The 125,595-nt window shown below is 45.9% G+C and overlaps 1 protein-coding gene across 1 annotated transcript; it reads right to left on the bottom strand.

Annotated features, from left to right (window-relative positions):
- Nucleotides 1–40,255: 40,255 nt before the first annotated feature.
- Nucleotides 40,256–88,024, bottom strand: nuak2 (NUAK family, SNF1-like kinase, 2). The gene is made up of 7 exons (XM_080209774.1): nt 87,444–88,024; nt 68,055–68,175; nt 60,934–61,085; nt 54,567–54,632; nt 48,547–48,666; nt 45,638–45,770; nt 40,256–44,271 (listed from the first exon to the last, which is right to left on the bottom strand). The coding sequence occupies exons 1-7, from the start codon at nt 87,687–87,689 to the stop codon at nt 43,166–43,168; spliced, it is 1,944 nt and encodes a 647-aa protein (XP_080065900.1). The 5' UTR covers nt 87,690–88,024; the 3' UTR covers nt 40,256–43,165.
- Between the last annotated feature and the right edge of the window lie 37,571 nt (nt 88,025–125,595).

Genomic DNA, 125,595 nt, shown 5'->3' with positions numbered 1-125,595 from the left:
TCATAAAAATGCCAGATCCTTCCCTTCTTTTAGCTTGCGGCATTGTGAAGGCATCTTCAAAGTTCACTTGTGTTTGTTTATTTTAAGAAACTAATTTAAAAAAAAGCTCAAGTATTTATTAAGTGGAATGCATTTCCAGTGTTTCTCATTCCCAGGGCAGCTCTGCACCTGTGATACATTTGGAATGAATTCCATTTGATCCTGGGAAACTGGCTGTGTGGGAAGGAGAGAGGAGCCATTCGGGATGTTTCTGCCTTCAGTATCCCTCTCCCCTTGTTGACCGATGCTGATGTGATGCTGTACACGCCCGTGCACCACTTAAGACAACGGACAGAGATCATAAATCAGATTAATCCCCACTGAGAATACTTAAGAATGTACTTTGTGCCCCTCATTTACAAGATATTACATTACAAGGTGATAAAACTCGATCGGTGGCTTGGTCCAGTTTTAGATCAGGTTTCCCTTATCTGCCCTGGGATGAAGCTGGATTGGAAATTGGGGTGTGAGGACTGGACTCAGCACCCCATGAGTTACAGGGAGAGGCCGGGTCAGTCAGTCTTTCTCCCTCTGATTTAGTTTGGACTTGAGGCTCTAGTCAGAGAGAGCTGGTAGTGAGGGAGGGGACAAGGTGTGAGTTCAGGGCTAGGGTATGAGGAGAGGGAGATGTAGCAGGCTCAGATGATCTGATGGCCTCCATCACAGTTGCCAAGAAATCCATCTCTTTGCACTTGTACGAGGTGAGGGTGGAAGGTGGGTAAGTGGAGGGCGTTAAAAGGTTTTTGATAGTAAAAGGATTCAGGATTGCAAGATTCTCTTAAGGTTAACGTGCAGGTTCGGTCTGTAGTTAGGAAGGCAAATGCAATGTTAGCATTCATGTCGAGAGGGCTAGAATACAAGAGCAGGGATATACTTCTGAGGCTGAATAATGCTCTGGTCAGACCCTATCTGGAATTTTGTGAGCAGTTTTGGGCCCCATATCTAAGGAAGGATGTGCTGGCTTTGGAAAGGGTCCAGAGGAGGTTCACAAGAATGATCCCTGGAATGAAGAGCTTGTCGCATGAGGAACGGCAGAGATAGATAAGTTCTTGATTAATAAGGGGACCGGGGGTTATGGGGAAAAGGCAGGAGAATGGGGATGAGAAAAATATCAGCCATGATTGAATGGTGGAGCAGACTTGATGGGCCGAGTGGCCTAATTCTGCTCCTATATCTTATAGTTGTGGTCAATTCCAGCCTCGGGTCACTGTCTGTGTGGAGTTTGCACATTCTGCTTGGGTTCTGTCCGGATGCTCTGGTTTCTTCCCACACTCCAAAGATGGTCAGGTTAGGTGGATTGGCCATGCTAAATTGCCCCTCAGTGTCCCAAGATGTAGACATTTGGGGGATTAGTGGTAAGTATGTGGGGTTACAAGGATAGGGCTGGGGCGGGATTCTTGTCAGTGCAGACTCTATGGGCCAAATGGCCTTCTGCACTGCAGTGATTCCGTGGATCCATTTATTCCCACTCCTTTGCTCTTTCCCCGCAAATTCCTCCTTTTCCAGTGTACATGCCCAATCAAGTCACTCTTGAGTCAGCTGCCTCCGCCCTTTAGAGAACCGCATTCCAGTTCACAACAATTCACTGTATAAAACAGAGCTGTGATCCCAGCTGAGGGACGTCTCTGAATTCTGATCTCCTGACCCTTAATCTTTGGCTTTTATCATCTCTTTAGCGCAGCTCTAGTTAGTGTACGGGGTTTTCATTGGAAAAAAATACGAGAGCACAACGCCTGATTTCCAAATAAACTACCCGACAGGATAAACTGATAATCCGGAAACAAATCCAGGCCTCAGCCTGGCCCGGTGTGGAATGAGAGGGCGCTGTCTTGTTACAACTTGCCTCAGTGGATGTCTGCAACAGCTTGGCAGCTCAACTGCAAAAAGACAGGAAGAATAATGTAGCAACATCAACAGTATTACATCATGATCATCATTGTCACTGGGACATTCACAGCTACCACGTTACCGGGCCGGTATTCATGTTGCAGCTTTATCGCACCTTAGTGAGGCCGCATTTGGACCATAGTGTCCAACTCTGGTCACCACACTACCAGAAGGATGTGGAGGCTTTGGAGAGGGAACAGAAAAGATTTACCAGGATGTTGCCTGGTATGGAGGGCGTTAGCTATGAGGAGAGGTTGGAGAAACTAGGTTTGTTCTCACTGGAATGACAGAGGTTGAGGGGCGACCTGATGGAAGTCCACAAGATTATGAGGGGCACGGACAGAGTGGATAGTCAGAAACTCTTCCCAGGGAAGAGTCAATTATTAGGGGGCATAGGTTTAAGGTGCGAGGGGCAAGGTTTAAAGGAGATGTATGAGGCAAGTTTTTTACCCAGAGGGTGGTGGGTGCCTGGAACTCGCTGCCGGTGGAGGTGGGGGAAGCGGATACGATAGTGATTTTTAAGGTTGTCTCGACAAATATATGAATAGGATGGGAATGGAGGGGTATGGTCCCCGGAAGGGTAGGGGTTTTAGTTAAGTCAGGCAGCATGGTTGGTGCAGGCTTGGAGGGCCGAAGGGCCTGTCCCTGTGCTGTAATTTTCTTTGATTTTTATATTCAATGAATGAGGAGTGTTCTGTAGTATTAGTTGTTTGGTTATTTTGTGGGATTTAGCACATCCCCAAACGGTGATGCAAGGGAGCACATCCCTGGGTGAGGCAGTGATGCAGAGGTACTGTCACCGAACTCTTAATCTTTTTAAATAAGTTTTTAAAGTTTATTAGTCACAAGTAGGCTTACATTAACACTGCAATGAATGTACTGTGGAAATCCCCTTGTTGCCACATTCCAGTCCCTTTTCGGGTACGCTGAGGGAGAATTTAGCCTGGCCAATGCACATAACCAGCACGTCTTTGGACTGTAGGAGGAAGCTGGAGCACCTGGAGGAAACCCACACAGACACAGGGAGAATGTGCAAAGTCCACACAGACAGTGATTCAAGCCAGGAATAAACCCAGGTCCCTGGAGCTGTGAGACAGCAGTGCTAACCACTGTGCCACTGTGCCGCCCTAAACAGACACTGCCGCTGCGCTGTCATGGAACTTGGCAGCTCACCATCGGGGAGTTGAACCCTGGTCTCCCGCGTGACAGGTAGTGATACTAACCTCTACACTAACAGGGAAGTTGCTAATCCAGAAACCAGGGGCGGGATTTTATGGTATCACTCGAGCGAGCGGTCAATGGACATTTCCATTGTCCGCCCCTCACCTGCTCCGATTCTGTGGTGGGCAGGGAGGTAGAATTCTGGCACAGGACATATCCCAGGGACCTGGGTTCCAATCCCAACAAGGTAGATGGTGAAATTTGAGTTCAGTAAAAATATGGAATTAAAAGTCTAATGATGACCATTGCCGATTGTTGTAAAAACCCATCTGGTTCACTATTGTCCTTTAGGGAAGGAAATCTGCTGTCCTTACCCAGTCTGGCCTACATGTGACTCCAGGCCCACAGCAATGTGATTGATTCTCAACTTCCCTCTGGAATGGAGGGCAATTCGGGATGGGCAATAAATGCTGGCCCAGCCAGCGATGCCCATGTCCTGTACAATGAATAAAGTAAAAAACACGTGATAAGATGTCGTGGGTGGGTGGTTGGGAGTGTGGGATAGAGACTGTTCATGGCACCCATAGTGTAATACACTAGTTCAGTTGTACCAGTTACTTTTTGGGTGGATCAAACAACTCAGCGATCGTTCCTCAACTAGACTAACTAACATATAAGTTTCACTGAATGAACCCAGTTTTCGTGTTGTGATTAGTTCCGCTATATATCAACTAGCTAATCTTTAAAGGCATGATGGGACATGGAAGAGTTGGAGGGTTGGATGAAGGGGGGGTGTGTAGAGGCCCATGTGGCACAGAAATATTGGCATTTATCTGTTGAGGCTGTTACTTCGCTGTAAATGCTTTGTAGCATTTGTACCAGGGTTAGACGGGGTAGATTCAGAAAGAATGTTCCTGATGGAGCAGGAGTCCAGAACTAGGGGTCATAGTTTGAGGATAAGGGGTAAACCTTTTAGGACTGAGGTAAGCAGAAATTTCTTCACCCAGAGAGTGATGAATATTTGGAATTCACTACTATAGAAAGTCATTGAGGCCAAAATGTTGTGTGATTTCGAGAAGAAATTAGATATACTCTTGGGGCTAAAGGGATGAAGGGGACATGGGTGGGGGGGGAGAAGGTAGGCTCAGGATATTGATGATCAAAATGAATGGCAGGGGAGGCTCAAAGGGCTGAATGGCCTCCTCCTGCTTCTATTTTCTAATGTTTTGTTCCACTGCCGTGCTTTTATTTAAAGAATTGCAGCTGTTTAATTTTGCGTAGGTTCTTATTTTCTCTTGTAGCTGTTGTTGACTAACACTGATGTGTGAAACCTGTTAACCGCCCCGGTCTTGTGAGTCAGGCACTGTCTAAATTGGACCTTATGTCAAAAGTTCAAAGCAGGCGCTGTGAGCGTGTGGTTCGAGGCAGGAAGTGTGGAGCACACTGAGGTGTATGGCCAGGCATTACTGCTTTAATACATTGACAACTGTAGCACTTGAATTCCAAGACAATGAGTAATAACTCCCTTTGCTTGTCAGTGGTGGCGACCACTCGCATGTGGAACTGGGGCTGTAGGAACAGGCACAAGCACTGAGCTGGCTGTGTGTTCATGCATGAGTAAGAGGACCAGATAAATGTCAACAAAGTTTTCCAGGAGCTGTTTTGATAAAGACTTAAAGTGAGGCATTTCAGACACCTGGTGGATCAGGTTAACTCTTTACTTGCTGAATAGTCTAGCTTTTGCCCAATGGCAGAGTATGTTGCATGCCAAGCTGTGTTGTGGCACAGTTGTGGGGTGTGAGCACATGTTTATGAAATTCTCCTAACCAGTCTTGAGCATTTGGATGAAGGACAAACTGAAGCAAGGAAACGCTGTACCAAAAAAGCAAGTCCTGGTATGTCTTTCAAAGCTAATTCCCCTCTGTTTTGTTCAGGCCCCGGTTTTTCGATTGGGCATCTGATTTTGTAAAAATTTGATTTGATTTATTATAGTCACATGTGTTAGCATATAGTGAAAAGTATTGTTTCTTGTGTGCTATACAGACAAAGCACACCATTCGTAGAGGAGGAAATGTGAGGGTGCAGAATGTAGTGTTACAGTCATAGCTAGGGTGCAGAGAAAGATCAATGTAATGCAAGGTAGGTCCATTCAAAAGTCTGACAGCAGCAGGGAAGAAGCTGTCCTTGATTTGGTTGATACGTGATCTCAGACCTTTGTATCTTTTTCCCGACGGAAGAAGACGGAAGAGAGAATGTCCAGGGTGCATGGGGTTCTTAATTATGTTGGCTGCTTTGCCGAAGCAGAGGGAAGTGTAGTGAGAGTCAGTGGATAGGGGGGGTGGTTTGCGTGATGGATTGGGCTACATTCATGACCTTTTGTAGTTTCTTGCGAGTCTTGAACAGAGCAGGAGCCATACCAAGCTGTGATACCACCAGACAGAATGCTTTCTATGTGCATCTGTAAAAGTTGGTGACAGTCGTAGCTGACATGCCAGATTTCCTGTCTTTTGAGAAAGTAGAGGCATTGGTGAGCTTTCTTAACTATAGTGTCGGCATGGGGGGAACCAGGAAAGGTTGTTGGTGATCTGGACATCTAAAAACTTGAAGCTCTTGACCCCTTCTACTTTGTCCCTGTTGATGTAGACAGGGGCATGTTCTCCATTACACTCCCTGAAGTCGATGACAATCTCCTTCGTTTTGCTGACACTGAGGGAGAGATTATTGTTGCCACACCAGTTCAACAGATTCTCTATCTCATTCCTGTTCTCTGTCTCGTCGATATTTGAGATCCGACCCAGTACGGTGGTGTCGTCAGCAAGACTTGAAAAGATGTGTAGGTTAGGGGGAGTAGCGGGGTAAATATGTGGGGTTATGGTGACAGGACCTGCTGTGGGATACTTTGTAGGAGAGTTGGTGCAGGCTTGATGGGCTGAATGGCCTCCTTCTGCACTGAAGGCATTCTATGAACTGACATAGCGATGTAGTGTCAATCTGGGGTAATGTTGGATAAACTCAACAGGTATGGCAGCATCTGTGGAGAGAAAAATCATTAACGTTGAGGTCTAAATGACCCACTGTAAAGATCTGGGCACCTAAAAACTTGAAGCTCTCGATCCTTTCTACTTTGTCTCTGGATAACAGGGGCATGTTTTTCACTACACTTCCTGATGATCTCCTTCATTTTGTTGACACTGAGGGAGGGACTATTGACACCGCACCAATTTACCAAAATCTCTATCTCATTGTTAGCAGAAACTCAGATCAAGACAAGAACCATGACAGCAGCCAGGACAGGCTACTTTGGTTTATTGGCACCCTGTCCATTCCACTCAGTCCACACCCTCAGTCATCAGTGCACTAAACCCCATCATCTACAATCAACCAACTCTGCACTGCAGCAACTCCCTAAGGTTATTTTAACAGCTTGTCTCCCTCCCCTCTGAATCTATACCAAGGATTGCAAGGGCAATGATTGCGTTGGTACACCACAACACGCAATCCAAGTCACACATCATCCTAACTTGGACATTTATTGCTTCATCATCACTGGGTGTTCAGCATCCTGGAATTCTCCCTCTTACACTGTCATCGGGGAATTATCTAACACAGGCTTCTGGGAGAAAGCCCACCCATCATTTTCTCAGCGATGGGTGGTCAGTGGGATCCTGCCAAGATCTTGTTTGTCTCTCCCTTGGGGGCCATGAATTGTATTCAATTTGAATTTGGTTTTTTTTTTCCTGGATGGAATAAAAATTGGAAAGAAAATGATTTTAAAAAGAAAAAGATGTCACGCAGAGAGATAGAAAATGTAATTGACAGCTTGAAGTAGGCTGATACAGGTCCTAAACAGCTGACAACTCAAGATCGACTTAATTATAAGTCTCTGGCATGTGAAAACAAGCAGTTAGCTTTGTAACTTAAGCAGGAGGTACACCCAACATTCTTTCACTCACATGTGAATGGACAAAAACCAAAAAGCCTGGAGACTAAATAAAATGTTAAAGAGGCAAAATGATGGTGGTACATACCTGTACAGACGGGATACGGACACAGGAAGGTGTGGTGGGCAGGGAAGGATTTCAGACCTTGATAAAACGTCTGATTGTTTTTACACTAAAAGTGATGGTTTCCAGTTAGACTGAACCACAGATTTTGCCAAATGCAATATTTAATCGAGGAAAAACAAAGCAAAGTCCAGGTTCCCAACAGACCAACCAGGTCATCACTCCCTTAAAAGTTTCCTCAGTGGTTGCTCTTCCCCAACCAACCTCCTGGCCCCAGTTTACAGAGATGTTCTATCCCATGAGGGGCATGGACAGAGTGGATAGTCAGAAGCTTTTTCTCTGCGTCGAAGAGTCAATTACAAGGGGGCTATAAGCTTAAGGTGAGAGGGGCAATGTTTAAAGGAGATGTGCGAGGCAAGTTTTTACACAGAGGGTGGCGGGTGTCTGGGGAGGTAGCAGAAGTGGTCACGATAGTGACTATTAAGGGGCGTCTGGACAAATACATAAATAGGATGGGAATAGAGGGATATGGTCCCCAGCAGGGTAAGGGGTTTTAGTTGAGTCAGGCAGCATGGTCGGTGCAGGCTTGGAGGACCAGAGGACCTGTTCCTGTGCTGTAATATTCTTTATTCTTTATCCTTTATTCCAGATCCAGTTGTGCTCCATCCAACTCACCATTCATTCCTGTGGAATCCTCTAAGTCAGGCCTCCATGAGAAGGGAGTCCATAATCGGAGCCTGTAATCCTCAGGATGTAAAGGGTTAAAGTCTGATCTAATTGAGGTTTTTAGATGATGAGTGCCAATAAGGGTAGTCGGCAATAAAGGCCATTCAGGAGCGAAGTTAAGAAACATTCCTTCATGCAAAAGTCATTTACTGTTGTCACAAATAGGCTTACATTAACACTGCAATGAAGTTACTATGAAAATCCCCTAGTTGCCACACTCTGGTGCTTGTTCGGGTACACTGAGGGAGAATTTAGCATGGCCAAAGCACCTAACCAGCACATCTATCAGACTGTGAGAGGAAACCGGAGCACCCAGAGGAAACCCACACAGACACAGGGAGAATGTGCAAACTTCACACAGACAGTGACCCAAGTCGGGATTCGTATCCGTTTCCCTGGCACTGTGAGGCTGTAGTGCTAACCACTCTGCCACCGTATGGACCAGTATGGGATGCTTCTGAGAGCTGTGATGTGGAGCTGATGGTGTTGGGATTGGAGTGGGCACAGAAAGAAGTTTCACAACCACCAGGTTAAAGTCCAATCGGTTTATTTGGAATCATGACCTTTGGGAGCGCTGCTCCTTCGACTCACCTGATGAAAAGAGCAGCACTCTGAAACCTCGTGATTCCAAATAAACCCATTGGACTTTAACCTGGTAGTTGTGAGACTTTTGAGGAATGTGGCAAAGCTTTTTAGAAATAAGGCTTTTTCATGCCTCTCGGGCATTTCCCAGTGAACTTCACTCTTCCCAGGCAGGGAATGACTCTTGATTCAGACTGGCTGTTTGGTGTAGGTTGGCGGATGAGGTGATGAGGTTCAAAGGCAGGGGTTCCACCTGACTGTCTTTCCTCCATCAGATCTGGATGGGCTTGCTGTGAAAGTCTGACATTCACTTGTGTTTTAATCTGCAAAGTTCTTTGTTGTTGAAGGAATTGAGTTGCACGCACAGGATTAAGCCTGAGCCGTGCGAAGGACTGGGTGGGACAGTGATTCAGACACTCAGCTTTCATCTCTGGGACATGGGTTCATATCCAGCTTTGTCTGCTGGCTGTCAAAAGGAATCCTTATATAGTATCTTTCACAACCTCGGGACATCCCAAAGTGCTTTTACAGCAAACTAAGTACTTTTGAAGTGTAGTCTCTGTTTTATTCATGCATAGCGAAGCCCCACACACTGCAATGAGATAATAATCAGAGAATTTGCTTTTTTCTTAAGGGATGTTGGTTAAGGGTAACTGTTGGACAGGATGTCAGACAGCACTCACTCCTCTCTGCTTCCATTTTTTGATTTGATTTATTACTGTCACATGTACTAACATACAGTGAAAAATATTGTTTTTTGCATGCTATACAGACAAAGCATACCATACATAGAGAAGGAAAAGAGAGAGTGCAGGATGTAGTGTTACAGTCATAGCTGGAGTGTCGAGAAAGATCAAGTGCATTTACGAAGTCTCTCAGGATTTTTTGGGCTTCCATTCAGTATCTGACTTGGAATCCGACAGTGCAATGCTCCCTTGTTACTGCCCTGGGAGTACGTGTCCATCTGAGTTCTGTGGAGTTAGGTGATGATCACACAGTGGGGTGGCACGGTGGCACAGTGGTTAGCGTTGCTGCCTCACAGTGCCAGGGTGCCAGGTCCTCATCTTTTTACCAATGGAAGAGAGAACGTCCACGGCGTGTGGGGTCCTTAATTATGCTAGTTGCTTTGCCGAGGCAGCGGGAAGTGTAGACGGGGTCAATAGCTGGGAGCCTGGTTTGAGTGACAGGCGGTCTTGGATAGTGCAGGAGCCAGACCAACAATTATCTAGCCTCGCACTCCAGCGCAGTGCTGAAGGAGTGCCGCACTATTGGAAATCTATTTTCTGATGAGGCATTGCTCCCCAAGGTGATGTGAAAGATCTCACAGCACCATGATAGAGCAATAGCACCATGCAATCTCTACAGCACAGAAAGAGACCATAGGACTCATCAAGTCTACACTAACTATCTGACAGGGCATCTTATCCAGCCATCCCTACCCCTGTAACCGCATGTATTTGCCCCACTAATGCCCTTAACCTGCAATCTCTGGAGACTAAGGGCCAAGTTAGCATGGCCAATCCACCTAACCTGCACACCTTTGGACTATGGGAGGAGACCGGAGCAGCCTGAGGAAACCCACACAGACATGGGGAGAATGTGCAGACTCCACACAAGGAAGAAATTCCTGGCTTCCTTGTCAAAATTTACCCCCAAACACCTAAAACAAAAGTTGGGATTTTCTGGCCCCATTGCAGCAGATGCATAGAGGCAGCCAAAGGCCTAATGGCGTCAGTGGCACCAGTAAAACCTCTCGGCAGGCCAGACCAGAGGATCCCACTGAAAGGGGTTATTTTAATGTATTGTTTGTGCGAGCATTCTGTGCATTCCCACTTTTCCTGCATTAAAACAGTGACTGAACTTCTGAATTATTCAGATGGCTGTAATATCCTTTGCGAAGCCCTGAGGTGCCAGGGACAAACACACAGAAATAGGCCATTCAAGCCCCTCAAGCCATTCAATCTGATTGTGGTTGATCTTTTTGTGTTTTGAATCCCACATTCCCATCTTCCCCAATAACCTTTGATTCCCTTGCCTGGCAAAAATGAACCTACCCCCTCCTTAAAAATATTCAATGGCCCCCTCAGATAAAGGCAAAATATTGCAGATGCTGGAATCTGAAACAAAAACAAAAAATGCTGGAAAATCTCAGCAGGTCTGACAGCATCTATGGGGAGAGGATAGAGTCTTCCAGACTCGAAACATCAGCTCTATTTCCTCTCCACAGATGGTGTCAGACCTGCTGAGATTTTCCAGCATTTTAAGTTCAATGGTCCCTCTTCCATTGCCTTCAGATGTAGGGAGATCCTCCTCATTTCTGTCCTATAAATTCCTCCTCATTTCTGTTCTATAAAAGAAACTACACTTTCCGCTGTCTTGGCAAAGCAGCCAGCATAATCAAGGACCCCAAGCACCCCGGACATTATTTTCTCCATCTTCTTCCATTAGGAAAAAAGATATAAAAGTCTCAGGCCACGTACCAACCAACTCAAGAACTGCTTCTTCAGGGCAGCATGGTGGCACAGTGGTTAGCACTGCTGCCTCACAGCGCCAGGGACCCGGTTTCAATTCCCGGCTTGGGTCATAGTCTGTGCGGAGTTTGCACACTCTCCCTGTGTCCGTGTGGGTTTCCTCCAGATGCTCCGGTTTCTTCCCACAGTCCAAAGATGTGCACGTTAAGTGGATTGGCCATGCTAAATTGCCCCTGAGTGTCAGAGGGGCTAGATGGGTAAGTACATGGGATGAGGCCTGTGTGGGATTGTGGTCAGTGCAGACTAGATGGGCCGAATGGCCTCCTTCTGCACTGTAGTATTCCATAATTCTTCCTTGCTGCCCTCAGACTTTTGAATGGACTTACCTCGCATTAAAGTGAACCTTCTCTACACCCTTGCTATGACTGTATTACTACATTCTGCACTCTCTCCTTTCCTTCTCTATGAACAGTATGCTTTGTCTGTATAGCATGCAAGAAACAATATTTTTCACTGTATGTTAATGCATGTGACAATAACAAATCAAATCAAATCAAAACCCCTAATTTTAAAACTGTTTCAGGTTCTGGATTCATCCACAAGAGGGAACACCGGGCGGGATTTTCTGGCCCCCTTCCTGCCGGTGAAATTTTCCAGTCCCGCTGTGGCGACCACGCACCACCCACCCTTCCCCCCATTCCCCTCCCTCTCCCATGGCAATGACACTGCACAAAACCCCATAAGCAGCAGCAGGACTGGAAAATCCCGCCATCAGCCAACGGTGGGAAATCCCGGACATCCTGACCACATCCAGCTTTTCAAGACCGCTCAAGGAGAGAGGAAAATGTTCCCGATTTTTCTCTAATTGGACTCAAGCTGACCTGGGATTCCTTGACGCTGAAAGAATTTTGTTCCAAAAACCATCACCTTTAATGATAATATAAAGAAAGAACTAATTAAAAAAGGGAGCAGCTAAATCTGACTCATTGGATTTCAGAATGTGACCTATTTTGATTTAAAGTGAGAATAAATAGTGTTTAAATGAGTCTTTTTGATCAGAATATTTAATTCCCAATGTTTATTGCTGTTGGCGACTTGAAGGTGACCCCTGTCCAGGTCAGCACAGTGACCCTGAGGGAATGGGTCACCTAGATTACATGTTCACATGTTTAAAACTGGCAGCCGAAATGACAGATCATTAATTGAACAATTTTGGATCTGCATTAATCAACGGCCTGTTCATTTATACTCAGTTTCAGACACTCCTTGGAAGAACACTGCCGGCTGGAGATGTGAATTGCACCAAGTTACAATGCAACATGACAGGTCAGGCTGCCTCAGTGGAGAGTGGGGTTGCCAACACTGCAGCTTTATCCTGGAGTCGGCAAGATATGAAGATTCATCTCTGGAGTGTTGCTGTGAGCTGCCTGAAAGAATAATCAATTGATCATAACCGTATGGAAGGCACAGTGGCACAGTGGTGAGCACTGCTGCCTCACAGCGCCAGGGACCCAGGTTTGATTCCTGGCTTGGGTCACCCTTTGTGAGGAGTTTGCACTTTCTCCCCATGTCTGCGTGGGTTTCCTCTGGGTGCTCCAGTTTCCTCCCACAGTCCAAAGATGTGCGGGTTAGATGGATTGGCCTTGCTAAATTGCCCCTTAATGTCAGGGGGACTAGCTAGGGGATTTTCCACAGTAGCTTCATTGCAGTGTTAATTTAAGTCTACTTGCGTCACTAATAAAAAACTTTAAACTAAGATGATGTTATGGAGATAGGGCATGGGTGTGATTGTGGTCAGTGCAGGCTGGATGGGCTGAATGGCCTCCTTCTGCACTGGAGAAGTCTATGATCTACAATTCTCTGACACCAAGAAAGTAGTGCATTATATTTTCATTTACTTTGAACCTTTCTGCGTTATGAATTTATTGATGACTGGGTAAAAAGGTTGCTCAGCTGACATTCACATTTCATCTAACTGGGTAATTAAAAGCCTTAGTACCTTTCCATTCGGATGGGGAGCTGGAAAACTATGGCGATGCTCATGTTCCATAACCAAGGGCAGGAATGTGGGGGCAGGCTGGTTGTCATGTGATGAAACAGTCCAACCAGAGTTGCCAATTCCAGTTGAGAGAGCAGGCAAGCTAATGTTGCGTTTTATAACTTTACTGCTTTGTTTGCTTCTTCTGATCATAACCTGTGCAACACCTCCCCCAGGAAAGTTTCCAGCACAGAAAGAGGCCATTATGTCCCAGTGTTCATGCTCCAAATCCTCAAAACCTATCAACATAATCTTCTCATCCTCCCTCTTCATCTTCCCTTCATATATATATATGCGATGCTTCCATATCTCGAATAAATCTCTGCTGTTTCTATATCTCAGATATACCTGTGCTTTTTCTCAACCATTCTCTGAGGGAGCGAGCCCCACATTTTCCCACCCCCCCATGGGAGTGAGTCCCACATTTTCCCCATTCCCTGTGGGAATGAGTTCCACATTCTCCTCATTCCCTGTGGGAGTGAGTTCCACATTCTCACCCCTCTTTCTGGGGGCTGGGCCCACATTCTCCTCACTCCCCTTGTGAGTGAGTTCCACATTCTCCCCATTCCCTGTGGGAACGAATTCCACATTCTCCCCCACTCTCTGTGGGAGTGAGTCCCATATTCTCCCTGTCCCCTGTGGGAGTGAGTCCCATATTCTCCCTGTCCCCTGTGGGAGTGAGTCCCATATTCTCCCTGTCGCCTGTGGGAGTGAGTCCCACATTCTCCCTGTTCCCTGTGAGAGTGAGTTCCACTTTCTCCCCACTATCTGGGTAGTTTTTTTAGCTGTGTTATTTTGGTTTTTAAATAGCACTGCTGGAAAACCGTGTATTTGAGTATTTATTATTTACTTGGACACAGAAGTTAAATCTCAGCAAATTCTGTCCTTGCATCTTAAACTTGAACTCATCCAAAACTCATCCTCCTGTGCCTGTAACTCACAGCGATCACTCTTCACCTCCATGCCAGGTGACCTACACTGGGTCCCCGTCTGGCAATGGCTGGATTTTTGAAATCCTCATCCTTGTTTTACAAAGAAACATAGAAGATAGGAGTAGGAGAAGGCCATTCGGCCCTTCGAGCCTACTCCACCATTCATCACGGTCTTGGCTGATCATCCAACTCAATAGCCTAATCCTGCTTTCTCCCCATAACCTTTGATCCCATTCGCCCTGAGTGCTATATCCAGCTGCCTCTTGAATACATTCAATGTTTTGGCATCAATTACAATTGGTAATGAATTCCACAGGCTCACCACTCCTTGGGTGAAGAAATATCCTCATCTCTGTCCTAAATGGTCTACCCTGAATCCTCAGAATGTGACCCCCTGGTTCTGGACTCCCCCACCATCAGGAATATCCTCCCTGCATCTACCCTGTCTAGTCCTGTTAGAGTTTTGTAAGTCTCTATTAGATCCCCCCCTCATTTGTCTGAACTCCAGCGAAAATAATCTGAGCCTAGTCAATCTCTCCCCATGCATCAGTCCCACCATCCCCGGAATCAGCCTGGCAAAACTTTGCTGCACTCCCTCGGGAGCAAGGGATGTTTTCACATCCCTCCATAGGCCTATGGTTTATCCATTTGATATCCTCTTCCCCAGGCCTACAGCAAAATCCCTGTGCTCCTGCAGTTCTGATCCCTTGCATGTCATCGGTTTTAATCACTTCTCCAAAGACTCTGATTTCTTCAGCTGCCTAGGTGCTGAGTTCTGGGACGCCCCCTGCCAAGCTCTTCCAGCTCTCCACCTCTACGTCTCCTCTAATAGCATCCTAAAGGCATAATGCACAGATAGAGGCCATTTGGCCCATCATTACAATGGTAGCTCTTTTATTTAACCATCCAGTTAGTCTCTTCCCTCCTGCTCCTTCACCATCACTCTGCAATTCCTATGCTTCCACCCTTATCCAACTGTGTTTTGGAAGTGACTGTTGAACTTGATCCTATTGTGCTTTCAGGTTGCCCATTCCAGTATAGATTGGAATTAAACCCTGGAAAGATAATTAAACAAGGCTGAAGTTCTTGCGAACACTGCACAAGGGGTTGGAGAGCCAGTGGAGGTCAGCAAGGTCAGCGATGATGGGTGGCCTAGTAGAGGATAAATTGAGACAGGGTGGGGCAGGAGGAAATTAACTATTTCTTAAATTCCTTCATGGGACATGGGCATCATAGGCCACTAAGGTCAATATTTGCTGCTTATCCCTAATTTCCCTTGAACTGAGTGGTTTGTTGTGTTTTTCAGAGGGCAGTTAAGAATCAATCACATCGCTATGGATCTGGAGTCATATGTTGGCCAGACCAAGTATAGACAGTAGATTTCATAGAATCCCCACAGTGCTGAAGGAGGCCATTCAGCCCATTGGACCTGCACCAACAACAATCCCATCCAGGTCCTATGCACGCAACCCCAATTATTTACCCTGCCAATCCCCATGACACAAAAGGGCAAATTTAGCCAATCAACCTAACCTGCATAGCTGCTTGGGACACTAAGGGGCAATTTAGCATGGCCAATCCACCTAACCTGCACATCTTTGGAGTGTGGGAGGAAACCGGAGCACCCAGAGCAAGCCCATGCAGACACGGGGAGAAAATGCAAACTCCACACAGACAGTGACCCAAGGCTGTATTTGAACCCGGGTCCCTGGTGCTGTGAGACAGCAGCGCTAACCATTGTGCTGCCATGCCGCCCATCTCCTTCGCTAAAGATATTAGTGAACTAGGTGGGTTTTTTACATAAGAACATAAGAACATAAGAAATAGGAGCAGGAGTAGGCCATCTGGCCCTTCGAGCCTGCCCCGCCATTCAATAAGATCATGGCTGATCTGTCGCTGCTCAGTTCCACTTTCCGGCCCTCTCCCCATAACCCTTAATCCCCTCTCTTATCAAAAACCCATCAACCCGCTTCTTAAAAATATTTAGCGAGGCAGCCTCCACCACTTCAACGGGCAGAGAATTCCAGAGATTCACCACCCTTTGAGTGAAGAAGTTCCTCCTCAACTCTGTTCTAAAACGCCCCCCCTTTATCTTGAGGCTGTGCCCCCTAGTCCTAGTGTCTTTTTTGAGCGGGAAGAGTCTCTCCACCTCTATCCTATCCATCCCATTCATCATCTTATGCAAACCATCAACGATGCTTTTGAGGTCACCATTATTGAAACTAGCTTTCAATTTCATAAGAACATAGGAACTAAGAGCAGGAGTTGGCCATTTGGCCCCTCAAGCCTGCTCCACCATTCAATAAGATCCATGGCTGATCTTTTCATGGACTCAGCTCCACTTACCCGCCCGCTCACCATAACCCTTAATTCCTTTACTGTTCAAAAATCTATCTATCCTTGCCTTAAAAACATTCAATGAGGTAGCCTCAACTGCTTCACTGGGCAGGGAATTCCACGCATTCACAACCCTTTGTGTGAAGAAGTTCCTCCTCAACTCAGTCCTAAATCTGCTCCACCTCATTTTGAGGCCATGGCCCCTCGTTCTAGTTTCACCCGCAAGTGGAAACAACTTCCCTGCTTCCAACTTATCTGCTTCCTTCATAATCTTACACATTTCTAAAAGATTAGTTCAGATTTTCTGCATTGAATTTAAATTCCACCAGACTGCCATGACTCCAGCAGGTTATGAACCCAGTGACCCTGTCCTTACACCACTCTCGCCCCTCTGTGAGGGGAGCAGCCAGTTGTCCCCGCTGCGTAGTAAGGGGTTAACTGGATGGGAGTCTATTGCTGATTGTATCAAGAACAAGGCTCTAAGAACTGCCTCATTATTCCCATTGCAATGACGCCAGGCATAAGTAACACAATGGCATGTCAGAGAGATATTTCATTGCAATTATGGAGCTCATGTTTGGCATAGAGGCAACAATTGGTTTATTAAATGCTTATTTTTTGGGTCTAAAAGTGATTTCTCCTTAAAATGTGGAAACGTGCTGAAGTCGGAAGGGGTTTTCGTGTAGCGGTGGGGCGATGGGGGGGTGTTGCAGGGAGGGGAGGTGGCACAAAAGGGTTAAGTGCCGCAGAACCCCCCCTCCCACATAAGGTAGCCATTTCCTCCCACAATCTGCCCTTCAATCATCGCAAGGGCAGATCACATGCTGCTTAGTCCCAGAGCGGTAAGTGGCTGTAACAAATCGAAGGCAATAAACATTCCTTTCCAGCTCCTGAGCCGCTGAAATGGTGAGCAGGAATGAACGGAATGCGGCTCACAGGCAGAATGAGAGCAGGGAAGTGGGATATTGAGAGAGAGCAGACAGAATTCCAGGGATTTCTGCAGGCCTGTCGGACAAAATTGATGGAGTTTACTTTGCACTAACTCAGACACGGGGCAGAAGATCAGTATCTGAGTTTCCTACAGCAAAGAGTGGATAATAACACAAAATTTTTTTTTAATTGCTTGCTCTGTGGCTTGAGCAGATAATCTGACAAATTGCTAAAATTACCCACCAAGAATGCATAATATAAAAATATCGCACAGTTTCTATATATATATATGTATGACACACTTTGACAGCCTCAGCTATTCCGAAGAATGGGATGGTCAACTTCGAGGAATGTTCAGATTTGGTATTTGTTTTGGGAAACTCAATTTCGTTGAATGGATTTATGAACTTTCTCAGGTCAAATCACATCATCTGTCTCTCAGAGATATCTTCAGGTGTTGTTCAACTGTTTGCAAGTGATTTCTGCAGGCCAGTTCATCAGCAGTTCAACAAGATCCCGCATACAGCCCTGGTCAGCTAGTACGTAAATGATATGTCTTAAACCGCAAGGTATTTGCACACTGAGGGGACTCCAAATGGTTTAGTAACACTTGTCCGCTGACAGGAGCTTAGGTTACGCATGGTTAGGGGGAAGGGGCAGGTTCATGAAGTCCATAGGCAGCACAGAGGTTAGCACTGCTGCCTCACAGCTCCAAGGACCTGGGTTTGATTCCCGGTTTGGGTCACCATCTGTGTGGAATTTGCACATTCTCCCCATGTCTGCGTGGGTTTCTTCTGCATGCGCCGGTTTCCTCCTACAGCCCAAAGATGTATGGGTTAGATGCCAAATTGCCCCTTAATGTCCCGGGATGTGTAGGTTAGAGGGATTAGCAGGTCAATAATGAGGGGTTACAGGGTAGGGCCTGGGTGGGATTGTTGTTGGTGCAGACTTGATGGGCCAAATGGCGTCCTTCTGCACTGTAGGCTTTCTATGTGCAGTAGCCTAGGGCATTTCATCCTCTGTTTATCTGTTCCCTTCTGCTCCATGTGGCCTTGTCCCTCCCTATCTTAGCAGCCTCTTCCTAACTGCTCACCATACCTCTGAGATAACTGTCCCACCAATTCTGCCCGCATACAGGTCCCCAATTTTAACCACTCCACCACGGATGGCAGTGGAATTCTCTCGCTGCTCCCCTCTCTTCCTTTAGGATACCCCTCAATGTCTTGGCCCAGGCTTTTGGTCACCTACCTCATATGGTCAATGTCAGATGTTATTTTCATTCCTTTCTGTGGGACATGGGCGTTGCTGACTGACCAGCATTTATTGCCCATCCCTAGTTGCCTGAGGATGGTTCAGAGTCAACCACATTGCTGTGGCTCTGGAGTCACATGTAGGACAGAGCAAGTAAGGAAGGCAGATTTCCTTCCCAAAAGGACATTAGTGAACTAGACGGGTTTTTCCAATAATCAACAATGATTTCATAGTCATCAGTAGATTCTTAATTCCAGATTTTTTAACTGAATTCAAATTCCACCATCTGTTGTGGCGGGATTCGAACCTGGGTTTCCAGAACATTTGTTGAGTTTCTGGATTGGAATTCAAGTGATAATGCCACCAAGCCATTGCCTCCCCTTTGATAATACTTCTGTGAAGTATCTTATGTTAAAGATGCTATTTCAACTCAAGCCATTATAGAATCATAATATCTACAGTGCAAAATGAGGTCATTTGGCTCATTGAGTCTGCACCAAAAACAATCCCACCCAGGTCCTACCCCGCTATATTTGCCCTCCTAATCCCCCTAACAATAAGGGGCAATTTGACATGGCCAATCAACCTGGCTGTACATCTTTGGAGTGTGGGAGGAAATCAGAGGAAACCCACATAAACACAGAGAGAAGGTGCAAACTCCACACAGTCACCCGAGGCCAGGATTGAACTCGGGTCCCTGGTGCTGTGAGGAAGCAGTGCTAACCACTGTGCCACTGTGCTCTTGTTGCTGTGGGTGTTGGTGGAACTGTGTAGTGGAGTAGTGCAGGGCAGGTGCCAAGGAACCAGCACGACTTATGCTTATCTCACCCAACACTCAGCCCTGAGTGTGCGACGGTGAGTGGGCGACGCTGAGAAACTCGATTCCTGCGCTTGTGAGCACAACAGCCCAAAAACATTGTCTACAATTCCTTACCTTTCCTCTCCTTGAGGAGCTGTTCCACAGCTGTCATTCTTGATGTTGGATTCTAAATAAGGAGTGCCTGAAGGCTACGCGGTGATTGGGGAGGGAGATCCGGCTGACTCTTCCTCTCCCCAGCCCAAAGCTGAGGCCAAAAGAGACATTTCCGCTCCATTTGTCTCCTCCCCTCCTCCCCTCCCTTCCACCCCACACCCCTCCCCCCACCCCTTCCTTCCCCCCCCCACCACCCCTACCCCTACCTTCCCCTCCCTCCCCCCCTCCACCCCTACCCCTCCCGTCCACCCATCCCCTCCACCGCTCCACTCCCCACTACCCCTACCTCCCCTCCCCTCCACCCCTACCTCTCCCCTCCCGTCCACCCATCCCCTCCACCGCTCCACTCCCCACTACCCCTACCTCCCCTCCCCTCCACCCCTACCTCTCCCCTCCCGTCCACCCATCCCCTCCACCTCTCCATTCCTCACTACCCCTACCTCCCCTCCCCTCCACCCCTACCTCTCCCCTCCCGTCCACCCATCCCCTCCACCTCTCCATTCCTCACTACCCCTACCTCCCCTCCCCTCCACCCCTGCCCCTCCCCTCCTGTCCACCCAACCCCTCCACCCATCTTCCCCTCCTCTCCCCTCCACCCTCCCATCTACAGCCAGGCTTTCAGCTGCTATCTTATTTCAATGTAAGCTATTTTCGCTGAACTGTGCCAACTATCTAATAATATTTGTTTTGACTTACAAATGACAAAACTTAAAGTGAATTCTTGGCCTCAGTTCTGACAGTTAATAGCGCCATTATAATACTGCGTGCTTTAGATACTTTAAACCTTGAAGTTGCTCTGTGCAGAAAATTGCCTGAATTCTCTTGCTGTTGTTTTTATCTAAAGTCCCAATGGACACACACTGGATTATTTTTTATTCATTCACGGGATGTGGGCACCACTAGCGAGGTCAGCATTTACTGCCCATCGCTTGAGAAGGTGGTGGTGAGCTGCCTTCTTGAACAGCTGCAGTCCCTGGTGAGTAGGAACACCCACAATGCTGTTAGAGGGCAGGAGTTTCAGGGTTTTGACCCAACGACTGTGAAGGAACGGCGATATAGTTCTAGGTTAGAATGGTGAGTGGCTTGGAGGAGATCTTGCAGGTGATGGTGGTCCAATGTATCTGCTGCCTTTGATGTGGGTATGCCGGCGTTGGACTGGCGTAAACACAGTAAAAAGTCTGACAATACCAGGTTTTAGTCCAACCTATTTATTTGATAATATACTCACAAGCTTTCGGGGTTAGCCCCTTCGTCAGGTGAATGGAGAGTTCTGGCCTCAGACAGAGCATATAAAGCACAGACAGTTTAGAGATTACTGATTAGAATGCGAATCCTTACACCTAACCTGCTGTTCAAGACCTGAAGTGGCTGATAATGTGAGTGGAAGGAGCACTGATCACAGTTTAAAGAGATGTGTATTGTCTCCAGACAGTACAGTAAGTGAGGTTTTGCAAACCCAGGCAAGTCACGGGGGTTACAGATAGTGCAACATGAACCCAAGATCCCTGTTGAGACCGTCCTCATGTGTGCGGAACTTGGCTATCAGTCTCTGCTCAGCGACTCTGCGCTGTCGTGTGTCGTGAAGGCCGCCTTGGAGAATGCTTACCCGAAGGTCAGAAGCTGAATGCCTGTGACCACTGAAGTGTTCGCCAACAGGAAGGGAACAGTCTTGCCTGGTGACTGTCGAGCGATGTTCATTCATCCGTTGTCGTAGCGTCTGCATGGTCTCCCCAATGTACCATGCTTCGGGACATCCTTTCTTGCAACGTATCAGGTAGACAATGTTGGCCGAGTTGGTAAATACTCTTGCAACTCGGCCAACATTGTCTACCTGATACGTTGCAAGAAAGGATGTCCCGAAGCATGGTACATTGGGGAGACCATGCAGACGCTACGACAACGGATGAATGAACATCGCTCGACAGTCACCAGGCAAGACTGTTCCCTTCCTGTTGGCGAACACTTCAGTGGTCACGGGCATTCAGCCTCTGACCTTCGGGTAAGCATTCTCCAAGGCGGCCTTCACGACACACGACAGCGCAGAGTCGCTGAACAGAGACTGATAGCCAAGTTCCGCACACATGAGGACGGTCTCAACAGGGATCTTGGGTTCATGTTGCACTATCTGTAACCCCCGTGACTTGCCTGGGTTTGCAAAACCTCACTTACTGTACTGTCTGGAGACAATACACATCTCTTTAAACTGTGATCAGTGCTCCTTCCACTCACATTATCAGCCACTTCAGGTCTTGAACAGCAGGTTAGGTGTAAGGATTCGCATTCTAATCAGTAATCTCTAAACTGTCTGTGCTTTATATGCTCTGTCTGAGGCCAGAACTCTCCATTCACCTGACAAAGGGGCTAACCCTGAAAGCTTGTGAGTATATTATCAAATAAATAGGTCGGACTAAAACCTGATGTTGTCAGACTTTTTACTGTGTCTGCTGCCTTTGCCCTTCTAGATAGTAGTGGTCATGGGTTTGGAAGGTCTAAGGAACATTGGAAATTTCTTGCAGTGCGTCTTGTAAATGGTACGCACTGCTGGCGTACATATAATTTCCTAAATTTCCACCCCCTTTATTGTGGAGCTCCACTAGAGGTAGACAAAAACGTCGACGAGCGATGAAAGACTTGAACAAGGCACTCACTGAGTGTGGAAATGGGCTTGTAGTGCCGAAGGGGCTGTTTCCTGTCCTGTGCTGTTCTTTGTTGCTGCCATTCTGGGTCGGTGGAGGAGGGAGTGACTATTTGTGGATGGGGTGCCAATCAAGCCGGCTGCTTTGTCCTGGATGGTGTCGAGCTTCTTGAGTGTTGTTGGAGCTGCACCCGTCCACACAAGTGGGGAATATTCCATCACACTCCTGACTTGTGCCTTGTAGATGGTGGACAGGCTTTGGGGTGACAGGAAGTGAGTTACTCACCACAGGATTCCTAGCCTCTGACCTGTCTTTGCAATAGTAAAAGGATACAGCTACAATTTAACCCATGGTATTACCAAGGAAATTGCTTGTCATGATGATATAATATTCCTGTATATATTGCATGATAATGTGTTGAAGTGCTAAGGCATTCCTGATTCAATGTTTAAAAAAATAGATGAATTTTGTATGTATTGTGTCACTCAGTGTCACCCTCCAGGGGTCACCCTCTAGGGACCAACCTCCCATCCACGGATTCTGTCTACACTTCCTGCTGCCTCGGCTAAGCAGCCAACGTAATTAAGGACCCCACACACTCCGGACATTCTCCCTTCCACTTCCTTCTGTCGGGGAAAAGATATAAAGTCAGAGGCCACGCACCGACCGATTCAAGAACAGCTTCTCCCCTGCTGCTGTCAGACTTTTGAATGGACTTACCTTGCATTAAGTTGATCTTTCTCCACACCCTAGCTTTGACTGTAACGCTACATTCTACGCTCTCCAGTTTCCTTCTCTATGAACGGTTTGCTTTGTCTGTATAGTGCGCAAGAAACAATACTTTTCACAGTATGTTAATACATGTGACAATAATAAATCAAATCAAATCCATAAGTTAGACATTGACCGTTGGAACCGAGGTCAAGGATTCACTTCAGGGGTTAAAGTCCCAGGACAGCGGGGCTGCAGGTGTGTATCAGGTTTCAGACAGGGCATCAGAGCTGACACCATGGAGACAATGAGAGATAATCTGACATTCCAATAACCGTTCACACTGCAGTGACTATCCTATATGTTTGAACTCAGCAGGGGGTCAGTGCCAGGTCAAGCTGGTGGACTTTGTTCGAGAGTAGGAGTACATAGTTCTGACTAAAAGCTGACGCTGCAGTCCGGGCTTTTTTTTAGACGCAGATACCAAAAAAATGAGTCTGGTTTTCAGAGACAGAGCTATGGAGACAGTCCGAAAGCAATGATGAGAGAATGATTCCGGATAGTAGGAGAGAATGCTAAGTCATCATCCTCTTTTGATTTAGTTTTAAATGAGTCGTCAAAGTAGGACACTGTGTACGTTCAATCGTGTTTTAAGGACATTTAATTTTTCTTTATTAGATGTCTCTTGTGGCTTAGAGTTGTGACTCTCACCTCAGAGACAGATGTGCCCAGTTCCAGAGACTTCACAGTGGTGTAGTGGTAACATCACTGGAGTAGTAAGCTGAAAGCCCAGGGTCCTGCCCTGAGGATGTGGGTTCAAATCCCACGGTGGTAGCTGGTGGAATTTAAATTCAATGAACGAGATCTGAAATATAAAACTGGTTTCAGTCACGGTGACCATGAAACTATCATCAATTGTCATTAAAAAAAAAATCTGTTCACTAACATCCTTTAGGGATGGAAATCTGCCATCCTTACCTGGCCTGGCTTACATGTGAGCCACAGTGATGTGGTTGACTCTCAACTGCCCTCTGAAACAGCCCAGCAAACCACTCAATTCAATGACAATTAATTAAAGGAGGGAAGCACAAATGCTAGCCTCATTGACAAAGGTCGTGTCCCATTAAAAAATAAAGGAAAAGCACAAGTGGCTGACACTCCAGTTTTGTTACTTTTTTTATTCATTCATGGAACATGGGCATCGCCGACTGGCCAGCATTTATTGCCCATCCCTAAATGCCCGAGAGCAGTTTTCTAGAATCAACCACATTGCTGTGGCTCCGGAATCACATTTAGGCCAGACCAGGTAAGGATGGCAGATTTCCTTCCCTAAAGGGCATTAGTGAACCAGATGAGATTTTTCTGACAATCGAAAATGGTTTCATAGTGTCCAAAGATATGTAGGTTAGGGGGATCAGCCATGCTAAATTGCCCCTTAGTTTTCAAAGACGTGCATGCTAGGTGGATTGGCCATGCTAAGTTGCCCCTTAGTGTCCAACAATGTGTATGTTAGGTAGATTGGCCATGCTAAATTGCCCCTCAGTGTCCAAAGATGTGCAGGTTAGGTGGATTGGCCATGCTAAATTGCCTCTTAGTATCCAAAGATGTGCAGGTTAGGGGAAATTGGCCATGCTAAATTGCCCCTCAGTGTCCAAAGATTCTTAATTCCAGATTTTTTTTATTGAATCCAAATTCCACCATCTGCCATGTGCAGGATTCGAATCTAGGTCCCCAGAATATCAGAGAAGTTATTATTTGGATTAATAGTCCAACGATAATACCATTAGGCCATTGCCTCCCTATGAGGGGGAGTTGCACTCTAGGAGGAGTTATTTTAGGAGATGTTACACTCTATCTTCTCACTTAGGTGGGTGTAAAAGGTTCCATGACATGGTTTTAAAATGGGCGGGGGAATTCTCATTGGCAGAAAGGTCAAGAACCAGTGGACACAGAAATAAGGGGATTGCCAAAAATAGCATCAGGAGGAAAATTATCTTTATGCAGAGAGTGAGTAGGATCTAGAACGTATGGCATGGTGGAACTAGATTCACTTGTTGCTTCGAGGCAGAGGGTGAGGGGCTGGAACTAGTTGAGTTGCTCTTAGAATAGCACAAGGGAGACGATGGTGTGGTGCTATTATAGCTAGGCCATTAATCCAGAAACTCTGCTAAGGCTCTGGGGACCCGGGTTCGAATCCCACCATGGCAGATGGTGTAATTTAAATTCAATTTAAAAATATCTAGGATTAAGAATCTACTGATATCCATAAAACCATTGTTGATTGTCAGAAAAACCCATCTGCTTTTTATGGTTCTATGAAAACACATCCATTTTCATAGAACCATAGAATCCCTATGGTGCAGAATGAAGCCATTTGGTCTATCAAGTCTGCACCGACCACAATCCCACCCAGGCCCTATCCCCATAATCCCATGCATTTACCCTAGCTAATCCCCCTGACACCAAGGGGCAATTTAGTATTGGGCAATCTGTGGGAGGAAACTAGAGCACCCAGAGGAAACCCATGCAGACATGGGGAGAATGTGCATATGCCACACAGACAGTGACCCAAGCCGGAATTGAGCCTTGGTACTGTGAGGCAGCAGTGCTAACCACTGTGCCACCATGCTGCCATGGTTATTTCAAACATAGTAAAGAAGAATGTACATGTGGACCACTGTCTGGATGACTAATAGATTCTACTGACTGTACAAAGTTAAAAATAAACATCAGAAATGTGAAATTGAAACTGGAAATTGTAAAAATTTGCAGTGGGTGGAAGAGAGGCCTGGACCCTTTGTGCTGTAATGTTTTTGGAATTCTAAGATTGGCTAATGTTTCTGTCAAAATCTTTCACCACTTCCACAGAAAGTGCCGTAGGAAATGTTTTGTGAGAAAAGATTCTGTTACTTTAATGACTGAGAATGAGAAGAAAAATTTGACCAAGATCAGTGAGCAGCAAGGCGAATTGACCATGCTAAATTGTCCCATAGTGTCCAAAGATGTGTAGGTTAGGGGGATCAGCCATGTTAAATTGCCCCTTGGTGTCCAAAGATGTGTAGGTTAGATAGATTGGCCATGCTAAATTGACCCTTGGTGTCCAAAGATGTGTAGGTTAGGGGGATCGGCCATGTTAAATTGCCCCTTAGTCTAAAGATGTGTAGGGTAGGTGGATTGGCTATGGTAAGTTGCCCTTCAGTGTTCAAAGATGTGTAGGGTAGGTGGATTGGCTATGCTAAGTTGCCCTTCAGTGTTCAAAGATGTGTAGGGTAGGTGGATTGGCCATGCTAAATTGCGCCTTAGTGTCCAAAGGTGTGCAGGTTAGGTGGATTGGCCATTGTAACTTGTCTCTTAATGTCCAAAGATGTGCAGGTTAAGTGGATTGGCCATGCTAAATTGCCCTTTAGTGTCCAAAGATGTGTAGGTTAGGTGGATTGGCTATGGTAAATTGCCCCTTAGTGGCCAAAGATGTGCAGGTTAGGCAGATTGACCATGCTGAAATGTCCCTTAGTGCCCAAAGATGTGCAGGTTACAGGGATTAGCGGAGTAAATACGTGGGGCTAGGGGGAGAGGGCTTGGGTGGGATATTATGTCAAAGAGTCGGTGCAGACTTGGTGGATCGAATGGCCTCCTTTCTCACTGTAGGGATTCTATGATCCATTCAACCCTGTAATTCTGTAGAGCAAAGTAACAGGATAAGCAGAAATAAAAGATTCTAAATGTTTTATTTGATTTAGATATCCTCGCCGGGTCCAATGACGCAAAATTGAAACTGTAAATTGTAAAAATTTGCAGTGGGTCAGAGAGAAGGTCTGGGCCCTTTGTGCTGTAATGTCTCTGAGGTTCTAGGACTGGTTAATGTTTCTGTCGAAACCTTCCATCTTTTGTCTCGTCCTTATTCTGCCGCTAAGTACTTGGAGCATCTCTCGCCCCTTAGGAGCGACTGAGTAGACTGGGACTATACTCATGAGAATTCAGAAGAACGAGGGAAGATCTTATGGAAACATATAAGATTATTAAGGGAATAAATAAGGGAGGAGCAGGGAAGTTGTTTCCACTGGCAGGTGAAACTATAACTAGGAGGCATGGCTGGGGGATTTAGGACTGAGGAACTACTTCACACGAAAGGGTTGTGAATGTGTGGAATTCCCTGCCCAGTGAAGCAGTTGAGGCTGCCTCATTGAATGTTTTTAAGGCAAGGATAGATAGATTTTTGAACAGTAAAGGAATTAAGAGTTTTGGTGAGCGGGCAGATAAATGGAGCTGAGTCCACGTAAAGATCAGCCATCATCTTACTGAATGGCGGAGCAGGCGCGAGGGGCTGGATGGCCCATTCCTGCTCCTAGTCCTTATGTAATGCCGCCTTTTCCAATGGCGTCTGGGGTTGGTGAAGGGGATTGGGTGGAAGGAGTTTGTGGGGAGTGGGGGGGAGCTTGCGTAGCTGAGAAGCGGGCTGGATTGGCTGTTTCCTTTCCTTTCAGTCGGAATATCTGGGTTGTCCTCATCCTTTATTGGCACAGGCAGTGTCGGAAAACCCAACCCGCAGGGAAACCGGAACCTCCGTCCCCTCCGGGACAGCTGAGTGCTGTGTCACCCTAGCTTGCCTCCACTCTGCCCTTTCTCAGCCTAACGAGCGTGGACTCAATATCAAAGCGGTCTCACATAACAGGGAAAACATTCATAGGGCTGGTGGAATTTCACAGCTCAAAGGCTCAGACCAAGAAGGAAGTCTGTGGTTACGGCATATTAAAGCAAAAAAACTCCTTCTCTTTGGCTATTGATAAGACGGGTTTAGGATTCTCTTTAATGTCAACACCTGCAGCGGCTTGTTGCATCTACAACAAGGCTCGGTATTGTTTGAATATAAAATCAATTCTCTCTGAAAATGCTATTAGAATTTCCTCCAGACAGCTGGGTGTGTGTAATCCTTTCTTTGTCTGAGCGTGTTGGTAGGGGAGGGGAAAGAAAAGGAATTAGGTCAAACACAATCGTGGGCCTCGATTCAGATTTCTCCCCGAGCCTGTCTCGACTCATTGAATCAGCATTTTTTCAGTTCTTTCTTTGCTGAATCTGGGCAGGTTCCTGCACTAACTGAATCCACCCACCGCCGCTGCCAATTAGCTACACTAAACAATAGTTAATGAGGAAATTATACCCAGCGGCAGCCGCTTGTTTCAGCGTTCGTGAGCATAACAAGGCCTTGGATTTTTCTGATCAGAGCATTCTCGAGTGTAGTCCCACCTTCCACAACATTCACAATTACGCCCAGCCTCACTAGTGGCACAGTGTTTAGCACTGCTGCCTCACAGTGCCAGACACCTGGGTTCGATTCCCGGCTTGGGTCGCTGTCTGTGTGGACTCTGCCCGTTCTCCCTGTGTCTGCATGGGTACCCTTCAGGTGCTCCGGTTTCTACCCACAGTCTACAAGATGTACTGGTTAGACGCATTGACCTGGAGTGTGGCGACCAGAGGAATGTCACAGTAACTTCATTGCAGTGTTAATGTGAGCCCTTACTTGTGACAAATAAATAAACTTTTACACATTCAATTATATTAAGATGCACACTGTTGCCTCACAGCACCAGGGACCCTGGTTCGATACCAGCCTTGTCCTCCTCACTGTCTGTCTGGACTCTGCGCATTCTCCCCATGACTGTGTGGGTTTCCTCCAGGTGCTCTGGTTTCCTCCCACAGATGCATTGACCCAGAGTGTGGCGACTGGAGGAATCTCACAGTAACTTCATTGCAGTATTAATGTAAGCCTTACTAGTGGCAAATAAATAAACTTTACTTTTACACGCTCAATTATATTAAGGCACACACTGCTGCCTCACAGCACCAGGGACCTGGGCTCGATTATGGTCTCACTGTGTGTGTGGAGCCTGCACATTCTCCCCGTGTCTGTGTGAGTTTCCTCTGGGTGCTTCCTCCCACGCTCTAAGATGTGCAGGTTAAGTGGATTGACATTGGTAAATTGCCCCTTAGTGTCCCAAGATGTTTAGCTTAGGAGGAATGAGCAGGGTAAATATCTGGGTTTACAGGGATAGGGCAGAAGTGGGGCTTGGGTAAGATGCTCTGTTAGAGAGTTGGTGCAGACTCAATGGGCCGAATGGCCTCTTCTTCGCTGTAGGGATTCTATGATTCTACAATACCCCTCACTGGAACATCCTCAGGTATGTTATATCTACTTTTATACTGTGGCTCCACTGTAACACTCTCGGGTATATTTTAATCTCACTCCAACATGCTCAGATACTCTGACACATACTCAGATTTTACCATCTCTTGCTGTTACAGTGCCTGATCTGATGCTACCCGAGCTTTATGCTCTCAGACGTGTGTTCCAGAATTCTACTGCCTTGTCCGCCATAGAGTTGGAGCGGGAGAGGGGCGGACAACAGGAATGACCATTGACCTTGGGTGGGAGTTCCTGGTTGTAAAATCCTGCCAGTGATGTGTGTTGTGGCTGCACCACATTTTACAGAAGGCCAATTGGCTTCGGATTCGACTCGTTTTCCACAGGCTTCTGCAAGCCACTGGGTGGGAAATGTCAGTGGGAGGCCAAAAAACGGGAATCGCGACCGATACCTGGCTGCCTGTAACCTTTCCAGGTCATTAGTTATGACGTGATCAGCCTTGTGCTGGTGATGTCCGGTGCGGGGGGTGAGTGGTTTGGGGGCCGGCAATCAGGAGGCCGGTGATTGAGGCAAATTTTTCAGACTGTGGGAGGAAACCCATGAAGACATGGGGAGAACATACAAATCCTACACAGACAGTGACCCAAGCCTGGAAGCGAACCTGGGTCCCCGGTGCTGTGAGGCAGCAGTGCTAACCACTGTGTCACCATGCCGCCCATTAGACCTTTCCTCTGAAGTGCATGCAAGGGATCTTGCAGATCTTTGTGAAGACGAGTTGGTCCAGGAGCCCTGATCAATACTTACCCCTGAAATAGCAACAAAACCATACCTGGTGCTTTATCACCTCAAGTGGATAGAACCAAACTGTCAAATGTGGAAGCTGTAATCAACCAAGAGGTTCTAGAAAACTAATAATTCACCCAATGAATGATCATCTTTGGTTCTGTTAATTCTATTGCTGTGCACAAATTGAACAATCAGTTCTTTACTTTCCTGTTTATTGGGAGCTTGCTGTGCTCCAGTTGACTGAATAGATTATAACAGGAAAGGCAATGCCCGGTGGGATTATCGCTTGACTGTTAATCCAGAAACTCAGCTAATGTTCTGGGGACTTGGGTTCGAATCCCGTGACGGCAGATGGTGGAATTTGAATTCAATAAAAAATATCTGGAATTGAGAATCTACTGATGACCATGAATCCATTGTTGGGAAAACCTATCTGGTTCACTAATGTCCTTTAGGGAAGGAAATCTGCCGTTCTTACCTGGTCTGGTCTACATGTGACTCCAGAGCCACAGCAATGTGGTTGACTCTCAACTGCACTTGGGCAACTAAGGGTGTGCAATAAATGCTGGCTGGCCAACAACACCCATATTCTACGAACGAGTAAGAAAATAGATACTTGTTCATTCTTTGGTGCTCTGTCCAGAGACAGATCCTTGGTTCATTGGGCTTCACCCTGAGCTATTTCCTTGGCAGCTTTTTTCAGTGATGGTCTGCCATTGCCTTCCTCTCCCAGGGACAGCTCAAGGAGGCGGGTCCCAAAGTTTACCTCAACAATCGGGCAACTGTTGGCATTATCTTGAACCTCACTCCAGTCAGCCAACCTAACCCCTACAACAGGTAACATGTACTTGTCAACATTTGCGGTCGGCAAAGGGCTTTGGGATTCCTAAAATGAGGAAAAACGATGGACAAAACTTTCCGGATGTTCCAGTCCTGCTGCGGGGGATGGAGATGTGGCTGAGTTCCAAATCCTCGCCGTGGCAAATGGATGTGAACGGCTGGAAGATTGAACCCCATGTATTGCTCTATTAAATAATGTTTTTTTTCAGCAGTTGTCCAGATTACCTCCGGGGTGTTTACAAACAGCTAATGCATTTTATCAAAAGTGCAATTCTCCAAGTAGTCTTGAAGTAATTCCGATATGTAGTCGGTGCACAGACTGCCCATCATAGTGTCATGAAATGTATGATAGAATCGCTACATTGTAGAAGGAGGCCACTCAGCCCATCGAGTCTGCACCAACCACAACCCTACCCAGCCCCTATCCCCACAACCCCATGCATTTACCCTAGCTAGTATCCCTGACACGAAGGGGCAATTTAGCATGGCCAATCCACCTAACCCACACATCTTTGGACTGTGGGAGAAAACCGGAGCACCCGGAGGAAACCCACGCAGACCCAGGGTGAACGTGCAGACTCCACACAGACGGTGACCCAAGCCAGGAATCGAACCCGTGTCCCTGGCGCCGTGAGGCAGCACCGCTCACCACTGTGCCACTGACCACCATGCTGTGGAATTTCTGAATTGTCAGTATCCATAGGCAAATTCCCCTTTCATGATGTGTATATTTAAATGTTCATCCAAAGGTGTGGGGTTACTTACATTGGTCATGCTCAGTTACCCCTTAGTGTCCCGGGATGTGTACATTAAAGGGATGAGCGGGCTAAATATGTGGGGTCACGGCGTATCGGGCCTGGATAGGATTATTGTCAGTGCAGACTTGATGGGCCAAATGGCCTGATTCTGCACTGTAGGGATTCTATGATTCCGCCTGATATTTAAATGCAAGTCTTTCCTTTTGACATTTATGCCCTGAACAAATCTATTCCTAATACCAGTCAGCTGACGACTGATGTCATTTTGGAGTTTTAAATATAGTCTAGCTTCAAAATTGAATTTCTATAATTCGTGTCCATGTACACTGCCTCATTGATATTCGGATGGTTCTCATCAGAAGATAAAGCTGGAGGATAAATGGGTCCACACAACACTCCTCCTGTAACATAACATTCTCTACATCAACTCACTGTGTATACCACCATCTGATCCACGTCACTGTCACAAGCCCCTGATTATAAACTGGGACAAAAATATTTATAAATTAAAGAGTTCTGTACAATTTCAAAGTGGGTGGAGGAACAGAGAGGCCTGGGAGAACTTGTGTACAACTGGTGACGGAGAAGTTTGAGAAAGTGGTTAAGCAGGCATATTCTCTTTATAAATACAGTGAGGAAGTTATAACGAAACAAAAACAGAAAGCGCTGGAAAATCTCAGCAGGTCTGACAGCATCTGTGGAAAGGGAATAGAGCCAACGTTTCGAGTCTGGATGACTCTTTGTCAGACTTGTTTCAGATTGTTTTTTGCATCCCCCCACTGTCAACATCCTTGGGATTACCATTGACCAAAAACTCAACTGGACTCACCACAGAAACACTTTGGCTACAAAAGCAGGTCAGAGGCTAGAAGTATTGTGGCAAGTAACTCACCTTCTGACTTCCCAAAGTCTATCCACCACCTACAAGACACAAGTCAGGAGTGTGATGGAATACTCCCCACTTGCCTGGATGGGTGCAGCTCCAACAATACTCAGAAAGCTTGACACCATCCAGGACAAAGCAGCCCCACTTGATTGGCACCGCATCCACAAACATTCAATCCCTCCACCACCGACGCTCAGTAGCAGCAGTGTGTACTATCTGCACTGCAGCAATCCACCAAAGATCCTTAGACAGCACCTTCCAAACCCGTGACCACTTCCATCTAGAGGGACAAGGGCAGCAGATACATGGGAACACCACCACCTGCAAGTTCCCCTCCAAGCCACTCACCAATCTGATTTGGAAATATATCACCATTCCTTCTCAGTCACTAGGTCAAAATCCTGGAATTCCTTCCCTAACAGCATAATGAGTCAACCCATTGAACATGGAGTGCAGCAGTTCAAGAAGGCAGCTCACCACCACCTTCTCAAGGGTGACTAGGGATGGGCAATAAATGCTGGCCTAGCCCATGTCCACAAATGAATAAAGAAAAGAATAAAAGATTCCAGCATCAACAGTATTTTGCCTTTATCTAGGTTATAACGATCATTTCTCAAACTCAGCTTGAGAATTGTATCCCTTTCTGGGTTCTGTACTTAGGGAGGCTGTGAAAGCTACAGAGAGGACACAGAAAAGATTTACCACTCTAGCCTGTGTGATGCACTTCAGTCATGTAGATGGATAGGAGAAGCTGGAGTTGTTCTTTCTAGAGAAGGAAAGATAGGAAGGAAATCTGATAGAGGTGTTCAAAATCATAGAACCATAGAATTCCTACAGGCCATTCAGCCCATCGAGTCTGCACTGACCACAATCCCACCCAGATTGTCTCTATAATCCCATTTATTTACCCTAGCTGGTCCCCCTGACACCAAGGGGCAATTTAGCATGGCCAATCCATCTAATGTGCACATCTTGGGACTGTGGGAGGAAACTGGAGCACCCGGGGGAGACCCACGCAAACACGGGGAGAACGTCCAAACTCCACACACACAGTGACCCAACCCAGGATCGGAACAGGTCCCTGTTGTTGTGAGACAGCAGTGCTAACCTCTGTGCCACCGTGAAGCCAAAGGTTGCAATAGTTTTTAAAAATTATTCCATCTAAAAAAACCAAATTTAAATTGAATCCAATTTGCGGCCCATACGAGGTGAGACGTTACACCCCATCTTGGACATGATCTGACGCTTGATTTAGCCAAAAGAGCGAGATGGCTTTGAAAAACTGCATCCCAGCTGAACCTCATCGGCTTCCCTGGTCATTGGCTCGACCCTATCCTGGGTGAACCACCTGCTTGGACCTGGTTTCACCCCTGCCAGGTAAGTTACAGGTTGACTCGGTCTATGTTGCAATCACTCCGTGATTCTATTGCTACTGAAGTGAATCTAACAGTGTCTGTTCTATCCTTGCGTGTTCAAGCTTTTAATAATTCTCCGTGACAATTTGTTGGACAGGAGGGCAGCGTTAGGAAGTCAGAATGAAATTAAAGTTAAAGAATTAGATAAATAGTAGGGTTTTAGCTACACTGAGGAGCTGTGAGTTGTGGATTAGCCCAGTAGCAGGATTGAACCAGATACTTTGTTAAGCAAAGTGGAGACTAGCAGACCAGGGACCTAGATCGTAGCCATGCCTAGTTGTAAAGTAGGACGCTCTCAGAGAATCAAGCTGTTGTGTAAAAAGAACACGGAAGAAATCTGTCTCCGTGAGACACTATGGCCGGAACTCCTGCTCGCCACGGAATCAGCGCGGGCGAGTGTCCGACAACAGAATTCTCCGCTGTCATCGAGTGGGAATTTACGCTCTCGCCCGAACGAGGATGTAAAATCCCACTCCACAAACTCTATTCTAAACCAGAAGAAGGTTTTCCAATTAAAGTTATAAGTCTTGTGTGCTAACTAGTTGTAGGACTTTGTTCATCGTGTTAAAACCTATGCAAAGTTATTTTGGGGAATCAAAACTGGGTCCCTGGCGCTATGAGACAGCAATGTAACCACTATGCCACCGTGCTGCCCTCATTATCACAATTCTTTTTGTTTTTGGGAGCTTGCTGTGCACAAATGGCCGCTTAGTGTTTCTTCTGTTACATCAGTGACTGGCCTCATTGGTTCTAAGTGCCTCCAGAGGTTGTGAGAAACGTTATTTAAAGGCAAGATTTTTCTTTCTTTGAATTAAAAGTTCCTTCAGCTTATTGAAAACAAAATCATCCAGAGTTCCCGCCAAACGCCTTTGACGTATCTCTGCCCTGAATGCCATCAGTCTCCCTGGCTGGCACCTCAGACTCCGTCCCGCAGTTTGGAACCTGGGTTTTTAAAGTTTTTCTATTCATTTGTGGGACACGGGCATTGTTCGCTGGGCCAGCATTTATTGCCCATCACTAGTTTCCCTTGGAGGGCAACTGAGAGTCAACCACATTGCTGTGGCTCTGGAGTCACATGTGGGTCAGACCAGGTAAAGACGGGCAGATTTCCTTCTCTAAATGACATTAATGAACATTTGATGCAGAGTCTTGGAGCTAAACATTCTCCTCAACATCTGCTCTATCACTAATGTGTTTTCTTGACATTTTGGAGCATTGTCTATCCCTGGCCCTCCTCTGCTGGCTAGGATTTTCACTTTAGGTACTTAGTTTCTGTAATGCGATTGTCGCAGGAGCTGAGTTCCAATAAACACGGGACCCACTTGCCAAGAACTGTTATTGTTGGATAAGGAAACCTACTCACTCCAGTTAAAAATAGCCAACTGGTCTATCTTCGCCCCACAGCACATTTATCACTTCTTCAGCATTCCCAATCAAAACAAAAACATACTTTTACACAGATAAACCTTTTAAAATGTTGTTTCGGGACTGGTAGTTGCATCGAATGCACTTCTCGCGCCAAATATTAACAATCAGATAACGAGGCCCTTCAAGAGTCTCAGTCAGGGGTCATACGCAAAGCAAGTGAATGGGAAAGGAATTCAGTCCATTGGAATTCTACCAATGGGACTGAACGGGGTTGGATTTGCTTCATTAGAATTCTATTAATGAGAGTGAATACAAAACGGTTTGATCATTGATAGAATCCCAATAGGGTAAGCACAAGCCATTCACTTGGGTTGGTGGAACGTCATTGAAAGGGAATTTGAAGGGGCTTGCCTCATACCGTCGATGCCGTATACTTTCAAAGTGTAGTCATGGTTGCAGAGAATGTTGCCTCCTCAGGACAGCTGCCTTTGCTTAGATTTCTCTGCTGCCAGTGTCCTTCTGACCAATTCTTGGTCCAAATCACCAACCTTCTTGTTTTCTTTTGTTCATTCAGATTAGATCTGCTGAGATTTTCCAGCATTTTCGCTTTTGGTTTTTGCCTCAATTGTTTTTGCTCGATGTTTGTTTTGGATTTCTACTATTCCACATGAAATAGAATTAATCTACAGTCACATTTTGCCCATTGCTCGTGCAAGGGTGACATAGACCTTCCTGTGGGACCACAAGACACAGGAAGAACGAATGCAAAGGCAAGATGTCCCATACTGCACCCCCGGTAGTTTACATCTAGGCACTTTGGCCACCATGGCTCATGGTGAGGGGTGGAAACTGTAGGTGAACATCTCCTGCTTCCAGCAGCCCCGTCCCTAAGTGGCTGCCTTTGGCTAACCAAGAGGCCCATCTTCACAGCTCACTGCTGTGACGCAACAGATGGGGAGTATTAAAGTTAAAGTTAACATATTAGTCACAAGTAAGGCTTATATTAACACTGCAATGAAGTTACTGTGAAATTCCCCTAGTCACCACACTCTGGCACCTGTTTGGGTCAATGTACCAAGCCAGCACATCTTTCAGATTACGGGAGGAAACCCATGGGGAGAATGTGCAAACTCCACACTGACAGTCACCCAAGCTGGGAATCAAACCCAGATCCCTGGCACTGTGAGGGCAGTAGTGCTAACCACTGTGCCGCCCCATCAAATTCCTGGTTATTGGATTGGATTGGATTCAAAATGTATTTTTACCCCTTCATCTCTAATACATTAACATTCTTTTTCACCTCTCTGCCCAAAGGCAACCCACATCACCGCTGTTGTGAAGTTGGGTCGAGTGATTGTAGATTGGGGAGGCAGGAAGTTAGAATTTGGTGTTATTAAATTTGTAAAATGCTGGTTGGTGGGGGTGGGGGTGGGGGGTGTGCATAGCGTGGTCCTGTTAAAAAGGTGGTGCTTTTCCTGGGCTTAGAAATTTAAAATGCAGTATACAGAGATCCCAGACTGAAACATTTATATCGAAAAGCCAAGCAGCAGTTTTACCAAGGCAACAGGCTTTTGAATTTAGCCAATCAATTTGAACCAGGCACGTAGATACCAAAAAACCTATTACATTTAAATCTGATGGTTTTGGGGTGGATTCGGGGACCTGTCCTACCATGGGGAATATTGATATGCCATCATAAATATAAAAGAAGAGGGCATTGGGACCAAGGGGTACAGCAGCTTCTATCTGCCAGAGATGACAACTCTCAACTCTCTCTGTCGAGAGCGAGAATCGCTGCTCCCATAGCTGTATCTATGTCTTAGAGAAAGCACCATCTCAATAGCAAAAGTACCAAGGAGGAAAGTAGTTCCAGGCAGAAGAATCAACAAAGAAAGCCCAAAATATCCCGGAAGACACAAAACCTGGTTGTAATTTAGAGAGTGATTTAATTTTATTTTTGTTAGTGAGTGGGAATTATATTTATTGGAACAGTATTCCATTAGAATCTTGTTTTATTTGGGAATAGTTAATAGTGAGAAGGATTAGTTAACAGTTTAGTTAATTTGCTCATTGTTAGTTAGATAAATAAGTTGTTACATGTTGATTTTAGAGAGAGTGAGAGGGATTTATTTTGTATTTAACCACTAGAAGTTGTTTAAGAGCACATCACACCACATCGCACACACTTTTTACAGATTAAAGGGTGAGGTAATCCTCTTTGGGTGTTAGTTCTCAAAGGGGGAATCAACCTTTGCTTCATAACACCACAATATCTACCATGGATAGGGCAAGGAGACAGGTCCCCGAATCCACCCCAGCCAGAATGGGAATTGAACCCCTCGATGTTGGCATTCATCTAATCCACACCAGCCAACTGAATATTAAAGTTAGGCCATAGAAGCAGCTCCATGGATCAGTTCTGTTTGTTTAGGCAGGTAAGTACACGGCAATTTATTTATGCGATTCTGATTTATGTTCCAGCCAAGGTATTTATGTTGAGATGAGTATTGTGGGCCACCACTATTATGAACTGACTTTAGCAAGCTTGACTGAAGAAAATATTCTCTTGTGTCCACTGCCATGATGAGAAAGAAGTTGAATAATTGCCTGATGAGGGGAACATGGTCCATCGATAGGGAAAGTTTCAGTCCATTAGGAGCAAGGAGTTTCTGTAGAGATCAGTGGAAACCACTCATGAAACCCTTGAATTTCTGCAGATATTTACAGCAATTAGGAATTGGTGCAGATCATTCAACCCGTCAAGATCCAGAGGAGGGGATAGTAAAGCTTGAAGGGAGATTCAGGAAAATTTATAGCCCAGTGGTTAGCACTGCTGCCTCACAGCACCAGGGACTCAGGTTCAATTCCTGGCTTGGGTCACTGTCTGTGTGGAGTCTGCACATTCTCACTGTGTCTGCATGGGCTTCCTCAGGGTGCTCCAGTTTCCTCCCACACTCCAAAGAAGTGTAGACTAGGTGGATTAGTCATGGTAAATGTGTGGGGTTATGGGGATAGGGTAGGAATGAGGTCCTAGGTGTGATGCCCTTTGAGAGTCAGTACTATACTCAAGGTAATACACCATGTCTGTGCAACTAGTCTTCATAAAGTAATCCTTTTAGCACAGGTATCATTCTGGTAAATCTATACTGCAGCCCCAATAAATCTTCTCATTCTGAAGAATCCAACTATTACAGAGGTATGTCTTTATGGGAGCAGGAAGCCCACCCAGCCCCAATCCTTTAAGATTGAATCCAGACATTGAACATGAGCAGATCACAGCCAAGTTTAATCCCCATTGCATTAACTTCCCAGCAAAGGGTGGGATAGTCAAAACGGACAACCATAATGAACGGGAATTATGGCAACTTCCATCCCCGCTAAACTGAAGCAGATTGTAGCAGCCCTCAACCACTGCTCCAAACTTGGGTCAGACACCTCAACACTTCCTACTCTTCCCGAGATGCAGTACCAGAGGTCTCTTAATAATACTCAGGCTTTGACATTGTTAGCGACTATGGAAGCCTCCGTTTGCTGCCCAATTACTTGTCATTTGCAGCTGAGAATAGGGAGAGGGAAGTGTCTACCTTCTCATTGTCCACCAAAGCTGCTCCAAGCAATGAAAGCAAACAATAGAATGCTTCAAACCATACGATGAAACAAGGATAAATGGATGCAGTGTAAAGTCACAGTAAAAGCAGGATAAACTGGGGTCCTTTTCTCAAGGAGGGATAATTCAATAAAATATAAAGGATCCTGATTGGATACATGTGGAGAACACAGTTCCACTTATGAGGGAATTTAAAACCGGGGAGGTCACAGTCTCTAATAAATCCAATAGGGAAATTAGGAGAAACCTCTTTACAGGGGAGACAATGGCCTAGTGGTATTATCGCTAAACTATTAATCCAGAAACTCAGCTAATGTTCTGGGGACCTGGGTTCAAATATCACCATTGTAGATGGTGTAATTTGAATTCAATTATATATTTAAAAAAAAAATCAGGAATTTAGTATCTGATGACCATGAAACAATCATCAATCGTCAGGAAAAACACATCTGATTCACTAATGTCCTTTGGGGAAGGAAATCTCCCGTCCTTACCCAGTCTGGCCTCCATGTGACTCCAGAACCACAGCAATGTGGATGATTCAACTCTCCAAGGACAATTAAGAATGGGCAATAAATGCTGGCCAGCCAGTGACACACACAAAATAAAAAGTGGGTGCTTAAAATGTGGAACTCGCTACTATAGGGAGTGGTTAAGATGAACAACATTTAGGGTAGAAAAAAATGGATAAACCAATGGTGGAGAAAGGAATAGAAGGATTATGGTGGCACAGTGGCAAGCACTCCTGCCTCACAGGGATCCTGGTTCAATTCCCAACTTGGGTCACTGTCTCTGTGGAGTTTGCATGTTTCCCCTGAGTCTGCATGGCATTCCTCTGGGTGCTTTGGTTTCCTCCACTGTCTGAAAGATGTGCTGGTTAAGTGCATTGGCTATGCTAAATGAACAGGTGCCAGAGTGTCGCAACTAGGGGATTTTCACAGCAACTTCATTGCAGTGTTAATGTAAGCCTACTTGTGACACTAATAAATAAACTTTACTTGTGATTGGAGGAGATGGAGGAGGCTCACATGGAGCATGCACACAGCTGATTGGCCAACAGGTCTGTGTCTAAGCTGCAGTCACTTCTTTCTTAAGCAGGAAGTTGTAGATTCTGCTCATCAACTATTCACAGCGGTCAGAGGTCAGCAATTCCTTAGCATTGTTGGGTTAGGGAAGGAAAGAGAGAATGAGAGAAACAAAAGCAGCATCATTCCATATTTCATTCGGGGATTTTCACAGCAACTTCATTGCAGTGTTAATGTAAGCCTACTTGTGACACTTGTAGGGGTGGCACATTGGCACAGTGGTTAGCATTGTTGCCTCACAGTGCCAGGGACCTGGGTTCCATTCCTGGCTTGGACCATTTTTTGTGTGGAGTCTGCACATTCTCCCCATGTCTGTGTGGGTTTCCTCCGGGTGCTCCAGTTTCCTCCCCCAGTCCAAAAGACATGCTGGTTAGGTGCATTGGCCATGCTAAATTCCCCCTCAGTGTACCCAAACACCACCAGAATGAGGTGACTAGGGGATTTTCACAGTAACAATTTGCAGTGTTAATGTAAGCCTACTTATGACTAATAAATAAACTTTAACTTGACACTAATAAACTTTTTCATTCATTGATCTATCTCAGAAAGTAGAACTAATCATTCCCAAAGTAGCAAACACTTGCTGAGAAGGAGATTTCACCATAAAAGAATGTGACCACAATAGAATTTCACCCACACCTGAAATATCTTGCCTTCCATAATAACGAGATAAAACTGTTAGCTTTAAGGCATATTTCTTTTATTCAGAGACAAATGCTTTTTAACCAACTAGAAAAGAAATTCAACACAAAAAAATAAATTAGCAATTTACAACAAAACAAATCACAGATTTTTTCGGTCCATTGTAATGTTTGATACAAATTACTCAGTAACTCAAGGAACACATGTACAAAGCATGTAATCCACAGCAGATAGGTAACAAGGTCACAGACTGCACTAACCCCTGGGTTTCAGCTGCTGGAACTGGGGCATTAAGTAGTTTGGTGATGAGATTGTGCTCAGTGGGGAAATATTGTAATCAAATTCTCCCCCTACCGCAATCCCACAATCTTTGCACCCTCTCATTAGAAAGACCCCAGTTCTTAGAGATCCTCAAGCCCCTCTAACAGCCACTCTAAGATTGAATCCAGACATCGAGCATTGGTAGATCACAGCCAAATTTAATTGACCCTTGCCACACGCCCATATTTTCCAACGAGTATGATGGGGGTGAGAAAGTCAAACGGACTATCATAGCTATCAAGAACCTGGTACCTTCTTCCCCCTTCCAAACCCAAGGCCACTGCAGGAACCTTCAACTCACTAGGTTTAGGTCAGCTGGCTCAATAGCAGACCAGTCAGGCCCTGGAAACCGTCTCCATGTACGGGTCACTCAAGGTTAAGGGGTTGTCTAGTTGAGGTCTTTACAAGGCGATTCTGGGGATCAATAGGCAAGGTCGAAAGAAACTATTTCCCCTGGGGGGATAAGTGGGGCATTGCCCGAGAGTTAGAACTTGGCTTTTTCCAGATTGATGCGAGGAAGCCCATCTTCATAGAAATGGTTGTAATTTGCAACACCAGCTTGACAAGAATTTCATGCTGGGGGCAGCAGAGGGAGTCAATTGAATTTTTAGAAACTGGGTTTGATAAGATTTTTGCACAGCAAGGGTAATGAAGATTTTGGAACTGAGAGGAATAAATGGAGTTAAAATACAGATCAACCATAATTTTATTGAATGGGTGCTCTGGCTCAAGGGAGAAGTTGTTTTATTCATTTTCCCATGCTCCGAATAAGAGTTCAGCTTGTTAACATTCCTATTTCCTTCTCTTCTGCTCAAGTCTACTTGGACCATAGTATCCGCCTCCCCATCCCCAACAAACAGGGACAACAAGTGGATGACCCACTCAGTGATTCAGTACATCAGACAATTGGAATGGCCATGAGTTGCCAATGTGATGGAGAACATTACTGTCTGCAGACATAAGCAGCAAATTAAACCAATATTTCCCCAGTGCACGATATATAAACATGGATCGATGGTTATTGGTTGATATAAACTGAGGTCTCGATATTCCCTTTCTTCAACTTCGTCTATGGAAATAGATTACAGCTCACATAATTATAACAAAAATCCAATTGTCCCAACTTTGTCATGGGAACATTTTCAAACTCGTGTCTGCTTTTCCCCCCTCCCCACTAATGTTACCCCACATCACCCCGCCCGCCCACCCATAACCACTGCACAAACACCCTCAGGACAGTCTATTTTATAGATTTCACGTCGTCATGGAGGACTTTAACCAATAACACAGAGTTCAGGGCACACCTGAGTGGGATTCAAGTACTCATTCAAGAGAAAAAAGAACAAAGAGAACATTTCATGAATTATTATGAAATACATTCAGTCAGAAAGGCACACGATATCATAATGAATGGGGCAGCACATAAAAATATACCTGGCAAAGGAATGCTGCAAGAGGCACTGCATCCCCCTCAGCATTCAAATATGGAATGATATATTTGGATAGTGAAGAAATTACCATTTAGTATTGCTTGCAATTCAATGCAAAACCTTGCCCAGCACTTAGAACGGGCAAAAAATAAATGTCATGGTGTCAACTACTCAGCAGCCCAAAAAACAGGCACGCAGGCATACACGCGTGTGCATATATACACACACACACACACACACATATACACACCAACTGCGTTCCATTGCAATTAAGGACTGCATTCATAGAATTATGGCCAAAATCATTAGTTGAGCAGTAGAAAAAAATCTTATAATATTAAACTTCTTCAGCTTTCACTTATTTACATCTGACCAGAGGTCTGAAACATAGGGAAAATAAATTAACAGACAATATATATATATGTTTGTCACATAAATAGTAAAAATCAGTTCTCAGTCTGGTATAACTGTCCAATTTTCCGGTAGACTTTTTATTTTTGGCAGGGTCTGTTAGGTGGGTGCACAAGGTGCCCACTACCTGACCGATGACAGTGCAATGCTCATACAGTCTGTAGCACCGCACAAACACACTTGCTGTAGATTTACTATCTGACAATGGCACAGGAAAATAGAACGGTGGCATCGTGTTGCCACAAGCGTTGCGATGATTCCTCATCCCCTCTCCCCATTCATTATCTTTTTTCTCAAAGAGGAGGGGGGGGGTGGAAATAGTAATATGGTTTCACTTCCTCCTCCACACAGCATTATTTTCTGATCATACCCCTGTTTTTTTTTCTGTTTTCAATCTCGAGGACTTTCTTTACACAATCACTCTTCTGCAGTTCATTTCAGTGTTCATAGTGCAAGCCTGGATCACCGCATTGCTATCTTACAATGCAGGAGCCCAATTTTAAACAATCCCCATGTCTCCTGGAGGGCGAGAGACTGCACTAGGTTAATGAAGAAACAAACGTTCCTTTGCAATAGGCCTTGGCTCCATTCTACAGATCGCCAATCATTATTTCACATTCCGTACCCTTGCTTTCCTCAGAGTTCTTTTGTTCCTCTTTTTAAAAAGGAGGCATTCTGTAATCTCTGATGCATCTTTCTCTGGAACAGCTTCTCTTTCACGGCATATTTGCTCTGACGTCAATCATTCATTCACCATGAATCACGCAGGTACAAACACAAGAGCCACACGGTTCGTCCCGCTCAGATCAGCTTATTGCAAATGGCCACAGCCTTTTTGTAGACTTCGGTCACGTTATCGAGGTCCATGAGGGAGAAGTTGCTCTCGCCCAGCTCGCTGAAGCACTTCATCTTCCGCAGGCGGGGCCGGCAGTCGGACTCGGGCCCCTCCAGGTGGAGCAGGTCATCCGCCGACACGCAGCTCCGCATCTGGCTGCGCTCCTGCCGGCCCTCGGGGAGGTCGAGCCGGTCGAAGGACTCGGAGGAGAGGATGCTGTCCTCGCTCACCGCGCTCGACGGGTAGCTCCGGTTGGACGAAAGCCTGATGTCGGAGAAGGCCAGCTCGTTGAAGGAGCCCAAGCTTTTCAGGGTGGGGCTCCCCATGGTGGAGTCCGTGCTGCTGGAGGAGAACTTGCCGTTGTATTTAAGGATGCCTTTGCGCTGGCACGCTGTGTCTTTGGAGGCATCGCCGCTGGCATGGCTAGTGTCAAAAGTTACTGCGTCAAAGACGGAAGAGTTCTCGCAGTCCAGCAAGTCTGCTGACTCGCTGGGTTCTGGAGATGAATAATAGCCAGATTCTCTCTTTGCAGGTTTCTTTAGTATGCCTTTCTTTGGTGCTGGAACAGTGGCATTAGGCTGTTGGCTATTGGTTTCTGTTGCTGACGTGCTGGAGTCTTTATGGGTGAAGACAGCCTCCTCTGGAGGCATGGTGTGATTGACGTTGCCCGCACTGTGCGAGCGGTGTTCATAGTTGTTCCTCTTCTTCAGTATCCCTTTTGGTCTCTTCAGCAGCGACTTGCCCGGGCTTTCAGAAGCTCCCCCCTCCTGCAGCGAGTGCGAAATGTCGTTCTCCTTCTTGGATTTCTTGAGTGACCGCTGTCGCTCCAGGGGGGAGCTGTGCTGCTTGAAGAAGCAGCGCACCTTCGAGCCACTTTCAAAGACAATGCGGGACGACCGCTGCACCCAGTCCAAAGTGATCGTCACTGGCGGCTCGTAATCTTTCAGCGACTCCACCTCGCAGGCGGGGGTCTTGTAGCCCCAGTTCACCCACCAGTGATTGGCAACATCTTCAATGGTGGCTCGCCGGTCGGGATTCACCATCAATAGCCAACGGATCAGCCCGCACGCATCTGAGACGGGGGGGGGTGCAAAGAAAACAAACTTAAAGCACTTCTGTTTCCAATAATTACACACATCAACAAAAAAAAATTTATGTAGCACCCATATCCAAATGCAAAAATCAGACATAATTTCAAACTGACTATGATTGCAAAGGGATATTTGGACAGGTGGCACAGTGGTCAGCACTGCTGCCTCATTGCACCAGGTTCGATTCCAGCCTTGGGTGAGTGTCTGTGTGAAGTTCGCACATTCTCCCCATGTCTGTGTGGGTTGCCTCTGGGTACTCCAGTTTCTTTCCACAATCCACAAGACGTGCAGGTTAGCTGCATTGCCCCTCAGTGTCTCAAGACTTGTAGATTAGGGGTATTAGCCATTGTAAATACGTGGGATTATGCGAGTAGGGTTTGGGTGAGATGTTCTTTCAGAGTGTCAGTGCAGACTCGAAGGGTCAAATAGCCTCCTTCTGCACCTGTAGAGATTCTATGATTCTCAGTAGAAAAAAATTGGCCCAAGGTAGGTTTTGAAAAACATCTTAAAAAGGAGACAGAGAGGAAGAGAAGCGGAAAGGTTTAGGGAAGAAATCCCAGAGCTTAGAACCCCAGGCAGCTGAAGGAATGGGAGTTAATGGCAGAGCGATTCAAGTTGGCGGTGTGAGGGGCAGAAGAGGCCAGAATTGAAGGAGCACAGAGATCTCGGAGGGTTATGAGTTGAAGGAGATTGCAAAAGATAGATTACAAAAGTACGGGTAGCACAATGGTTAGCACTGCTGCCTCACAGTGCCAAGGACCTGGGTTCGATTCCCAGCTTGGGTCACTGTCTGTGTGGAGTCTGAATTTTCTCCCCATGTCTGCGTGGATTTCTTCTGGGTGCTCCGGTTTTCCTCCCACAATCTGAAAGACGTGTAGATTAGGTGCATTGACCCAAACAGGCACTGGAGTGTGGCGACTAGGGGCAACTTCATTGCAGCGTTAGTATAAGCTTTACCTATGACACTACTAAATAAATTTTACTTTAAGATAGAGGATTCATAGAAAGATTTGAATCCAAAGGTGAAAGTTTGGCATTCAAGAGATCAGTGGACTGTGAGCTCAGGGGTGATGGGGGAGAATTGTTGGTGTTTGATCCCAGCGCTGATAGCTGCCCTAGGAACTGTTACCAATCTCAGCTGGGCAGTAAGTTTGTCTGCTTTTCATCTCACCCTAACAGAAACAGAAACTAAGCAATACAATCAGACTCTGCAATGATATAGCTGATCTATCTGTCTGCTTAAAATTTCCAATGTTACAACAGCGAACAAAGGTACATCATAATAAAACACTCTGGGATGTCCCAGGATTGCACAAGGCCCAATAAGAATTGGGGGATTTTCTTTACCTGAAGGTTTGGTAGGCTCACGGTAGTCTCCGTTGGTGATTTGTTTAACCAGGTTTCTGTAGTCGTGCCCGTCGAAAGGCATGGTGCCGTGGACCAAGGTGTAAAGCAGAACGCCCAAGGACCAACTGTCAACCTGCCGGGGGGGGGAACAAAACTCGTGTTACCCGGGAAACCAAACCAAGGAGATTCTGGAGGTCATCAACAGTGGTGAATGTAGGATAACCTATTATTGAAAACAATACACGTAATCAGCTCCATTCATTGTACACTCCTGTGGTCCTAGCCTAAAGCCTCACTAAACACCTTGTGTCAACCTGATGCAGAATAAATATATTATGGTAGTTGTCTGCACAAATCTTGGAGTGACTGGCTGAGCCTTGTGTTTGGACACTTCAGTATTTGTTCAGTTGCGTGTTTTGAAGACTATTACTTGCATACGGTTGGGTTAAGGGGACGGTCGCTACACTTGCTTAAAGCCAACAAAGTGGAAAATGTCAACACACGTCTCAGGAAAGCAAAGGCCTCACGGGTTTTGTTTGTTTGCAAACATTCCGTGATCAGATGTTATATACTGATGGCTACTCAGCAAAATTTGCCCTCTTGTACGCTATAGGTCTATCCCCGACCAAAGTCACAGGACCACACAATTGCAGAGAATTTACAGCACAGAAAAAAGCCATTTGGGCCAATGAGCCTCCAAAACATGTTAAACTGGAGCAGGAGTTCATTCAGCCCTTTGAACCTGCTCCGCCATTCATCAGCATCATGGCTAATCATCCAAATCAATAGCCTGATCTCACCCCCTCCTCCCCCCCCCACTCCGATATAGAACCACAGAAGCCCTACAGTGTAGAAGGAGGCCATTCTGCCCATCTAGTCTGCACCAACAACAATCCCATCCAGGCCCTCATAAACTCTCTATAGTAACCCTGCTAATCCCCCTAACACTAGGGTCAATTCAGCATGGTCAATCAATCTAACCGGCACATCTTTGGACTTATCCTTTGATCCCCTTTTGCCTCAAGTGTTATGTCTAACTGCTTCTTGAAAAGATACAGGCCAGAATTGCCTGGCCATTCACACCCTGCCATCAGTGAGGATGGAGAATGTGGTGCTCAGCCAAATCTCTGTTCACTGCAGTGGGACTGGAGGCTCCCGCTGGTGTGAAAGGCCGGAGAATCCTGCCCACAATGTTTTGCCCTCAATTACTCTGTGTGCCAAATGCCACAGGCTAACCACTCTATGGGTGAAGAAATTTCTCATCTCAATCCTAAACCCTGTTTCCTCAGACCATGGCCCCTGCTTCTGGACACTCCCATCATTGGGAATATCCTCCCTGCATCTATCCTGTCTATTCCAGTTAGCATTCTATAGGATTCCATGAGTTACCCCCCTATTCTTCTGAACTCCAGCGAATACAATCCTAACTAACTCAATCTCTCCTCATACATCAGCCTGCTATCCCAGGAATCAGTCTTCTAAACTTTCATTGCACCTTTCTCTAGAGCAACATCCTTCCTCTGATAAGACGACCGAAACTGCTCACAATATTCCAAAACTACATTGCAAGAGCCTCTTTCTATCTCACTTCACTCTGTCAGCATAGCCTTCTAGTCCTTTCTACCTCAAGCACTTGCCTAGTTTCTCTCCACCCATCTGCCTTAGCCGCCTCTTGAGATAGCGAGTTCCACATTCTCACCCCTTTCTCTCTCTGGTTAAAAGAATTAGTGTCAGAGGTTCACAGCATGGAAAAAGACCCTTCAGCCCAACTTGTCAATGCCACCCTTTTTTTTTAAAGCCCCTAAGATAGTCCCAATTGCCCACATTTGGCCCAAATCCCTCTATACCCATCTTATCCACGTAAACGTCTAAATGTCTTTTTAAAAGCATTTAGACAGCACTTGGAATATCGTGTTCAATTCTGGTCGCCACACCACCAGAAGGATGCAGAGGCTTTGGAGAGGGTACAGAAAAGATTTACTAGGATGTTGCCTGATATGGGGGGCGTTAGCTATGGAGGAGAGGATGGAGAAACTTGGTTTGTTCTCAATTGAACAACGGAGGTTGAGGGCGACCTGATAGAAGCCTACAAGATTATGAGGGGCACGGACAGAGTGGATAGTCAGAAACTTTTTCCCAGGGTGGAAGAGTCAACTACCAGGGGGCACAGGTTTAAGGTGCAAGGAGGTAGTGGAAGAGGATATGGTAGTGACTTTTAAGGGGCTTTTTGACAAGTACATGAATAAGATGGGAATGTAGGGATATGGCCCCCAAAAGGGTAGGGGGTTTTAGTTCAATTGGGCAGCATGGTCAGTGCAGACTTGGAGGGCCGAAGGGCCTGCTCCTGTGCTGTAATTTTCTTTGTTCTAAAATATAAAATTGTACACGCCTCTGGCAGTTCGTTCCAGATACTCTCCACCCTCTGTGTAAAAAAAATTGCCCCTCTGGACAATTTTTGCCCCTGAATTCCCTGTTGAATGTACTGGTGACCATCATATATTTACGAGCCCCAGCTTTGGGCTTAATACCATGTTGCAATCAAACTCGGGTCTTCTCTAGTTTAGGAAGATCATTGGCCAGTGTGCAGGGCTGAAGGGAGGAGCATGGTTTCCTCGAGATGTGTCACAACTCCTTTGAACAATTAACCTTTGCTTGTACCAGATGCCAGAGTCAAATCGGGAAAACTATTTTGGGAGCAAGTCTCTACCAATTGGAGGAGCAAGGGGATAGGGATAGGCAAGGGGATTAAGGGTTATGGGGAGAGGGCGGGAATGTGGAACTGAGCCACGACAGATCAGCCATGATCTTACTGAATGGCGGGGCAGGCTCGAAGGGCTAGATGGCCTACTCCTGCTCCTATTTCTTATGTTCTTATGTTCTTAGGAGCAATTAAGAAATAGAGCACTCACCTCAGGTCCCCTGTAGGGGCGGCCATTCACAATTTCCGGAGACGCGTACAAAGGGCTGCCACAGAAGGTCTGTAAAAACCGGTCTTGGTGGTACAAATTGGAGAGACCAAAATCCGCAATCTGGGGAGAAAGGATTTAAACAGACGACTTTAGGAGTGGGGAAGGCTCATTGTCGTTGCTTGATCTTGTCCTGTTGTAAATGTATCACATGCAAGGTAAGTGCAGATTGTACCCACCTGTTCTCTGCTCTCCAAGGGAATATAACTTGTGAATTCAAACCAAGCCACAAAAATCTTTGTCAGTGGAGTAAAGGAAAACAGTTTCCAGTGCTAATCAGAATTATCGATTGGAGAAAGAACCAAAGCCAATACAAGGCAACACTTAGTGCTACAGAATGCAGTGCCTAACATTCAAAACAGCAAACTTGCCGTGCAACATGTGACACGTCCACACGGTTGCTAAAAGGCTCTAAAACAAGCAAACAGTGCAATTTACAGCATATTTACTCAGCAGAATTATACGTGCTTGAATCAGATCAAGCTGAAGGGAACTGACAGATGGTATGCACATAATTACACTTTTTATCAGGGTAAGCAGAAGTAGGAGGCTAGATCTGGGTCTGGACTGAGCTTCCTAAACCTTCCATCTGGCCCAGTTTCTAACACGCCAGTCTGACACCCAGCCAAAAATTCTCTTTATTTATTTTCCCCAAGTACACAAAACCCAGCTCCAGCCTACTTAACCAGACAGTGAGGTGGAAGGCAGCGACGGGGAGCTGGTCACCTCCTCCTCTGCCTATTTCCTATTATGGCAGCACCAGCCAACCATATCTGCCCTCAGTGCCAATCTAGATAATGATAGCTGGCAGGGTCTATTCCCAATGGAGGGCATAGACGCCTCATCTGATCCTGCCCTAGCTCACTGAAGTGAACCTATTAACGAAGCCATCTGGTTCAGTAATGTGCCTTAGGGAAGTAAATCTGCCATCCTCATCTCGTCTGACCTACTTGTGACTACAGAGCCACAGCAACGTGGTTGACTCTTAACAGCCCTCAGGCAAGTAGGGATGGGCAATAAATGCTGGCCAGCCAGCGATGCCCATGTCCCATGAATGAGTAAAATAAAAGTACGGGTTACAAGATGACAGTAGGGAGAGGGAATCCTGCATTTAGATTTAAAAAAAATGCCAAAATGCTAAGCAGCAAAAAAAAATTACAGGCGGACGCTCCCAGTGTTAATACCAAGAGTTAGAGTTATTGGCTTCCAGTCATGACAACTGCCCATTGAGATGGGTGTACAAGATCCCTCAATCCATACTGGGAGAAGAGCATGGGAGTTCTCCGTGTTCTGGGCCAAACTTTACCCTCCATCAACGTAGATTAAAAAGAACAGATTCCTTGGTCATTTTCACGTTGCTGTTTGTGGGATCTTACTGTGTGCAAGTTGGTTACAATTTTTATTTCCCTGGGGCTGGGGGAGTTGCAATAGTTTAAAAGTATTTTATTGGTTAAAAACCCCTTTGGGGTGACCCGGAGGGTCTTTCTTCCCTGGTTGCCTTTTTCCCCCCCCTCACCTATCTTGGGGACAATGGTTCCCATGCCCCAGCCGAGACCCTGAACTGCAGCTCAGAAACACACTGGCAACCGTTCTCATCCAGAAGGCCTTAAATGTCCAAACAACTCAGTTAGTGCCCATCATAACAGGCACTGCAGTGTGGAAATGCCACACACACAGAAGGTGGGATCTTAAAACAGGAGCCATTCAGCCCTTTGTGGCTGTCCCATTCTCCAATCAGTCAAGGCTGATCAGTGCCTCGAATGCATCCGTTCCTCTCTCATCCGCGCTCAATACTTTCAGTTTCTGCATATTAAAAATTAACCAGTAATTCGAGTGTCAGGGTCAGCTTCGAGCAAAGGTCATGGGCTTCCAGATTAGTGCAACAAATGCAAACACACTTGGAACACAAATAGGAGACATTGCAAAACTTGGAGGGACCAATGCAAACAGCACGCCCCAGTTAACGGGGAATGTCTGCTCGATGGGTGTGTTACAGCTGCCATTCAGCAGACAGTCCGACCTTTTGAGTTGAAGCTCTTTCCCAATTTGCTTCAGCCTCTCTGGTAAACAGGAGGTAGTCAATCGTCTGCTCCCACTCACTGTCTAATGTCTCCCGCCAGGAGGTGGATGGGGTAAACTATTGTCAGGTAATAGGGTCAGTCTCTCCTGTCTTGCTTTTTACTGAGGGGCCCAAATGTGTGAACAAGCACCCAAACACCTTCAGGAGAAAACTAAACGGAAAGAAAACCTGAGAATCACATGTGCCGTGTGGCACTGTCTTAGAATGAATAACAAGGCTTAACGTTAAGAACACAAGAAACAGGAGATGGAGGAGACATTCTGACCCCTCGTGCCTATCTCATCATTCACTTCGAGCTCAACTGCACCTTCTCACACTCTACCCACGCCTCCTAATTCCCAAAAATTCATCCGGTTTTGAATAACGCCGTAATTAACCTCTTCAAGGTAAAGAATTTGAAAGAGTCCCAACCCAAATTTGACCAAACAGCACTTTTCGTAACCTGGTTAAATGACTAATTGTATAGTTCAGAATCTGTAAATTCCACTATGTTATTATGGAAATTCTCTACAAAACATTTGTGGATTGGAATTTAGTCAATTCGGTTTGATTGATGCTCCTTAATATCCTATTCCTGTTGTTGACTTTCTGTTCTTACACTTTCAACCAGCAGTCCCAAGGAATGTAACTGGATGGATAGTTGCAGAGTTCTTGCCCTGCATCAGAAAGTGATACAACCCAGAAGGAAGCCATTCAGCCCATCAAGCCTGCAAACAACTCTTTTCAAGGGAGCCAGTCCTTCCTGATCCCCCAATCTTTCCCCAGTTATTTTCCATCCAACTATTTATCCAAGTTCCTTTTGAAAGCTACTATTGAATCTACCCCATCAGGGAGTTAATTCCAAATCCAAACCCTAACCACTCATTGCTTAAAATGAACACCAAGTTAAAGTCCAACAGGTTTATTTGGAATTACGAACTTTCGGAGCACTGCCCCTTCCTCAGGTGAGTGTTTGTGAACTAACCTCCACTACCCTGATGAAGGAGCAGCGTTCTAAAAGCTCGCGATTCCAAATAAACCCGTTGGGCTTTAACCTGGTGTTGAGAGACTTCTTACCGTGCCTGTCCCAGTCCAATGCTGGCATCTCCACACCATGGCTTAAAAAAAAATATTCCTGAGTATGTCTCCTCCTTTGTAAATCGCCTGAAGTCTTGCATTTAGTATGAAGCAAGGCATTGAACCAAACAGTTCACTGGAAGTATCAACTTCTAGGCAATACCATACAGTTCCTGATCTATGTTGATGCAAAGTCTTTGGCCAATAAAAATATCATGAGGATGATTCCTGCTCCTCTTTCTCATGTAAACCACACTTGGAGAACCTTGCTGTATACAGGTCTGGTCTCCACAATTATAAAGGAGATAAAGCAACACAAAATAAGCTTTAAAGAAGAAATGATATGGATGCTGCTGAAACCAGGAAGTTATAACTATCAGGAAAGACAAACAGGTTGCTGCTCTGAGCGAAAAAAGGTTCAGAGGTTGCCAAAGGGAGACCTTTAAGTTGTGAAGACATTTGATAGACTCAAAGTGCAGATGACATTTTTAGTTGTGACCAAGGTGAAAACTAGGGGTCATAAATACAAGATAATAAAACCAATCAGGAATTCAGAAGAGCCTTCTCGCAGTTAGAAAATGAAACTTCCTTCATAGCGAGAGGATTTGAGTACAGGGATAGGGATGTTTTGCTGCAGTTTGTATAGGGCGTTGATGAGACCACACCTGGAGTATTACGTGCAGTTTTGGTGTCCTTATCTAAGGAAGGATATCCTTGTTATAGACAGTACAGTGAATGTTTACCAGGCTGATTCTTGGGATGACAGTCCTGTCATATAAGGAGAGACTAAGTTGGTTAGGATTATATTCATTTGGAGTTTAGAAGAGTGAGAGGGTATCTAATAGAAACTTATAAAATTCTAACAGGATTAGAAAGGGTAGATTGAGAAAGAATGTTCCCAATATTGGGGGGAGTCTAGAACTAGTGGTCATAATTTGAGGATAAACCTTTTAGAACTGAGGTGAGGAGAGATTTCTTCACCCAGAAGGTGGTGAATGTAGGGAATTCACTGTCACAATATATAGTTGAGGTCAAAATGTTGACTGATTTCAAGAGCAAATTAGATATCGCTCTTGGGGCTAAAGGGATCAATGGTGGTTGGCAGGCGGGGGGGGGGGGGGAGTGGGAAATCAGGATATTGAATTTGATAATCAGCCATGATAATAATGAATGACAGAGCAGGCTCAAAAGGGCCGAATGGCCTACTCCTGCTTCTATTGTCCATGTTTTTGATCACACGGAGTAGTTGAGGCAAAGAGCAGAGATGCCTTTAAGGGAAAATGAGATAGGTACATGAGGGAGAAAAAAAAGACATGCAGGTCAGTGAGGTAAGGTGTAGGTTTGTGTGGAGCATAAGTGCTAGCATTTACCAGTTGGGCTGAATGGCTGTTAATTCTACGCAGGGAGGATAACACCCAATTTAAACTAACCATTGTGAAGCTAAACTGGAGAACTAGATCACTGAATTCAAATAGCCCCCAACAACAGGTAACTCTTGATACAGGCAGCCACGACTGTAGTTTAAAATAACTACACTGGGCACAGGTCATGGATGGGCGGTCTATCCTGGTCGTGATCACTTCTTAGATTGATATAGAAGTTGGGGAAGAGGGAGGAAGCGAGACTGTCATTGCAACTGAAAAACCTTCAGGAAAAGCAACAAAACGGATTGGGGCTGAGCGACTCTCAGGGATACGTTAGGGCTGGGAGTGTTTGCAACAGTTGCTAGGTGACAAAGTGCCTTCGTTGCACTGACCTTTTACAGATCCCATCACAAAACAATTTATGCTTCACAAGTGAACAGAGGGGCTGCACTTACTATTTTAATCAATTTAGTCTGTGGCAGCCAAGAGGGTTGGATTTATCCAACCACGCAGGATTGCACTAACATACAGGCAGAAACAAAACGTGCCGTGGAACAGCTTTGCACACAAGGACACCTTGTTTCAGCTCCACCTCAGAGAAAATAAAAAAAAATCTCACACAGCCTCAAGAATTTACCCTTCGGAACGTTTCAGAGAAGACCAATCACTGAACGAGAGAGATAATACCCTCTATTCCAGATACAGTTTTCCCCATGTATCCAATCAAGAGCACCTTACATTTATACACCTTCAATGAAGGAAAATCTTTCAACTGCTGCTAAGGAGCGTTGCCCAACAGATGATGACACGGAACCCATGGAAGGGCGGCACGGTGGCGCAATGGTTAGCACTGCTGCCTCTCAGCGCCAGGGTCCCGGGTTCAGCTCCCAAGCTTGGGTGACGGTCTTTGTGGAGTTTGTACGTTGTCCCCGTGCTGTGTGGGTTTCCTTCAGGTGCTCCAGTTTCCTCCCACACTCCAAAGATGTGCGGGTTAGGTGGATTGGCCAATGCTAAGTTGCCCCTTAGTGTCAGGGGGACTAGCTAAAGGTAAGTGCATGGTGTTATGAGGATAGGGCCTGGGCAGGTGCAGACTTGATGGGCTGAATGGCCTCCTTCCGCACTGTTGCGGCTGTATGACGAAGAGCCTGAAAACCAAAAGCTTGCTCGAAGACATGGGTTTTGAGCAGCAACTTAAAGGGGGAGGGAGTGGGGAGAGTGGATTAGAGAGAGTGAGTTCCAGAGCTCAGCGTATGGCAAGCTGAAGGCGTAGTCAGTGGTGGGCAGTTGCTATTTTAGACACTTTCGGCCAGAATTGGAAGAGCAGAGAGATCACAAAGGGCTGCTGGGAGGTATCTGAAAACAAATCAATCACATGAATGAAGGATGCCTCACCCTCACACCTTCATCTTAGAAACTGCTCCCTCAACAAAGCTTCAGTAACCTGGTGGAGCTGCAGTTCTTACCTTCACATTCCCAGTGGCATCCAGCAGGATATTCTCCAGTTTCAAGTCTCGGTGCACAATTCCATTCTGGAAAAACAGGAAACCATAACCATAAATTTTCAGCTTAGCTCCAGAAAGTGTGTTGGGAGACACATTTCTCCATTAATCCTGGCTTTACTACATACTTGAAGCGATTTCGCCAGCAGAAGCTTGGGAGTTTTGAGCTCCCCCTCCCTCTGCGCAATGCACGCTGTTAACTTGAGAAGGGCTCCAAGCTCCCACAGAGACAAAAATAACTCCATTATCCGATTGTTTGCACTTCTTTAATTGGTCTGTGCACTCTCCATGGTGCTCAGCGCGCTGACGTCTGGCAGCTAGCTTAACTGGAAAAGGCAAGCATGAAATTCCGGAGATTGCCCCAAAGTTCAGAATGGGCCTGCTGGCGGGTTCGGGGGTGGGGGGTGGGGTGCGGGGGAGAAAGACTGACCCCCCAGTGTTTACCAGAGGAAGCTAGGTCAGGTGCAGGTGCAGTCCCAGAAGTATTGAGGAATGTAAATCTCCCAGCATCTTACAGGGGTCGATGCCAACAGCCTGAGTTTAAACCACCACAATTTTTCTTTCCCACTTCTCTAGAAGGCTCTAGCTAGTTTGTGTTGAGCTATATCTCTGCACAGTTATTGTCCCACTCCAATAGTGTCCAAGTAACCACAGGTCCCACATTGCCAGGATAGAGAGCAAATTTGAACAGCGTAACACCAGAGCTCAGACCCATTCCCCGTGGCTGGTGGGTGCTCGATTCTCCAGAATTGCTCTGGAGATTCTGGGAATAAAGCTCCTGAATAAATCAGGGGAAAAAAAAAAAAATCAGAGGGAAAATTTGCTTCCAATTTATTTAAACATTTGTTCATTAAAAATGCGTCGTCCCTTGGGGTGTGGGCATCACTGACATTTATTACTGTTCCCAAGTTGTCCTGAGGAGGAGATAAGAGCCTTTCTGAATGACTAGAACCTGGGTGGTGAAGGTGATGCCACACTGTTGATATAGTTTGGGAATTTAAGTTAAAGTTTATTTATTAGTCACAATTAAGGCTTACATTAACAATGCAATGAAGTTACTGTGAAATTTCCCCAGTTGCCACAGTCCAGTGCCTGTTCTGGTCAATGCACCTAACCAGCACGTCTTTCAGACTGTGGGAGGAAACTGGAGCACTCGGAGGAAACCCACGCAGACACGGGGCGAATGTGCAAACTCCACACAGACAGTGACCCAAGCCAGGAATCGAACCCGGGTCCCTGGCGCTGTGAAACAGCAGTGCAACCCACTGTGCAACTTGATACAGAGAGATAGGATCAGTCGGAGATCAGGCTGCCAGAGACTGCACTGCCATTCAATACAATCATGGCTTCACATTTATTTTCCCACGTACTCCTCATACCTCTCATTTCCCTAGACACTTCAGCTTTAAATATATTCAACGATGCAGCATCCAGGACCCTCTCGAATTGAGAATTCCAAAGGTTCACAACCCAAAAAAAGTCTCCTCGTCTCAGTCCTAAATGACCCTTGAGTCTGCACCCCTGGGTTCCAGATCCCCAGCCAAGCCCCATCAGAATCTCCCATGTTTAATGAGATCACCTCTCTTTTCTTTGAAATTCCAGGGACTATAGACCCCGATTTTCTCAGTCTCTCATCATACGACAATCCTCTCAAATCACGGGCCAATCTATTGAGACTGTATACAGCTGCCTCCAACACACATATATCCTTCTTTATGATTAAGTGATGGAAAGGGTGTTTCCACTAGTAGGAAAAACTAGAACCAGAAGGCACGACCAAGAGATGATACTTTAAAACAGAGACGAGGAGGAATTTCTTCAGCCAGAGTGGTGAATCTGTGAAACTCTCTGCTGCAGAAGGCTGTGGAGGCCAGGTCAGAGTATCTTTAAGGCAGAGATAGATAGGTTCTTAATTAGTAAGGGGGTCAGGGGTTATGGGGAAAAGGCAGGAGAGTGGGGATGAGAAAAAAAATGATTAAATGGCGAAGCAGACTCGATGGCCTAATTCTGCTCCCATGTCTTATGAAAGGATATTTGATGGGTAGGGCAGTTGGAGCCATAGGTCACATATTGAATCCTCCAGAAGATGGGTTCCATTGGGATTGCAGTCCAGGAGGGTTCAACATATGTTTTGAAGACCTCATCCAAAACTGACCAATATCATAAGGGCTCCTCAGAAGACACTTGACTGGATTACAAAGGGAATGGGGAACCCAGTTGAATGAGTGTAACTACGGATCCCCTTCAGCTTAGATCAATAACGGTTGGGAATTGTTGGAACGGAAATGTGATGCCGCAATGATGAGTGGTGAGGTTATCGATTCCATTGGCCAAATCTTACTGTAAATAAGATGAGGTGCCATTTTTTGATTTTTTTTAATGAGGCCCTAATGTTCATCTCATGTTTGAGAGTCCAGGCCCCATGATGTTTCTAAGTTCCTCTTGAATGAAAGCATATTTAAACAAGGGCCCTGAAAGTTTAATTTCCCCCTCGAGTCTTATCTAAAGGGAACTGGAAAGTAAGTCAAGTCTTTTATGTGGAGGTGATGTGGGAGGCATAGCAGTATGACCTTTCACCTCTGGCGTGCTTCACCCTCCTCTTCCCACCCCGTAAGCAACCCCCCCCTCCAACCACTGTCTTCCTCCACCTGCAGTCAATGCAGGGCTTGTAAATTAGGCTCAATTGGAAACAGGCTTCGTCTGATCTCTGTACATGACTTGTACTTTCCTAACTCTAAAGTGGCATTGTGCCAAGACACAAAGCACGCAGGCTAGCTCTCTCCAGCCTGTGCTCTCCCTCTTACTCCCCCTCCAGCTGGCTGCTTCACTGAGGCCGACATACCTGGGGACCAATCATCAATCGCGGTAGAAGGATCAAAACAAGTCTTCCCTTCTGATGCAACCCAAACCCCCTTCCCCACAGCCCATGTCTGCGCCCCCCCCCTTCCCCACAGCCCACCCCCAGCACTCCCCCCCCCCCTTTCCCCGCAGCCCACCTCTGCTCCCCCCTTCCCCACAGCCCACCTCCACGCCTCCCCCCCCTTCCCCACAGCCCACCTCCACGCCTCCCCCCCCTTCCCCACAGCCCACCTCCACGCCTCCCCCCCTTCCCCACAGCCCGCTCCCGCTCCTCCTCTTCCCCATAGCCCACTCCTGGGCCCCCCCTTCCCCACAGCTCGCCCCCAGCACTCCCCCCACCTTCCCCACAGCCCACCTCCGCTCCCCCCACCTTCCCCCAGAGAGCATCTAAAAAGATGTTGTGAAATAATGGAATTATTAATAGGGAATAATTGTCTATTTTGAGCTGGTCAAATCGAGTTGCTGACATCTGTTTCAGCTTTTATTTTGTGTGTTTTTAAAAGACCCAGGTGGTTGAACACGATTTCTACGTGTAGATAAACATTCTGAAAACAACCCCCCCACGAGGAGTTTGTCACAGACCAACGCTGGATTATCGAGGTGGAAAGAAACACATTATAAGAAACAGGACATTCAAATCGCGTGTCTTCCACCTTTTTCCAAAAAAAAAATCCCAGACATGTTTAACATTTTGGACCATGTTCCGTGAGTCGGGACAGAGCACTGGGATTAGCCAAACAGGATTTCACCAGGTTTATCTTTCTCACCCCACAGTAGGGGCAGAGGTGCCTACGCTGTGGCACTACGTCAGCTATTTGTAAAAAGATGAATTCAGTTCTCCCAGCTCCTGTGAGAAATGTTGCAACAGGAAGAGGCCATTCAGCCCCTCGCGGGTGCTCAGGAATTTCAGTTGGATTCTAGTTACCTCGCATCTCAGCTCCAATCATCCACCTTTGCTCCATATTCCTCTTCAGCCTTACTCAAAAAAAAATCTATTAATCAGAGTCTTGAAAACTCTGAATGAACCTAGCGTCCAAAACCACGTTAGCAGGAGCAATACAAGGATGTTGCCTGGGATGGAGCATTTGAGCTAACGGGAGAGATTGGATAGCTTAGATAGCCTTCTCTGCTCTAGAGAAAACAGAGTGGGGGGGACATGATTGAGGTGTATAAGATTACAGGAGGTATAGACAGGGTGAGTAGGGAGCAACTTTTCCCCTTGGTTGAGGGGTCAATCACGAGGGGGCACAGTTTTAGGGTAAGGGGCAGGGGATTCGAGAAAAAACTTTTTCACTTGAAGAGTGTTGGGAATCCGGAATGCACTGCCTGGGAAGGTAATGGAGGACGAGAATCCTACAACCTTTAAAATTATATTTGGATGAGCACTCGAAACATCAAAACACTCAAAGATATGGAACAAGTGCAGGAACACACCTTTAGGTGGTAGTTATTGTCAGTGCAGATGGGCCTTTCCTCTACTGTATGACTATGATTTTCACCCTAATGAAATGATGTCCTTTTGTTGGTGTATTTTCACTGTTTCAGCCCTATCCAATCCTTTTGTAATTTTAAACAGCTCCATAAGATCGTCCTACAATCTCCTACACTCCAGGAAATACAAGTCATATTTATTCATCCTGTCCAACCACCATGGATTGTGAGGGGGCGAGGGGACAAGGTGACGGGGGCGGCGAGTTGACAAAGGGGCATCCTGTCCCTGATCATCCAGTTACCTTTACAGAAAAACATAGGTTGGGAGGAGCCCCCCCCTCCCCCCCCCTCCTCCCCCCAAGCTATTTCACTCATCCAACTGTCAAACGTCTTGTCAATATTACGCGAGGCTGATGGTTATGAAGGAAGCTGGGAGATTGGACCACACCCGACAAGAGTGCGTGGAGGGAAGGGGAGGAAAGTGAAACTGTAAATGTTTTTTTAATTATGGTAAAATGCTTCCTAATCTCTGATTTTCCCAGCTCAGGTTTCAATTGAGACACAGAAGGAGGGAAAAAAAACACACATTGCTCTCCCACGCATTCCTCCTCAATCTCAGCGTCAATGAGGCTGAATGCATTCCTGCTAGTCTCGTAACTCTCTAAAACACGGGGGTTAGGTTACAAAAGAAGAAGAGAAAAAGATAAACAAACATTTAAACAAAAAGAGAGAAAACACTGTGGGACAGCTGCTCAGTTTAATTTCCAAAAATCACTTTGGTAACACCTTGACCTTTGTGTTAAGGGCTCTGTCTCAGGGGAGCTCGCGTTCCAGAAATGTCAAGCACTCCTTCCCCATCCTCATTGCCTCCGAAGCCACATTCTCCAAGCCTAGACACAGTGAAGGTCACGATCATTCGCAACAAAGAAAGTCAGCCAGGAACAAGTGTCACAGTCGGGAAATTCATATTGGCCTGTGCGCCACACCTGTTAACACACCCAGTGTTCTCATTCTATTTTAGACAGAATATGTAAGCCTGTGACTTTATCCGTGAAGCATCTGGTTACACCTTAGATAATTGTTCAAAGCACTGTGGTTCCCACTGACCTTCATTAAAATACAATGCATGCCAGTTTTGAGGCTTTTACTTTCTATTGCTATCTCCCATAGCTCCTGGTTTGCACAGGTGGTCCATAAGTGCTGGCAACCCTCCAATTTCTAATTGTCACAGTGACACAGTGGTTAGCACTGCTGCCTCGCAGCACCAGGGAGCCTGGTTCGATTCTGGCCTCAGGTCACTGTCTGTGTGGAGTTTGCACATTCTTCCCATGTCTGTGTGGGTTTCCCCAATACTCTGTTTTTTTCCCCCATAGTGCAAAGATGTGCAGGATACGTGGATTGGCCATGCTAAATTGCCCATTAGTGTCCCAAGATGTGCAGGTTTGGGGGATTAGTGGGGTAAATATATGGGGGTTATGGGGGTAGGGCCCAGGTGGGATTGCTGTCAGAGAGTTGGCGCAGGTTTAATGGGTCAAATGGCCTCCTTCAGCACTGTAGGGATTCTCTGAACCCAAGCGGCAATTTTCAAGTCTAAATAGTGAGCATGGCAAGCTATTTGACCACTTCAGGCTTCACACCCAGGCTTAAACTTGACTCACCCCAATTGCCAGCCTGAGCCTACTGCCCAACACCTGGCTCACTTACCACCCTCACCCACCCACCTCCCCAGCCGAAGGTATCGGGGGATAATCCTAGCACTCTAAAGAGACAGAGAGAGGCGCGCACACAGAGAGAGAGAAAACAGAACGAATCATGTGAGAGAGAGAATGAAAGAAAAAGAAAGAAATAGACAGAATGAAAGAGAAAGAAAGTGAGTGAGTGTACGTGTGTGGATTTATGTATTCAGCTGAGTGAGCTGCAAAGTGTTAACTAATTTCAAATCGTGCAGACAAAGTGCATTGAAAATCGATTTGTGTCGGAACCCCCTCTGCCACCCACCAAGAAAGACAAGCTATTTAGCAGATGCTGTCTGATATCATACCTTGTGACAGTAATGGATGGCAGATACAATCTGCCTGAAGAAATGTCGGGCTTCTTGCTCAGTCAAACTCTGCTTCTCATTGATGAAGTCGTACAGGTCACCCTTGCTTGCGTATTCCATAATGATCACAATCTTATCCTTGTTTTCAAAAACTATATGAAAAAAAAAAGAAATAAATATGTATAAAAATGTAGTCCTCAAGTTTACAGAATATTCCTTTGACGTTTAGGAGGTGCTCGCTATCCCATAACTACAAGCTCGTGTCACTCAGAAAACAGGTTTTTTTTGATGGAGGTCGGAGTTCAGGGTTCACCAGACGGTAATGACACTGGCAATTTTGAGTCCTGGCTTCAAATAACCCAAGGTTATTGGAAGAACCTTTTAAGTAACTGGGAAAATTTGCCCAGCACAGCAGCTGCAGTCAGTGGCAGCCTAAGCAAATGATGACTGACCCAATGAGTTGGTCCTCTGATCCACTTTCCCAGTGGGCACAGCTTTCCTCAGTCACAAATATAAAATCTCCCCCAAATACAAAAGGCAGCAATTGGCATTTGGCAGGGAATTGAAAGACATCTTTCTTATGAAATCCAAACTTTTACCATTGACACATTCATAGAATCCTACAGTGCAGAAAGAGGCCATTTGGCCCATCAAGTCTGCAACCACTGCAGACCCATCCACGCCCTATCCACATTACCCCATGCAGTTACCCTAGCCAGTCCCCCTGATGCTAAGAAGAAATTTATCATGGCCAATCCACCTAACCCACATATCTTGGGACTGTGGGAGGAAACCAGAGCACCCGGAGGAAACCCACACAGACATGAGGAGAATGTGCAAACTCCACACAGAGTGACCCAAGCCAGGAATCGCACCTTACGCACGTGAATAAGCTGGATGGTTATGGAAGGGCAAGTGATTGAATAGCCACCCTCTCTGCCCAGTTGTCCCACACACAGCACAATGGTGTAGGGAGCACCCCACACCAGAAAAATTGTAGGTCTGACCCATTGTAAGTCAACCAAGTCCAGCTGAGGACAGCAGCGAGGGTGGGTTAAAAACTAAAATCAGATTGGGTTACCACTCCCGATCAGAACCTGGCAATCTCTAATGGAAAGTTCCTCTCAGTAGGCTTCAGGTATGGATAAGATCAGACTTGGGCGTGATATCTCATGGCCAAATAGCCCAGCAAAACCCAGTCGCGGACAAACCAATGGCTTCCACTGCCAAATTTATTTATTTGAAGTTTATCAGTCACAAGTCAGCTTACATTAACAACGCAATGAAGTTTCTATGAAATTCCCCTCGTAGCCACACTCCACCACCTGTTCAAGTCAATGCACCTAACCAGCATGTCTTTCAGACTGTGGTCAATATCACAGCTTGAGATTCAGAAGTAAAATTGACTACCATGCAATGGGCTGCACGTTGGTCACGTAATTTAAACTAAAAACTTTGATAACCCAGATATAATATGTGACAGAATGAGTCACAGTCTTCACAACAACAGAGCACAAAAAAATAGGCCAAGGAACACCTCTCTCTTTATATAGAGGAATCTCTATCATTCATAACCACCCATTCACTGAGAATCTATCTTTTTAGCTCAACAACAAACCACACCCCAACAATAAATAAACCCTCCCAAGTTCCATGATCCAACACCCACAGCGACCCACCTGCCCAATATCTGATTCTATGGGCTTTTACAAGGCGAGAGGTACAGAAACAATTGCAGACTTAGTTCCTGGGAAACTGAGGGCTTCAAGTGGCATATTAAACAACGACCAGTTCAGGGGAGGTTCCAGTTAAATGGGCACAGCAACCAGTGGCGTTAACTCATGGAAGCTTCGCTTTCTCTGCTTCCATCACGGGAGAAGCGATGAAAGTTCTCCGGCAGCTGTCAAATTAAACAGTCTACATCCGTCAATAAACAGCATTCCTTTGGCCTTGAAGGAATAGATTGTGTGCAATTCCTCGAGATGGACAGGCTACAGGAGGAGGGGAAGGAAGAAGAGGAGGCAGCAGCATAAATGAGTCCCAAGCACTCACTCAGCCAGCTTTTAAAAACAGATCACTGGCTGGGCCAGTATTTATTACCCATCTCTAATTGCCCTTGAACAAAGTGGCATTTCACAGGATATTTAAGAGTCAACCACAGTGCTATAGATCTAGACTCACATATAGGCCAGACCAGGTAAAGATGGCAGATTTCCTTCTCTCGGATGAAGTTATGGAGTTCACCCTACATACTAATGCTTAATGATGAGGAAGAGCCGTAATCTGAGTGAGCCTCAGGCAATCAGGAAGGGCAAAAGTACTAAGCAAGAAGCTAATAACAGTTATCATTCTTCTTTATCTCTAGTAGAAGCTGGTAGCAAGGAAGATGTTACAGAAAGAATGACGGCAATGCAATAGCTCATTAGCTGGCAATGCTAATACACATTGGTCCCCTTCTGTCCACACACATTAATCCCAGAGAGATTGACTGGATTGTTTAGATGAGGGACTGGGTGATTCAGAACACACAAGATAGAGGGATGGGGGTATTTGGGTAGAAGTTTGACCCGGCCATCGAGTGTTTGGGCATTCATCTCAAAAGATCTTGCAATGAAAAGACAATCCTTGCAACCACCTGAAGACATGGCAAAGATTCTCTGAATGTGTGTGGCAGATGACAGCGATGGTGGGAGAGTCCAATACCATTCTTTGTGGCACCAGAGAGACAGGGTACAACACCACCCCCCGCCCCCCGGAACAAGTGGCAGCTTCAAGAACCTCTGCCCGCTGGAGAGACCACCATGGTCACACAATGCCATGGGTACATAGAGGAATGGTGTTCCTTAGGGTGGGGGGGTGCTGCTGACTGGCCAGTTGGTTTGTTGATCTTCTACAACAAAGAAGCTGGGAAGGAGGGGGAATCCTGGTGGGGAAAATCAGAATGCAGCATTCCCTTCACTTTAGGAAAATTCCCCAGAGTGAAAAAAAGCACTGGAAAGTTTTCAAATTAAAATAGGAGCTTCATTTACAGCATCAAAAATCTCATTAAGACCAACTCAAGAATGGAAAAATCTAATGTAAAAACATTTAATCTTTCAGTTTCCAGTTTCACCTCTCGCCAACCCTTGGCTGACTATTAGCTTTCTAATGATATAGGTTATATCATAGAATCCCGACAGTGCCAAAGGAGGCCATTTGGCCCATTGAGTCTGCACTGATAACAATCCCATCCAGACCCTTTCCTCATAACCCCGCATATTTACTCTGCTAATCCCTCTAACCTACACAATTTAGCAAGGCCAATGCATCTAACCCACACATCTTTGGACTGTGGGAAGAAACCCACGCAGACATGGAAAGAATGTGCAAACTCCACACAGACACTGACCCAAGCCGGGAATCGAACCCAGGTCCCTGGAGCTGAGAGACGGCAGTGCTAATCACTTCTACCATAAGGTCTGCTGATGTGGGTACAATGAACCTATTATTCACTTGGCTATGCCTTAAAAAAGTCATTTTACAACAACCTTTACCTCCAGTGAAAACATGGGGCATATATTTTGTCCCTGCTATTAGGATTCAAATCCACCACACCATCAGAATTATACGAACCTTGTTCAAAGCTTAGGACACAGTTACACCACAATGTTGGTTAAACACAAGTCGGCAGATATCACTTGACAGTGGAAAATATCTGTCACCATCCACTTGGTTTCTCCAGTTTAAAATCCCTCCTATTTGCTCTTCCATTTCTGAAGAGAGTGGGGTCCTGGGTACTTACTCAGGTAGATGCAGACAATCCAACAACACTACCTGGAAGAGGAGCAGGGAAGTTCTCCCTCGTGTCCCAGTCAACATGCCAACATCCAGAAAGAAAATGATGAGCTGATGGTCCCTGCATTGGTGTTTGTGGGAGCTTGCTGTGTACAAATTGGCCAGCCTGTTTGACCTACATTCCAGCAGTGGCTATACTCCAAAAGTGCTTCACTGGTTATGAAGAGTTTGTGGAATCCAGAAGTTGTGAAAGGCGCTACAGAAATGCAAGTTGTTCAACTGTCTAGACTTGTGTTTTGATGACGTGGACGAGGCCCATCAGTTCTAGAGGAACCGGAATCCAATAATTTAAGGAGTGACACAGCTCTGGTACATCAGCCAGGTCGAGTGGACCAAAACAAAACAAAACACAAAAGAGTGTTGGGTTTGGGCCGAGCAAGTGTGTTTATCGAGCAGCGGAGCACAGAACGATGGCATTATATAAGCGTATGGAAATTTCTCTCATTTCCAAACACTGAAGTCATGGCAATAATAGGGACTCGATGTGATTGCAGGCCATAATGAACAATGGAATGTTCACTCGCCAGAAAGAATGTGTAAATTCACAAAACAGACCAACCTTGGGAAGGGTCAGCAATTTCCTCTTGGCTGGGGCATTGTTAAAACACCAAACAAACATGAGATTTGTGGAATTTCCCGTTGCAGAGAGAGAGAGAGAAAGAGAGAGAGGGAGGTGGGATAAGAAAGGTTCAAGTTTCGATCTCATGCCGTTATCTCTTTGCAGCAACAGAAAGCACTCAGCACTCACAAGGAAATACAATCAGAAGGCACCGACTTATTGTAAATAGTCACGATAGTCTGGTTCCAGAAATGGGCTATAAAACCATCCATCAATGTCATTTACTTCTCATCACATCCAAAGTGCAAAATCTTACAAAGTGCAAACCTGGCAGTACATATTGGAGTTTTATTTATTTATGTAGTTATTGCATTTAACCAATTTGAGCAGTGACATTCTGCAGTAGAGTGCCCACACCATGCAGGTACAAGTGTCTCCCAATGTGCCCACTTTCTATTTATTTATCTGTGTCACAAGTAGGCTTAAATTAACACTGCAATGAAGTTACTGAGAAGTTCCCCTAGTTGTCTCGCTCCGGCGCCTGTTCAGGTACACCAAGTGAGAATTTAGCATAGCCAAAGCACCTAACTGGCACGTCATTTGGACTATGGGAGGAAACTGGAGCACCCGGGGGAAACCCATGCACTCACAGGGAGGTCTCTGCACAGACAGTGACCCAAGCGGGAACTGAACCCCGAGTCCCTGGCGCTGTAAGGCAGCAGTGCTAACCGCTGTGCCACCCAATAGAATTCATTTTTCTTGCAATGAGCCTAGGAGGCCAGTGGCAGTAGGCTATGCAACTGTGGCAGAGCAGCATCCCAAGCCACTGCAATTCTCCAGGGACACCTTGCACTGTGCTCGTAGAGTGTGTCAAATGATGGCAAACAAGAAGGGAAAATTCTAGCCAATTTCCCCGGTATCTAAGCCCATTAGCATTGAAGGGCATTTTGGGCCCTGGTCAGGGATTTCTCTGGGTCACAAGGGGACAATGGGAGAGTGAGGTTAATAAGGGTGACACTGTATCTACAAGGCCTTACTGCCCAAACCGCAGCGGTTCATGGGAGGTAGATGCACGTACTGAAAGCCCCCACGTACTGAAATGCCACCACTGACACATCCAGCAGCTCCCACAATATTGGCTATTTGCTAAAAAAGTTCAAGAGGCACTTCATAAATCAAGCAACACTGTGGGCTTTACAACACACTTAAAAGCACTACAAAAAAACATACAACATTTTTATTTAGAGATCAAGGATGGGAAGGCTGCCAGAGGAGTTATTGGGACTATTGGATACAGCTGTGCACTCAACACAAAACAGACCCAGCTCCTCCCACCCCACCCACCCCCAGCAGGCCATGGCTCGTGCACAGACAATAGAATCTAAAATTACAGGTGAACTTCATGTGGTCAAACAGCCCCTCCCCTGACAACAGCCTCACAATCGTAATTATTTTTTTGGGGAGGGTTTCACCAAATTGTTTGATTTCCTCCTCTATTGCCGTGTGGCACCCATTGTTCAGACATTTTGTGGCCTCTGTAAACCTCAAAAATAGTTGGCAGGTAGCATGCTCCCTCTCTGAAGGCCCCAACTCCACTCTTGGGGGTAAACTGGGGATGGGGACCCTTTGGCATCTCATGCCGGGGGGGGGGGGGTCATTCTAACGCCCGGGATACTAGGTGGTGAGGAGGGGGGGGTGGGGAACAAGGAGATGTGGGATGGTGGGATTGGATTAATCCCTGACACACTCCACCTTTCCCAATGTTGCCCAACATGTGCAAAGAAGAATCGGGTGGACAGAGATTGGATAAGAAAATCTTCTTTTGGGGCTTAAATTCATGAGTGTCAACTTTTGGGGTCCACGTGCATTTCTCCAGCACCTTTCCCAGTGCCACCCAACTGCTGGTTAACGTTCACCATCTAGGTTCATATGTAGAGAAGAGTTGTGTGGATAGGGATTCGGTAAGAAAATCTTCTGTTGGGGCTTAAATTCAGGAGTGTCTTGGAATCCACGCCTTCCCCAGCAAAGGGTTAATACACTGGCGAGGTTAGGGTAAACAAATACTGCTGAGGGGGTGTCTAAATCTGCTGCTTAGAGCCCTTAGTGCAATTTGAAAGGAAAAACATGCATTTCCTTAACATCTTTCACACGGGATGTCCCAACGCACATTACAGCCAACTAATTACTTCTGAAATCACTGTTTTATTGTAGAAGACCCAGCAGCCAATTATGTGCTCAGCAAGATCCCACAAACAGCACTGTGATAACGACCAGATAACCTGATGTTAATTGTGGAATATTTATAGACCAGAGTCTTCGAAGAGCGGCTCTGGGCATCTCTTGCATTGATCAGATGGAAGTCTCAGTTTAAGATCTCACCCAAAAGAGAGACATTCAATGGGGATGGTACCTGCTTCAGCTGTGGGTAAAGACGCCTCACATTTGTCTTTCCCCATTACGGTTAGCGCACTGTCGCTCGGAAGAGAGAGTGCGGTTCCTCCCAACTATTTTTGAACTTTCCAGAAGCCACAAAATGTCTGAACAGTGGGTATCACATGGCCCAACTTAACTTGCAGCGCTGGAAAATAGGGATAAATAAGGACAGATCGTGTCTTTCCTTTCATTTGGGAGTCAGCCTGGGCAGTGACGACATGGAAGGAACAGTCAGAGTGCATGTTTGCAATTCAAATCCTTCATCAGCTTCATTATGCTGAGAAGCCAGGCCTACCTTCGTAGATGTTGATGATATGTGGGTGACTGAGCGATGACATGATCTCAATCTCTCGGCGGATATGGACCAGATCCTGTTCATCTTTAATCTTGTCTTTGCGGATTGACTTGATAGCAACCTGCGAAAATAGGAATGGTCACCTTTTAATTCACACTGAGTTACCCAGAGATGCATTGATCCATCAGACCTTTCCATGGTCTTAACCCCTCCCTATCCTTCTAACCTCCTCCAGTCCTACAACCCTCCAACATAAAAACATAGAAGATAAGAGGAGGCCATTTGGCCCTTCGAGCCTGCTCTGCTATTCATTATCATGGCTGATTGTCCAACTCAATAGCCTAATCCTGCTTTCTCCCATAACCTTTGATCCCATTCGCCCCAAGTGCTATATCCACCTGCCTCGTGACTATATGCAAAGTTTTGGCATCAACTACTTCCTGTGGTAATGAATTCCACAGGCTCACCACTCTCTGGGTGAAGAAATGTCTCCTCACCTCCATCTTAAATGGCCTACCTTGAATTCTCAGACTGTGACGCTCGTTCTGGTCTCCCCCACCACTGGAAACTTTCCTGCATCTACCTTGTCTGGTCCTGTTAGAATTTTATAAGTCTCTATAAGATTTCCCCTCATTCATCTGAACTCTAGCGAAAACAATCCTAACCTAGTCAGTCAATCTCTCCTCATACATCAGTCCCGCTATCCCCAGAATCAGCCATCAACATCTCTTGCAGGTGCCTTTAATTCTGGCCTTTTGCACATCAGCTCATTCACTTTGTCCCCATGATTGGCTGCAAGGGCCCATAATTCTACAATTCCCTCCCTGAGCCTTTCCACCGTTCTCTCTCCTCTTTAATGATGCTACTTAAAACCCACTCCTTCATTCAAGCTTTAAGTCACTCGCCCAGCTATTTCCTCATGTGATGAAGTGCCTTCGCACTTTGCATTGAAAAGGTGCTATATAAATGCAGTTGTTGCCATTCAGATGAGGAACTGGAGGTGTGAGACTAGTGGGAAGAGTTGAACACAAGGACGAGAGCTTTTAAAATGGAGATATTATTACACTGGGAGCCAGCATCAAAATGACAAGGTGTCGCCAATATGGAAAAGATAAATCAGAGGGTGACTGAAAATTGCATTTATCAAGAGTGCGAGAGCGTCTCCTCCAGAGGTTAACAGCTTTCTAAAGTGCTGAAAACCTCTGTTTGGTAAATAGATCCGACAGGTTTACAGCTGCTCCCTTAATCTGCAGTCATCATCACTCTGTCAGTATAGCAAGGACAATTAGTTCAGGTGGGGAATAATTGTGTGTATATTCTGGGTGCACCTTACACAACCAATTAATTTATAAGGTCATTCTGCATCTCAACTGCTGCAAAAAGCATGATTAAGTGCTTTTTTTTGTGGCAAGATGCCCAAAGTGTTCCAGCTTTACCCAGCACCAAAACCAGTCAGGAATCAATTAAAGGAACATACAGCACTGGGGTTACAAATGCTGCCTTTCTGATCAGGTGTTAAGGTTCTGTCTGCCTGCTCGGGGGGGGATGTGGAGGTGGGGGAGGAAATGAGATCCCCGGCCATTAATTTCAATGGAGAGAAGAGGAATCCTCCCCAATGCCCTCATCAATATGCATCCCTCGACTTAACTCCCCAAAATGTACAACAACACCTGGACACTGTCATGTTGCTGTTTGTGGGAGCTTGCTGTGCACACGTTGGCCACTGCTTTTCCTGCATTACAACAGTAGGCAGGATTTTCCCATCCCACCTGCCACGGGAATCGTTGACCCCACAGCCAGAAAATCCTGCCCAGTGACTGCACTTTCTACAGATGTGCAGGTTAGGTGGGTTGGCCAGGCTAAATTGTCCCTTAACGTCCCAAGACATGTAGGTTGGGGAGGGGAGGTTAGAGAGTAAAGTACATGGGATTATAGGAATAGAACCTGGGTTGGCAAATGGCCTCACTCTGCACCGTAGGGATTCTACATCTTTTCAAAGCAGAGTATGATTTAATTGGTTGGAAAGCACTCTGGGATGCCCTATCTCTTGCATGCTGGGAGCTTTTCGGTGGCAATTAATGTGAGTGACAAAGCAGCATTCTCAGAACACAGGTATTTATCAAATCATAGTATCTACAGTGCAGAAGGAGACCATTCAGCCCATCGAGCCTGCATCGACAACAATCCCACCCAGACCCTATCCCTGTAACTCCTAATCCCCAGAAACTAATGGGCAATTTAGCATGGCCAATCAACCTAACTGGCACATCTTTTGGGTTGTGGGAGGAAACCCACGCAAACACGGGAAGAAAGTGCAAACTCCACACAGCCACCTAAGAAGGAATCGAACCTGGGTCCCTGGCACTGTGAGGCAGCAGTGTTAACCACCGCGCCAGGCACAAAATGCCAGGACCATGAACGTGGAGGGTTTCCTGCCCTTTGTTCTCCCAGTTTAAAAAGTTTTTAAACCGAGCTCTCCGCATTCAGCCTGAACTGACAAGCCATCAGGGCCCTCGCTGCAAAAGAGAAAGCATCTCCGCATCTGTCGGGGGTCACGGGGCTATTATGCAAACCTTTTCACTGGAGGTTATTGGGGCAGAAACTCGGGGCTGGAAATTCTTGCAGAACCGAGACAAGTCTCCTGGGAAAAGACCCAAGTATTCAACGATCCCGAACAAACACGCATTTAAGAAAAAAAAACTAATTCAATGCTATTGATCCCGGTCACCCTGACAACGGAGGGAGAAAGGCGTTTGGAATGCCGGTCAAAGGACAAGGCGAATGTGTGACGCCCTCTTACACGGAGCCAGTCAGCTTGAGATGTTTGAGTTTGAAAAGTTCCAGTGTAAACAGACACAGGTCCGGCAGTTATCGTCTGCGTGCAGCCAACTGAGTGACATGTGACTCTCTACACTGAGGCTGCTTGTGTGACAACAGCAACAGCAACTTACCTTTACGTAGCACCTTTAAATGTAGTGAAATGTCCCTGCCTGCAGAGAGGGAGTTATCAAATAAAATTTCACATCTTGCAACATAACCTAAGATATGTAGGTTAGGGGGATTAATAGGGTAATTACAGGTACAGGGTCTGGGTAAAATACTTCTTCAGAGAGTCAGTGCAGACTCGATAGGCCAAATGGCCTCCTTTTGTACTGTAGGGTATCTATGAACACGAGGCAATATTCGAGCAGGTGATCAAAAGCTTGGTCAAAGAGGTCGTAAATAAAAAACAGAGGGAGGTTTATTTTTAAATTAAACAGTGTCACAAGTAGCTTTACATTAACGCTGCAATGAAGTTATTGTGAAAATCCCCTCGTCGCCACACACTGACGCCGCTTCAGGTACGCTGAGGGAGAACTTGGCATGGCCGATGCACCTAACCAGGTTAGGTGTATTGGCCATGCTAAGATTGTGGGAGGAAACCCACGCAGACACGGGGAGAATGTGCAGACTCCACACAGACAGTGGTCCAAGCCAGGAATCGAACCCGGGTCCCTGGCACTGTGAGGCAGCAGTGCTAACTACCGTGCCGCCCTATTGCAGTGTTTAAGGCTCAATTAGCAAAAAAAAAATGTGTGGCTGCTTCAGTAATTATAAAATCAGGAATGAGCTCAGAATTGGACGAACACAGATCTCGTTGCAGGAGATTATGTTGCCGGATCAGGAGCCAATGTAGGTCAGTGAACACGGGGAACGATGAGCGAAAGGCAACTTAATGCAGCCGAATGGAGAAAGTGACCCGTCAGCTTGAAGTGTGGAATCCAGTTTTACCCCAAGACTAAATGACGGATTGGGTGCTGGCTGCTCCAGGGGAAGTGTGAATGAGAATGGCTGGAGAAGGAGGAGGAGTCTCCATAACCCTTCCTCAAAAAAGATCTATCAATCCCAGTTTTGGAACGTAAACTCTTCCCCAGCTTTTATGGGGGAACTTCTTCAAGAAGAAGTGCTTCCTGACATCACCTCAGAACATCCTGGTTCTATTTTTAAGGTTACGGCCCTAATTACCGTAGCAAAGCTGATCTTAATTTGGAATCAAGTGATGCAGCATTCTCATTGTCAGAGAATCATAGAATCCCTACAGTGCAGGAGGCGGCCATTTGGCCCATCAACTATGTACCGATCACATTCCCACCCAGGCCCTATCCCCGTAACCCCATGCATTTACCCTGCTAATCCCCCTGATGCTGAGGGGCAATTTAGCATGGCCAATCAATAGAAACCCCTCAGGGCAGAAAGCGGCCATTTGGCCCATCGAGTCTGCACCGGCCATGATCCCACTCAGGCTGTACCCCCACATCCCTACATATTTACCCACTAATCCCTCTAACCTACGCATCTCAGGACCACTAAGGGGCAATTTTCACACGGCCAATCAACTTAACTCACACGTCTTTGGAGTGTGGGAGGAAACCGGAGCACCCGGAGGAAACCCACGTGGACGTGACGAGAAAGAGCAAACTCCGCACAGACAGTGACCCAAGCCAGGAATCAAACCCGGGTGGTCTGGCGCTGTGAGGCAGCAATGCTAACCGCTGTGCCACCCTCAGGCTCAAGGATTGTGGATCTTTGAAAGCTTCAACCGCAGAAGGTTCTGGATGCTCAGTTTGCTGAGTATATTCGAAACCAATGCCAACAGGCTTGTGGATTTTAAGAGAATTAAAGGTTATGTGGATTGTGCGGTGAGGGTAGATTATCTGAATGATTTGGCTCTCCCAGCCTGCTCTGCCAAAGGCCTACTCTGGCTTCTATTTATGTCCAACCTGAGCAACGAACCCATGAAAAAAAAACCACAAAACCCTTCAATTTTCTTTCAAATCCCCCATTCTCCTGTGTGTACGTGCAAGACTTCATCACTTCTGGCTTTTCAAGCAAAATTAATGCCCCGCAGTCCCTTTCCCATTTGGGCGCTGAGCAATGGGTGACATCAAACAGTCCCACAAAAAAAAACCGACCCAGGCAAAGCCAAATATTCACTTTTTGTCTTCAAAGTGGAATTAATTTTTTTTATTGAAAAAAAAGACGCTTAGCAGTTCTCTGTGGGAGATAGTATGCGTCATTGGTAACCGTCCTGCAGAGAGTATTCTGGATCAGGTCGTGTGCTGTGTCAGATCTGGAGGAGGAGAACATCACTGGGGTAAGGAGAAAGGCCGGATCAGAGGAATTCTGTCTGAACAGCTGCTGACCCACATATAGTTACTCATTCAAGCAGATTTCAAGGAATCGGCCTGAATAGGGGATGAATTTGTGCACTGATGTGTGACGTGTTACTTATTAAAGAATGCTTAAGAGAAGGACGATCTGTACAAGAAAGATGAAGCAGCAGTGCACTGATGTGGCTCTTATGAACTGGAATACAAACCATTCAGCCCCAACATTCAACTAGATCATGGCTGCTCCTCTACCTAAGCTCTCCTTTCACAGAGTTTTAAAACACAGAAAGAAGCCCTTCAGCCCATCATGTTTGCACCAGCCATCAAGCACCCATCCATTCTAATCCCATTTCCCAGCACTCGGTCTGTAGCCTTTTCATATGCTAGCCCATCTTGTCATTAGCATCTAATAATATAACAAGTTTAAAGTAATTATATATAAACAATAGCATTTGTGTTAATGAAACAGAGGTATGGGGGGGGGGGGGGGAGCAGGGGGATGGGTGGAGAAAAGCTGAACTCTTTCAAAATCACCAGCCCAGAACGATGGCACAAATGACCTTTGCTTGTGCTGTCAGAACGTCAGCGAAGATGTATAGAATCTATCAGATCTTTTGCTTTCCATCCACAGACATCCTTTCCTGGCTGGCTGTTCACCCCATCCCGCTTGTGTCCACGATCAGTTTCCTGATGCAGCCTCTCTGTTCTCTTCCCAAGTCCCCACCACACGCTTCACCTCATCATAAAGTGCACCAAGATGTCTTCACCCATGACAAAGAGGCTTGTTGTTATAATGTCGCTGCACATATTTGATGAGAATGTATAAGTAGGACAGACCTGAGCGGAACGCTGAGTCAGTCCTGAGCATCTCCGCTTCCAACAGAATTCCAATTGGAAGCTGCAAAGATTATTTTCATTCTGTTTTCTCTGGGTACTTTTTTTTGCGGGAAACAGTGGTTGAAAGCAGGAAGATTATAAAGTGCCTTTCACAACTTTCTTTACAGGAATGAGGTACTAATTGAAATGTAATCCTTGTAATGTAGGAAACGCGACAGTGATTTTTGTACAGCAAGCTCCCACAAGAAGCAATGAGATAATGAATGACCTGATGGATTGTCTTGGTTGAGAGATTAATCTCAGGCAAGCCACTGGGGAAAATCTTTGCACGCTCTGCAAAACGATGCCCAGGGTTCACTTCAGTCTGCCTGTGGGTGCAGGTGGTACCTTGGTTTCACCCGACAGCCTATCATAAAATCCCTACAGTGCAGGAGGAGGCCGCCTGGCCCATTAAGTCTGCACTGACCACAATCCCACCCAGGCCCTATCCTATCCCCATATATTTATCTTGCTAATCCCCCTGACACTAGGTCAATTTAGCAAGGCAATCAACCAAACCTGCACATCTTTGGACAGTGGGAGGAAACCCACGCAGACATGGGGAGAACATGCAGACTCCACACAGACAGTTAGGTCCATTGCCCTTGCTAAATTGACCCAAGACAGGAATCGAACCCAGGTCCCGGTGTTGTGAGGCAGCAGTGCTAACCACTGTGCCACCCTATTGTGCAGCAGAATAGAGAGGCAGCTTTTGTGCTCCAGTCACCAAAGCCAGATTTGAACCTACAGCCTTCTAACTCAGGAGGTGAGAGTTCCTACTGAGCCACGGCTGACATGCTCAGAACAGCAGGAGCACTCCCACGCCTGGAGGAGAAAGGTGCAGCAAGCTGCCAGCTTGTTTTTCTCTGCACTGAACAGCACAATGAAATGTCAGGGAGATTGGTGGGGAAGGGGACAAGCGGGTGGAAAAAGAGAGAGGAAAGTGGGATGAATTTAGAAAATATTGGGTTGATATATTACGACAAGATAATCTTTTAGTGGGGCTGCAGAGAACTGCAAAAAAAATTAGACCCCATCGAGCGAATGTTCCTCTAAAAAAAAGGATTACAAGAGACAGATAAAAAACCTGAACTGCGTTACAAATATTAAGGTCAATTGGATGGATAGATGGTTTATCAAGCAAAACGATGGCAATAGGGGGGGTTCAATTCCCATTCTGTCTGAGGTTACCCGCATCCTGTCTCTCGTCTGAGGTGTGATTGCCCCAGGATAAAATCACCACCAGTCAGCTCTCCCCTTCGAGGAGAGCAGGGTCACCTGGGACTATGGTGGCTTTACTTCTACTGAACCCACGTAAGCTTTTGTATTGGAATTATAATGCGTCTGATACACAGTGTTCTGTCTGAACGCCCAGTGAGGCGACCCCACTCCTTTGAAACTTCATTAAAAAGCAGAAAGGGCGATGAACAAAAATTTGGAACAATGGCAATGTCGTTAAAGTTTTCTCGGCAGACTGATTTCTTTTAAAATAGGGTGTTACGCAAGAAGACAAGTTGATTTGCTGGTTTCAGCATTTCAAAACCAAACTTCTTTCTAAATTAGTCAATACTTTGCAGGTGAAAACAAAACTACGGAACTTTTTATTTACTTCCCCTCGAGTCTATGTCCACAGAATTAAACCGTGCCTCTCTGCACAAATATGCAGCACAAGGAACTGAGCTTCACAAATTGGCCCAATAAAACTAGGTGAGATTCCAACCTACATGTCTGAGGGTGACTTCCCACAATCTTAGTCACAGGACTTAGTTTATGTAAATACTTAAAACACCTATGGAGGAAGGAACTGCCACATCTATGCCCCAGTTGCTGCCCTGTTGGCTGGTGACCATATAAGGGCTTGTTTCCCAGGACACTGACCGGTGTCACTCCCACAGGACTTGCACAAGGATATCAATTGATGTGTAATGTTCATACCATACCACTACAGTCACAAAATACTGTCATACAAGAAGGAGTCATGGTGTGGAGATGCTGGCGTTGGACTGGGGTAAACAAGGTAAGAAGTCTCACAACACTAGGCTAAAGTCCAACAGGTTTATTTAGTAGCAAAAGCCACTAACTTTCAGAACGCTTGCTGACCCTTCGTCAGGTGAGTCACCTGATGAGGGGCAAGTGCTCCAAAAGCTAGTAGCTTTTGCTAGCAAATAAACCTGTTGGACTTTAACCTGGTGTTGTGAGACTTCTTACTGTACAAGGAGGTGACCATTCATCCCCTCAAATCTCTTCCGTCATTCAATGAGAGGACAGCTGACTTGTATCTCAACTCCAGCCACACGCCTTGGTGCCATACCTCAAGTCACAATTGAGGGTTTAAGTACTCCTAGCTAGGGGGATACCCATCAGTACACCAGTGCAACATTTTCAATTTCACCTCGTTCATACATCGGTGTTCAAAAGATTAAATAGAATCTTCCCCCTTTAATTTTGTACCAAGTTAACTCCCTGTATCTATACAATCCTCTTAGATCTGAAGATTAGATAATTGTATCGACAGTCATCTTTACAAACATTCAATCACGCTCTTTCATCGACTCACTGCTTCAGTTGTGCAGGGAAAGATCAGGTCCAATTTTCATTGGCACTATTGCTGCAATTTGAACTAGCAGATGCTGTTCCCTACATGCTGCTTGCAATTTAGAGCGATCCAGCTCTTGTTGAATCAGAGCTCCAGGGACCTGCTTTAGAATCTGGGCAAGTTCCAAATGGCCCACAGACACCCAGTGTAAACACAAAGCCCTTCCATGCTTGCTTTCAATGCTGGTCAGGACTGTGTGAGACCTTAAATCTTCACTGGGGGTTGCTTCTGGGACCACGGCAGAACAGGGCTGCATAAGAGTTATCTGAACTCCTGGGACTGGGTTCTGAGGCCAACTTAGTTCATGAAGGGTGAATGTCCAACCTCTTTTCCTAGCCTACCAAGGTCTCCATGGTGGGGACTGGAAGGAATACGGCTGGAAGAGATTGTCTATAAATCAGTCTTCCATTCACTGGGCCTGGTGCTTCTCTTTAGCTTTCACTGCAGAAATTCTCAGTTGAAATCACTGGAGCTAGTGCTTATCAGATGGTTCAGTCACACTCTCATTGCCCCTTGATCTTTAATCTCCTCCTAACTCTGCCAGAGCTTTGCCAACTGATAAAGCAGCACAAACCTCACATCAACCAACTGCCCCATAGTTTATCTAATTTGATCAGTCATTCAAGCTTTTATAGAGGTATACTGCCATTATATAACAGCGTCTCAACGAGGAGCAATAATATTATTGATGGGTTAGGAGATCGTAATTGGCTAGTCTCCTGCAGTCAACGGTTAAAAGGAAGAAAGACAGACTTGTATTTAGCACACGGCATCTGAAAATATTTTACAGCAAAATTAAGCATGGTTTGAATTGTTGTTGTGCAGGAAACACAGCAAACTCCCAAAAATTGACCAGGTGGCCTTATTTAAGGATGTTGATGGAGACATAAATATTGACTAGGACACAGGGGAAAGCTCCCCTTCTCTTTGCCAAAGTGCCATACGATCTTGCACTTCCACCAGAGGGAACAGAGACTTGGTCCAATGGTTCACCCCAAAACGTGGCACTGTCGACAGTGCAGCACTCTCCCAGTACACAGGAGCGTCCGCCGAGACTTTCGCATTCAGAAGTGGGATTTGAAACCATGACCTTCCGAGTCAGAGGTGGAGGCGTTGCTCATTGACTGACCCACGGTTGGCATACATTCAGTCAGCGGACTTACTTCACAACCCTTCCTAAACTGGAAGGCACCATCAGACGTGTAGATAATTGCACTGCCACCATCATACTGAAGCATTTCAGACAAGAAAACCCCCAAGTTCAAGCTCCTTCGAGGGAGAAGATAACATACTCTTGGCTAGAAAGGGAGGGGAAATCATGCAAACTGTCAGTCAGGGCCCCCACTCCTGAATGATTCACAGTAACTGCTGTAACATTGTAGGTGAGGGTATCAGGCAAGAATAGGATCCTCCCTGGCTGCGACACCCCCAACCCCCTCAGGGCCAAATAGCCAGTTGAAGCCTTCACATGAAGAACAAGCACCTGAATCATTTCAGAACAGATTGCCCCAGGTGCACTTGGGAGTTGTCCCTTGGCCAATGCAAATTCCCATGGGGAATAAAGAGTAATAAACTGGGGAGACAGCTGCAATTCCCATTCCCCAAGCATCCAATTCACTGCACGTTCTCTTTACTCTTGAGTTTGATCAGTAACTTATTAACTCCAGTGGCCCGGGAAAGCAGTTTTATTGCGTGTCATTTACTTTCTGATATTACACTGCAGTTTTGCATTGTGCCTGCACAGCTCTTATGAGGCAATTCCCATCAGGTTTATTTGCATACAATATCAAAGGGTAACATCTCCCGCTTGACACCAACACACAGTAAAAATAGAAGCCAGGAGAATGAACACAGAGATATTGTTCTCCCGACAGCCTACATAAGTCTTTTCGTGCATTATGCACATAAATCAGGTGCTGGTGGGTGCTTCATATTGGAACTGGAGGAGGTCATTCAGCCCCTCAAATCATGTTCTGCCATTTAATTACATCATGACTGATCTATATGTGAACTCCATTTACCCCTCTTCGTTCCAGATGCCTCAATGCCTTTACCCAACTCCAAGGATGGCAGTACTAATGTATAAGGAGAGACTGACTAGGTTAGGATTGTTTACGCTGGAGTTCAGACAAATGAAGTTGGGGGTGGTGGGGGGAGCGGTTCCGGTGGGAAATCTCAGAGACTTATAAAATTCTAACAGAACTAGACAAGGTGGATACAGGGAGGATATTCCAGATAGTGGGGGAAATCCAGAACCAGGGGTCACAATCTGAGGATTCAGGTTAGATCATTTAGGATGGAGCTGAGGAGACATTTCTTCATCCAAAGAGTGGTGAGTCTGTGGAATTCATTACCACAGGAAGTAGTTGATGCCAAAACACTGAATATATTCAAGAGGCAGCTGGATACAGCACTTGGGGTGAATGGGATCAAAGGTTGTGGGGAGAAAGCAGGATTAGGCTATTGAGTTGGATGATCAGTCATGATCGTAATGAATGGCAGGACAGGCTCAATGGGCCGAATGGCCTCCTCCTGCTCTTATCTTCTAGGTTTCTAACAAAAGTCTATCTAACTCAGTTTTGAAATTTCTAGCTGACTCCAATCTCAGCAACTTTTCAAGAGGGGAATGTGCGTCAGATTTTCACTTCCTTTTGTGTCATGTCCTTCCTGGCAACACCCCTGAATGGCCCACTTCACATATTAAGGTTACAAAGTGCTTTGTGTGAGAAGGTCTCGCTCAGAACTCCAATAGCCGGTTACAGCACGGTTCTGCTGCAGTATGATGCACTGTAAGATGCCACGCTGCGATAGTGATTGTAAAACTGGGCATCGTAAGTGTCCCTCAGAATAGCGAGCTCAGATTAGGACCAGTGAAAAGATGTGAACCGAAACTTTCTGATAACACTTTCTGCAGAGCTATACAGCTATTGCACCATCATATGCTTCCCACCGGGAATTCTGTATGTCCATCAGTAAATTTACTTACATTTGAGGAAAATGATGGATGGCAAGTGTAACTCTTATTCACTTGCAGGAGATGAGCATCGCTGGCTGGGCCAGTATTTGTTGCCCATTCCCTATTTGCCCTTGGGAAAGTGGTGGAGAATCGCTGCAGTCCAACTGGTGTAGGCTCACCCACAATGTTGTTAGGAAAGAAATTCCAGGATTCTGACCTCAACAATAGTGAAGAAATGGGGTTCCAGGTCAGGATGGCATGCGGCTTGGAGAGGAACTTGCAGGTGATGGTGTTCCATGCATCTGCTACCCCTCTAGATAGTAGAGGTTGTGGGTTTGGGAGATGCCATGGGAGGAACGGGGGACTTTGGAACGATGGTTCTGAAAACTCAGGGTTCCTCTCAGCTCGTGTCTGGGTCTGGTGTAGATTCATTAATAGAGAGTGATTGCTGCAATTAATCAGCAATTCCACTTTCATTGTCATCTGACTACTAGGAAAGTAGAACACCAACTACGTGGACCTTGACATTTTACTTACCTGCAATCCTAATTCTTCCAGCACTGCATACAACAGTCATGAGGTCATCATGAGATGGGTGTAGATGCCTCACGTAAAACCCACAAACCTTCCTCCAACTTACTTTCCCTTTACAATCTATGTTTAGAAATCCCGAAACTAGGCCTCAATCATTACCTCTAGTTTTTTTTCTATAAATAGAATCCCAGCCAATTAGTGAAGTCAAAACTAAAATAGAAAGCTGTCCTTTACTGAGTGAATTTATTGACTTTGTTGAGTCTCCTTCCACACATGCCCAATGTCCCACCTATCCCCTATTTATTGGCTTTACACACCCTATTTTGAGCACATCGGTAAAATAATTAACAAATTAGCTATTTAAACGAATTTACAATTCCTCTTTAAGGGGCCATCATGAAACTTACATTAATAAATGCAAATATTATTTCCAAGCCTGATGAAATACTCCAGCTCCTGTGCTAGCACTCAGGCTGGGAAGGTGCCCTATTTTCACCCTACAAATGAGAGCAAAGTAATCAGAGGTTTGAAGGGGGAGGTGGAGGAGTGGTGCTACCCCCTACTTATACTCTTTCAAAAATAATATTCAATAAATTAAATACAATGACAGGCAGTACAGTGCTGTGGGGCATTGTAACTAAAATAAAATGTTAAAAATAAACTTAATTAAAAACAAAACGTTTTGTCATTGGTGAGATGATGATGCACCCCAGACCCCATGGAGACCACCATTCACAAAAGATCCCCTATTTATTTGTATTCTAGCTGCTTAATTAAACACTAACCTGTATTGGTGTATCTTACCAGTATAATTAACATACCATTAACATCTTATCTTTTTAATCTTTTCAGTTGTGACGTAGCCCTCTGCAATGGAGCCGAGTGTCGAACCCCAAATTCGCCATAAGGAAATAAAATACATGGTTTGCGGAGGCTATTAATCTGAAACTCAGCCAAAATCAAAATCATTTCTAATAGAAATCTGGGAACAAGGGAAATGTAAAGGAGCACTGAACAAAGATCGCTCCATTGTTCCCCCAGTCCCCTAACTAACTATCTCCATGTCACTTTACAACATTATGAATGCACCTTAATTGTCCTCCTCTGCAATGGCACTTTCTCAAAAGCGAAAGCAGGTTTCACAAACAGGACGAGTGCAGATTTAATCAGCACGTTTCATCCAGTGCCTACTCCTCGAGAAACTCCTTACATTTTTAATGAACAGCCTGGCTTTCACACAGCTGCACCTGTTTGAATAATCTCACCCAGGGCTCTTGTCCAGAAAAGCACCCTCTCAATGCGAGCACTGTTGCAAGAGCCAGTGCATTCATGCAGGCCAACTGACACAGTGCTGAGGGGGCCAGCGCGTCACTCCAGCAAGTACAATGAGGTACTGAGTAATGCCCAGCCTTTGCATTCAATCGGAGCCCCAGCGAGCACGGCCACCATCTGACGTTATAACATTACATACATAGCATTTTTAAAACCACAATGAATGGAGGGCAAGGATGTATTTAAAATGCAAGCTCGTAGTGGAAATAAAAAAAAATTGTTACCTAGCTTACAATATTTTCTCTGAAGCACTGTGTTGGGGGAGGGGTAGAATTCTACAACAATACCCATCTCAACTTGAACACATATTTTCTGTTCCTTATTGTGGCTGGGTCAGAATCCTGGAACACCCTACCCAGCAGCAGTGTGAGAACACCTTCAGCATATGAGCTGCAGCAGTGTAAATATACTTTGTAACTGTAAGTGCAGTGAGAGTGCACACACTGTATTTAAATAATTTGAACTGCATCACACATTACTTACTGTCAAACCTGAGCTGTTATTTAACATTTTCACAAATTTTAGGAACAGCGTATTCCAAAACAAAAAGAAACCCGCAGTAATTCACAACACCATCTTTGCCAGGGATAAGTTTTAAAGTTTATTTCTTATTGTCACAAGTAAGGTAAAGTTTATTTATCAGTCACAAGCAAGGCTTTCATTGCAATGAAGTCACTGTGAAATTCCCCTAGCCACCGCACTCCAGTGCCTGTTCGGGTCAATGCACCTAATCAGCCCATCTTTCAGAATGTGGGTGGAAACTGGAGCACCCGGAGGAAACCCCACACAGGCATGGGGAGAATGTACAAACTCCACACAGACAAGTGGCCCAAGCCAGGAATTAAATCCAGGTCTCTGGCACTGTGAGGTAGCAGTGCCAACCACTGTGCCACCATGCCACCCTATTTACATTAACACTGCAATGAAGTTAGTATGAAAATCCCCTAGTCACCACACTCTATGCCTGTCTGGGTACACTGGGGGAGAATTTACCACGGCCAATCCACCTAACCAGCATATCATTCAGACCAAGGATTAGCAATAAATACCTCTCACCAGCAATTTTCTGAGAATTAATCATTTTTAAAAATACATCTTGGAACAAATTTTATTTTTTTGTATCTGTGGCATGGTTCCCTCGCACTGTCTGTCTCTCCAGACACAAAGAACAGCCTTTCAGCTTATTGCACTGGACTTGCAATCTATCTCACTTTGTGCTTAGGCAACAGGCCGTAACTGGCAACGACTGACTGCCTCGTCTGTACCCGATTCTGTGTGAAATGTTAACATAAAACAATGACTTTATAATGACACTGGGCGTTCAATTGGATGCCTGCTCTGTCTAACCAGGAAACAAGCTGAACCTCTGTGAGCATAAATCCTGGTTGAAATTAGGTTTATTTTTAAACTGCCTCATTTAACAGTGTGAATTCTGGGATTCAGGAGGTTTGCCCAGAAGTTATCATTGAGCAAACAAGCCAGAATCACAAATTAATTCTGCACTGCTTACGTTTAGTACTTTCATTGCTATATCACTGCTAAAAAACACAATAGCTGGACTCCAATCATCATCCTCCACATCAGACTCCAATTTCATTCTTCTGAAAGCATTTTACCAAAGGACAAGGGGGCCAAGGTCAGCTCTTTTTGAGAAGATCCAATCCCATCTGGCGTACAAGGTAATTTATTTTTTCCAAGGACACACCCCAGGTACTGGGCCTAACAAATTCAAATTTGGGGGCGGCACAGTAGCACAGTGGTTAGCATTACTGCTTCACAGCTCCAGGGAGCTGGGTTCGATTCCCTGTCTGTGTGGAGTCTGCACATTCTCCTCGTGTCTGCATGGGTTTCCTCCGGGTACTCCAGTTTCCTCCCACAGTCCAAAGATGTGCGGGTGAGGTTGACTAGCCATGGTAGAAAATTGCCCCTTAGTGTCCCGAGATGTGTAGGTTGGAGGGATATAGGGGTAGGGCCTGGGTGGGATTGTGTTCAGTGCAGATCGATGGGCTGAAGGGCCTCTTTCTGCACTGTAGGGTTCTATAATTCTATGATAAAATCCACAGACAGCATCATGTGTTTCTAAACTCATTCCAGCCACGCTTGATACAGAATCAGTGCAGAAGGACACCATCTGCCCCCTCAACATTGATTGTCTCCCCTTTTATACATAGAGGGAAGTATCATTGAATCCCTACAATGCAGAAGGAGGCCGTTTGGCCCATCAAATCTGCACTGACCATAATCCCACCCAGGCCCTCTCCCCATCTCCCCGTGCATTCACCCTAGCCAATCCCACTGACATTATGGGGCAATTTAGCATGGCCAATCCACCTAATCCGCACATCTTTGGACTGCAGGAGGAAACCGGAGCACCTGGAAGAAACCCATGCCGATATGGGGAGAATGTGCAGTGACCCAAGCTGGGATTTGAACTCAGGTCCCTGACGCTTTGAGGCAGTGCTGCTGCATCTGTGAACCACTTTTGCAAAAGGTTCTGTTCCAAAGATTGGTAAAAATCTTGACGTTGCTTTGAATAACCTGAGCTCATCCCCTGTTCAGAGTGTTATTTAACACATTAACTGTCACGCTAAGTTAAATTACTTGAAGGCAGATGGCATTAATTGGAATTCAGCAGCCCTCTGTATTTCTGGGCTGTTTCTACCCTAAGTCTGTTGATAGAGGAAAGCATGGGAGTGAGGGACAGTTGACTTTGGACATGTGGCAAGGTCCCCATGCCCATCCTAACCTCTCCCCCACTCATTTCCAGCATGCCTTTCTTTATCCCAGTGTCACAGCAGTGCAATGCTCTCATTAGTAAGCACATCCTGGAAACACACTCATGATTTTCCGTTCATTAAAACTTATGGCTGAAACAGCCCAGGAGAATGGACGGGTGATTTTCTGATGGGCAACTGCTACAGGAGGTGGTTGGGGGGAAATGGGAGGTTGCAGGATAGGGGATCTCTCTCATGACACCAATATAGTTAAGGGAATAAATCGGTCATAAATCAATACTTTTTAATGTCCCACTCATGTACCTTTCTAACATGTCCCCTTGAATTAGTTTAATTTAATAAACTTAATTAATTCTCCGAGATGCTACCATCAGTGTCAGACTTGTGGTCACCATTAGTCCACCCTGATGTGAATATCGATTTAATGTCATTATGGGGAATGTGGAGAGAGATGAGAATTCTCCAAGGCTGTGGATTATTTGCGATCTGGCTGGCAGAAATGGCAAACTGATGGCATCACACTGATAACTTCCAAAAGAGAATTGGAAAAAAAAACACTTGGAAAAATTTACAGAGCGAGGACAAAGGAATGGGATTATTTGGCTGGCTCGGGCACGATGGGCAGAATGGCCTCCTTCCAGACTGGATCATTCATTGATTCTAGGACAACCAAGTATGCCCCATCCCAGCTTGGATAGAGCCAGCAGCAACCTTGGGGGTGGAGCTTGTACTACCAGCATCTAATACAAGAGCCTCATTACGCCCAACAACCCCCCCAACAACCCCCAGATAACTCCTCCACCCCCAGGGTAACCCACAAAGTGTGCATTTGCCTAATTTCCTAAGACCACAAGCCTACTTATGCCCAGGTCTTGGTGTAGCTGGTGGGTTTATGAAGGGTTGGTGGTTAGGTTGCACAAGACATGCATGGCGGGAGCCAGCAACACAAGCACTCCTCAAACACAATGCAGGATACAGCTTGAGGGCATCTCCTCCAGTCCCTGTGGTTGCTGATGTCAGGGATTTCCACTGCTGCATTCACAATCTCTGTTGATACATTTAGAGGGGTTGAAAATCATCACCTATTGATGCAGAAACATAAGACACTGCCTGTCATATTCTTTACACCCACTGTTACTAAAATTCCAGTGATGGCTCTGAAATGACCCTGGACTGACCCACACTGTAGCAAGTATGGTGCCAGGCTGAATTCCAGGCACTCACATCCTCCCCAGTCCTGACCACTTCAGATGCAGCAGAATTCCAGGCATGTATTCAATTTTGGTCCAGCAACTTTCTCCCGTGGAGACTTCCTGACAGTTTTGCTAGCCCTGGCCAGTTTTTAAATCAAAGGGACATTTCATAGAATCCCTGTAGTGCAGAAGGCCATTCAGCCCATCAAGTTGACACTGACTGCAATCCCACTCAAGCTCTATTCCCTTAACTCCATGTATTTACCCTGTTAATCCTCTGACAATCTAACACAGCCAATCAACCTAACCCGCACATCTCTAGAGTGTGGGAGGAAACTGGAGCACCTGGAGAAAACCCACACAGACACGGGGAGGACGTGCAAACTCCACACAGACAGTGACCCAAGCCGGGAATCAAACCCAGGTCCCTGGCGCCGTGAGGCAGTTTTGCTAACCGCTATGCCACTCATGGCCACAGGCTGTGGAGAAAGATTTGAAAGGCCTTCAACAAATCTGCCTGTAACACCAGAGGCAAACCTGCTTCTGATGAAAGGGAACAGAGAAATTAGAGGTGGCCATTCAGCCTTAAAAGCTAATTCTGCTGTTCAGTCTGATCTCAGCAGGTTACTCATCTCCTATCAATGCTCAGCGTTGCTCTTTAACCCTCAATATGCTTCCATTGCAAAAATCTAGCAATCTCTGTCCTGAAAGCTGCTAAACTGGCCTTCAGCGCCCACTGTCCTCTTTTCATGCGTGAGATGTATAGGATGAGACACTTCTGCATTTCATGGGGAACCCCACGGGAGGGTGGGGAGAGACCCAAACGAGACGACTGCAACAGCACACATGGGGAACTTTCCCAGAATTTTCAGAACACTGAATAACAGAGAGTACATCAAGTCCGGAACAAGGCATGACCAGTTTTTCAGCTGTGCCAACACAGAAGCAGAAAATACTAGGTGATCACCCTCCCCCCGTTCCAGCGTTTTCCCTCTCCAAGAAAACAAAAGGAAAATAAATTCAAATATGAACTCTTTTTGGTTTCTAAGCTGCTGAGCATTTTCTGTTTATACCTCAGATGTCCAGCATCCACAGTGCTTGAGGAAAGAGACCCCCTCCCTCCCGCCCAGCCCCTAAAGTTTGCACAAATTAGACCAGAAATAGCGAGATAAAACTGCAACAATTTTCAGTTGCTGTGTAAAAACGGTATCTGACCCATTGTAGCCGCCAATAAGCTATTGCTTCCAAAGTGGTCAGGGCTGAGGAGAATGTGAGTGGGAGCCAGCCAAGACACTGGGGGCGTGGGGGTTGCAGGAATTACACGGGATTGATATCTTACTTATTTTGGAAATCGCCCACAGTGATCTTGCCCATCAATAACCCTCGCCTGGGGCATCAGTTTTGTGATCCTAACACTGGGGAGGGGTATATAAAAAAAAACACCATGAGGTCATAAACAAAAGCGTGTTCAGACAGACTGACAACACATACCCACACCGACAGCAAACCCATCATCAAACTAGGACGCTACAGTGAAAGATAAAACGCAGGAAGATTGGAAATCGTGAATCTGATTCTCACATCGACAATATACTGAAACGCCTCTGACAGCTTTAAATAAAATGCGGAGATGCCGGCGTTGGACTGGGGTAAACACAGCAACAACAGCAGCTCCAGCTTTAAACAAACCCCAAAGAGACTTTGGAGCGGGTGGAGGGAGCCTTAAGATTCAGAATAATATTTGCCCTAAATGTGTCAGAGAGTGAGTTGCCTTGTGCTGATGAGGCAGCTTCCCAGTAGCTGGAGAGAGTGTGAAGTGCAGCAAGTTATTTTCAATCCCAGGAAATTAACAAGAGTAAATTTCACCAAACTTTCTGACTGGTTCTCCAAGGACATTCTCACCCCGCCAAAGCCAACCCTTTTCCAGCAGAGATCCATTTCTGATCAACTTTAAATTATATGCAAACTTATTTTCTATATATTTAATTATACCAAAAGAAATGACAGCATTGCTCACCACTCGGCCGGATCTATCCACCGCCTTCTTCACTTTCCCATAAGTGCCTTTGCCCAAGGTTTCGCGGAACTCGTAGCGGTGCCTCAGGTTGTGCTTGTGGTGGTGTCTCTTCACCGCCTGCCGCTTCAGCTCGGGGGTCTGCGAGGAGGAACGGGAGGCCAGCGCCGAGGGCTGCTCCCTGGCGAACGGCGAGGAGGAGGCGGCCAGTGCCGGGCCCCGGCTCAGACAGGGAGAGACTGGATCCATGAGGCAGAGAGAGGGGCGAGGAGATCTGAATGAGGGATGCAGAGTATGGGGAAACTGAAAGAGGAGAGGGAGGAAAAAAATCCAGCAGATCAGAGTCTGGTGATAAAATAACACATATCTAGAATATTATTATCACTTCATCGTCCAGACAGATTCGGTGTATCCCTCTCTAATACAGTGTATCCTTCTCTGATACAATGTATCCCTCTTTGATACAGTTTATCTCTGACACAATATATCCCTCTCTGATACAGTGTAACCCCTCTCTCTGATACAATGTATCCTCTCTCTAACACTGTTGAAACAATCTAGATCCCAGTCGCGTGTGGAACCTTCAGCAGTGTCTAACCAGCCTAACCCCACCCCTTCTACGTCTCAGCCAATAGCCCCTCCTGCATGTAGCGTCATTAATCTCCAACCAATCAGTAAAGCCCTTTGCCAAACTTTTAATTCTTTTTTTTAACAAACTGAGGAAAGTTATTGGCATTACAGAGGAAGATCCAATCACCCGACCCTCCCCCCCGTCCCCCTTCCCTGGGTACTGTGTGTTGTCTCTCCATCTGTCCAAGGAAGGCTATTGGACTGCTAGGGGCTTCATGGAGCTTGTCAGTAGGAGGGACTGGGAGAAAGAGCAGGAGGAAATTATTGGGCTCTATTTTCACTCTCCTGTACCTTAGTCCAAAAATACTCAGACAAATTGGAACCCCCCCCCAGCCCCAATAACCTTGTATCCCACCCCACCCCCTCAATTCTGAGATCAAATATAGAACAGAATAAGCAATGGATCAGAGAGGAAGGGAATGAGAAATATTAATCTAATGAAGGGCATTATTGAAAAATCCAGTATTTTTGTGAATAAAAACAGAAACTGCATCCCACCGTGCCCCCCCCCCCCCCCAGCCCCTAGTAAACAGGAGAGAGGGATAAACTGAGCTACTGGTTGAGGTTGGTAACTTTCATTAGAGTTGGCACCAGCTGGCAAGATGCTTTTACCAGGTTTGGTGTGATAGGATTACATCAACCCTTCCTGCACAATCTGAAGGTGGAAAAACACGTCATCCACCTGCCCACTGGGAAATTTCCCCAGCTGCATCAAAACAGTGGAACAAGAAATAATTTGCTAAACTCCCTGGAAAATTTCCCAACTCACACATCAGTTTCTGTTTCTGTTCTCTGTACAAAGTGTCCTGAGGAAATCATTGAGTGGCCAAGACATTGGGTCAGGACAGGTAGGTGCTTCTGCGGTGATGGCTCCTCCAGCTGGATGGCCTGCTTAGACATTAAAAAGCCTGGGATTCTCCACTCTGTTGCTGATATAGTGGGCACCTGGTTCTATTATTAAGCATGAGAAATGGGCACCTACACCTGTTTTGGTGAAATCTCGGTGGACAATGCTTTTTAACCCATCACGGTAACTCCCATAGAACCTTAGGACATTACAGAAGGAGGCCATTTGGTCCATTTTTTTCCAATGCAAGCCCAAGAACCCAGGTGACCTTTCTAATCCCACGGTGGCACAGTGGTTAGCATTGCTGCCTCATAGTACCAGGGAACCTGCATTCAATTCCAGTCTCGACTGCCTGCCTGTGTGGAGTTTGCACATTCTCCCCATGTCTGTGTGGGTTTCCTCCGGGTACTCCAGTTTCGTCCCACAGTGTGCGGGTTAGGTTGATTGGCCACACTAAATTGCCCCTTAGTGTCAGGGAATTTGGCAAGGTAAATATGTGGGGCTATTGGGATAGGGCCTGAGTGGAGTGTTGTTGGTGCAGGCTTGATAGGCTGAATGGCCTCCTTCTGCACTGTAGAGATTCTATGATTCCTGCAACTTGCAGCACTTAAGGTACAGATCCAGGTACTTTTTAAGAGTTTAGGGTCTCTGCCTCCACCACCAACTCAGGCAGTGAATTCCAGACACCCACCACCCTCTGTGTAAAACCTTCTTCCTCATGCCCCCTCTACACCAACTGCCATTTATCTTGAATCTATGTTCCCCTGTTTGAGAATTCTCCCCCAAGAGAAACAATTTTATTCTGTCCACTCTATCTCTCCTCCCATCCCATAATTTTATCCACCTCCATCAAGTCACCCGTCAGCCTTCTTTGTTCCAAGGAAAATAACCCCAACCTGTCCAATTTCTCTTCATAGCTACACTTTTCTAGCCTTGGCAACATTCTGGTAAACCTCCTCTGCACCCTCTCTCCAGAGTAATTACATCCTTCTTGTAATTTGGTGACCAGAACTGCACACAATACTCCAGTTGTGGCCTCACCAGTGTTTTACATAATTCCAACATTATATCCTTACTTTTATATCTCGGCCAATGAAGGAGAACATTCCATAGGCCTTCTTCAGAATCTTGTCTACTTGAACTGCTGCCTTTAGGAACCTGTGTACACTTCATCTACCCTTCTTAGTATGTTCCTATTTATTGTGTATTCTCTAAAACTGTTTGACATCCCTGAATGCAATGCTTCTCTATGTTAAAATCCGCCTGCCACCTTACTGCCCACTCCACCAACACCTCCTTGTTCTCCAGTAGATGCTGACCCAGGCTAGGCCACAGTTCTATGGTTGCCCTGAGATGTATCAAACTGGTCATTTTCCTTCTCTTGGTATCACTGTATGTGTTTAGTGATAAAGACTTCTCCAGTTGGTTGTTGCTATTGCCCTTTGGTTACTGCAAATCTCAATGTGCCCACTAGAGGGTGCAGGGAATCCCAGACACCACAAACATTTTCAGTTGTCTGGGCCCATTGGGAATGGAAGTGTTCCAACAGAGAAACAATAGCTGCACAAGGTCCAAAAATAACGACGCTTTCTCGGCAAAGATTAACCATGAAAGATAACTAGTTATGAAGCAGAATAATTACTTAGCAAATTGCAAACTTTTTGCCCATATTTATTAGAATCATAGACTCCCTGCAGTGCAGAATGAGGCCATTCAGCCCATCAAGTCTGCACCAAAGACAATCCCACCCAAGCCCTATCCCCATAACCCCACATATTTACCCTGCTAATCCCCCTGACACCAATGGATAATTTAACATGGCTAATCCACCTAATCCGCACATGTGTGGGAGGAAACCGGAGCACCTGGAGGAAACCCACGCAGACATGGGGAGAATGTGCAAACTCCATACAGAGAGCGACCCAAGCCGGGAATCAAACCTGGACGCCTGGCACTGTGAAGCAGCAGTGCTAACCACTGTGCCAAGGTGCCATTGTGGGGTACAAATAGATAAGGTGCCTAAAATGATTCTCGCTGGAACTCTGCCACCCTGCCCACCATGGAATTGGAGCGGGCAAGGGGGCGGATAACGGAAATGTCCGTTGGCCTCAGATGGGAATTTCTGGTCTGACTCGAACGAGGTATAAAATCCCGCCTACCGTGCAAAATACCACAGGGATGGGGGCAACAAGGGATTGTTTGTTGACAGTCTCTCTCTCCAGCTTAGAGAGTGACCGCAAATACTGAATGAAATCAGGAGGCAGTCTTTCAACCAAAGGGTTATGGAAATGTATAACTTTCTCCCCAAAATGCTGGGTGGTTGTGGGGAGGGAACACCACCCTTTAGATTTTCTGCCTTAAGGTGGGCAGGTTTGTGTTAGCGAGGGGTATCGAGGGCAAATAGAGTTGAGGTATTCATCAGGCATGATCTCGCTGAGCGGTGGAACAGACTCGAAGGGCTCAATGGCCTCCTGCTGTTGCAATGAATGCAACTTTGTACATAATTTCAAAAGCCGAAAATCACTATCCAGTTATGTATTTAACTGTGGTTCAGTTAGAACATAAGAACATAAGAAATAGGAGCAGGAGTAGGCCATCTAGCCCTTCGAGCCTGCCCCGCCATTCAATAAGATCATGGCTGATCTGTTGTGGCTCAGTTCCACTTTCCCGCCCTCTCCCCATAACCCTTAATCCCCTCTCTTATCAAGAACCCATCAACCCGCTTCTTAAAAATATTTAGCGAGGCAGCCTCCACCACTTCAACGGGCAGAGAATTCCAGAGATTCACCACCCTTTGAGTGAAGAAGTTCCTCCTCAACTCCGTTCTAAACCGCCTCCCCTTTATCTTGAGGCTGTGCCCCCTAGTCCTACTGTCTTTTTTGAGCGGGAAGAGTCTTAGAGGCACGGGCATGGAAATGGATCAGACAGATGGTCCAGGAAGACAGTAAGGTAAAAGTAAAGTGCTGCAGATGCTGGACTCTGAAACAAAAACAGAAAATGCTGGAAAATCTCGGCAGGTCTGACAGCATCTGTGGAGAGGGAACAAAGCCAACGTTTCAAGTCTGGGTGACCCTTCGTCAGTGCTGTAAATTTTAAAAAAGGCTTTTCTCCCCTTTTATTGCCTTCAGCTCTGACAAAGGGTCATCCAGTCTCAAAATATTGGCTCTATTCTTTCTCCACAGATGCTGTCAGACCTGCTGAGGATTTCCAGCATTTTCCTTGCAGGAAGACGGCGAGATGGATCTCAGATTATTTGCTCAGTTAAGTGACCTCCACAGGGCTACTTGGGGAGTGCTGCTGCCGCAATGGACACATTTAGCAGTTTCTGTTCCACTAATGAATTCAGTGAGGATCCAAGTGGCACGGTGGCACATTGTTTAGCACTGCTGCCTCACAGCGGTTCGATTCCCGGCTTGGGTCATTGTCTGTGTGGAGTCTGCACATTCTCCCTGTGTCTGCATGGGTTTCCTCCAGGCGCTCCGGTTTCCTCCCACAGTCTGAAAGACGTACTGGTTAGATGCATCCTAAATTTTCCCTCAGTGTACCCGAACAGGTGCTGCACTGTGGTGACTAGGGGATTATCACAGTAACTTCATTGCAGTGTTAATGTAAGCCTACTTGTGACACTAATTAATTAAAGTGGATTTTGGGAAGGTTTTATTTTCCCTGAAATTGGTTTACAGTCCAAGTGTAAGTGGAGTGACCACATCAGGCGACGATGGGAAGGGTTTGTGTGACTTCCAGTATTATAGCGACACCAGGAATTCAGTATTGTTTTCCTTTCCTGAGTCTGTTTGATTGACACGGTGCCTGCAGTTAATCACCAGTGACATAATCACCTAAAAACAAAAGAACTCGTAATCAAAAGCAGCCAATTCCCCGGTGAAATTCCTTGAACAGGAAGACATGTCTTTAGCGCTCATGTACAATATGTTCTCCTCATATGGGGTAATTCCCATTGCATTCTCCAGCCATGACTTCTCTTCCTCACCACCTTGTCCATAAATATTAGCGCTCCTGCCTGTCATTATCAGGATGATATGACGACCTTTCCAGAGACCTGAGCACAAAATGTACTTCTGTGCACTTCTGAAAGAGCTGTCAGAGGCACCATCTTTTCAGATGCCACGTAAGACCGAGGCTCCACAGAATCATAGAATCCCTACGGTGCAGAAGGAGGCCATTTGGCCCATCAAGCCTGCAACAATCCCACCCATTCCCTATGCCCTTAATCCCACATATTTACCCTGCTAATCCCCCAGACACTAAGGGGTAATTTAACATTGCCAATCTGCCTAATCATTTTTTTACTTATTAATTCATGGGGCTTGGCCGGTATTTATTGCCCAACGCTAGATGCCTCAAGGCAGTTAAGAATCAATTACATTGCTGTGGCTCTGGAGTCACATGTAGGCCAGACCAGGTAAGGACAGCAGATTTCCTTCCCTAAAGGACATTAGTGAATCAGATGGGTTTTTCTGACAATTGACAATGGTTTCATGGTCATCAGTAGATTCTTAATTCCAGAAATATTTTCTTGAATTCAAATTCAAGAAAAACATCCCATCGTGGGATTCAAACCTGGATCCCCAGAACATTAGTTTCCAGGTGACTAGTCTAGCCATAATACTACAAGGCCATCTCCTCCCCACATCTTTGGACTGTGGGAGCACCCGGAGGAAACCCACACAGGCACAGAGAGAATGTGTAGAGTCTGCACAGACAGTGACCTAAAGCCGGAATCGAACCCGGTTCCTGGTGCTGCGAGGCAGCAGTGCTAACTTCTATGCCACCCCATTGGCACCACTTTGGAGAAGAGCTGGGGAGTCCTCCCTGGCTCCCATGACAATTTTTATTCCTCGGCAAACATTAGCAAAGCAGATTATCTAACCATCCTCACATTGCTGTTTGTGGGAGCTTGCTGTGTGCAAACTGGTTCCCATATTTTGTTCATTCAACAACCATACTGAACTGGCTTGGTGGTGTGCGTGGTGAGTCACGGTGGCACGGTGGTAGCACTGCTGCTTATAGCGCCAGGGACCTGGGTTTGATTCCCAGCTTGAGTCACTATCAGTTCGGAGTTTGCACATGCTCCCCGTGTCTGCGTGGGTTTTCTCCAGATGCTCTGGCTTCCTCACACAGTCCGAAAGATGTGCTGATTAGGTGCATTGGCCATGCTAAAATTCTCCCTCCTTGTACCCGAACGGGTGTCGGAGTGTGGTGACCAGGGGACTTTCACAGTAACTTCATTGCAGTGTTAATGTAAGTCTACTTTTGACTAATAAATAAACTTTAACTTTAATTTCTTTCTTGTCTTCTTTCTCCTCTTCCTTTGTTTTTCTTTCATGATGGTGGCACAGTGGTTGCTGCCTCACAGCGCCAGGGACCTGGGTTTGATTCCTGGGCTTGGGTCACTGTCTGCATGGTATTTGCACATTCTCCCCGTGTCTGTGTGGGTTTCCTCCGGGTGCTCCGGTTTCCTCCCACGGCCTGAAAGGTGTGCTGGTTGGATGCATTGACCCCGATCAGGCGCTGGAGTGTGGTAACTAGGGGGAATTTCACAGTAACAAAAGTTTTAAAGCTTATTATTGTCTGTGGGATTCTCCCCCAGACCTGATTTGTGACGTCCTAAGCAATAAAACCACAGACTCCTTTCTTTTCTCCCTTAAGCGTTTAGTGCGTTATGCCATTGTTTGTTGTGAGATGTTGCTGTTTAGAATGGCTGATTCTGTTATTGAATACACCACTTGCCAAATCTAGGTTATTCTCTCAGGTGTTTCTATGATGTACACAATCTCTACATAAATGCAAGTCTCTCTTTCCATTTAACAACCAGAAATTTCCTTCTCCTCACAAGAAGAGAGGTGTTCATCTATTTTAAAGCTGTTTTATTTGCTTTTGTTATATACTATCCTGCGGTGAATTCCCCCCTGTGGTAATATTCTTCCAGGAGCTGGTGATAGATCTTTCTAAGACAAACACTGATGTCAGGGTAACAGGCGGTCTCCCTTCTGCTTCCTAGGCTTGCACAACCTCGATGATGTAATCCTTTGGGGTCAAAGGTTACCCGGTACCTGACATCAATTGTCCTCCGGGGTCGTAGGTCAGCGTTACTCTGAACTCTCCTGCCCTGTGCACTGTCTGCAAGCTCTCTGCGGAAGTAAGGGGTGGATTCTCCCAGCCATGTGGAGACAGGGTTGATGGCAGAGGGAGTCAGGAAAATAGTGGGGAGCCATGTAATGACAGCTACCCCCATGCATTCTTGACTCCGGGCGGCATTCCCAGGGACAGAATGGAAACCGTACCTGCTTCATGGAGGAATGCAGTCAATTAAAGCACCCTTTAGACGACCATTCTGTACCTGAACTGGTATTTTGCCAATTTTGATGAAAAATTTCATTCCATTCTTGAAATCACCAAGCCAATTATCAGAGTTATCTGGGCAAGCCTAAATCTATCTCCTTGCTTGCTCCCAAAAAACAGATTCAAATTGAATCCAATTCCTGTCTCCCATAGGAGAGACAAACAAGATCCAAGCTGACAAGATAAGGCATTGGGCCCTTTCCTGGGCTTGCTCTTAGTCAAAAGGCTGAGAAGGGGGTGGAAGGCGTCACACCATCCTGACTTGGAAATATATCACCATTCCTTCACTGTCGCTGGGTCAAAATCCTAGAACTTCCTCCCTAACACCACCATTGAGTGTATTTACACCACATGTACTGCAGTGGTTCAAGAAGGCCACCAATTTCTTGAGGGCATTTATGGATGGGCAATAAGTACTGGCGACGCCCACATCCTGTGAAAAAATAAAGAAAATTCCCCTTCCTTTCCGGCCATTCAATCGAGGCTGCCATCTGCAGGCTGGCCGGGTGGGAGGCTATCAGGAAAAGAAACCCCAATCATGGTCTCACTGGGAAGAAAGTCTGCAGCCATTTCCATTTCCCCTCCAAACTGATGGCCTTACTTGGCTGAGGTTCCTCCGTGTTGAAGCGCCCATGCTAGTTGTCTGCCTCAGTGCCTTTCCCAGAGGGGCTGTTGGTTTGGGGTCACTGTGTTTGGAGCCCCCAGCAATGGGAGGCTGCCATCTCTCCTTAATACGACAGTGAGTGTAAAGGAGACCAAGTAGGAGACCAACTCCTGGAAAGATACACCTGTGGACATGATGCAGACCTGCTTGGGCTCTATAAAATAATGAGGAGCGTTGATAAGTCAACATCTTTTTCCAAAGGCAGGGGAGTCTAAAACTAGAGGGCATAGGTTTAAGGTGAGAGGGAAGAGATAGAAAATAATCCGGGGGGGGTCATTTTTTCACACAGAGGGTGGTGAATGTCTGGAACAGGCTGCCAGAGGTAGTAGTAGAGGTGGGTACAATTTTGTCTTTTAAAAAGGATTTACATGGGTAAGATGGGTACAGAGGAATATGGGCCAAATGTGAGTAATTAGAACTGGCTTAGTGGTAAAAACTGGGCGACGTGGACAAGTTGGGTCAAAGGGTCTGTTTCCATGCTGTAAACCTCTATGACTCTATGAGAATCCCCATACTCAATGCCCACTGGAAAATTCAGCCCAGAGTCTCATCTCCGTGGATTTATGCAGAAATGACAACGTGGAATCAACTAGTGAATGCTGGTATTTGTCATTGAAGTTGTGGCCACCCCTGTTCCCAAATTCATTTATGACCATTTCCCTTCAGCCTGATCTATTCCTAAATGTTAACGTGGTCTCTGCCTCACTCACCGGCACATCACTCTGCAGCCTCAGCGCCTATAGTTAGTGAAATGTACCCATTGTACAGCCTGCCGTGACAGTAATTGGAAAAGTTGTTTCCACAACACCAGGCATTCCTTCCATTCCCCACATGAGCCGGTTAAGGACAAGGCTGTCAGGACCTGTTGATATTGGCAGCTCGATGTTTCGGTTGTACATAGGTAAGCATTCCTCAACAACCACAACACAAACCCACCTGTCCCACAGCAGTGCATTAATCTGCAAACATATCATTCTCCTTCCACCTTCATCCCTAATGTGTTGAAAGGAAGACTTGTCACCTTCTCCCCTTCCACAGTGTGTTCTTACCCGGTACAAAATCTCACCAACTTTCCCCAAGTCTTCTCTTGCTTCTTTTACAGACAGACATTCTGAAATACAAACTTGGCAATGCCTAATCATCCTGATCTTCTGAGCAACTTCTTCCTGTGAGCCACCAATGAACATTCAGCTTTACTCCAAGTCTTGGCATTTTCACCTGAAAGACTAAAAGCTGTGACTTCAGGACAAAATTTAGGCTGACAGTTCAGTACAGACCCTCCAACCGTGCAGCACTCCCTCAGTACTGACCCTCCAACCATGCAGCCCTCCCTCAGTACTGACCCTCCAACCGTGCAGCACTCCCTCAGTACTGACCCTCCAACCATGCAGCAATACCTCAGTACTGACCCTCCAACCGTGCAGCACTCCCTCAGTACTGACCCTCCAACCATGCAGCAATACCTCAGTACTGACCCTCCAACCATGTGGCACTCCCTCAGTACTGACCCTCCAACCATGCAGCACTCCCTCAGTACTGACCCTCCAACCGTGCAGCACTCCCTCAGTACTGACCCTCCAACCATGCAGCAATACCTCAGTACTGACCCTCCAACCATGCAGCACTCCCTCAGTACTGACCCTCCAACCGTGCAGCACTCCCTCAGTACTGACCCTCCAACCGTGCAGCACTCCCTCAGTGCTGACCCTCCAACCATGCAGCACTCCCTCAGTACTGACCCACCAACTGTGCAGCACTCCCTCAGTACTGACCCTCCAACCATGCAGCAATACCTCAGTACTGACCCTCCAACCATGCAGCAATACCTCAGTACTGACCCTCCAACCATGTGGCACTCCCTCAGTACTGACCCTCCAACCGTGCAGCACTCCCTCAGTGCTGACCCTCCAACCATGCAGCACTCCCTCAGTACTGACCCTCCAACCATGTGGCACTCCCTCAGTACTGACCCTCCAACCGTGCAGCACTCCCTCAGTACTGACCCTCCAACCATGCAGCAATACCTCAGTACTGACCCTCCAACTGTGTGGCACTCCCTCAGCACTGACCCTCCAACCGTGCAGCACTCCCCCAGTACTGACCCTCCAACCATGTGGCACTCTCTCAGTAGTGACCCTCCAACAGTTCAGCGTCCCTCAGTACTGCCCCTCCAACAATGTGGCACTCCCTCAGTACTGCCCCTCCAACAACGTGGCACTCCCTCAGTACTGCCCCTCCAACAGTGTGGCACTCCCTCAGTATTGCCTCTCCAACAGTGTGGCACTCCCTCAGTACTGACCCTCTGACAGTGCGGCACTCCCTCAGTACTGACCCTCTGACAGTGCGGCACTCCCTCAGTACTGACCCTCTGACAGTGCGGCACTCCCTCAGTACTGACCCTCTGACAGTGCAGCACTCCCTCAGTACTGACCCTCTGCCAGTGCGGCACTCCCTCAGTACTGACCCTCTGACAGTGCGGCACTCCCTCAGTACTGACCCTCTGACAGTGCGGCACTCCCTCAGTACTGAGCCTCTGACAGTGCGGCACTCCCTCAGTACTGATCCTCTGACAGTGCAGCACTCCCTCAGTACTGACCCTCTGACAGTGTGGCACTCCCTCAGTACTCTACTGGAAACTTCAGCCGAGATTTTATGTTTAAGCCTCTAGGTTCAGACAAAGCCATGACATTCACACTTCAAAAGCAAGTCATTGTTTTTTCCAAAATTATTTGGAAACTGACACATAAAAACAGGAGCGAGGTGTTGCAATTGGACAGGAGCAGCCAGGCTACTGCAGTTTGTCACCGAGCTCTTCTCACACTCTCCTTGTCTGCATTTCCAGTGTGGACATTGTGCTTTCCATTCCTTGTGGCCAAGTCATTTGCTGTTAGGAGGAGCACACTGTTCAACAAATGAAAAATAAAGCCAGTGTTATCAGGAGACTGATTCCGCTGCTACTAGATCATCCAGGAACACTTACACAGGAAACCAGTTTAACTCAACTGCATTTCCTTCCAATACGTGTGCCAGTTCCCACTGGGATATGGAATGCACAGAGATCTTGTGGAAGATTATTGATGTGGAGTGTGGGGTGCAGATAGGGTTGTGAAACAATGTGATTGTAGAGGCATTAGGCCCCGTTCTGCCCTGATCTGTTATCTGTGTACAGAATGCCGATCAGAAATGCAAAAGGTGATTGATATATTTTAATTCTTAGAACCAGGAGGCACTCATGACAACTGGTCACGTTCTTCCATTCCCCACCTCCTCATTTTGTAAAGCCCTCCATCGTCACAGATTGCTGATCACAGAATCCCTACACTCCCTCATAAGGAGGCCATTCGGCCCATCAAGTCAGCCCAGACTCTCTGACAGAATATCTTACACAGGCCTACCTCCACCCTATCCTCGTAACTTCATGCATTTACCCGCTTATCCCCCTAGCCTACACAACCTGGGGCACTATTTAGCTAATCCACCTTAGTTGCTAATCCACCTAACCCGCACATCTTTGGATTGCGGGAGGAAACCGGAGCACCCGGAGGAAACCCATGCAGACACGGGGAGAACGTGCAAACTCCACACAGACAGTGACCTGATGCCGGAATTGAACTTGGATCCCTGGCACTGTGAGGCAGCAGTGCTAACCACTGTGTCACCATGCACCTTTGCAAAGGCGGTTTAAGTATCTTCATTGGACCAGGAAAAAGTGTTTCCCAGATTTGATCATCGGCCCTGCATTGTGTGGTAACCGTAAGCTGGATTTGACTGATAGAATTATTTCATTTGAATGTTGTTCGGGAAAGGGAAGTCTTAGAGATTGCAGATATAACTTGGAGCAAATGCTTAATTTCTATATGAATTCCATGGTTATTAGTTATTCATGTTTTTAAATGTCTTAGAGTATTACAGTCCTTTTCATTTGTAAAGTTGATAAATACTCTCTAATAACTGTTTATATGATGACTAGACTGGATCCTAACTGGGGTTTTCCTTGACTCCTCACAATATTCCAAAAAACTTATACCATTTTGAACCAGTGTTTCAAGTCGGGACACCTTGGCAAATAACATCTGTGTGTTTCGAGACAGTGATCTATTAGTGGACACATGATTGCAAGAGAGAGGGAGAGAGAGAGACAGAGACAGGAGTGACCAAACCTCTACAACACCGCTGGACTCTGCAGTTCAGAACAAGTTGACTGTAAATTTATACCAGATTAAATTGATATTCTTGCCTTGTTTGAACTCCACCACAAAACAAAGCTTGCACCCCACAGCGCTGGAGTAAATGTGGTAGAGAGGAATGGAGGAATTAAACCTTTTAACATTGACAGGGATGTTATCTGATTCCATAACCATCAGGAGAGGATGGAGAAGATAGCAGGTACTGAGAAGTGACCTGACAGAATTCTTTAAAATCATGTAAGTTTCTGAGAGAGTAGCCACAGAGGGTGTTTCTACTTAAAGTACATTTATTTGTGTTACCAGTAGGCTTACATTAACACTACAATGAAGTTACTGTGAAATCCCCTAGTCACCGCAATCCAGCACCTGTTCAGGTACACTGAGGGAGAATTTAGAATGGCCAATGCACATAACCAGCACGTCTTTTGGACTGTGTGAGGAAACAAGAGCATCCGGAGGAAACTCATGCAGACACACGGAAAATGTGCAGACTGGGCACAAAACCCAGGTCCCTGGCACTGTGAGTCAGCAGTGCTAACCACTGTGCCACCGTGTCGCCCACTTGTGGCTGAGAACAAAATTAAAGGTCACAAATGTAACACAGTCATTAAGAATCAAATTGGGAACTTGCGAGAAACCTCTTTGCCAGAGAGTGGTGGGAATGTGGAACTCGCAACCACAGGGAGCAGCGAGGCAAGTAGAATAGATGCATTGAAGGGCTAGCTGGATAAGGAGAAAGATATGCTTGTAGGGTGAGATGAAGAAGGGATGCAAGGAGTCTCAGTGAAGCATAAGTACTGAGACACACTGGGTGGGGTCAAGTGGTCTCTTTCTGCCCTGTATATCTTATGTAATTAGAAACTTAGAAACTTTGCTTCAAGCCTGCTTCACCATTCAATATGATCATGGCACAGTGGTTAGCACTGCTGCCTCACAGTGCCAGGGATCTGGGTTCAATTCCGGCCTTGGGTCATTGTCTGCGTGGAGTCTGCACATTCTCCCCATGTCCGCGTGGGTTTCCTCCGGGTGCCGCAGTTTCCACCCACAGTCTAAAGATGTGCAGGTTGGGTGGATTGGCCATGCTAAATTGTCCATTCATGTCAGGGGGATTAGCAGGGTAAATACATGGAGTTACAAGGATAGGGTCTGGGTGGGATTGTGATCAGTGCAGACTTAATGAGCCAAATGGCTTCCTTCTGCACGGACGGGATTCTATTCTACGCTTGATTCTCTATCTCGACGCCATACCCCAGCATGCTCCCCACACCTCTTGTTACCTTGAGGGTGGATTTCTCCAGCTGTGCTGGTCTAAAAGCCTGAAATCCCACTTGACCATCAATGGGATTTCACATTGTCTGTAACCCACCTGCTACAATTCCAGTGGCGGGCGTAATGGGAGAATTCTGGCCTTAGAGTCTAGAAATCTTAAATATAGGGTTGGACAATGGTTCAAGGATAGAATAGACATAGCTTAGTTTTAGGGCAGCACAGTGGTACAGTGGTTAGCACTGTTGCCTCACAGAGCCAGGGACGCGGGTTCAATTCCTGGTTTGAGTCACTGTCTGTGTGGAGTTTCCACATTCTCCCCATGTCTGCGTGGGTTTCCTCCCATGTGCAGGTTAGGTGGATTGGCCACACTAAATTGTCCCTTAGTGTCAAGGGAATTAACTGGGGTAAATGCATAGTGTTATGTGGATGGGGCCTGGGTGGGATTTTGGTCAGTGCAGATAAGATGGGCTGAATGGCCTCCTTCGGCACTGTCGGAATCTATGCTCCACATTCAGTGACCTGGTCTCCGCAACCTTCAGTGGGAGAGAATTCCTACAAGTTCACCAGCCTCTGAGTGAATAGGTTTCTCCTCGCCTCAGTCCTAAGCGGCTGACACAGAATGGGGAAACATTCAGGGACTGTGGTTCCTTTTTTCTTATTCTCTATCCCCACCCTCTCTTCAAAGTTTAATGCATTGTTTAAAAAGAAAGCACAGCAAGATTAAAAATGGACAGGAAGAATATGCAGGAAGCTCATTATAGTCCAGCAAGAGCAATATTCAGCCTTGCTGGACTATTGCAGACTGCAGCTCTGCCAGTTGCTGCGCTTTACAACCCAGTGCAAGCACTTTGAACATTGTAATGCATTCCAGTGGCTTTTTTTCTCAAATTAATCAAAATACTTGGAGTGAGGTGAATTTTCTGTTTGTTGGTTTTAAGGATTATTGTGACTAAAAGTGGGTCTGTCTGTCATGACTCATGTTCTATATCAGTCTTACAGAGTGCAGCCAGGATTATTCAGTAACTTTCCAGCATCCCTGAGCTCTCCTACTGCCACCTAGTGTTTTATCATCCCATCATGAGGCAACCTTGAGTTCTCAGCTGAAACAGTTGCAAACGCTCAAAGCTCTCTCAGAACTTTTTGTCTCATTGTTACATTTTAACTGGTATGAGCTCCATATAACAGGAAGCCTCCGTAAAGGATGGCATGGTGGTTAGCACTCTTGCCTCATGGCGCCAGGGACCTGGATTTGATTCCGGCCTCAGGTCACTGTCTGTGTGCATGTTCTCCCCATGTATGCATGTGTTTCCTCCTGGTGCTCTGGTTTCCTCCCACAGTCCAACGATGTGCATGCGGGTTAGGTTGATTGGCTATGCTAAATCGCCCCTTAGCATCAGGGGGGTTAGCAGGGTAATTATGTGGGGTTAGCAGGATAAATATGTGGGGATAGGGCCTGGGTGGGATTGTGGTCAGAGCAGAATCAATAGGCTGAATGGCCTTCTTCTAGACTGTAGGGATTCTATTCTATGATAAAGTCAATCTCATTTCAAAGTTTAGCAGTTTTCCTCCAAATCAGAATATTGGGAGTTTAATTCTGACTTTAGACATTGGAGTGTATAACCTTATCATGAGGTATTGTTACTCTGCTAAACTGAACCCCTCCTTGTTGTCTTGGGTGGGCATGGAACATCCCATCTTGAAGAAGAGCAGGGAAATTCTCCTGGGTATCCCTCAACCAACAGTGAAAATATTTTCACCTTCTGACTTACCTTATTGTGTGTAGGACCTTCCAGAATTCAAGTAGTATTTTTAAAATTCATTTTTATGGGAAGTGGGTGTCACTGGCTAGGCCAGCATTTATTGCCCATCCCTATTTGCCCTTCAGGAGGTGGTGGTGAGATGCCTTCTTGAATTGCTGCAGTCCCTGAAGTATAGGTAGATGTGAGACTTCTTACTGTATTGGTAGATCTACAGTGCTGTTGGGGAGGCAGTTGCAGGATTTTGGCCCAGTGACAGTAAAGAAACAGTGACATATTTCCAAGTCAGGATGGTGAGTGTCTTGGAGGGGAACCTCCAAGTGGTGGTGTTCCCAGGTATCTGCTACCCTTGTCTTTTTTATAGTCGTGGTCATGAGTTTGGAAGGTGCTGCCTAAGGAGCCCTGATCAGTTCGCTCAAGGCATCTTATGGGTGTAACACATGGCTGCCACTGTTTGTCGGTAGTGGAGGATCGAATGTTTGTGGAAGGGGTAACAATCAAGCAAGCTGCTTTGTCCTGGATGGTGTCGAGCTTTTTGAGTGTTGTTGGAGCTGTACCCACTCAAGCAAGTGAAGAGAATTCCATCACACTCCTGACTTGTGCCATGTAGATGGTGGCCAGGATTTGGAGAGTCACTTGGCCAGTTACCCGCCACAGGATTCCTAACCTTTGACCTGTCTTGTAGCCACTGTGTTTATGTGTCTGGGTCCAGTTGAGTTTCTAGTCAATAGTAACCCCAGGATGTTGCTAGTTCAGCAATGGGAATACCATTAAATAAGGAGAGATTGTTAGATTCTCTCTTGCTAGCTTTTTGAAAAAATCTATCCAATTGGCCCCACTGCTCCCCACACTTTCACCTCATCCCTGCAAGTGATTCATAGAATCATAGAACCTCTACAGTGCAGAAGGAGGCCATTCAGCCCATCAAGCCTGCACTGACAACAATCCCATCCAGACCCTATGCCCGCAACTCCATGTATTTACCCTGCTAATCCCCCTGACACTAAGGGGCAATTGATCATAAGGGCCAATCAACCTAGCCCGCACATCTTTGGACTGTGGGAGGAAACCAGAGCACCCGGAGGAAATCCATGCAGACAACATGCAAACTCTGCACAGATAGTGACTCGAGGCTGGAATTGAACCCAGGACCCTGGCACTGTGCAGCAGCAGTGCTAACCACTGTGCCACTGTGCCGCCCTTTTTAAATATTCATCCAGTTCCTCTTTGAAGGTTATTATTGAACCTGCTTCCTGACTGTGTGTTCCAGATCACAACTTGTCTCAAAGTAAAAAAATGTCCTTTTCATTTCTGCAGATTGACATCCACAAAGAGAGACAGTGAGCTAAATGTATGAGTTAGATGCCTGTTCCTCATCCAGAATTCAGAAGAGGACTGTTCTCTCAGTACAGAAAAAAATTACAGAGTGATTTGATAGAGGTGTTTAAAGTTGTAAAGGGATGGAACAGAAACTGAGGGGGTGATTCTCCCAGCCCACTGCACTGCTCGAGTAATGCAACTGGTGGGATACATTAGCAACAGCCGTTTTGCAGACTTCCTGCTGGGTATCACTGACTCAGTGCATCTCCGAAGATAAGTCTTTTGACGTCATCAGCTCCACACCAATTATCATATGGAAATATCATTCAAATTGATATTTCCATATGATTAGCTAAGGTTCCCTGGGCTGCTCGCACTTCTCGCACTGCTCACACCCCCCTTCTCACCTCTCCCCCGCCACACCTCCCCTCCTCCACCCCGCCCCCCCCACCTCCACTTTCTTCCAAACCACCCCTCCCCCCGCCACCTCCCTACTGCTGGGAGCAGATTCTTCCAGCAGCTTTTTCAACTGCTCCCCACTTATGGAAAATAGTTAAGCTGCTTTATTTTGTTAGAGTTATCGTTAAACTGTGTAATTAAATAAAGTTTGGTTTTACTATCAAAGTTCTCTAATCTGTCGGCGGAATCGCTCTCACGTGAAGCATCCTTTCCTCACATTTGTGCCAAAATAGAAATTTTGTTGGGATCTTGCCTGGTTTCCTGATGTAATTTGGGATTCTGGTTCAAGGCCCAAATAACGTTGCTATGGTTCTGAAGTTGCGTGTAGGCCAGACCAGGTAAGGACGGAATAGATTCATCAAATATTTGGTTAGTTGAACTGAGCGTGTGTTTATCCAGGAAGATGTTTGCTACTGGAGTGCCGATGTGCTCAAATTCTTTCAGCAATATTTCAGGATCCTTCTTCTCTTTCCCTATTTGAGAGACAAATGAATTCTATTTCGCAACTGCCTTGGGACCTGCTAAACCTAGGAGTGTGTACAACTGCCTGATAGGCTGGTGGCATGGTGGTTAGCAGTGCTGCCTCACAGAACCAGGAACCCAGGCTCAATTCCCAGCTTAGGTCAATGTCTGTGTCGAGTCTGCACATTCCCCCCATGGGTTTCCTTCCACAGTCCAAAGACGTGCTGGTTCAGTGAACTGACCATGCTAGAATTCTCATTTAGTGTACCTGAACAGGCACTGGAGTGTGGCAACTACGGGATTTTTGCAGTAGCTTCATTGCAGTGTTAATGTCAGCCTATTTGTGAATAATAGATAAAACTTGAGAAAAAAACTTTAACTTAAGATTTGCCACTTATTTTCTCATTGTCCAGTTGTCTGCGACATCTCTGTCAATCACAAGTTGGTCAATGTAGTAATTTCCCTGTGACAACTCCTGACACCATGTAGATAAACTGTGTTCCAATAACTGGTGACCAGGGATTAATAACAGCATGGCCCAGACCAGCAGGGATAGTTGGGCTGAGACTGGGTGTAAAGTTTTTAAAAGTTTATTTATTAGTGTCACAAGTAGGCTTACATTAACACTGCAGTGAAGCTACTGTGAAAATCCCCTAGTCACCACACTCTATTTGGGTACACTGAGGGAGAATTCAGCATGGCCAATGCACCTAACCAGCATGTCTTTCAGATTGTGGGAAGAAACTGGAGCACCCAAAGGAAACCCACACGGACACAGGGAGAACATGCAGATTCCGCACAGACAGTGACCCAAGCCAGGAATCAAACCTATGTCCCTGGTGCTGTGAGGCAGCAGTGCTAACCCACGGTGCCACCGTGTCACTCTACGTCTGGATATTTAAATAACCACTCTAGGGATAGAAGTGATTTTTATTCTTTCTAGCTTTTTCAGAGCAACTGGCAGGATAAAACTGGCAGAACCATCAGATGTTAGTGATTTAAATCACCTTGTCGAATAGTTCCCCATCCAATTGTCCTGTGGAATTTAGCCTCTCTAGACTATTGCCTTATGTGGGAATTTCCTTGAGAGATTCCCCAGTAAATCACTGGGGTAATCGCCAAATCTGATGCTGCTGAATCAGGAAGTTACAGGTCTGTGTGTTTATTAAGAATGACTGAGCAGCTCCTGCATGCCATGTCTCTGCCAGCGTTCCGGGGAGAACTCCCGTACTCCCAATACATTTTGTACCTGCAACATACCCAACATGAATGTGGCCACTGAAGGAGACACAGGTATAAGAATAAGGGCTGGGCGCAAGAATTAGGGTGGCACAGTGACACAGTGGCACTGCTGCCTCACAGGTCCAGGGACCTGGATTCGATTCCCGGCTTGGGTCACTGTCTGTGTGGAGTTTGCACATTCTCCCCGTGTCTCCGTGGGTTTCCTCCGGATGCTCTGGTTTCCTCTGACAGTCCAAAGATGTGCGGGTTAGGTGCATTGGCCATGCTAAATTGCCCCTTAATGTCCCGGGATGCACGGGTTAGAGAGATTTGTGGGGTAAATATGTGGGGTTACAGGAATAGGCCCTGGTTGGGATTGTTGTTGGTGCAGACTCAATGGGCCGAGTGGCCTCCTTCTGCACTGTAGGGATTGAATCAAATTCATTCAATTCCATGAATAGACATGAAGGATTTGGGACAGAGAGCCCGAGGAACTGGTTTCACATAGAAGGATGTGTGGGATTTATTTGTGGAGTTAACAGTTGAAGCAGAGAGCATGTCAAGATTCAAAAACACTAAAAACATCTTGAGGAAAAAGAGAACAAAGAACAAGAGGTCATAATCTCAGGATAAGGTGTCACAATTTAGGACTGAGATAAGGAGAAATTTCTTTATCCAGAATATTGTGAATTTTGGAATTCCTTTTCCCAGTGAATTATATATGCTCCTCCTCGAGACTGAGATTCATGGATTTTTTCCATATTAAGGGATTTACGGGGATAGGATATAAAATTGGAGTATAATTGTTATGGTTGAGGACTCTGGGTCTGTACTTGTTGGAGTTTAGAAGGGTGAAGGGAGGTCTTATTGAAACTTATAGGATACTGTGAGGCCAGGATAGAGTGGATGTGGAGAGGATGTTTCCACTAGTAGGAAAAACTAGAACCAGAGGGCACAACCTCAGACTAAAAGGATGATCCTTTAAAACAGAGATGAGGAGGAACTTCTTCAACCAGGGAGTGGTAAATCTGTGAGATTCTTTGCCGCAGATGGCTGTGGGGGCCAGGTCATTGAGTGTCTTTAAGACAGAGATAGATAGATTCTTAACTAATGAGGGGATTGGGATTATGGGGAAAAGGCAGGAGAATGAGGATGAGAAAAATATCATCCATGACTGAATGGCAGAGCAGACTCGATGGGCCGAGTGGCCTAATTCTGCTTCTATGTCTTATGGTCTATATGTCAAAAATTAACTATGGTGTTACTGAATGACAAAGCAGGCTTGAGAGGCCAAATGGGCTACTCTTGCTCCTAGTTCTTGTGCTGTTGTGACTTGTGTCAGTGGGATATGCGCTTGGAGTTAGTGATTGAAGAGGAAACTATGTCAACATTGTACAATAAGTTGTTAAAAAGCTGGTTGAGGGAAATGTAGGAAAGGCAGGGTGGCACAGTGGTACAGTGGTTAGCACTGCTGCCTCACAATGCCAGGGACCCGGGTTCAATTCCAGCCTCAAGAACTGTCTGTGTGAAGTTTATACCTTCTCCCTGTGTCTTCATGGGTTTTCTCTGGGTGCTGCGAGTTCCTCCCCCATTCCAAAGATATGTGGGTTAGGTGGTTTGGCCAAGCTCCTTAGTGCCCAAAGATGTGTAGGTTAGAGGGATTAGCAGGGTAAATATATAGGCCTCAGTAAGGGGCTCTATTAGAGAGTTGATGCAAACCGGATGGGCGGAATGGCCTTCTTATGTACTTTAGGGATTTGATATCAGGGTGGGTATGTGGGATTAAGGTTCAGGAAGATCAAAGTAACACAGACTGGGACAGATTGTATTATAATTTCTGAGAAATTCTGTCTTTCTCTATAAATTCTGAGTGGACTGCTGTGTGTTTGTACATATTCTGTTTTCATAGAATTATAGAATGCAGAAGGAGGCCATTTGGCCCATCAAGTCTGCACTGACCACAATCCCAGCCAGGCCCTATCCTCATAACCCCATGTATTTACCCTAGCTAGTTCTCCTGACACTAAGGGGCAATTCAGCATGGCCAATCCACTAACGTGCACAGCTTTGGACTACGGGAGGAAATCGGAGCTCCCGCAGGAAACCCATGCAGACAAGGGGAGAACGTACAAACTCCAAATGGTGACTCAAGCCAGGAATCGAACATAGGTTGCTGGCGCTGCAAGACAGCAGTGCCGCCCCAAGTGAGAAAAAGTTGTACTTGAGGTAGGAATATAATTAATGACAATTGAAGGGTGATAATTTAAAATTTATTTTCATTTAAAGGTAAAAGCATGTATTTATCTCTCCATGTATATTTATTGGCCAGGAGTAATCCATCATGTGACTTGTTCACTGAGATAGCAATGTACACCCACACAAGGCAAAGACAAAGAAACAATCACAATCATTGAAGCACAGAAAAGGCTGTGAATAGTAAACTAGTCTCCAATTGTCTGTACATTTACATTTTGGCCGTAAATCAAAATATCTTAATGGTGAACTGTAGTCATCTGAGTTGCTACACAATTCCTAAAGTTTGCTGAGTGAGATAAGTGCACACTTAATGAAGTCCTTCATTTATTCATTGTTCTTATGTTTTATGAGTTAAAATGGCTGGCAGCTATTTTGTGTAGCTGGGATTACATATATATATAAAAAAGAGAACTTGCATTTACAATGTACCTTTCATGTCTTCAAGACTTCCTGAGGCGATTTCCAATCAATGAGGTACTTTCTGAATTGACGTCACTGTTGCAGTGCAGGAAACTCAGCAAGCAAATTATGCATAGCAAGCTCCCAAAAGCAGCAATGTGATAAGCGATGATGTTTTATCAATGTTGGTTGAAGTGTAAGCATTGACCACAATGCCAAAGTGATCTCCCCAACCCCCTTCACCGCCTCCTCCGCGCCCGCCCCACGCCCAACCACACTTTTCAAAATACTCCGACGGAATATTTCGGATCCACCCAAGGAGCTAAGCAATACCTTGGTTTATCTTCTCATTCCAAACACAGCACCTCTGACAGTGCAGCATACCCTCAGCATTGCACTGGAGTATCGGCCTAGATTATCTCTGAACTCGGGCAGGCATCCATGACCTGCTTGTTGATGCCAAGATGGGAGACAGCAGCCACCCCCATCCCCCGGCCCACAACTGGCAGATAAACAAGGCACAAGGCACATCAGATAGTCCTTGCCAACATTGTCTTATTTTAAAACTATTTCTTTTTCCGTGAGGGAGCTGAATTCCTCAGTGTCTCCCCATTGATTATTTTGCTGGGGGGGCCCTGTGTGGTTAACTCCCAGACATCTCTCCCCAGTTACCACACAGTGAGTAATGTTGGAACCTGTCCACTTATCGATTTTGGAGTGAGGTAAGGACTGAACCGTTGCCAGCTCCTGAGGAGTGTCCCAGAATTAAAGATTAATCTCCAGTACACTGCGGAGAACAGGAAAGAAAATCCTTAATATTCTTATTTTCTTTGAACTCTATTGTTTAAAGAAACATCAAACAGAGAGAAGAAAGATGATTGATTAACAGCAGAGGATCATTCAATTAGGTAATGAAGAATCTGTTTATTTTCATAGGATCCCTACAGTGCAGAAGGAGGCCATTTGGCCCATCAAGTCTGTGCTGACTACAGTCCCACCCAGGCCCTATCCCCGTAACCCCACATATTTACCCTACTAATCCCACTGATGCTAACAGGCAATTTAGCATGGCCAATCCACCTAACCTGCTCATCTTTAGACTGTGGGAGGAAACTGGAGCACCCAGAGGAAACCCACACAGACATGGGGAGAATGTGCAAACTCCATATAGGCAGTGACCCAAGCTGAGAATCGAACCCAGGTCTTTGGCGCTGTGAGGCAGCAGTGCTAACCACTGTGCCACCATACCACTCCATTGGGTTGAGGCTGGTGAGGGCAGGTAGTTAGAGATCACTGCTAGCTAATGTTGGGAATGTGGGTGGGGTGGGGCAGTTAGATGCTGGAGATGATGTGATGAAACATGCAGGAATATGTCTGACCAGAGTTGGCAACTCCAATGGCACTGGTCCCTGAGTGCCTGTTAATGCTTATTGTTTATGTCCCTGTGTGAGATTTCAGAGGATGTTCAATGCCTGAAACAGTCGCTGAGGAGACAAAAAAGGGAAACTGTGAATGGCGTCAAAGAAGGAGTAGCCCCTTCCCTAATCACAGTGAGTATTCCCTCTTCTCAGCCCAGGCTCTTATCTTATTTAAAGTTTATTTATTAGTGTTACAAGTAGGCTTACATTAACACTGCAATGAAGTTACTGTGCAAATCCCTATAAAGGCGAAGAGTCTCCTATAAAGGCGAATGGGATGCTGGCCTTTACAGCGAGGGGGATAGAATATAAAAGTAAGGAGGTCTTGCTGCAACTGTACAGGGTACTGGTGAGGCCGCAGCTGGAGTACTGTGTGCAGTTTTGGTCGCCGCACTTGCGGAAGGATATATTGGCCTTGGAGGGAGTGCAGAGGAGGTTCACATGGGCTGATACCGGAGATAAGGGGGTTGGACTATGAAGAGAGACTAAATAGACTGGGTCTGTACTCATTGGAGCTTAGAAGGATGAGGGGGGATCTTATAGAGACGTATAAGATAATGAAAGGGATGGATAGGGTAGAGGTAGAGAGATTCTTCCAGCTTAGAAAGGATAGTAGGACTAGAGGGCACAGCCTCAAGATAAGGGGGGGGCAGTTTAGAACGGAGTTGAGGAGGAACTTCTTCACTCAAAGGGTGTTGAATCTGTGGAATTCTCTGCCCGTTGAAGTGGCGGAGGCTACCTCGTTAAATATATTTAAGTCACGGGTAGATAGGTTTTTGATAGACAAGGGAATTAAGGGTTATGGGGAGAAAGCAGGAAAGTGGAACTAATCCACTTCAGATCAGCCATGATCTTATTGAATGGCGGGGCAGGCTCGAAGGGCTAGATGGCCTACTCCTGCTCCTATTTCTTATGTTCTTATCCCCTGGTTGCCACACTCCGGGTACACCGAGGGAGAATTTAACATGGTCAATGCACCTAACACGCATGTCTTCTAGACATATTCCAGTGACCCACGCCAGGAATTAAACCAGGTCCTTGGCACTCTACACCTAATTATAGTTTAGAGTCATAAAGTTGTAGAGGTTTACAGCATGGAAACAGGCCCTTTGGCCCAAATTGTCCATCATGTCCCATTTTTTAAACCCCTAGGGTAGTCCTAATTACCCGTATTTGGCCCATTTCCCTCTATACCCATCTTACCCATGTAACTGTCTAAACGCTTTTTAAAAGACAAAATTGTACCCGCCTCTGGCAGCTCGTTCCAGACACTCACCACCCTCTATGTGAAAAAATTGGCCCTCTGGACTCTTTTGTATCTCACCCCTCTCACTTAAGACCTATGCCTTCTAGTTTTAGAGTCCCCTACCTTTGGGAAAAGATTTTGACTATCTAGCTGATCTCTACCCCTCATTATTTTATAGACCTCTATAAGATCACCCCTTAGCCCCCTACACTCTAGGGGAAAATGTCCCAGTCTATCCAGCCTCTGTCTCTGAGTGTGTTTGATGGACACTTCTTAAATAAACACACTTAGAGACAGAGCAGCCATGAATTGTAAAGTGTGTATTAAGGGATTCCGAATGTGACCCATTTGAATATCTTGATGTTGTTCCAATATACAAAACTATCTGCAATGGATTCAGCACACTCTGTGTGTGTGTGCGTGTGTGTGTGTGTGTTGGTGCCAGCAATGCTAACTGGATACAGACTTCTTCCTTATAAATCCTGAAGGTGATTCACCCGTTGTTTGGCTTCTGATGACGGTTTTAATCAATATATCTTTGAACTTGAGATTTAAGGTCAACCATTCTTTCCATCAATACACATTTCAATGGTCGTTCCAGTAGTACAAGGAGCGATTGTAGGTTTCAGTGTTTTTAATTCCTCCTACACATTATCACTTTCGCGGGCAATATTCTTTTGCTGTTGTCATTCTCTAATCGTCCTATTATCCACAAGCCACCTTGTCAGTTTCAAGAAAAGATCGCGTTATTGTCCTCATTTTCACAATCTGCTTTATTCCTCTGTCACTTTGTCTAACACAATTTCACCCCAGTGCCCTCTCCTTTTCTATCAGTTTCAGGTTTGGATTTGTGGCAGGCATTGATGATACAAGTGCCAGTAAAGGTGGGAATGACCAGGCTTTGTATGAGGCTGAGTAAAATTTCAGGAAGATTCAAGTCATTGGGGGGGCCATTCCCCTTAAAAAAATCTAAGTGCCCAAAGGTTGAGAGGACGGGAGAAGCACAGAGAGCCAAAATTCATCCCACCGGTTTTTGGGTGTTGTTAGTGGGATGAATTTTGGCACTCTGTGATTCGCTGAGTCCACCAGGGGATTCACACCACTAAGGTGGGGCAGGGCCTAATCCCTGCCCGATAGGCTGGCATCAGTGTGCTGAGCGGTCCATTGCACGTGTGTCAATCTGTGATTGGACAGATTGGTGCATGTGCACTGCCCCCCACCTCCATCTCTGGCCTCCATGACTAACCCCCCCAACCCCCAGATCGCCGGCCTCCGTGATTCTCCCATCCCCGATCTTCAGCATCCATGACTCCACCTATGGCCAACCCCAAACCCCTCCTAATGGCCAACCCCCGAATCCCCCACAGCCAGCCCTGGTCACTTGCCTTGCTCCCTCTCCCACTGATCCCTAATGCAGAGTGTGCGGCATGTCCCCCTCTACCATTACTGATCGTCCCCACCCCAAGTAGGTTCCACCCTCTCAAGTCCCACTCTCTTGGCACTGCCCAGTTCTCAGTGAGAAGTGTCAGGGTGTCTGGTGGCAGTGTCAGTGTGCCTGGTGGGCTCTGCCATGGTGCCAGGCTGACAATGCCAGGCTGGACCCCCTGCCCCTGACCTCCCTGGGGGCCTCAATCCCCACCAGTGGGGTGATCACGCCTGATCCCTGTTGATGGGGACCATACGTGATCCCTGTTTTTGGGAACATCTCCCAGTGGGGTGGGGAACATTAGGAAGCCTGGACAATACTATCATAGGCTTGCTAATGACATGGAAATAATGATATCCTTGTATTCAGCATCACACTGGAAACTAGCATTGAAAATAATGGCCTGGATAAGTCATGATTGGCTGGACACTCGTCCCAAATCCCTCTGCAGCCCCCTGCTGACATTTCCTGGCCTGCTGCATTACTGTGCTAATAGGTGACTTCACTCTCTGCCTCATGTCTGGGTTATTCATAGAATCATAGAATCCCTACAGTGCAGAAGGAGGCCATTCAGACCATCGAGTCTGCACTGACCACAATCCCACCCAGGCCCCATCCCTGTAGCCCCACGTGTTTACCCTAGGTAGTCTTCCTGACACTAAGGGTCAATTTAGCACAGCCAATCCACCTAACCCACACATCTTTGGACTGTGGGAGGAAACCCACGCAGACACAGGGAGAATGTGCAAACTCCACACAGACAGTGACCCAAGCCAGGAATCGAACCCGGGTCCCTGGCACTGTGAGGCAGCAGTGTTAACCATTGTGCCACTGTACCGCCCCAAATTGTATTGTAGACCGGTTAATAGAAACTATTAATTGCTGTAGTTAGTTATTCATCAGGCAGACCGGAATTTTACTATTGTTGAAATTAACACATGTCAGCCAATCAGTGCTCTCTTCTCATATAGTATAAGTTGTTGTTCCTTTTACATTTTAGTATTATTGTGATTTGTCCTCATGAGTGCAAAACCAAAAATTTCAACAGCATGTGTATTTTTCAGCATCTTTGATATTACTGTATCATGTGACCACCAGGACGCCAGTAGCCAAACTAAATGAATCCTCATCTTTTTTCAGTTAGTAATTCCCACTTTCCTATGAAACCCAATAAAACTGTTTCATCGCGAGTGAACACCATATAAAAGTGACCACAGAAGCTCCTGGAATGGCACAACTGACTCACTAACAGATTTCGGAAAACACCAGTCACAAATTATGTGGGTGAATCTCAGTGCCCTCTGGGAAGGTTGAGTAAACTAATTGCTTGGTCAGGGCCACTAGGATTGGGCAATATATCCCTGACACCCACAGAGCAATGAAAAGATAAAACAATTTCCAACATATTTCAAACATCCCTCTGTTTGATTCAATCACTATTCCCATGGGCAATGCTTACATTGATTTAATGAGTAGTGCTCACTGTTGTCATGAACCGTTAAGGGATTGCAGCATGGCATCACTTTTAGGGAGACGTGTCAGTTTCACATCGGGCTGGAGCAAAACACGCACACACTCACACACACTCATACTCACTCAGACACACTCACATACTCACACACACACACTCATGTTCACTCATATACACACACTGACACACCTCACATACTCACACACTCACTCATACACACACTCTCATATACACATACACTTACACACACACATATAAACACACACATACACACACTCACACATACACACACACACATACACACATATACACACACACACATACACACATATACACACATACATACACACACTCTCATATACACATACACTTACACACACACATATACACACACATATACACACACACATACACACACTCACATATACACACGTATACACACACTCACACATACACACGTATACACACACTCACACATTCACACACATATACACACACACACACACACACAATGAGTTAAATGGAAGGATCCACCCAGTATGCACCACAGATGATATAGAACATTCTAGAAGCTGTGAGTACCAGGTGATGTAATGCAGAGTGCAGCATGACCAGTGTATATAGTTTGAAAAGAATTGCACCTTCTGCAATGAAAATATTGAAATGTTTGTAATGTTCTCATTACTGAACTGAAGCACCACAGAGTGCATTTGAACAAAGAACAAAGAACAAAAACAGCCCGGGAAACAGGCCCTTCGGCCCAACGAGCCCGCGCCGCCATTTTAACATTACCAGTCCCCCCTCCACCCATGACCCTTAACTATGCTTATGGCATTCCACATTGAGGGAAACTAATTTAGAGACAATTTATTACCTCCAATCAGCCTAATAGCACATCTTTGGGGTGTGGGAGGAAACCGGAGCGCCCGGAGAAAACCCATGCAAGCACGGGGAGAATGCACAAACTCCCACAGACACCGGCCCAAATCCATGTGTCTGCACAGCAATCAGTGATAGTCACTGAGCTGTCGTGTTGCCCAGCATCTGGTCCAGTTTAAGCGCACACTAACGACATGAAGCACTAGGCTATTCTTGAACATCCAAGAGCATCCCTAGTACAACCCATCGCGTGTATGCCCCTTGTTGGACAACAAGGCGGACCGACTTAAAACCTGTGAATTAAAAGAGAAAAACATTAGTATCATTCCACATCCTTATACATTACCAGGGACGTCCCAATGCTAATGAACCTTATTTAAAACAATTTCCTATATCCTCCCATCTCCAACCCACTCATGCGCCTGTCTAAGTAATTCTTAAACAACTCCAGCGTGCCTGCCTCCACCACCTTGCTTGGCAGAGCATTCCATACCCCCACTACCCTCTGTGTGAAAAACCTCCCTCTAATATCCAGATCTTGTGAATATCATTGCACTTTACTGTTAGAACAATTGAAGTGGAAATGGTCGAGAGATTCAAGTTTCTCTGTGTCCAGATCATCAGCAACTTGTCCTTGTTCCTCCACACCGATACGTTAGTTAAGAAAGCCAAACAATGCTTTTACTTTCTCAGGAGGCTGAGGAAGTTCAGTATGTCCACAATGATTCTCATCAACTTTTACAGATGCACCATAGAAAGCATTCTTTCTGGATATATCACAGCTTGGTATGGCTCCTGCTCTGCCCAAGACCGCAAGAAACTAAAGTTTAAAGTTTATTTATTAGTCACAAGTAAAGCTTACATTAACACTGCAATGAAGTTACTGTGAAAGTCCCCTAATTGCTACAGTCTGACACCTACTCGGTCAATGCACCCAACCAGCACATCTTTCAGAATGTGGGAGGAAACCGTAGAAAACCCACACAGACATGGGAGAATGTGCAACTCTACACAGACAGGGACCCAAGCCAGTAATCAAACTCAAGTCCCTGGCACAGTGAAGCAGCAGCGCTAACCACTGTGCCACCTTGCTACCCACCCCGGTACAAAGGGATGTGAATATAGTCCAATCCATCACACAAACCAGCCTCCCATCCATTGACTCTGTCTATACATCCCGCTACCTTGGAAAAGTAGCCAGCATAATCAAGGACCCCACGCACCCCAGACATTCTCTCTCCCACCTTCTTCCATCGGGAAAAAGATACAAAAGTCTGAGGTCACGTACCAACTGACTCAAGAACAGCTTCTTCCCCGCTGCCAGGGAATGGACTTGCATTAAATTGATCTTTCTCTACACCCTAGCTATGACTGAAATGCTGCATTCTGCACACTCTCCTTTCCTTCTCTATGAATGGTATGTTTTGTCTGTATAGCATGCAAGAAACAATACTTTTCACTGTGTGTTAATACATGTAACAATAATAAATCAAATCAGATAAGAATGGAAATGTATTGTTACATGTCTTTTTGATTTTATATGGATAAATTATATTTTTGCAACAAGAAAAATCTCAGCGTGGTGCAAACTTGCCATGTGTACAAAATGAAACGGGATGGGCTAGGGGAAAGGGCACTGGAATAATTAGCGATCAGCAAACATTTAGTTAAATAGCAATCTGCAGATCTACTGATCATGATCCTGGATTTATAAATAGTTTACTCAGCCACAATTGTCTTATTTCAATAGAAAGGGTCTTTAACCTCAATGCAAAACTTTTCAAACATTCCTTCTGTTTCAGAAACAGTAAAGGCCAATTAACTCATCACAAATACTGTTTAACTTAAAGCAAATAAGAAATAATTAATGTTTTTGCCTTCAGATGTGGTTTTGTTCACTCCTGCGCAACTCTGGGCATGTTGAGGAGACAAGAATTCTTTTCAGTGAGACCAAGAACTTTGTCTTTTTTCTAAAACTTGTTTCCAACTTGTGGTTTAAATGAAATAAAATCAAAATACTGCGGGTGCAGGTGATCTGAACTAACAAAAACAGAAAGCGCTGGGAAAATTCAGCAGGTCTGGCAGCATTGGTGGAGGGATAAATGTTTTGAGTTTAACATGACTTCTATGGAATAATAATAATAATATTGGACTCAAAACATTAACTCTGTTTTTTTCCGCACCTCCCCAAGTTACTGAGAGACTATTCTACTGTGGGAGCATCACAGCAAGACATGATTCTGTTAGCAATCTGAGAGTTACAAACAGTGTTTCTCCCCTTTCTTTCTCTCACCCTCTTCCTCTCTTTTTTTCCTTACTCAGGCCATTGAAGCAAGTAATAGTTTGAAAGGAAGTGATGGCCTAATGATATTATCACGAGACTATTAATCCAGAAACTCAGCTAATGTTCTAGGAATCCAGGTTCGAATCCCACCACATCAGTTGGTGGAATTTGAATTCAATAAAAAATATCTGGGATTAAGAATCTAGTGTATTCAAAAGCGGTTAATGTGTTAAAGAGGCAGCTGGATATGGCACTTGGGGCGAATAAGATCAAAAGCTATGGGGAGAAAGCAGAATTAGGCTATTGAGCTGGACGATTAGCCATGATTGTGATGAAGGATGGAGCAGGGCCAAATGGCCTCCTCCTGCTCTTATCTTCTATGTTACTGATAACAATGAAACCATTATCAATTGTTGGAAAAACTGATCTGGTTCACTAATGCCTTTAGGGAAGGAATCTGCCGTCCTTACTCGGTCCGGCCCACATGTGACTACAGAGCCACAGCAATGTATTTAACTCTCAACTGTCCTCTGAACAAGAACAACTAGGGATGGGCAATAAATGCTGGCCAGACAATGATACCCATGTCTCATGAATGAATAAAAAAATACTGTTGTTAGATGGTGGAGACAACAGGCTGTGCTGTCTAAAGGGGCTTCAGTTTATTTATTAGTGTCACAAGTAGACTTACATTAACACTACAATGAAGTTATTGTGCAAATCCCCGAGTCGCCACACTCCAGCTTACCGAGGGAGAATTTAGTACGGCCAATGCATCTAACCAGGACATCTTTCGGACTGTGGGGGGAAACCCACGCAGACGTGGGGAGAACATGCAAACTCTGCACAGGCAGTGACTCCAAGCCAGGAATTGAACCTGGGTCCCTGGTATCGTGAGGCAGCAGTGCTAACCACTGTGCCACCGTGCCACCAATGCCTCTCCCCCCCCCACCCCCACCTCCATGCCGTGAGGGGTTCTATCGTGCACAAAGCCAGTGCTACTGCCAGTGACATTGGCATCCACTGTATTCCTGAAAGTTGGATGCAAACCAGCATGGGGTTGCCAGAACCGATTTCCGGTTACAGCAGTTATGGAGGCCGGCAGGTTTTGTTTTTAGTTTTCTGATCAGACATCCCACTACACCAGAACGAAATGAGAGTGACCTTTCCAACTGATAGTCTGGACACTCAGACATCAGTTTCCAGCCTTCCTGTGTGTCTCTGTGCTGCCACAATCCACGGACATCAACTGCAGAAACCCCACGACAGGGAAAAACAGATAGAGCGAAAGTATGAGCTTATGAATACAACAACAACTTGCAATTATCTAAAATATCCTGCAGCTCATCACTGGAGGATTAACAAGAAATTTGACACTGAGACACTTAAACTGGGAGTCATGAACCTGGTCAAAGAGACAGGCACTGGAGAGTCTCAAAAGGAGGAAACAGAGAGAGAGAGAGAGAGACAGAGAGAGAGAGAGACAGAAATAGAGAGAGGGAGAGAAACAGAGAGAGAGAGACTGAGAAACAGAGAGACAGAGAGGCAGAGAGAGAGAGAGAGACGGAAAGAGATAGAGAGAGAGAGAAACAGAGAGAGAGAGACAGAGAAAGAGAGAGAGACAGACAGATAGAAAGGGGAGAGCGACAGAGAAAGAGACATAGAGGCAGAGTGAACAACAGAGAGAGAGATAGAGACAGAGAGAGAGAGGGAGAGAGACAGAGATACAGAGGGAGAGAGAGACAGAGAGACAGGCAGAGAGAGACAGACAGAGAGAGGGGGAGGGAGACAGAGAGAGATAGATGGAGAGCAGACAGAGAGACATAGAGAGAGAGAAAGAGAGAGAGGCCGACAGAGGCAGAGAGAGAGATAGAGAAACAGAGAGACAAAGACACAGAGAGGGAGACAGAGAGAGAGGGACAGAGAGAGCGAGAGACAGAGAGAAAGATAGAGACAGAGAGTTAGGGAGGGAAAACTAGGCAGCTTGAAGGCATAGTGATCAATTGTGGAGCGATTAATATCAGGTATGTGCAAGAAATCACAATGAGAGGAGCGCAGATATCTCAGAGGCTTGTGCAGCTGGAGGAGGTTACAGAGATAGGGAGGAGGTATAGGGGCTGGAGGAGGTTACAGAGATCAGAAAGGTTGTGCGGCTGGAGGAGGTTACAAAGATAAGGAGGGCTGAGTCCATGGAGGGATTTAAAAAGTATGAGAATTTTAAAATTGAGGTTTGTCTTGAGACAGAGCCAATGTAGCCCAGGGGGTGGCTAATGGAATTTGGCATGTGTTAGGATAATATGTCTGATACGTTTATTCTGCAAACTCATTGGAGTTTATTACTGATGCCCCACATCTATTAACCAGGAAGACCCCTGGTTTAATGAGTGAAGCCTTGTGGCTAGTTCACGGGAACATTGGGCTCTTTATCTCAGAATTCTGGGTTCAAGCCCCAGATTAGACATTCCTTTATGTACTTGAAAGAGTTCGCAGTGCTATGAAGAATGAGCGAAAGGGGCTGGCACAAATACAATGGGCTAAATGGCCTCCTTCAGTGCCATAAAATTCCATGAATTGGAATATGAGAATTGGCTCCAGTAGAGAGGGCGAGGGGGAGAATCAGTCAGAGTTTCTCCTGCTGACCACCGTTGCGTAGTTTCTTTTTGCCTGTGTGTATGTGTTGAGGAAATTGGTTAAGAGAAGATTGGGCTTGATTGTTGTACACTCCCTTCCATGGCCGATCACTGAACAATCAGACACTCACTGTCTGGCAGGGGGCTGACTGAGACACTGAGAAGTCACGGTTCATCATAGAGTCACAGGCTAAGATGGCCCACCTGGCGCGCCGCAGGAATCATAGGCGGACCATTTAAAGGTTCATTGTGCGGGGGTGGGAATTTCCTGTCTTGGGGTGCATGTGGCTGGAAAATATTACAGCACATCAGCCCTTCAGCCCATTGTGTCTGCACAATGAATCATCTATCTATTCTAATCCCATTTGCAATTAAAGTGCTCACCTAAATGCTTCTTAGATGTTGTTCCCCCCTCTACCATCCTTTCAGGCAGTGAGTTCCAGATTCCCACCACCCTCTGGGTGAAAAAAGCTTTCCTCAAATCCCCTCTAAATCTCCTGACCCTTACTGTAAATCTCTGCCCCCTGGTTATCGAACCCTCCAGTAAGGGGAAAGGTTCCTTCCTATCTACCCTATCAATGTCCCTCATAATTTTGTACACCTCAATCGAGTCCCTCCTCAGCCTCGCCTGCTCCAAGGCAGACAACCCCAGCCTGTAGGGCCTCTCTTCATCACGGAAACTCCAGCCCAGGCAGCATCCTGGGTGAATCTCCTCTGCACCCTCTCCAGTGCAATCACATCCTTCCTACTGTGTGGCGAGCACAGTATTCTAACTGTGGCCTAATGAGTGTTTTATACAACTCCATAATAACCTCCCTGCTCTTATATTCTATGATTTGGCTAATAACAGCAAATATCCCACATGACTTCTTAACCACCTTATCTACCTGCCCAAGTTACTTTTGGTGTTCTTTACTATGTACTGTTCTAGTCACCCTATTATAAAAAGGATATTATTAAACTAGAAAGAACGCAGAAGAGATTTACTAGGACGCTACCGGAACTTGGTGGTTTGAGTTATAAGGAGAGCTGGACAGACTGGGACTTTTTCCTCTGGAGTGTAGGAGGCTGAGGGGTGATCTTATAGAGGTCTATAAAATAATGACCGGTTTGGATCAGCCAGATAGTCAATATCTTTTCCCAAAGGTAGGGGAGTCTAAAGCTAGAGGGCATAGGTTTAAGGTGAGAAGGGAGACTTACAAAAGGGTCCAGAGGGGCAATTGTTTCATATAGAGAATGGTGAGTGTCTAGAACAAACTGCCAGATGTAGTAGTAGAGGTGGATACGATTTTGTCTTTTAAAAAACGTTTAGACAGTTATATAAGATGAGTATAAAGGGATATGGATCAAATGCAGGCAATTGAAACTAGCTTAGGGGTTTAAAAAAAAGGGCAGCGTGGACAAGTTGGGCCAAAGGGCCTGTTTCCATGCTGTAAACCTCTATGACCTATAGTCCTCTGTACTTCCTAGTGTCCTTCCTATCTTTCATTGTGTATTCCCTTGCCTTGTTAGTCCATAAGATATAGGAGCACAATTAGACCACTCGGCCCATCGAGTCTGCTCCACCATTCAATCATGGCTGATATTTTTCTCAATCCCCATTCTCCTGCCTTCTCCCCAACACCCCAATCACCTTACTAATCAAGAACCTACCTATCTCTATCTTAAAGGCACTCAACACCTTGGCCTCCACAGCTCTCTGTGGCAATGGGTTCCACGGATTCACCACTCTCTGGCTCAAGAAATTCCTCCTCATCTCAGTTTTAGAGGAGCGTCCCTTCACTCTGAGGTTGTGCCCTCGTGTTCTGGTCTCTCCTACTAGTGCGGACCCAGACTCCTCAACAGCTCCTCATATAACAAACCCTTCATTCCTGGGATCATTCTTGTGAACCTCCTCTGGGCCCTTTCCAAGGGCCAGCACATTCTTCCTTAGATATGGGGCCCAAAACTGCTCACAACATTCCAAATAGTGTCTGACCAGAGCCTTATACGGCCTCAGCAGTACATCGCTGCAACTGTAGCCTAGCCCATTAGAAATGAACGCTAATATTGAGTTTTCCTTCCTCCCAAAATGGATCAACTCACACTTACACTGTTGTGTTCTTCAGGAGAAGGCGAAAGGGTGTTGACAGGGCAAAAAAACTCCACCGAAAGCCCTCCAGTTTGAAGGGGAAACCACTGATAACGTTAGTCTTTAATCCTGCTTCACATTTTCTTTCCTATTATCCTCTTCACAAAATGTTAGTCTTGACGTCTTGTTGTGACTGCTTGTTACAGACTGACACATCAACTAATCTCATTCACACCTCAAGTTTCCACTGTGAACCTCAGCCCTCCTGCAACTTCACCGAGAACAGCCAGACTTGACCCAATCAGACAGTTATTTCCAGATTCTACATATAAAACAAATAACATGACTAATCGCTTCCAGCACCCTTCCCAGGGCTGCATTACAAATTCTTTCACACCTAGAACATGCCGGGTGTGTGGGTTACAGTGCAGCAGTGTCATTACACCAGTAATCCAGAGACTGGAATGAGCCAGAATAAAAAACTGATAGCAAGTCACACATTGAAATATTAGGACAAATGAGACTGAGGCATTACGGAACATCTGAAGCATCCATTGACTGCACCTACATTTCCATCTACACTCAGGGGCGGCATGGTGGCACAGTGGTTAGCACTGTTGCCTCACAGCGCCCAGAGTCCCAGGTTCAATTCTGGCCTCGGGTCACTGTCTACGTGGAGTTTGTACATTCTTCCCATGTCTGCATGGGTTTCCTTTGGGTGCTCTGGTTTCCTCCCACAGCCCCTAAAGTTGTGCAGGTTAGGTTGATTGGCCATGTTAAATTAACCCAAGTCTCAGGGGGATTAGCAGGGTAAATGCATGGGGTTGCGGGGATAGGGCCTGGGTGGGATTGTGGTCAGTGCATACTTGATGGCTGAATGGCCTCCTTCTATACTGTAGGGATTCTATTCTATACTTCCCGCTGCCTCAGCAAAGCAGCCACCATAATTAAGGATTCCACGGACTGTGGACATTCTCTCTTCCACCGGGAAAAAGATACAAAAGTCTGAGGTCACGTACCAACCAACTCAAAAATAGTTTCTTCCCTGCTGCCATCAGACTTTTGAATGGACTTATCTCGCATTACGTTGATCTTTCTCCACACCCTAGCTATGACTATAACACTACATTCTGCACTCTCTCCTTTCTTTCTCTATGAACAGTATGCTTTGACTGTATGTTGCCCAAGAAACAAAATTTTTCACTGTATCCCAATACATGTGACAGTAATAAATCAAATCAAATCTTTAAAAAGGAGAGATGGAAAAAGAGAGGTGCAGAGATTTAGGGAGGAAATCCCTGACCTTAGAAAACTGAGATCATAGCCATGAGGAATGGTGGGTATCAGATATTTCAGAGGGAGGTTACAGAGTGAGAGGCGAAAGGATTTTGAAACAAGGGTGAGAATTTTAAGATCGAGGTGTTGTTGAAGTAGGTTAACGAGTACTGTCAACATTGCATTTTTCCCACACACAAGCAAGACGGCTGCTCAGTCAGCCAGCTGGCCGGGATGCTTGGCGGCAAAGGTTAGTTTTCTCCTCCTATGCAGACACACCTTTGACTCTTTTCTCAAATGTTCATAGGTTCTGGACACCATTGGCAAGGCCTGACATTTATCATCCGTCCTTCATTGATCTCGAGAAAATGTTACCTTCTTGACAACAACTGAGTGGTTTGTTGAGCCAATGTGGAGAGAACTTCAGGGTCTGAGCCACATTGCTGTGGGTCCAGAATCACAACCAAGCTGGACTGGGTAAGGATGGCAAATTTCCTTCCTTGAAGAAGAACATCAGTGAGGTAGATGGATTTTGAAAGAGTTTTGCTTTTCTTTGTCCAGCTTTGACAAAGGGTCATCTGGACTCGAAATGTCAGCTCTTTTCTCTCCTTACAGATGCTGCCAGACCTGCTGAGATTTTCCAGCATTTTCTCTTTTGACAATGTTCTGCTGAAGCACCTTGGGACTGCTTATGGGCGGCACGGTGGCACAGTGGTTAGCACTGCTGCCTCACAGTGCCAGGGACCCAGGTTCGATTCCGGCCTCAGGTGACTGTCTGTGTAGAGGTTGCACATTCTCCCCATGTCTGCGTGGGTTTCCTTGGGTGCTCCACAGTCCAAAGATGAGCGGGTTAGGTTGATTGTCCAGTATAAATTGCCACTTAGTGTCAGGGCGACTAGGAGGGTAAATATGTGGGATTACAGGGATAGGACCTGGGTGGGATTGTTGTTGATGCAAGCTCACTGCTGATTCCACGATCATCTTTTAAAGATGTTATAAATTGTTATTCTTCACATTGTTGGGTTGAGCAGCACTAGAAAGTTCCTGGTCATTCAGAAGGAGGGTTAACTGGTGAATATTCTAAATGTCAATATGATTGCTTCATTGCAGTGATACTGGAACCTCAATCCCCACCCCCAGCCCCTCTAATCCCCCCTCAACCCTCTAACGCACCTCCAATTCACCTCAACCTTTGTAAATTGGAGTAAATGTTTCTAGTTGAAGTGACGCTCTGTAATACAGATGGCTGGGGGGAAGGTGGAGCTGTAAGATGACCTTGCTGCCTCTGATTTGTCGTGTGATAGTTAATCTGTCTTATCTGTCTTTTGAATAAATTGAAAGATATTCTGTAAATTGCAAAGTTTAAAAGTGGCTGTTGCTAAATACACAGTAAGCCCCACCATTTTCATTGCCAACTGGACTAATACATCAAAGGATAACAATGTGTTAATGAGAAATCAGCTCCCATGCTAATGGAAGTGACTGTCCTTACTGTAATAACTAATCATGGTCAACAATTAAATCCGCACAGCAGCTTAGTGAGGCAGACAAGTCTATGGCTGTTTCCTTCCAGTTCACAAGGCAATTTGCAGTTTATCAAACAGCTGAGAGGTTGTAATTA

This window comes from Carcharhinus amblyrhynchos, chromosome 22 (assembly GCF_965287045.1).
Source record: "Carcharhinus amblyrhynchos chromosome 22, sCarAmb.v2.hapA, whole genome shotgun sequence".
In the NCBI taxonomy this organism is placed as follows: Eukaryota; Metazoa; Chordata; class Chondrichthyes; order Carcharhiniformes; family Carcharhinidae; genus Carcharhinus; species Carcharhinus amblyrhynchos.
The sequence above is the reverse complement of the archived record's forward strand: the minus strand, read 5'-3'. Positions and strand labels throughout refer to the sequence as shown.

Excerpts from the sequence above, each read along its gene's own strand:
- nuak2 (XM_080209774.1), bottom strand. The coding sequence starts at position 87,689 with ATGGATCCAGTCTCTCCCTGTCTGAGCCGGGGCCCGGCACTGGCCGCC. Across the intron at positions 68,176-87,443 it reads TGGATAGATCCGGCCGAGTG|GTTGCTATCAAGTCAATCCG; the intron begins GTGAGCAATGCT and ends CTATTTTCGCAG. Across the intron at positions 48,667-54,566 it reads ATGCCACTGGGAATGTGAAG|ATTGCGGATTTTGGTCTCTC; the intron begins GTAAGAACTGCA and ends CTTTCTCCCCAG.